Below are 144,179 nucleotides of genomic sequence, written 5' to 3' on the forward strand. Positions count from 1 at the left end.
TTTACCAGCAAATAAACCGTGGCATCGGTAACGCGATTCGAAATGTTTACATTAACAACATTTTTAGCGCATCATATTTTATTTTTACCGCAGGTAAGTACCTTTATCTAAATACCAGTTTTTTGGTCAAGCGCATTTTTTGTAGAAACTACACTGAAAGAATTCTCTTCGTAAAAATGAACATCTTCATTGTGAGTCTAACGTGTCACGTGTTGGAGGAACATATAACTAGAGGTGGGCACGTGACACGAAATTCTCGTGATACGCGTGAATCACGTGAATCGTAAACAAAATCCAAAGCAGCTCTCGTGAATATGCGTGAATGGGACTAAAATAAATATGCCATACGTGAGAAATAAAATCGGTTCGTGAATATGCGTGAATAAAATTTCGTGCGTGAGTACTGGTTTCATTTCGTGAATGTGCGTGAGTGGGATTGGCTACCACACGTATCGTGCGTAAATAAATGCTTCGTGAATGTGCGTGAGTATGTGTGAAATTTCAGTCACGCGCACACCTCTAATATTTACGAAATTCTCGTGTACGTTAACGCAAACAGAACTTTTAAAGACGATTTACAACAATTTTTAGACTTACGAAAATTCTCGTGATTTCGACTAGTAGTCGGGATCACGACGAATCACGCATATTTCACAGCATGATCTTTTTACGGAAAGTTAAATTTACAAAATTCGCTGAAAACTTTAGTAAATATGTAAATGAATTCTCTCGTTGTATAAACTTACACACATCCTGAATTGGACCATTTAAAAACTTGGGAAAAAGCTTTGGAATATACATATAATTACACTCTTTCTATTTTGTTTTTACAATTAGGACGTGTACACGTCACACTGGTCTATAAATGGATATAAGCGGACTGTCAAAAATATGTGGGCTATAGGAAAATGTGTTTACTTCGAAAACGGGGAGTTCGTGCTTCAATTCTTCCCACAAACAAAAGGTAAAATCATATAAATCTTTGAAATCTTTTTGAAACTTTGAAATGAATAGAGGTTTGTATTACAGAAGAGCAAGATGCCGAAACAAACCGCATAGAAATGAGGAAGATTTGGAAAGCAATTCCAGCAGGTGGTACAGATAATTTAAAAACAGCTTTTTCTTTCTGAGTGAGCCTGTTAAATATGTCGTTTATAACGAATATTCTGTATTTTTTTCCAAACATGTACTTCGTTGTATTTACAATTATATATATTTTTACATTTTTTTTATAATAAAACGCATAAATCCGTTTTTCAGAGTGTATTTGTATACTTTTCTTAAACCAATAATTATTATATAGTACAAAGATTATACTGATTACCATCATAATAAACACAATTACGGTAGTAATTGTACAGGTTGTAAAATTCTATAAATATTGTACTCAGTTCAATTATGGCTGTAATTGGAAAAGCTTATATACTTCAAATACTAATGTATTTGGATTGAGTACTATGTCATTTGGATATTATGACAAATTCCAATTACCTTTATACTCAACACAAATATTCCTTCATTTGAAAATAATTTTACGACAACCTTACAATTTGGGTAATTGGGTTTATGATTTTCGTTATTAGCTGAAAATCAAATACAAAAATAATTGAAATCACAATTTTTGTATTTGATTCAAGTATTCACTTTTTTCTGTGTTTCGTAAAGCTAGTATAACAAGATCTTAAATGTTACAATTGAAAGTACCAGCTTATCATATTGCAAATGTTATATGTAGCAAACAAAATAAAAATGTATAAATTATATTAGAACATATTAATATAATATAATAAAAAAGTGTGTAAAATATGTAAAAATAAACATTTTTAATTAAAAACAATATATATTATTTTTTTAAGTAAATGTTTTAAATATTTCTTTTTTGATGGTAAGGAGTTCCAAAGACGAAAACTAAATATAAAGAATTGTCTCTCTGATATCAATGACTTGATTCGTGGGTGTATTACTTTTAGTCCTCTGTTTGATCGAGCAGTTGTAAAGGTGCTGAGGTTTTTTAGTGCAAATTATTTTATGTAGTTGTGTCAGGCATTTCACTTTCAAAAGGTTATCGAACGTAATATTAAATAGTTTAAAAGCAAACTCAGATAATCGGCCTCGGCGGCCTTTGTTGAAAACATATCGTGCAATATTGTTGTATGCTACTTTTAATTTATGGGAATCTGAGTAGTCGCAGCTCGCAAATAATTCACAACCATACAATAGACTTGGTATCAAGTACGATTTAGCCAATAGAATGCCAATGGATATTGGCGTATTTGTCCGAACAGCCCATAAATTACGCAGCATTTCATGAAATTTACCAACGGCACATGTTATATGATCTGTCCATGATAGTTTCGAATTAAATAGTATACCAAGATTCCTATGGGTCTCAACATATTCAATTGCAGTTGTGTCAATGTAGAGTCTGATACGGATCACACTGTTTTCAATAGTTTTATTTCTGGATATGACAAGATATTTTGTTTTTGACGAATTTAGTTGCAATCCATTATGTTGGGCCCAATTTTGGATTCTGTTCAAATCGGAATTTATATTTTGTATGCATGTATCGATATCAGACAACCTCATACTGGAGTATACTTGTACATCGTCTGCATACATGTGTATGTTACAAGTAAGTGGGACATCAGCCAAATCATTGATGTACATGCTGAAAATGGTTGGTCCAAGGATGGATCCTAGAGGAACACCTCTTGATATTGTAGCAGATTATTAAATTTTCACTTACAATAAAAAAAAAATAGTTTTTTTAAATTAGTAAATTAATAAATTTTAAAAAATAACAGAAATCGAGTTTTTGCCTAGTTAATTACAAAATTTTCAAAAATAACAGAAATCGAGTTTTTAATTAGTGAATTATTAAATTTCCAGAATAACACAAATCGAATTTCTGATTATCAATTCTCTATAAATGTAATCGATAGCCATCCAATATCCATGCTTGAATGTTAAAAGAGAGAAAAATCATAGACAGACAAGAAAAGAAAAAAAAAGCGCGCAGTAAGCTACGAGGCGAATCAAGAAACTCTAAGTCGTTCTTTTGTAAATTGACTTCTGCCGGTGAAATATATTTAACCTGTGTTTTAACAAGCCTATATATTATATGAGGACCAGGTAGTGATATAAAAAAATAAATTCGCAGTGCCAATTTCTTTTAAAGTATAAATTCCAATTTTTTTAATTCATATAGTGCAAAAAGAAAAGCTTTTGATTGCACCACGTTCCCAATTTTAATCATTAAAACGTGGGGATTGGGGTTAATGGCAAAACCATTAAAACTCCAATCCCAATTACTTAAAGTGCGCATTTGCCTCACCGAAGAAGTTGTCTCTCAGTAATGTGGATGTAGCCAGAGAAGAATTTTTTTTTAATCATCACCTAAAACAAAATCCTGATTTAAAATAATTATATCAACGAGCCTGACTATAAGCATGCCGAAATCAGATGATGGTGGTGTTATTGTAGAATTGGAAAAAAATTGAGCAGAAGATTTTTCACGTGGATGTATTTGGCTATCCTAATAAAAAAAATTAAAACGAAAATGGACTTAACCTTCTTCTAAAATTATTGGCTCCCTCACAATGTGGTTTGTGACGTCATAAACATAACTAGTCAAGAAAAGGTACACGATGAATTTTTAAGAGTTAGACATACGTGCATATGATGAGTATGCTGCTCTCTTTGAAGTTCCCCTCATTATAGTGAACATACAAACATACCTGTGTCATATCGTAACCATAAATATCGTAAGATCTCTCACTGTACTGACAAACTTACATTTGATGAAAATAAGACATAAATAACAAAATAAAATAACATCAAACAAACATATGTATATACACACTAATCATAATATTTCTTTGTTAAAACACTTGCAAACAAAATGAATTAACATTACAGTATTTATTAATATTGAATTTGTTTCTATAAAATGTTTTTTTTTTAAGTTATTGTAATTATTAGATTAAAACAAAATTTAGCATGTTTGAATTTATTTGATGGTAAATTCTCTACATTGCGCGGACATACATATGTCGTGAACAAATCATTTGGATGTTCTGGTTAACATTCCAATGTAAAGAATTTACATGCTTACCATTTATATGAATGAAATGTCAGATATTTGTTAAATCTCATATTAATGTAAAGAAATTCTATACATTTTATAGATCTCAGCTGCACCGCATGAATTGAGCTCAGTCCATCGGATATTTGCAGGGATGTAAAATAATGATCAGTTTTTGGCAATTTTTAGATCATCGATATCCATTACGGATTTCTTTATGTAAGTAATCATTCAAATAAAATTATACATGCGTTCGATTTGTAGATATACATGAATTATTCAAACAAAAAAAATATATTCAAAAATATTCGCTTCCATAATATGTATTTCATTTTGAAGTACTACTGTAACGATTTTCTTTAACTGAAGAATCATAAGTATAGAGTTATGAAATTAGACTTTTCATTTTATATTAATAAAGTTTTAAATTGGAATTGCTGCCAGCGAAAACAAAAGTGGGTACATGGCTAAATATTGATATTTAATGTATCACAGGGATTTGGCCATAGAAATTAAATTGGACACGGGTCATTTCAGGTAATGAAGGGTGGGGTACATAATGTGTCCAGGCAATAACAACATCTATTGCAGAACACCAACGGCTCTAAATAAATCCTAGAAACATGTCTGTATTTAGTCTTGGAAAGGTAGAAGTTTCTTTCTCAAGTAATAGTTTATGATATTTTTGTGCCAAGCAAGGACTCTCCCCTATCCGGCGAGCTTAGCCTATTTCAACACCTTCCAAGCATCGCTTGACGAAATATCGATTATATGAATTTTCAAAATTTAAAAAAAAAAAAAAACTGACTGTTACAATATGTCCTTAGGATTCGAATTCATATTGTTTATAACTACGATTTGTGAGCGGGATTTTAGATATGAAGATTTGAAATTACAAGCAGTTTTGGAAAAGTACAAGGAAAAATTACAAGCAGTTTTCGGTAAGAGCTGTGATGCAATTTCTTCTCTTCCCAAATCCAGATTGATATTCGCTTAATAAATTATGATCTTCCAAATATTGAGATATCAGCTGGATCTTCCAAATATTGTATTAGTGGCATACTAACTCTTTAGGTGCAAAATAAACTATAGCTCCTAATATCAGACGTTTCTGCTCAGATTGTACATGTACCCCCCTTTATGTTCTTAAATATGGAAATCTCCAAAACCTATACCAATGATACCCCAAAATCTATTCCAATGATACCCCACAAATGCTTATTTTTATTAATTCAGTCGGGGTGGTTTAGGGTATGATATAGTCGGCCCCGCCCGATTTTCTACTTTACTCACTTGTTTTATTGATACTATCATTTCTGTGATTGAAGACATTTCAATTAAAAAATTAATTGGATCAATTAATTTCGTAATTGAATCAGAAAAAAAAATTTTTGTGTGTACGCATATAGCACGATTGCAAACACTTCCATCAGTACAACGTTTCAAAATGTCATCCTGAATATATTCAACGACAACCGATACTTTTTCCAAATATAAGTCATTTTAAATATTAAATATTCAGCAACTAGTAATGAGGATTATTTGCTTGATTTTTCTCCATAGTTTTCTGCCAATAATTTCTTCATATACTTAGTTATATTCGTCGAACTCTTCTATTGTTTTTTGGTTTTATCATATTGACATCACTGTTAAATGTAAACAAATCCATACGACAACAGGTGTTTTGATTATACATACTCTCAATTGGCTTTTACCGGCTTTATTATTGCTCTTGCTCTCCGAAAATACCGAAGTTACACGAAGTGGCTATGTTAGGCACCAATACAAGGTGCTCTCACTGTTAAGGTCGTTGATAATGTTACTATCATAGTTACTTAGCCGGTAATAATGAATGATCTGTCAGTTGTTGTGTTGTGGTACTACCTCTTTGAATTGGTCTAAACAGCACTTACAACAACAAAAGATAAATCATCTTGCATGTTTAGTGTTTTGGTTCATTCAAACATTCGTTTGTTCATATAGCTAAAGGTGTACTTTTGATGATCATTTAGTCGCGTTCAGAACGTTAATCGGTGAAGTTCACGGGTAACGGCTTAACGATCATTTTTGTTTTTTGTATTGTAAACAAACTTTAAGGATTTCCTAGTGCGGAAGAAATCAATTAAAAGCAAATTATAGTTTTATAAAAAAAAAATAAAAATATATACAATAGTAATAATATAATAAAAACCAAATAGATAATTGAAGTGATAATTATTATATCAGTTTTTTTATGAATTTGTGTATGATTATACAAAGAAGGGAAAAAGACGAACAAGATAAATGAAATAAAACGTCACTTTAAAAACAAAAGATAAGGAACTTCAAACAAACGAATTTATAACGGATATCCAAGATAAAATATATCATATATAACCAAAATACACATCTTGGTTATAACGTTTATAGCATACCAGTCAATCTAGTGAATACGCCAAAACGTAATACCAAAACAAGGTAATCTATCTTTTATTCACGCGCTATTCCTGCCTATCTGGTTTCGTATGGTGTAAAGTGGAAATCCCCAAAAAGGTAATGCTCTAGTATTTAAGCGTCCGTAATGTAAACGTCCTTCAACTTATGTTAGTTCTTATGTTGGATATTGTGATCACTGATTGTAACGGCTTATGCTAGGTATTTGGGTAAGAATGTTCTGGTTTTCTAGTGTGGCTATTTCCATGATGTCAACAAAACCAAATAAGAAATATGTTAATAATCCTTAGTTCGTTCTCATTCCTACTCCGGGATTTAAATCATTTAGCTTTTATAAAAGTTTACTAATTTGGAAGTTGGATTACAAAACCTATAAATTCGTTCTAAGAGGCTATAAAAGAGCATAGATTAACTAAATAAACAGAAAAAAGCTATTTTTATTCTACTAAAAAACTATTTGTATGTAGTTAAATTTTATTATTTTTTTCGAAATTTTCCACAGCCCAACATTATCTTAAACAAAAAGAAGAAAGAAGAAAAAGAAGAAAAATTCCACAGCCCAACATTATCTCAAACATTTAACATATGAACTACAAAAAGAAGAAAATGCTCGTACGATTTCCAAAAATAGTAAGAATACACTGAAAAAAATCCGCAGTTAAACTAATGCTATATTTAACTTATTTTAAGTTAAAAACATTATTTGTTTATAGTTACATTTTATTATTTTCGAAATTTTCCATAGTTTAATCAAATTTTACTTTTTTTTAAGTATGTCTCAGTATGAACGAAGCTTGGATATAAAGTTCAATGACCGTGCAAATAAGTTCAATATAAACTAAAGCAGAACAATTTTCGTACGATTCTTGTGTTGTTAAAATGGCCCTGATTTGGCACCAATGATTTTTGTCTTTACTTTTAATTCATTTGTTCTTCTATGAGAGGGTGTAATTTCATGAAGCGCAGTTAAAAAATACACAAGGTCATTAAATTTTCCACTTTGTGGAAATCTCAAATAGTGGACTTAATTTTAATTCAATGTTTTCATTAAACAGTTTACTCTGTATCCCAGCAAAAAAAGCGTCGCCAAAAAAGTAGTGAAAATGTTCTTTTTTGATCCGGAAGTGGTGCAAAATTGGCGCAGAAGCGATGATTTTAACATGGGCTTGTCATAGGACGGATGTCCACCATTTTAACAGCCGTTGCACTGAATTTGTATCACTTCTTAAGGTGTGATGCGAATCCAGTGATTTGGATGTGAATAAAAAAATTTTTTGATATTTTGACGAATAAATAATTTTTAAAATTGTTTATGATTTTTAATGCATTATAACGCTTGTGTGGAACGTTTGACATCAAATATTTAAAAAAAATCGCAATTTTTCTAGAAAGAATTTAGTTTTTTTTCGGCAAAATTTAAATAATTTGCACTATTTTATTAATTTTTAATCTGTTTTTAACCCATTTGAAACAATAAAATTTTAAATTTCCCATTAAAAATATGAAAAAAGCGAGTTATAAAAAATTGACTCGAATGAACTTCCTCTGCAGTTAAAATAAAGAACATCTTTGGGAGGACATTTTTGGAAGTGCTTTTAAAGTTGTGCCTTAAGAAGAACTGCCAAATTTTTTTGCTGGGATATAATTACGAAAGGATTTGAGCTAAATTTTGTATGATAGTTAAAGGGCACACACTAACATCACGTACCAAATTTTAATCAAATCGAATGAAATTTGCTAGGCAAGTAGGTTATACCTAAGACTGGTCCGATATGGCCCATTTTCAATACCAACTGACCTACATCAACAATAGGAAGTGTAATTTCAACAGACAAACGGACGAACAATGCTAGATCACCTCAAAATTTCACCTCGATGCAGAATTCGTATACTCTACGGGGTCTGAGATACGGTTGCCACAATTGGTAGAATTCTACCAAATATGGTTGATTTTTAATTTTGAGAAAATTTTCTATAGAAATAATATTTTGAGGTAATTTTCTTTAGAAATACAATTTTAAATAAATTTTCTATTGAAATGAAATTTTGTTAAATTTTTCCATAGAAATACAATTTTGAGAAATTTTTCTATAGAAATAAAATTTTTACAAAAATTTCCATAGAAATAAAATTTTGACAAAATTTTCTATAGAAATAAAATTTTGACAATATTTTCTATAGAAATAAAATTTTGACAAAAAAAATCTAAAGAGATAAAATTATGAGAAATTTTTCTATAGAAATAACATTTTGAGAAAATTTTGTATAGGAATAAAATTTTCTATAGAAACAAAATTTTGGAAACATTTTCTATAAAAATAAAATTTTGAGGAAAATTCCTGTAGAAATAAATATTGGAAAATTTTCTTTAGATATTAAGTTTTAAGAATTTTTTTTTTAGAAATAAAATTTTCTTTAGAAATAAGATTAAAAAAAAGATACTATAGAAATAAAATTTTGTGAAAATTTTCTTAAGAAACAAAATTTTGAGAAAATTTTTTTATAGAAACAATATTTGAGAAATTTTTTATAGAAATAATATTTTGATAAAATGTTCTTTAGAAATACATTTTTGAGCATATTTTCTAGAGAAATAAAATTTTCTTTGGAAATATAATTTAAAAATTTAAAAAAAAAATTTAAAAAAATTTCTATGGAATAAAATTTTGAGAAAAATTTCTATAGAAATAAAATTTTGAGAAAATTTTCTTTAGAAATAAAATTTTAAAAAATTAAAAAAAAAATCTATATAAATAAAATTATGATAAATTTTTCTATAAAAATAAAAATTTTGAGAAAATTTTGTATAGAATAAAATTTTCTATAGAAACAAAATTTTAAGAATTTTTTTTTATAAAAATACAATTTTGAGAAAATTTTCTATAAAAATAGTTTAAAAAAAAATCTGTGGAAATAAGATTTTAAAAAAAATTTCTATAGAAATAAAATTTGGAAATTTTTTTATGTAAATACAATTTTGAGGACATTTTCTATAGAAATAAAATTTTCAGAAAAATTTTCCATAAATTCAAAAGTATCAAAGTCCATTATGAGTAAGTTCTCCCATTTTGTAGAAGTAGTAACTTTCCCTTGTTGGCGCAAGGTAAAATCATTAAAACATTTCATAAAATTTTTTTGAGAACATTTTTTATTGTTGGGTTTAATGAACTGCCTGAATTTATTCTGATAATTGGTTGATAGTTTTGCTGCAAGTAGAGGATGCTGATGAGGAATGTGGTAATTCCGAAACGTGCGTCCATCAAACCATCTTGCAGTCTATAGGGCTTTGCCCAAATAAATTGTCAAATATTCTTTTCCTCTGTTGGTTAAGCTACACTTGTAGTTTAGTCAATGTATGGTCTTAAGCTGAAATCAAAAAACAAAACAAAACAACAACAATGATGAAATAATGTTTTGATAAAATTTTCTTTAGAAATAAATTTTTGATTTTTCTATAAAAATAATTTAAAAAAATCTGTGGAAATAAAATTTTAAAACAATTTTCTATAGAAATAAAATTTTGAAAAATTTTTTTATGGAAATACAATTTTGAGAAAATTTTCTATAAAAATAAAATTTTCAGAAAAATTCTCCATAAATTCAAAAGTATCAAAGTCCGTTATGAGTAAGTTCTCCCATTTTGTAGAAGTAGTAACTTTCCCTTGTTGGCGCAAGGTAAAATCATTAAAAACTTTAAAAATATTTTGGGAAAATTTTTTATAGAAATAATATTTTGATAAAATTTTCTTTAGAAATACATTTTTGAGCATATTTTCTATAGAAATAAAATTATAAAAAAAAATTGAATAACATTTTTAGAAAATTTTCTATAGAATAAAATTTTTAATTTTTTTTAAATTTCTTTTGAAATAAAATTTTAAAAATTTTAAAAACATCTACAGAAATAAAATTATGAGAAATTTTTCTATAAAAATAAAATTTTGAGAAAATTTTGTATAGAATAAAATTTTCTATAGAAATAAAATTTTGAGAAAATTTTTTATAGAAATACAATTTTGAGAAAATGTTCTATAAAAATAATTTTAAAAAATCTATAGAAATAAAATTTAAAAAACAATTTTCTATAGAAATAAAATTTTGGAAATTTTTTTTTATAGAAATACAATTTTGAGAAAATTTTCTATAAAAATAAAATTTTCAGAAAATTTTCTATAGAAATAAAATTTTCGGAAAAATTTTCCATAAATTCAAAAGTTTCAAAGTCCGTTATGAGTAAGTTCTCCCATTTTGTAGAAGTAGTAACTTTCCCTTGTTGTCGCAAGGTAAAATCATTAAAACCTTTAAAATTCGACCCAATGTTTAGTTTTGTTAGTTAACCTTGGGAATTTTACCACCCAATTACAATTCAAGAGATATATCAAAAAAATATATCGCTAATAGGAGAGATCAGAATATGTAATATTGCAAATACTGGAAAAAAACAAATAAAAAACATTTTTCAATCGTTTATATGGGATCCAATTTTGCAGGACAATTACAAAGCATATACTGACATCACGTGCAAAATTTCAACCGGATCTGGAACTTAAATGTGGGGACAGGTTTATATGGTGCTTCATATAATTATTGACCGTTTTGGACCAATTTCTCAAGGTTGTTAGACATAATATCACGTACCAAATTTTAGCCGAATCGAATGAAATGTGCCCATACGACTCCGGAAGTAAAATCTGGGGGTCGGTTTATATGACTATGCCTACAAGGGTCCGATATGGCCCATTTGCAATTTGCATCCGACTTTCATCAATAACACCTATTTGTGAAAACATTTAAGTTGATAACTTGTTTCGTTAGGAAATTAGTGTGAACCGACTAAGAATTTCACCACAACCCAGAATATACATTTTTTTTTTTTGGGTTTGAGACGAATATTTTAATTAGTTACAAACGGTATGACAAAGTTATAATGCCTATTATAATATTTATAATAGGCTTTGTTCTTTGTGATTTTTTTTTTTAACGTGTAAAAAAAATATTTATGTCATTTGTTGCCATTGTGCAATATTTCACAAGACGAATTCCTATTTGATTTGATTTCAAAATATTTATTTGACGAATGCAGTTCTAACCTTTTATTTAAACAATTCCGAAAATCGCAACATACTGCTAAAAGTTACTCAAGAACTGCCATGCAAGTGGCAAATATGCTTTTGCGGTTAAGTCAATACCAGACTGATGCCATTATGTTTAAGAGAGGTACAAGTAAATAATTAATGGCTTAAATAACTCGTTATAGATTAAATTGCTGCGAAGGCAACAAACGAATATATTCCAGCGAACTCCAGCGATTTCAACTCAGATTTCCATCTGATGGAATGTAAAGCGGAGCAAACATGGAAGTAAAATACGGGCATTTCGTCATGTTCTATGCCACCCATGGGACAGTGAGTTTGTTTTAAACAAAGCTAAAAATATGGGTATCATCAAACACCTTTACGATTTTATTTTTTTTATGTTGGCTCAATGTCAAAGTGGGACAGTTTTTAAAATGAAAAAGAGTATGGGGGTAGGTTTTAGTTTTCATGTTAAAATCGTATAAAAAATATAACGATCGAGAATTATCCCTTGAATGAAGTTTGAACATTTTTGAACCATTTTTGGACCTTCTTGTCTGTCATAGCAAACCCAATTGTAGCTACTAGCTAGCCACCACATTTTTATTGCAATGTCCGTCCGAATGTTGAATGAAGGCTTGATTTTTTTGTTTGAAGCACTCTAACCTATATGCATACTGGTGCAATGGTTAGCATGGCCGCCTTGCATACACAAGGTCGCGGGTTCGATTCCTGCTTCGACCGAACACCAACAAGTTTTTCAGTAATGCTGGTGACATTTCTGAGGGTTTCAAAGCTTCTCTAAGTGGTTTCACTGGAATGTGGAACGCCGTTCGGACTCTGCTATAAAAAGGAGGTCCCTTGTCATTGAGCTTAACATGGAATCGGGCAGCACTCAGTGATAAGATAGAAGTTCACCAATGTGGTATCACAATGGACTGAATAGTCTAAATGAGCCTGATACATCGGGCTGCCACCTAACCTAACCTAACCTATATGCATACTGACAATAATAACCCAGTAAAAATGGTGGTTTGTGATTCGGATGTACTGAAATTTCGATTGGTCCCAATGTATTTAACATCTGCTTATCATAGGATGGAATTACTTCGATTCCTTTGCATTGCCTTACCAGTTATGCTTCGACTGAAAACTAAGGAAATACACCAAAGCCATTCGTTGATGCGTACTGAGTGCGATGTTTCAAGTCCTGTTTCAAAACCCATGGCCTGTAACCGAATATTTTCCTAGGTCTTCAATAGTGTTTTAAGAATATTTCCCGAACATATGTTTTCTGTATTTTTACCGATTCAAATTTTACCGATCAAAATTTTATCTCTATAGAATTTTTTTTTTTTTAACTTTATTTCTATAAAAAATTTTGTCGAAATTTTATTTTTATAGAAATTTTTGTCAAAAGTTGTTTTCTAGAGAAAATATTGTCAAAATTTTATTTCTATAGCAAATTTTGTCAAAATTGTATTTCTATAGAAAATGTTTTCAAAATTTTATTTCTATAGAAAATTTTGTCGAAATTTTATTTCTATAGAAAAATTTGTCAAAAATTGTTTCTGTAGAAATTTTGTTAAAATTGTATTTCTATATATTTTTTTTAGTTTTATGTCGTTAGAAATTTTCTAAAAGCTTTATATCTGGAAAATTTTGATATAGAAAATTTTGTCAAAATTTTATTTCTATAGAAAATTCTGTCAACAATTTATTTCTATAAAAAATTTTGCCAAAATTTTATTTGTTTAGATTTTTTTGTCAATATTTCTATTTCTAGAAATTTTTGGTATTGAAAATTTTGTCAATATTTTATTTTTATACAAAAGTTTGTCAAAGTTTTATTTCTATAGAAAATTTTGTTAACATTTTATTTCTATCGAAAATTTTGTCAAAATTTTATTTTTATTGAAAATTTTGTTAAAATTTTATTTCAATAGGATTTTTTTCAATATTTAATTTCTAGATAATGTTGTCAAAATTTTATTTCTAGAAAATTTTGTCAAACTTTTAATTTTATAAAAAATTTTGTTTCCATAGACATTTTTGTCAATAATAACCCAGTAAAAATTTTATTTCTGTAGAAAATTTTTCAAAATTTTATTTTTATTTTTTTTTTTTTTTAATTTTATGTCGTTGGAAATTGTTTAAAAACTTTATATCTGGAAAATTTTGGTATACAATTTTTTATAGCAAATTTTGTCAAAATTTTATTTTATAGAAAAGTTTGCCGCAGTTTTATTTCTATAGCAAATTTTGTCAAAAGTTTATTTCTATAGAAAATTTTGTCAACATTTTATTATAGCCTGCGCCACACTGTGGAACAGGGTATTATAAGTTAGTGTATATGTTTGTAACACCCAGAAGGAGACGAGATAGACACATGGTGTCTTTGGCAATAATGCTCAGGGTGGGTCCCTGAGTCGATATAACCATGTCCGTCTGTCCGTTTGTCCGTCCGTCCGTCCGTCTGTCAGTGAACACATTTTTGTGATCAAAGTCTAGGTCGCAATTTAAGCCCCATCGCCTTCCAATTTGGCACATGTTCCTAATTTGGGTTAGAATAGAACCCTATTGATTTTGGAAGAAATCGGTTCAGATTTAGATATAGCTCCCATATATATCTTTCGCCCGATATGCACTAATATGGACCCAGCAGCCAGAGTTTTATACCGATTTGCTTGAAATTTTGTATAAACATAACACTTAGTCGTATAGTCAAGTGTGCAAAATTTGATTGAAATCGGTTCAGATTTAGATATAGCTTCCATATATATCTTTCGGCCGATATGGACTTATATGGCCCCAGAAACCAGATTTTTGGCCGAATTTGGTTGAAATTTTGCACAAGGAGTACAATTGGTAGTATAGTCATGTGTGCCAAATTTGATTGAAATCGGTTCAGATTTAGATATAGCTTCCATATATATTTTTCGCCCGATATAGACTTATATGGCCCCAGAAGCCAGAGTTTTGACCCAATTTGGTTGAAATTTTGCACTAGGAGTAAAATTAGTAATATAGTCATGTGTGCCAAATTTGATTGAAATCGGTTCAGATTTAGATATAGCTCCCATATATATCTTTCGCCCGATATGGACTACTATGGTCCTAAAAGCCAGAGTTTTGGCCCAATTTGGTTAAAATTTTGCACAGGGGGAAGATCTAGCATTGTAGCTATGCGTGCCAAATTTGGTTGAAATCGATTCAGATTTAGATATAGGTCCCATATATATCTTTCGCCCGATATGCACTTATATGGACCCAGAAGCCGGAGTTTTATCCCGATCAGCTTGAAATTTTGCACAAGGAGTACAATTGGTAGTATCATGTGTGCCAAAGTTGATTGAAATCGGTTCAGATTTAGATATAGCTTCCATATATATTTTTCGCCCGATATGGACTTATATGGCCCCAGAAGCCAGAGTTTTGGCCCAATTTGGTTGAAATTTTGCACTAGGAGTACAATTAGTAGTGTAGTCACGTGCGCTAAATTTGATTGAAATCGGTTCAGATTTAGATATAGCTCCCATATATATGTTTTTCTGATTTCGACAAAAATGGTCAAAATACCAACATTTTCCTTGTTAAATCGCCACTGCTTAGTCGAAAAGTTGTAAAAATGACTCTAATTTTCATAAACTTCTAATACATATATATCGAGCGATAAATCATAAATAAACTTTTGCGAAGTTTCCTTAAAATTGCTTCAGATTTAAAAGTTTCCCATATTTTTTTTACTAAAATTGTGTTCCACCCTAGTGCATTAGCCAACTTAAATTTTGAGTCTATAGATTTTGTAAAAGTCTATCAAATTCTGTCCAGATCGAGTGATATTTAAATGTATGTATTTGGGACAAACCTTTATATATAGCACCCAACACATTTGACAGATGTGATATGGTATCGAAAATTTAGATCTACAAAGTGGTGCAGGGTATAATATAGTCGGCCCCGCCCGACTTTAGACTTTCCTTACTTGTTTTTATAGAAAATTTTGTCACAATATTATTTCAATAGGATAGTTTTTCAAAATTTTATTTCTTTAGATTTTTTTTTCAAAATTTTATTTCAAGAACATTATGTCAAAATTTTATTTTTATAGAAAATTTTGTTTCCATATACATTTTTGTCAAAATTTTATTTCTATAGAAAATTTTGTCAAATTTTTATTTCTATAGAAAATTTTGTCAAAACTTTAATTCTATAGAAAATTTTGCCAAAGTTTTATTTCTTTGCATTTTTTGTCAATATTTCTATTTCTAAAAATTTTTGGTATAGCAAATTTTGTCATAATTTTATTTTTATAGAAAAGTTTGCCAAAGTTTTATTTCTATGGCAAATTTTGTCAAAACTTTATTTCTATAGAAAATTTTGTCAACATTTTATTTTTATTGAAAATTTTGTCACAACATTATTTCAATTAGATTTTTTTTCAAAATTTATTTCTTTAGATTTTTTTTTTTGGAAAATTTTATTTCAAGAAAATTTTGTCAAAATTTTATTTCTAGAAAATTTTGTCAAAATTTTGTTTCCATAGACATTTTTGTCAAAATTTTATTTCTGTAGAAAATGTTGTCAAAATTTTATTTGTATAGAAAATGTTGTCAAATATTTAATTCCGTAGAAAATTTTGCCAAAATTTTATTTCTTTAGATTTTTTGTCAATATTTCTATTTCCAGAAACTTTATTTCTATAGAAAATTTTGTCAACATTTTATTTTAATAACAAATTTTGTCAAAATTTAATTTCAATAGGATGTTTTTTTTTTAATTTTATTTCTTTAGATTTTTATTTTCAAAATTTTATTTTTATATAAAATTTTGTTTCCATAGACATTTTCGTCAAAAAATTTTTTTTTGTGTAGAAAATTTTGTCAAAATTTTATTTTTATTGAAAATTTTGTTAAAATTTTATTTCAATAAAATTTTTTTTTTCAAAATATAATTTTTAGAAAATTTTGTCAAAATTTTAGTTCTAGAAAATTTTGTCAAACTTATTTTATTTTTATATAAAATTTTGTTTCCATAGACATTTTTATCAATAATAACCCAGTAAAAAATTTTATTTCTGTAGAAAAATTTCTTAAATTTTATTTCTGTAGAAAATTTTTCAAAATTTTATTGTCATTTTTTTTACTTTTATATCGTTGGGAATTGTTTAAAAACTTTATATCTGGAAAATTTTGTCAAAATTGTATTTCTATAGAAAATTTTGTCAAAATTTTATTTCTATAGAAAATTTTGTCACAATTTTATATCTATAGATACATTTGTCACAATTTTAATTCTATAGAAAATTTTGCCAAAATTTTATTTCTTTAGATTTTTTTTGTCAATATTTCTATTTCTAGAAATTTTTGGTATACCAAATTTTGTCAAAATTTTATTTTTATAGAAAAGTTTGCCACAGTTTTATTTCTATAGCAAATTTTGTCAAAACTTTATTTCTATAGAAAATTTTGTCAACATTTCATATCATTTCATATTTTTTCAAAATTTTATTTCTTTAGATTTTTTTTCAAAATTTTATTTCAAGAAAATTTTGTCAAAATTTTATTTCTAGATGAGAGAATGTTGCCAAAATTCTATTTCTTTGAAATTTTTGTAAATATTTCTATTTCTAGAAATTTTTGGTATAGAAAATTTTGTCAAAATTTAATTTTTGTAGAAAATTTTGTCAGAATTTTATTTCTATAGAAAATTTTGTCGAAATTTTATTTTTATAAAAAAATTTGTCAAAATTTTATTTCAATAGGATGTTTTTTTTTCAACATTTTATTTCTTTAGATTTTTATTTTCAAAATTTTATTTTTATATAAAATTTTGTTTCCATACACTTTTTTGTCAAAATTTTATTTCTGTAGAAAATTTTTTCAAAATTTTATTTCTGTAGAAAATTTTGTCAAAATTTTTGTTTCTATAGAAAATGTTTTCAAAATTTTATTTCTATAGAAAATTTTGTCAAAATTTTATTTCTATAGAAAATTTTGTCAAAATTTTATTTCTATAGAAAATGTTTTCAAAGTTTTATTTTTATAGATTTTTTTTTTCATTTTATTTCTATAAAGAATTTTGTCGAAATTTTATTTGTATAGAAAATTTTGTAAAAAGTTTGTTTCTATAGAGAGAGAAATAGTTTGCAAAACGTACCAAAACCTCAAGAATTTTACCAATTTACCAAACTGCAAAAAATCTTCCATTTTTGGTAGAATTCTACCAACTGTGGCAACCGTGGGTGCCTCCGTTCTCGCTATATGTTCATCTCACGTTTTAGGCGGTGTAGATTTCGATCAAATTTGGCCTTCACTTTGCTGATAATTTCTAGTGTTTTGATCGTTTTTTTAGTCTAAGGAAGAAATATAGCCACTTGTGGTTTTCCAGCCAAATATGAAGAACTCCCACTATCAAGTAAACATTTAAACACAAATTATTAATTTTCTTTTGATTAAAATATATTTATTTTTAAGAAAGTTATCCATAATATTGTGTAAATTGTATATTCTAAAATTAAGTTTGCCTAATCTTTAATATTAGGTGAGCATTTTTCCATTTTTCCATTTTTCAACATGCACAAGATTGTCATCCATTATTTGAAAGCTTCATATTAGTGCATACTATATCATCTTAGTTTCTCTACCGCCTTTACGGTATTACCGATAGCACATCCAATGGAACGCATATTAACATCTGTATGCTATATCTTAAATTGTATAAATTAATTATAGATCTAACATTTAAGTAAAATATTTTAACGTCAATAATATATGCATCTTCTACACTGAAAAAACAGTGAACCCACTACACGGTCGAAAAAGATTGTTTTTCATATGTTTGGGTGTACAAAATTATATATTTGGAACTCAAATTTTTTAACACAATATTTTTAAGTGCAAGCATATAATGTTCATAAACTAGCATCACATGTTTGGGACATATATGTTAATATGTTAGAACATATTATGTTTGGAACATAAAATGTTTGTAAATATCATATGCTTGGATGCAAACATATATTAATTTAGAAATAGCCTATAAACATGTATGTGTTTAGAAATAGAGACTTAGAGAGTAAGCTGCAAGTAAAAGAATGGAAGTAACCAATTGGCGCCTTAAAAATATATATACACAAGGAAAATTTCATTAAAAATTTTTCCTACCAGTGTATGCCTAAGGTGAAACATAATATATTTGAACAATGCAAACAATATTTTTTTTAGACGAATCGTGAAAATATATGTGCTTGAATGTGTTTGGGGTATATGTTACAGAAGCGATTTTTTACACTGAAAAAACATTGAACCCAACAGGAAGAAAACTTTTGATTAATATTAGAAAATTTTGAATAGTTTTAGAAATTTTTAACTAAACAGTATTACAAGCGCTGGCATCACGTCGATATTACAAAAAGAAGTAAATATTTTTCGACAAATTCAAGAAAATTTATTAGACATAAATAATTTTTTTCACTTTTTAAAGAAAATTTTGTAGTTTGAAGGAAACAATTGGAGTTGAAAATTGCAAGGATGTCTTTAGTGACATACGAAGTTCATGATGGACGCTGTTGTAGTAAAATTTACAAATTTTAAGAAATAATGAACTATTTTGTGAGAAGTACGAATTTAGTAAAACTTTTGACTTCATTTGTGTATAATTTTTTCCCGTCTTTTAGTTCATTTAACTAACGTACGCAAAAAATTATTAGAGTAAATGAAACTTTCTCCAAACATAATAATTTCATGAACTAAAATATAGTTAAATTGGCTTTAGTGAAATAGTGAGTTCACTTCTTTTTGAGGGTATTTTTTTTTTTTTTGAGGGTGTAGGAAGAACATTTTTGGTTACTTTTAGAAACTTTTGAATATTTTTTTGAAAACTTTAACTACACAGTATTTCAAACGTTGGCATCACGCCGATATCACAAAAAAAGTAAATATTTTTCGACAAATTCAAGAAAATTTATTAGACTTATATATTTTTTTTTTCAATTGATGAAGAAAAGTTTGTAGTTTGAAGGAAAAAATTCGAGTTCAAAATTGCAAGAATATCTTTAGTGGCATACGAAGTTCATGATGGACGCATTTGCAGTTTACAAATTTAAAGAAATAATGAACTATTTTGTGAGAAATAAGATGTTAGTAAATCTTTATGCTTAATATATGAATAATTTTTTCCCGTTTTTTAGTTAATTTAACTATCGTACTCAAAAAATTATTAGAGTAAATGAAACTTTTTCCAAACGTAATAATTCCATGAACTAAAATAAAATTAAATTGGCTTTAGTGAAATATAGAGTTCACTTTTTTTTTAGTGTATACCATTCTTTTAATCTTGAGACTTTGGTGACATTTGCACATCCACATGTTCATTTCGAATTTACACTAAATCAAATATTTAATTGACAAACCATTTTTACTAAATGATTTATTAACCAGATTCTCCAATGGTAATTATACAAAATCAAGTAAATGTCAATGAAATCAGATTACACGTTTTTCGATTTATTATCGACGACATTAACAGATATCCCATAATTCTTTTTAACACTTTGGGCCAATAATAAAAGTTGACATTAATACTAATACTGAATGTTTATGGCAATTTAATTTGGATCTTTTTTGTATTGTTAAGAAATGCCGAACTTGTTTCTTTATACTTAAAATTTACAAAAAAAACAATAAAAATTAAGCGTAGCATTTTAATATCTTAATAACAAGCCCATTTATACAGAGTCACATGATTGAAGTTTGGAATATAATTAGCATGGAGTAATAAGAATCATATACGATTGTTTAGCTTAAAAATCCATATCTGAATAATATTGTTGATGTAAATAAACGACACAATGGTTTAATTTTTAACGTTTGTTTTATTTTGTGCGTATCTAAAATCGTCGTTTACTTCATAACTGTCAATCTTTGGAACATGTGACGTACCAAGCTTACAAACGGAAATTTTGTTTTTATTCTTGGTTCTATAGTTTATAAACTACAAATAATATCATAGTTTTTGTTTTTGGTCTCAAAGTGTCCAAGGCCAGTCTTTATGGCATCTCCTATAAAAGTATACGGCATAATTATCACTATAAACGGTGCTATGTTCAGTCTATTTGAAGTTCATATACATATGAATCAGCAATTTTAATATTGATCTTAATTTGAAGATGCGTCTTGTTCGTTCTGAAATTCGGCCCTTCAACATGAGTGGTATAAAACGAGCCAATAAAGTCGGGTGGGGCCGACTATATGACACCCTAAACTACTCCTAACGAATTATTTTGGGGATATTATTAAAATAAGTTTGGGAAATAACCCTAACGTTTTAATTGTCAGATAACAGAAAGTAAATTGCAAATATCTTCTCTCGGGTTAATATTAAGTGAAAAAACTTCAACAATTAAGCTCCTATGTGGATAATATAGACGAGAAGATAGATATGTTCATAGTACGGTTTAACGTTAGCTAATGTAGCCCTAACGGAGCTTCATGAAAATGGGGGTAAATCTCGTACAATGTAGGTGATGCACCGCACTTTTATTCTAGATCCGTATTTAACCGTTAAATGCACACGATCACCAATTCCTCCGAAAAAAATATGTAATATACAAAATGGTAAAAAAAGAAAATTTTCATATCACATTTTTTTCAAAAAAATTCAGTACGCATTAACTAAGTTTTTAATTAAAAATAAATAATTTGATTTAAGTATAGATTAAAAATAATTTTACAATACACAGTTTGGTATAGATTCTGAGCCAAAAAAGCGGGGAATTGTAGCACACTTTTAAAACACAATTATCTTTTCAATTTGAGTTTTGCGTACTTGATTACAGAAAACAAATATTAATTTATTGTTTTTTTTTTCAGCTTTTTCTTCGTGTGCAATTAAAGTAATTTAAAAACGTGTGAATGACAACTTACATATCCAAATTCACCTCCTATTTTTGAACACGTTTCTTCTTCATAGTCAAGGTACAAAAAGTCAACAAATTTAAAGACGATTCCATTATTTTTGAAGAATTTTTCAGAATTATTGAAGACAAGTTGTCCTTAGTTAAACAAAAAATTCTTACATATGAAGACAACCAGTTGTAAGCATGGTTGCCACTCAAGCCAAAAATAATCTACCAAATTTTGGAAAAAAAAAATTTCAAAATTTTATTTCTATAGAAAACTTTCTAAAAATTTTATTTCTATAGAAAACTTTCTCAAAAATTTATTTCTATGGAAAATTTTGTCAAAATTCAAGCCGAACAAAATTAATAATCAGAATAAACATAAAATAGGTCAACAACACTCAAAAATATTTTTAAAAAATTTTATTTATATAAAAAAATTGTCAAAATGTTATTTCTATGGAAATTTTTGTTAAAATTTTATTTCTACAGAAAATTTTGTCAAAATTTTATTTCTATAAAAAAAGTTGTCAAAATGTTATTCCTATGATTTTTTCTTTAATTTTATTTCTATAGAAAATTTTGTCAAAATTTTATTTCCATTGAAAATTTTGTCAAAATTTTATTTCTATACAAAATTTTGTCAAAATTTTATTTCTATAGAAAATGTTGTCGAAATTTTATTTCTAAAGAAAATGTTGTCAAAATTTTATTTCTGTAGAAAATTTTGTCAACATTTTATATCTATAGAAAATTTTCTCAAACATTTATTTCTATTGAAAATGTTGTCAAAATTTTATTTCTATTGAAAATTTTGTCAAAATTTTATGTCTATACAAAATTTTATCAAAATTTTATATCTATAGAAAATTTTGTCAAAATTTTATTTCTATAGAAAATTTTCTCAAAATTTTATTTCTGCAGAAAATTTTCTCAATATTTTATTTCTATAGAAAATTTTAGCAAAATTTTATTTCCATAGAAAATTTTCTCAAAATTTTATTTCTATAGAATATTTTGTCAAAATTTTATTTCTGTAGAAAATTTTCTCAAAATTTTATTTCTATAGAAATATTTCTCAAAATTTTATTTCTATAGAAAATTTTGTCAAAATTTTATTTCTATAGAAAATTTTGTCAAAATTTTATTTCTATACAAAATTTTATCAAAATTTTATATCTATAGAAAATTTTGTCAAAATTTGATTTCTATAGAAAATTTTCTCAAAATTTTATTTCTATAGAAAATTTTGTCAAAATTTTATTTCTGCAGAAAATTTTCTCAATATTATATTTCCATAGAAAATTTTAGCAAAATTTTATTTCCATTGAAAATTTTCTCAAAATTTTATTTCTATAGAATATTTTGTCAAAATTTTATTTCTATAGAAAATTTTCTCAAAATTTTATTTCTATAGAAATATTTCTCAAAATTTTATTTCTATAGAAAATTTTGTCAAAATTTTATATCTATAGAAAATTTTGTCAAAATTTGATTTCTATAGAAAATTTTCTCAAAATTTTATTTCTATAGAAAATTTTGTCAAAATTTTATTTCTGCAGAAAATTTTCTCAATATTATATTTCCATAGAAAATTTTAGCAAAATTTTATTTCCATAGAAAATTTTCTCAAAATTTTATTTCTATAGAATATTTTGTCAAAATTTTATTTCTGTAGAAAATTTTCTCAAAATTTTATTTCTATAGAAAATTTTGTCAAAATTTTATTTCTATAGAAAATTTTGTCAAAATTTCATTTCTATAGAAAATTTTGTCAAAATTTTATTTCTATAGAAAATTTTCTCAAAACTTTATTTGTATAGAAAATTTTGTCAAAATTTTATTTGTATAGAAAATTTTGTCAAAATTGTATTTCTATGAAAATTTTCTCAAAATTTTATTTCTATAGAAAATTTGCTCAAAATTTTATTTCTATAGCAAATTTTGTCAAAATTTGTAAAACTGTAAAGTACCTCTTAGTTGGAGAGTAATATTGCAAATTATTAGCTACCAAAACATCAAGAATTCTACCAATCTATCAAACAGTAAAAAATCTACCATTTTTGGTAGAATTCTACCAACTGTGGCAACCGTGGTTGTAAGTCGAATCACTTAATCACTTACGGCCATTTTCATATAGCTCCGTTAGTCTTTAACTGGCAGTTAACAGAAAGAAAAATGGATATCTTTTCTCCGGTTAACTTTAACTGAAAAATTTTCAGCAGTTAAGTTTCTAACTGGCATATGGAATATATACGCAAGATGACAGATATGTAGATATCACGGTTTAAAAGTTCGTTAGCTAACGTAGCACTAACGGAGCTTCATGAAAATGGGGGTTAAACTAAAAATAAATTTAACTTATTTTTATTGCAAAAAAATATTTTTTTTTTTCGAAAATTTTCACAGCCCAAATAAATGTTGCTGGTTTAAGCAACGCTTTGCGGAAATCTCAAAATTTGGAATATAATTTAGTTCAATTTTCGTCCGAAATAGTTCATTTTTCTTACAAAAGAGTTTACTTTTTTCTATGTATGTGTTTTTGATCCGGGAGAAATTCTAAGACGATATTACTATGTCCGTCCAACTATTTGTCTGCTACAGCCTTCACTAATGGAGTTATCGTCCTGAAAACTGAGCCCCCGATTTGGGCCCTTGGACTTCTAGAAACCGTAGTTTTGTTTCAAATATGCCTGAATAGATATAGAAAACTAGTGGTATTTCAGGGTCACAAACAGGTTTGTAAAATATGCTACACTGAAAAAAAAGCATACTCGGTTCCAAAGATTTTGTCTTTACTTTAAAAAATTTGGTATTGGTTCCGAGCCAAAGAAGCGGAGAATACAAGTAAGGATACTTTTAAGACACAATTCTCTTTTAAATTTAGGTTTTGTGTACTTGCTTCTAGGAAGCAAATTTTAATTTTTTGCTTTCTCAGCTTTTTTTCTTCATATGCTATCAAAGTCCGTTTTTAAAGGAGTTAACGGCAACTTTATTTTCCAAATTAGGACTCGACTTCCAGTAGAAATTATGCTATGTTTGAAGTAAAAAGTTTATCGACTTTTGTACAAGGAAAATAACTTTATTTTAGTGAAATGCGTCTTCTATGCTAAGCAAAATTTGTATTCGTATTTTAAAGACATGAAATCTTTGACCTCACGACAATATTTTTTTTTCAGTGTATGTATCGTCCCATAATTTAAAATATAGACCAACCCGATTTGACTTTTTGGGCTTCTAGAAATTATATACCTAAAAATATTTTAAATCCATAAACAGATGTAGGAAATTTGGTACATATCGGTCCATGTTTTGATATAAGTTCTTCCAAAGGCACAACTTTAAAAGCACTCCCAGTGATGTTCTTTATTTTAACTACCCAGGAAGTTCTTTTAATTCAATTTTATATATCTTGATGTAATGGGTAATTTTATTTTATTTTATTTATTTTTTTTTTTTGTTTTTTTTTTTTCAAATAGGTTAAAAACAGAGTAAGAGTTAATAAAATGGTACAAATCATTTAAATTTTGTTGAAAATAATGCTAAATCCAATCTGGAAAAATTGTGCATTTTTGAAAATATTTGAGTTTAAACGTTTCCGACAAGCGTTAGAATTCATTAAAAATTATAAAAAAATTAAAAAAAGTATTTATTTGACCAAATATCACAGAATTATTTAATTTACATCCAAAACATTGAATTCGGATCACACCTAAAGAAGCGATGCAGATTCAGTACAACGGCTGCTGAAATGGAGGACTTCCATCCTATGACAAGCCCATGTTAAATTCATCGCTTCTGCGTCAATTTTGCACCACTTCCGGATCCAAAATGAACATTTTCATTACTTTTTTGGCGACGCTTTTTTTGCTGGGCTTGTTTGCAGGCATAGTTAGTACTACAGAAGATTACGTTGTACCTACTTTGAATAGGATCGATATATAAATAAGAGGATTTTGGCCAAATTTGTCCGATTTTTTTTTTGTTTTTTTTTTTATCCATTTCCACATTCATAATTGTGCTAAAGAAAACATTATTAAAACCTAATTTTAATAAAAATCAGTTCACAATTGCGACGGGAATCTTGGGAACAATAAATACATGGACAGACGGACGGACATCGGGGCTAGATCGACTCATGAGATAATCTGAGCCGATCGGTATACATGTTATGGCGTATAAAATCAATACTTCCAGTAGGCATATTTTTATGCAGACAAAAATTTTATACCCTGACGACTATATGGTTTAGGGTTTAAAAAATCGGAATTCAGATTGTACTTATTGAATTTTTCCTTTTTTTACTGGACACCTTAAAGGAAAAAATCTAGTATGTAACATTCCAAAAATAAATATTAGCCTATATTTGAAGTTTTTATTTTTAATCTAACGATTTCATATCTCTGTTCACAACTTCATTCTTCATATTAAAGAAAATTAGGAGGGATAAAGACATATCTCAAAGATGACCATCCAATTTTATCCTTAGAGCATTATTGCATACAATAAAGAAATGCTTTTAATAAGCATTAAATCTCTGCTCTAACCGTTTCCAAGCATTTTCCTTATTTGCCTGTAGCCTTTCTATTAGTTAATTGTCTATTGTGTATATAAAGAAGAATGGTGAATAGGTTAAATAAATTGTTTATGTTATGCTCTTGTCTCAAATGCACTTTACTGACACTGCAGCTACTGCAACAATACATTCAGGAAGTCAATATGTCACCTGGTGCTTTGTTGTATACACAATGCTACAATAATCCTTAATTGTATGCGTATACAGTTCACTAATAGCTTAGATAACGGATATAAATCTATTTCCTTTTAGCAGAAATACATATATCTCCTCCATAGTCATTTTAGAGGCAATTAAATGGTTGCTGAATTGATGCATGCATTAAAGTCAAACTTACATAAATAATTGAATACCATGAAATATTTCAGGTATATACATGTGTATATTGAAGTGGGTTAGCAATCGGCTATAAAACCGAAAAAAACCGAATAATTGGAAACTGAATTTTATATTTATGTAGTAAATATATGTTTTCGATCCATATATCTAATCCAAAAAAATCTACTGTTTGAGAATTTGTCATTATCGTTTATCGTACACTGAAAAAAATATTATCCTGGGGCCAAAAATTTATTTTCCTTAAAATACGAATTTGTTTTCTATGACATTAAATTGCGCATTTCTCTGACATTAAATTTTTGTCCTTGTCCACAAGACTATCAACTTTTCAATAATGTCGTTTTGTCCTTATAATTAAGTGATTCAACTTAAAAATGGGTATCTTAAAATGAAAGAAAATTTTGTTTGACTACGGTCAACTTGTGAATAATTGTGAAAAATTCTCCAAAATTGATAAAATCGTCTTTAAATTTGTTGACTTTTTGCATTTTGCCAACAAAGCAAAACGCGTTTAAAAATCTTTATTTTAAAGGCGATTTTTATTTGAAACTACTTGAAGCCGAGATTTTACTTGGAAATTTAAGTTTTCATTAGCTCGCTTTCAAAGGACTTTGATAGCACATAAAGAAAAAAAAACTAATATATTATTTTTTTTTCCTAGAATCAAGTACGCAAACTTCAAATTTAAAAGAGAATTCTGTCTCATACAACCACGAAATTTATTGATCCAATTAATATTTTAATTGAAATGTCTTCAATCACGAAAATTATAGTATTAATCACAGGTTTAATTGGACATTAAAACAAGTAAGTAAAGTCGGGCGGGACCGACTATATTATACCCTTCACCACTATGTAGACCAAAATTTGTGTTACCATCTCAACTCCTTCAAATTTGTTGGGAGTTATTCCCATATATATAAAAATATTTATATCTTAGCCGTTTTGGAGACAATTTTTTTGTACTTCTACAAAAACTCCCAGGGATGAAACACAATGTTAGTAAAACTTATGGGAAATATAAAGCTACAGCATTTTAATGCAATTGTACTAAAGAGCATATGTATTCGAGATATAGGATAACTTTAGTAATATTTATAATTTTTGGTACTTAGCAGTGGCGATTTTACAAGGATATTGGTTAGATCTCGCCAAGATATGTGGACAATTCTGGGTTGTGATATATTATTTGGCCAAGTCGGAGCCTTATTTGAAACTCAATCGTTCTGTGGTCTGGCATTACAGTGTGTACGATATGGGGAAATCATCACAGAATTTTGTGTAAAATGTGGTATTTTGGCCATATTTGTATAAACCGGAAGAAAAATATATACAGGCTTTATGTAAAGCTGAACCAAATTAGATCAAACTTGACCCACTTAAATAGCATATTAAATATATACTCTGTGGGCCCTATCGAGTCAATTGGAGGAAAATCCCATTGAAAATGAAACATTCTACCATATATCCCCAATTCTGGCGTACATATATATGGGAGCTAGATCTAAATCTGAACCGATTTCAACCAAATTTAGCAATCCTAATGATACTGTTAAACGTACTCCTTTTGAAGCAAATCAGACAAAACTCTGGCTTTTGAGAGCCATATATATATATATATATATATATTATATATATATTATATATATATATATATATATATATATATATATATATATATATATATATATATATATATATATATATATATATATATATATATATATATATATATATATATAATATATATATATATATATATAATATATATATATATATATATATATATATATATATATATAATATATATGGGAGCTATATCTAAATCTGAACCGATTTCAACCAACTTTGGCACAATTTACTATACTATTAAACGTAGTCCTTGTGCAAAATTTGAAGCAAATCAGAACAAAACTCTGTCTTTGAGGCCATATAAGTATAAATCGGCCGAAAGATATATATGGGAGCTATATCTTAATCTGTACCGATTTCATCCAAATTAGTTACAATTAACGATACTATTAAGCGTACTCCTTGTGTAAAATTTGAAGCAAGTCAGGGCAAAAAATCTGGATGTTGAGGCCATAATAAGTGCAAATCGGACGAAAGATATATATGGGAGCTATATCTAAATTTGAAGCGATTTGGCGGATATTTTGCATATTTTAGGAGAGGCCCAAAACATTTGGCTGTCCGAAATTTTAAGAAAATACGTTGATAAATACGTTATTTATGACCAGATCGGTAATAAATATATATGGCAACTATATCTAAATCTGGACCGATTTTTTCAAAATCAATAGCGATTTGTCTTTGAACCAAAGTAAAACTCTGAGGACGATCGGACTTAATATGCGAGCTATACATTGCACACAAAATTACATATACAGACAGACGGACGGACATCGCTAAATCGCTAAATCGACTATGAAATTAATTCTAAGACGATTGGTATACTAAACGATGGGTCTTAAACTTTTCCTTCTTGGCGTTACATACAAATGCACAAACTTTACATTAGCAAATTTCAATTCATTTTTAATTGATTCAATGAAAATTTTAATTGATGTTGATTGTAAAACTCAATTAATTTTTTTCATTTATTTCAATAACATCCTTTACTGACTTACCTCCATTTTCATGAAACTCGTTAGTGCTACGTTACCTAACGAACTTTTAAACCGCTCTATGAACATATCTGTCAACTTCCCTATATATTCCATATGGCAGTTAGGAACTTAACAGTTGAAAATTGTTCAGTTAAAGTTAACGGGAAAGAAGATATTTGCAATTTAATTTCTCTTACTTGCAGTTAAAGCCTAACGGAGCTACATGAAAATGGCCGTAATTTGATTAAAATATTGATAGAAATAAATTTTTAAGTAAAAATTAACAAATATTCCATCACTTTTTTAATTGACTTACCCCCATTTTCATGTAGCTCCGTTAGGCTTTAACTGGCAGTTAACAGAAAGAAAAATGGAAATATCTTTTCTCCGGTTAACTTTTAACTGAAAAATTTTCAGCAGTTAAGTTTATAACTGGCATATGAATATATACGCAAGATGACAAATATGTAGATAGCACGGTTTAAAGTTCGTTAGCTAACGTAGCACTAACGGAGCTTCATGAAAATGGGGGTTAGTCTACCAACTTTTATTAAAAAGTTAATTGTAACAATTAGGCCTTTGTAAGGCTTAGTTACATATGAAAATAAAATAAATTAAATTAAATAAATTAAAATTAATCTATTAATTGAAAAAATTTTTCAACTTCAATCAATGTTTTAATTGTAACTATTTCTGTGTGTTATTAGTTACAACATCATTAGTGTAAAGACAAAATCTTTGAAACCGATCGTGCTTTTTTTCAGTGCACTTTCATGCCATTAGACGGTTTAAATTTTAAGTCCAGAGATTTGCAGGAGTGTAAAAATGTTGTCCAAATGGTTTCAGGTTTAAATATATGTATATTATATATCACACCCAACAAATTGGACGTATTGAGTTTGTAACGAAAATGTAGATCTACAAAGTGGACTAGGTTATAATATAGTCGTCCCCGCCCGACTTTAGACTTTCCTTACTTGTTTCTTATATAGTATTTTTATTATATTTCTTATGTTCTTGTTCTCTACACGGATGAAAAAGACTGTTTTTCATATGTTTGGCTATAAACATTATATGTTTGGAACACAAATTTTTAAACACAATATTTTTGAGTGCAAGCATATAATGTTCATAAACTAGCATAACATGTTTGGGACATATATGTTAATATGTTAGAATATATTATGTTTGGGACATAAAATGTTTGTAAATATAATATGCTTGGATGCAAACATATATTAATTTAGAAATAGCCTATAAACATATATGTGTTTAGTAGCTTGGAGCGCTATTTAACAGGGAGCGATATTGAATTAAGTTGGTGGTTGTTGCTTGTTATTACAAAATTAACATTTTATTTTTCCTTGGGCAATTGATCAGCTACTTCTTTGATCCTTACAAACTGTGTGGTCCGCTGTTCGAATCCCCGTCCGGCAAAAGGTAAAATTAAAATAAAAAAATCATACAATTGAATAATTTCTTCTACAATGTTTGTATTACAGAAAAAGGTGCTAAGAACTAAAAAATCTCGTGGAAGTGAGAAAGATGTGGGGGAATATGCAATTGAGCAGAAACAAAATTTTGAGCATTTAGGTCGAAAACCTATGTTGTTAGCACCTATATTACCTGTTTATTTTCATAATTCATTATGATTGTAAATATATAAATAAATAAATAAAATTTTGAGCACAATATTGTTTGGGAGAATTTTTTTAAGCATATAATATTTTGGGTGCAAAATGCTTCCAAACATATTATATGTTCACATAATAACATATTGTTTTTTGGAAGACAACATTATTGAATTTGGATGCAAAAATACAAAATGTTTGGAACTTAGACTACCCAAACATATATTGTTTAGACCAATATGCTTTCAAACATATTATATATTGGAAGAGATCAAACATATAAATGTTTGGGTAATACCCAAAAATATATATGCTTGAAGCAAAATATGTTCGGGAGTTTATGTTACAGAAGCGATTTTTTGTGAGCGTGTAGACATCAATAATTTTATTTTTCCGATTGCACCGAAAGTGTTAATAATTTTGAAAAATTTTTAGACTCATATTTAAGTTAAAATTTATCATAAAATTTACAATATTGTTGTTAATCTTTGTCGTAATTAAAAAAAAAAAAAAAGCTAGAAAGTCAACTTGACGTCTGGAGAATAATTTAATCAAAAACTTGTAGTCTTCTGATTATGAGCTCTTTTCTTATTAGATAGTATTTACCTACTGTAAATACCATCTAATAATTAACATTTCTTACAGTGACCCACATTAATGTACATATACATGAATGATTGTTTATCTGCATACGCCAATTGGCAATTGACAACACAACAACTGACAATAATAATAAAAATAATAACATTTAAAATTATCGTAAAATACATACATAAATGATTCATTTGTATTTTAATTTGTTTAACATCAACATAAAATTGCATAATTCTCCTCCAATTCCATTCAATTCATTGCGGTTTGTTTGGAATTTGTCAGTTTCTGTATTTATTTGTTTGTGTGACCGTTTGCTTATTTCTTTATTTGTTTGTTTGTAATTTATGTGTTCGTGTGTTTGTGTACATTCAACAACGATGACAACAACAAACTTCAGTTTTTGGTTAATATCGGCGTGTTTACAGAGTTGGTCGCTTAGTTGAGTCGCATGGTTGGCGTTAAAGCTCTTGTTTACATTTATTTGTGTGAAAACTGTTATTATTATCTGTTGTTATTGTTGTTATTGCTGTTATTATGATGGTTGTGTGTTTTCATTAAAATGTTATCACGGCCAATTATTATTACACACTTAACAGTCGCATTTCAATTTTAACGCTCTCATCACTCAGCCATTCAATTGATGGCTTGTTGGCCCCATCAAATCGACCCAGGCCACTCATTAATGGGGAAAGGTACATTTGGGTCATTCATAATTAAAAATAAAAACGAATACCTATTTTTTTAAATTTAATTTATTTTTTGTGAATACACCAATGAAAGGTAGATTTAAATAGGGGATTTTTATACCCACCACCATAGAATGGTGACGGGGGTATAATAAGTTTGTCATTCCGTTTGTAACACATTGAAATATCGATTTCCGACTTTATAAGGTATATATATTCTTGATCAGGGAGAAATTCTAAGACGATATAACGATGTCCGTCTGTCCGTCTGGCTGTCTGTCTGTCTGTTGTAATCACGCTACAGTCTTCAATAATGAAGCAATTCTGCTGAAATTTTGCGTAAACTAGTCTTTTGTCTGCAGACAGGTCAAGTTCACGCAGGGAAGAAACATGATTGCCACAATCATATTCGAAGAGCAAAATAATATGATAGCAGCTATTTTTGCGGCGACCATTTAACCTGCAACCATGTTGGTTCAGTGAACATGGTTCTAAGAAAAATACAATTGTCCTCATCTAAAATGTTATTATATTGATAAAAAGAATTTTGTTTCCATTAAAAGACAATGGTCACGATCTAAAATGTTACGTTATTCGTCAAAAATCTTTTTCTTCTAGTTAAAAGAACATGGTCACAACCTAAAATGTTTTGATTTTTACGAAAAAACTTTTTTCGTCGTCGAAAAAAGGACGCCACTTGAGAAAAGAAAACACAAAATCAACTTTATTTATTTGTTTATAAACTAATTCATTGTTTATTTGTATTTATAATGTTGTGCAAGCAAACTTCACATATTTTTACACACTCTAGTTTGGTTCAATTTCAACAATAAGTAATCATTCCATATTTACTTCGTGCCCATCAAATGTACAAACGCAGACATCATGTAACTGCAAATAAAAATAAATTATACCATATATCAAAATGCAGAACAAAAACCAGGTATATTTTTTCAATTACACTTTCCTTTTTTGTATTCACATAAAACCACGTGCCATTTCTGAATAAATAAATTAACACAATATCGGTCCAGTTTCTGACATAGTCCAAATATAAGCCGACCTCTCGATTTGGGGTCTTGGGCTTATAGAAATCGTAGTTTTTATCCAATTTGCTTGAAATTTGTAATCTAGAGGTATTTTATGACCATAAAGAGGTGCGCCAAAAATGGTGAGTATAGGTCCATGTTTTGGTATAGCCCCCATATAGACCGATCTCCCGATTTTACTTCTTGGGCTTATAGAAACCGCAGTTTTTATTCAATTTAACTGAAATTGGAAATCTAGAGATATTCTAGGCCCACAAATACGTGTGCCAAAAATTGTGAGTATCGGTCCATATTTTGGTATAACCCCCATATAGACCGATCTCCCGATTTTACTTCTTGGGCTTATAGAAACCGCAGTTTTTATCCAATTTACCTAAAATTGGAAATCGAAAGGTACTTTAGAACCGTAAAGAGGTGTGCCAAAAATGGTGAGCATCGGTCCATATTTTGGTATGGTCCCCATATAAACCGACCTCCCGATTTTGGGTCTTGGACTTATAGAAACCGTAGTTTTTATCCACTTTGCCTGAAATTGGAAATCTAGAGGTATTTTCGGGCCATAAAGAGGTGTGCCGAAAACGGTGAGTATCGGTCCATATTTTAGTATAGCCCCCATAAAAACGATCTCCCGATTTAACTCCATGGGTTTCTAGAAACCGTAGTTTTTATCTGATTTGCCTGAAATTGTAAATATTCTGGTATTTTTGGCTCACAAAAACGTGTATCGGATTAAGTTTTTATCGGTCCATTTGGTAATGCCTCCATATAGTCCGACTTCACTTCGCACTGATCATGAAAATTGCTTGAAACTCAATGCAAAATTTCGAGATTTTACTTCTCGGGTGAAAATCTACAGACTTAAGATTTTAAATCAAGACGTTATTTTACAATTTTCTTGCACACTTACAAGAGATGGTTATGATTCCTCTAAAACTCAAACAAAAATGGTTCTTATAAATCCAGAATCTGATATAGACCTCATAGGTGAAATCTTTAAATTTATCTTCGGGAAGTGTCCTCAAGCCCTCCTGAAATTTCAAAGGAAACCCTAATATTTGGTTCATGGTGGTGGGTATGTAAGATTCGGCCCGGCCGAACTTACTGCTGTATATACTTGTTTTATTTCATTTGGGAGTAATTACAGTAGGTAAAGACATTGGCGAAGATGCATATCTCATCATGGAGTTTCTTAAATGTCCAATATTCCCCATATTATATTCAAAGCTTAATCCTTGGAATGTTGGTTTTTTCCATTGTAGATTTACCGGGTGGTTGATATGTACTGCATACCAACTTCAAGTTCCTATCATTTCTAAACCGTTCACCTGACTGCTGACTGGTTTATTCCAGTAACAGTTCCTTTCATTTTTTACAAGTTTACAAAACTTTTTTGATCTATTGCTTTCAGGAATAAAAATATTCGTAATTCAAGCGTTATAGTGTTATAGCTTTATAAAGCAGATTTAAATGTTATATTTAATTATAAACCGATAAAGACCCATCAATGTATGAAAGGACAAAATAAAATTCATAATCTTTATTTCAAACAAATGTCCATTAAATGTAGGATACTAATGTTTGAAACGAGCGTCCCACCGCTAAAGACGTAAGTTTTTGAATTTTTTTTCTTAAAGGTTACACCGAAAACAGCTACATGAAAATGGCCGTAATTTGATTAAAATATTGATAGTTTGAAATAAATTTTTAGGTAAAAATTAATAAATATTCCATCACTTTTTTAATTGACTTAGTAGGATACTAATGTTTGAAACGAGCGTCCCACCGCTAAAGACGTAAGTTTTTGAATTTTTTTTCTTAAAGGTTACACCGAAAACAAAGCGAATTGTTTTATAGGAAGAATGAAATATCTACGAAAATTGAACTAAATTTTACTCCACATTTTGAGATTTCCACAAAGCGTTGATAAAACCAAGAAAATTTAATGCCCTGTTGTACTTTTTAACTGTAGTTCACGAAATTACATCCTCTCATAGAAGAAAAAATGAACTAAAAGTAAAGAAGAAAATCATTGGAGCCAAATCACCATTTTAACCATACAGAAGTTCATTCTTACTAGTTTTGGGAATCGTACGAAAATCTTTGTTTGCTTTACTTCATATTGAAGTTATGTGTACGGTCATTGAACTTTAAAACCTCGTTTAGCTCATAAAATTGTTGATACATACTTAAAAAAGTAATATTTCATTAAGTTGTAGAAAATTTCGAAAAAAAAGAATAAAATTTAACTACTAGCAAATATTTTTTTTTTCAATAAAAATAAGTTAAATTTAGGGTTAGTTTAACTACGGAAATTTTTTTTCTGTGTAGGTTAGGTGTAGTGGCAGCCCGATGTATCAAGCTCACTTAGACTATTCAGTCCATTGTGATACCACAGTGCTGAACTTAAAGTAAGAAAAGCCTAAAGTCGGGTAAGGCCGACTATATTACTATATCCTGCACCTCTTTGTAGATCTAAATTTTCGATACAATTTCAAATCCTTCAAATTAGTTGAGTTTGTATTCCTATACACATTTATTAAATTTGAACCGATTTGGACAAAATTTTTAAGACTTCTTAGAAAATCTCTAGACTTTAAATTTAAATCGGCTAATACCCTGGGTTGGAGCACAATGTTAGTAAAAAATATGGGAAATATTAAAATCCAAGGCCATTTTTATGTAATTTCGCAAAAGTGTCTTAACGATTTATCGGTCGATGGATTTGTACATATTAGAGGTATAGGAAAATGTTAGTCATTGTTACAAGCTATAGTCTTTGCAGTGGCGATGTTACAAGAAGAATGTGGGTATTTTGGTCATATTTTCCCAAATTGGTGGAACATATATATGAGGACTTTATCTAAATTTGAGCCGATTTTGTCCAAAATTGCTACACAGTGCTAAAGATTAATTGTACTCTCTGTGCAAAAATTCAAAGCGATCGATCGGAGTAAAATACGAGTCTAAATCGGGCGAAAGATATATAAATGAGCAATATCTAAATCTGAACCGATTTCTACCAAATTTACAATGCATAGTAAGGATGCTAATTCTACTTTCTGGACAACATTTCACTTAAATCGGAGTAAAATTCTGGCTTCTTTCAAGGTCAATCGACTTCGAAGATTGGACTAGGTTAGGTTAGGTGGCAGCCTGATGCATCAGGCTCACTTAGACTATTCAGTCCATTGTGATACCACATTGGTGAACTTCTCTCTTATCACTGAGTGCTGCCCGATTCCATGTTAAGCTCAATGACAAGGGACCTCCTTTTTATAGCCGAGTCCGAACGGCGTTCCACATTGCAGTGAAACTACTTAGAGAAGTTTTGAGACCCTCAGAAATGTCAAAATATTGGACTAAAACTGCGACATAGACTTTGATTACAAAAATGTGTTCACAGACAGACGGACAGTTCTAGATCGACTCAGGAGCCTGTTCAACAGTGTGGCGCAGTGTATAAAAATCATTGTTCATTTAAAGAAATAATATTTATTTTAACTGATATATTGGCTCTTTAGTTTAAATATAAGAAATCCTCCAATATACTCAGAAAAAATATTCTATAGTTTCAATCGCAAAATTAACTGATCCAATTAGTTTTAATCGAAATTGCCTCAATCACGCAATTGATTGAATTTTATTTTGATTAAAACATTAATTGCATTTACAATTTGTTTATTGAAAATATTTGCTAATTCAATTAAAATGTTAATTGATTAATATTGTTGATATACTCGTATATATACAGTAGAAGCTCTGTTTTACGAATACCCCATTTAGCGAAAATCCAATTTAACGAACGTCCAATTTCCTAACATTGAGTATTCTAAATAACGAACTTGTCCGGTTATGTTCGTTTTAACGAAAACGCTTTTATTCTTAAGAAAATTAACAACGAAAATCAGTAATATTTGACAATTGGGAGAATGGTTTAAGTCCTTTGGAAATGTCCGGAATTCCCAGGATATTTAGATTGGCAAGGTACAGTTAGTTAGATAGAATAGGTAAAGTTAGGTTAGATAGAATAGCAGCTCCGCTACGTGATATGGATCTACCCCAGAACCGGTAAAGGACTACTCCCTGGTGTGAATGTAGCAGTCCCAGTTCTGGTCGAAACGTATGGAAGTGATCGGTCACTTAAAACGGGTTGTCCTTGACGAGGTAAATTTACGCTGCAGGACACGGCTTGGACACATTCCAAGGACATAATCTGAACACGGGTATATGTAGGGCGCGTTAGGAAGATTTTACTATGAACACTACCTAAGCCTTGCCAAGCTTGAAACCGGGGACTAGAAACAAATTATGGAATTCGTCTAATCAGTTAGAGCACACATCAGGGCGAATATAGACATGGGTGGATATAGACCCTCACGAGACAGCGAAACTTGGATCCTCTTTTCAACCTAACCTAACCTAGATATATCAAATTCATCAGTTTTGAAGGATTATTTAAAGTAATATTTTTAAATGCTTCTGTAGAACTTCAATTTTCCCAAATGCTTTTTCTCATATGGTAATAAAAACTACGATTTTCAATAAAAGTTAAATTTTAATCTTCCCATTCGATTTAATTAATTTGCTAAATAACGAAAGGGCCTGACAATATAACGTTCGTTAAACCGAGCTTCGCTATTAAGATATATACGAGGACGGTTCGGAAACTTCTTAGCCTATCACAAAAAGCGCGGTATAAACAGAAAAAAGTTAAGTGTTTTGAAAACTTCCATCTCTGTTATGAACACATGTTAAATTTTGTTTCGATCGAGGGCGGTTCGGAAACTTCTTAGCCTATCACAAAAAGCGCGGTATAAACAGAAAAAAGTTAAGTGTTTTGAAAACTTCCATCTCTGTTATGAACACATGTTAAATTTTGTTTCGATCTGGCAACTCCTTCATATAGAAACAGGTGTTCAAAAAAGACGCATCCGCAATTTTTTTATAATGGAAAAATTGGAAATGCGTGCTGTCATTAAATATTTACATAAAAAAGGTTTTAACGGAAAACTACTTGTTCTTAGGCAACAGTTGATAGCCCAAATTTACTGCTAAATTATTGCTAAACAAAATCACTTCTTCCTTCACCAAGTCATAGTTGTAGCTTCGACCACATATGGTAGTGCTCTGGGTTATTAGCGATTGTTTTATCCAGCGCAAACTCTGTTAACAGCACTTGAAAAACGTGCATTCATCAATATTCAATATTTATGAGAAATCGTGAATCTTTTTACCTTGCGCTAAACGTTAGTTTAGCGTAATCCTAATTTGCAAATGAATAATTCGTGGAAATCCATATTTTATGGATTTCGATCAACATCGTGATACTATTACTAGTTTTTATTATTAGTAATTTTAAATTATATAGTAAAATCCCATATTCTAAGTAATGTAAAATGAAGTAAAGAACAGTTTGTACACATTAAAACTAAGTCTAATTGATCTGAATCCCAGCAAATAATAATTGTAAATTTGGAAGCAGTAAAATTATAGTGTCCAGACTGTAGGCACTACTTTTCCTCACAACATTTTCAGTGCAGAATACAGCGCTTCATTCTACACACATAAGACGAACAACGTACTTAAAATATGTAAATAATGTTGTGCTGAAATTAGCGCAGCTGAGTTGCACTAGGGTAAGCGGGTGATTCATCTCTCGCTTACAAGGGTGCACTCCTGTAAAGAAGAGTTGTTTGTGTATTTTATCACGACTTCCTACAAACTATGTGGCAACTATTATGTCCTCCTGAAAGCGTTGAATTTCATACATGGCAGAAGCGCATTTAAGTGGGACATTTCTTTATAAATTCATCGATGAATTCCTTGGAAGGGTAAGTGCTTCTTGACTTTTCTTCTTTTACAAAGCTGCTGAAAATTCAGCAAGTTTTTTGCTGGGATGGATCGATCATATCTATATATGAGGATTGTTATAGTCTAAACACCATCATTTATCTAACAACATACCTCATGTAGAATTAAGTTACGCCAACTTGAGTCTTAAGCTTAGGTTAAGTATAGTAGCTGCGCGTTATTTCAGGCTGGTGTAGACTATTTCAATTGTGATACCACAGCAGTGAACATCTTATCACTGAGTGCTGTCCGATTCAATGTTTAACTCAATGAATCCGAACAGTATTTCACAGTACGTTGAAATCTCTGAGAGAAACGCTTAGAAATGTGAACAGCATTAATAAAAGTACAAACCTATTGGTATGCCTCTTACAACCTGTAAACAGGTAATGCACTAAATGATTATACCTATTAAAACTATTAATGGCATAAAATCAATTATTCCTCGTATTTAATATTACGCCATCAAATATGAACGAATTCCTAATAAAAATCTATTTCTTATTAAATGTTACTCATATGTTATCATCATCATTATCTTTTGGATCATAGATTACTTGTAAATTTTACAAATTTCTGGAAAACAAAATATATTACAATAACGCATTTACTGATTTACTGACTAAACAATCTTTTCAATTTAGTTGATAACAATTGAAAAATATTAATGTAATAGTTATGACACTGTACGTTATCTTATATAGAAATTTAATGCCTTAATTTTGAACTTATATTGCACTTGCGTTAATGTACGCTTTTTCTATTCTCTGAAGACAAATAAAATAATTATTATTTCAAAATAAAGTACTCATAGAATTATAGAAGACAGAATGTCTTAAACCATAAGAATAATAACAATATTAGTTTCAACACCCATACAAAAATGCTCACAATTCTTTACTTCTAAAATATTTCAAAAGATGTATGAAGTGTATCACTTACAAGGAGGAATTTAAATTCGTACTGACCGAAGGTTATACACTCCTCGATAATGGATTTAAATTATTGGACTATAGGGCAGCAAATCTATGTTATAGACGACAGATTTGTACCGATTTGAGGATAATCAGCAACAGAAATATTCACCTATAAATATATATTATTGCTTCTTATATAAAGCAATAACTTCGAGGACTGCAAACTTAGGACTGAAGCTTGACCATAGTACATGCAGTCATAAATTCGTCCTTGCCGAATCTTAAATACCCACCATAGCGAATCAAATATAATAATTTCCTTTGAAATATTTTTGGTTGTGCTCCTGAAAATAAATAAAATTTCAGATCGATTTGCTGAAACATACTACATCAAGAAAATCGGTTCCAATGGACACTTCACGAAGTTAAAATTAAAACTCTCTTCTGTAACATATACACCCAAGCATATTCTGATCCAAACCTATATATTTTTATGTTTCACTTTAGGCATACACTGATAGAAAAAACTAATAATGACATTTTCTTAGTGTGTATATATCTTTAAGACGTCAATTGGTTACTTACATTTTTGTACTTCCTAAATTAATATGTGTTTGCTTCCATACATGCTCTAACATATTAACATATATGTCTCAAAAAATTTTATGCTTGTTTATAAACAATATATGCTTGTACTTAAAAATAATGTGTTAAAAATTTGAGTTCCAAACATCTAATTTTTACACCGAAACATATGAAACAGTATTTTTCGTCCGCGCACGAGAAGCAAAATCGGCAAATTGTACTTCTATTTTCGGCTAATTTGGATGATCTATGTGCCTTATATCACGCGCAAAAAGTTAAATTGAGAGACCGGTGCATATGAGGGCTATATTAACGATGTAAATCAAGTTTGACATATCTTTTTATGGACCTAAAATTCTTCTAAATTTCCGATTTGTATAAACTTTGCGGTGTCTAGACGACAACACTCAAAAAAAGTTTACTTCGATCCAAAGAATTTGACCTTCCCTTGGGGATTTTGGTATTGATTGCCGATTTGTATAAACTTTGTGGTGTCTAGATGACAACACTCAAAACAAAGTTTACTTAGATCCAAAGATTTTGACCTTCCCTTGGGGATTTTGATATTGATTCCTAGATGTGGCTTCTTTAAAATAAAAACCTTTTTAGTGACTTATCTGGCTTTTAATTTAGGATCAATAAAATTTAAATTGGGATAAAGATTTCATTTGCCGATTTTTCACTCTCTTTTGGCGGTATATTAATAAAGCTATTCACGTACAAATATATGTCAGTTTAAAAATTGAAATTATAACGGATACTTCAAAGTAAAATAATGTTTTCTTAATTCCAAAATAACTCTAAACCAAAGATATTAAAACCTAAACAAGTATATACGGCCGCAAGATCGGCCAGGCCGAATCTTATGTACCCACCACCATGGATTGCGTAGAAACTTCTACGAAAGACTGTCATCCACAATCGAATTACTTGGGTTGTGGTATCTTAAAACTTCTTATTCCTGCATGGTTGTTGGATAACATATACTAACTTCACGTACCAAATTTCAACCGAATGGGAAGTATTTTGCTCTTCCAAGGGGCTCTGGAGGTCAAATCTGGGGATCGGTTTATATGGGGCCTATATATAATTATGGACCGATATCGACCAATTTTTGCATGGGAGTTTAAAGCCATATATTAACACCACGTACCAAATTTCAACTGAATCAGTTGAATTTTGGTCTTCCAAGAGGTTCCGGAAGTCAAATCTGGTGATCGGTTTATATGGGGGCTATATATAATTATGAGCCGATGTGGACCAATTTTTGCATGATTGTTAGAGACCATATACTAACATCACGTACAAAATTTCAGCCATATCGGATGAAATTTGCTTTTCTTAGAGGCCTCGCAAGCCAAATCGGGGGATCGGTTTATATGGGGGCTATATATAATTATGGACCGATGTGGACCAATTTTTGCATGGTTGTTCGAGACCATATACTAACACCATGTACCAAATTTCAGCCGGATCGGATGAAATTTGCTTCTCTTAGGGGCCTCGCAAGCCAAATCGGGGGATCGGTTTATATGGGTGCTATATATAATTATGGACCGATGTGGACCAATTTTTGCATGGTTGTTAGAGACCTTATACTAACACCATGTACCAAATTTCAGCCGGATCGGATGAAATTTGCTTCTCTTAGGGGCCTCGCAAGCCAAATCGGGGGATCGGTTTATATGGGGGCTATATATAATTATGGACCGATGTGGACCAATTTTTGCATGGTTATTAGAGACCATATACTGACACCATGTACCAAATTTCAGCCGGATCGGATGAAATTTGCTTCTCTTAGGGGCCTCGCAAGCCAAATCGGGGGATCGGCTTATATGGGGGCTATATATAATTATGGACCGATGTGGACCAATTTTTGCATGGTTGTTAGAGACCTTATACTAACACCATGTACCAAATTTCAGCCGGATCGGATGAAATTTGCTTCTCTTAGGGGCCTCGCAAGCCAAATCGGGGGATCGGTTTATATGGGGGCTATATATAATTATGGGCCGATGTGGACCAATTTTTGCATGGTTGTTAGAGACCATATACTAACACCATGTACCAAATTTCAGCCGGATCGGATGAAATTTGCTTCTCTTAGAGGCCTCGCAAGCCAAATTTTGGGGTCCGTTTATATGGGGGCTATACGTAAAAGTGGACCGATATGGCCCATTTGCAATACCATCCGACCTACATCAATAACAACTACTTGTGCCAAGTTTCAAGTCGATAGCTTGTTTCGTTCGGAAGTTAGCGTGATTTCAACAGACGGACGGACGGACGGACGGACGGACGGACGGACGGACGGACGGACGGACGGACGGACGGACGGACGGACATGCTCAGATCGACTCAGAATTTCACCACGACCCAGAATATATATACTTTATGGGGTCTTAGAGCAATATTTCGATGTGTTACAAACGGAATGACAAAGTTAATATACCCCCCATCCTATGGTGGTGGGTATAAAAACCTAAATATAAGTTAACTTAAAGACGATTTTTTAAATCAAAAATTTGTTTCTTTACTTTGTCCTAAATTTAAAAAAACATATTTTTTTAAGCAAAGATTATAAACTTTATATTAATTTGGATTTCATTATTTTAAAGAAATTTGTCCTTTTTTATAGTCTTTTATATCACGTATACATTTTTCCAGTGCATGTTCTTTTTATAGGGAAACCCGTACCTTGAACACTATAATAGTGCACTGAAAGGAATATTATTGTGAGATCATTATTGTGAGATCAATGATTTCACGAATGCGTTTTTTGCTTAGCATAGAAGACGCATTTCTCAGATATAAACTTTTTTCCTTGTCCAAAAGTCGATAAACTTTCTTATGAAGTCGTTGTCCTTATAGTTAAGTGATCTGACTTACAAATGGATTTATTTACATTAAAGAACATTTTGTTTCACTAAGGTCAATTTGGCTTTAATAATTGTGAAAAAGTCTTCAATATTAATAAAATCAACTTAAAATTTGTTGACGTTTTGAGTCTTGACTGACGAATGAATTATAATTTGTTTTCTAGAATCACGCAAGCAAAATTCCGATTTAAGTAAATGCATCCTTACTTCAAATCTCCGCTTCTTTGGCTCGGAAATAATACCAAAATCATTGGTGTAAAGACAAAATCTTTGGATCAGGGCATACTTTTTTTCAGTATACGTAACCTAACCTATCATAAAATTTAAAAGTTTACATTAATATTCCCACAACGAAATTTATTTACTCACCCTTCTAATTAATTTCTAATCACACTAAGAATATAAATGGTATAATTATTGCACTTAAATTAATGCAACTTTTTAACATTCAATGAAGATGTATACAAAATCTATTTCCAATGTAATTTTGAAGACACTCATACAATTACGACGCCCTAAAAATAATGAGAAATAACATTTTCAGCAAACAACTAACAAAACGAAAAAATCACGTCAGAAAAGAGAATTCAATGAATAAATATGTGGAATACAATTAAATGAACTTTTCAAATTGAAATTTTCAAATTTCAAATCACTACTCTTCAGAAAGAATTATATATTTACTTACAAAATTAATGTTACTCTAATCTTGTAAATAAAGAAATAAATAACTCTCGAAATTAAGAAAATAATATCAGATATTAACTCAAGGTGTTCTCTTCATACATAAAATTTGTGTCCATATATTTTCTCAATTTTTTGTCATTTTGGTTTTGACATACTAATTAAGCCGGATAAAGTATTTTCGTTTTATTTTCCGTTTGTAAAAAACATAAACAAATATATAATCGATTCGTAGTATCTTTCCGTTCGAATGAATAATCTGAACACATAATCGATTTATTGCTTGTCAAAAACTTAAATTAATTCATTTGGAGCTTAATTATGAGGTGATTTAAAAAACGAACATACAAATGGAAGTGAAGGCAGCTGTGTGTGCTTCAAATAGCAGCGGATTAAAAACCATCATATTTTGCAGTTAATAGTTTTAGTAGAAGGTCTTGATAATCTGGTTGAGCCGAATATTGAGAAGATGGCCAAAGACACAAGTGAAAATCGCATATAGGGGCGCGATGGTAAAATCTTAACCAAAATTTACACTGAAAACAAAAGCTTGCCCAGTTCCAAAAATTTTGTCTTTACAATTATGATTTTGCTATTGATTCCGTGCCAAAGAAGCGGAGACTTCATTTAAGGATATCTTTGAGTTTTGTGTGCTTGATACTACACACAAAAAAATATATTTTGTTTTCAATCACGAAATTAATTGATCCAATTATTTTTTTATTTAAATGTTTTCAATCACAGAAATGATAGTATCAATTAAAAAATTAATTGATACTATTAATTTTTGTGATTAATTTTTGTTTCAATTAAAATATTTTTTGATTCAATCAAATTTTTAATTGGATATTTTTTAAATCTCAATTAAGACTTTTTCAATTGGAAAAAAGTTCGTGCAAATTTTTTCTGTGTAGGAAACAAATTTGAATTTATTAGTTTCTTAGAGTTTTCTTTGAAAACGTGTTAACGACAACTAAAATTTTCAAATTCAGTCTCGGCTTCAAGTGGAAATTATGCTCTGTTTCAAGTAAAAACGTCTTTAAAATAATGTGTTCTCCTGAACACTCCTGCAAAGTTTTTTAGGGAAAGGAAAGAAATTTATATCAGAGAAATGCAACGCTAAGCAAAATTCAAATTTTTAGGATAGGGATCGTTGGCTGCACGACAATACTTTTTTCAGTGTATTTTTAAGAGGTCTTATACATTCCCTACAGGAAATGGATCAACCACAGAACCGGTACAGGACTAGTCCCTGGTGTGTATGTACCAGTCCCAGTTCTGGTCAAAACGTATGCACTGAAAAAAATATTGTCGTGAGGTCAAAGATTTCATGTCTTTGAAATACGAATGCAAATTTTGCTTAGCATAGAAGACGCATTTCTCTAATATAAAGTTTTTTTCCTTGTCCAAAAGTCGAAAAACTTTTCAATGAAGTCGTATTGTCCTTATAATTAAGTGATTTTAATTAAAAATGGGTATCATAACATGAAAGAAAAAATGTTTGGGCTAAGGTCAACTTGGCTTTAATAATTCAGAAAAATTCTTTAAAATTAATGAAACTGTCTTTAAATTTGTTGTCTTTTTGCATCTTGACTACAAAGCAAAAAATCGTTCAAAAATAGGAGATGTTTTTCAAAACTTTATTTTAAAGAAGTTTTTTACTTGAAACATAGCATAATTTCTACTGGAAGTCGAGTCTTAATGTGGAAAATAAAGTTGTCGTTAACTCGTTTTTAAAGGACTTTGATAGCATATGAAGAAAAAAAGCTGAGGAACCGAAAAATAAAAATTTGCTTCCTAGAAGCAAGTACACAAAACCCAAATTTAAAAGAGAATTGTGTCTTAAAAGTATCTTTACTTGTATTCTCCGCTTCTTTGGCTCGGAATCAATACCAAATTTTTTAAAGTAAAGACAAAATCTTTGGAACCGGCATGCTTTTTTTCAGTGTGGAAGGGACCGGTCACTTTAACATGGTTTTGTCATTGACGGGGTAAATTTACATTTTAGGACGCGTCTTGGACTCATCCCAAAGGACACGTCCTGGGACAATTTCGCAGGAGCACCCAATACACAGGTCCTCAGGAACCAGTATCGGAAATTTGTTTCATTTGGGCAAAATTTTATTTCTATAGAACATTTTGTCAACATTTTATTTCTATTGAAAATTTTGTCAAAATTGTATTTCTATAGAAAATAAAATTTATAAAAATTTTATTTCTATAAAAAAATTTTGTTAAAAATTTTATGTCTATAAAAAAATGTTGTTAAAAATTTTATTTCTATAAAAAATTTTGTCAAAATTTTATTTCTGTAGAAAATTTTGTCCAAATTTTATTTCTATAGAAATTTTGTCCAAATTTTATTTCTGTAGAAAATTTTGTTAAATGTTTGTCTATAGAAAATTTTATCAACATTTATTTCTATAGAAAATTTTGTCAAAATTGTTTTTGTATAGAAAATTTTATTAAATGCAAAAAACGCATTCGTATTTTAAGGACAAGAATATACTTTTCAGTATATACCATAAAATGCTTCTAGATTTAAAAAAAGGGGTCGGTTCATATGGGGGCTACATCAAAAATTCAGAAGAAGTGAGTAATATTTTTTGTCATTGAGCTTAACATGGGATCGGGCAGCACTCAGTTATAAGAGAGAAGTTCACCAATGTGGTATCACAATGGACTAGTCTAAGTGAGCCTGATGATGTATCAGGGCTGCCACATAACCTAACCTAACCTAACCTAAAATATATACCGATCAACTCAGAACCATCACCTGAGATCTAGCGCTTGGTGTCCGTCCGTCCATGTATTTGTTGTTCGCAGAATTCCAGTCGCAATTATTAACCGATTTTGACGTATTTTGGTATGTGGCGTTTTTTTATACCCTTCACCACTACTGTGGTACAGGGTATAATAAGTTTGTGCATTTGTATGTAACGCCAAGAAGGAAAAGTCTGAGACTCATCGTTTAGTATACCGATCGTCTTAGAATTAAATTCTGAGTCGATTTAGCGATGTCGTCTGTCTGTCTGTCTGTTGATGTATTTTTGTGTGCAAAGTACAGCTCGCAGTTTTAGTCCGATTGTCCTAAAATTTGGTATGGGGTCCTGTTTCGGCTCAAAGACGATCTCTATTGATTTTGGAAAAAATCGGTTCAGATTTAGATATAGCTGCCATATATATTTTTCACCGATCTGGTCATAATTGGCGTGTATATCAACCGATCTTCCTCAAATTCCGTACATCCCAATATTTTATGAGTCTCGAAAAACTTGCAAAATATCAGCCAAATCGGTTCAGATTAAATATAGCTCCCATATATAGCTTTCGCCCGATTTACACTCCTTTGTCCACAGAGGCAAATTTTTTGCTCCGATTTAGTTGAAATTTTGCACAGGGAGTAGAATTAGCATTATAGCTATGTGTGTCAAATTTGGTGGAAATCGGTTCAGATTTAGATAAAGCTTCCATATATAGCTTTCGCCCGATTTACACTCATATGACCACAGAGGCCATTTTTTTGCTCCGATTTAGTTGAAATTTTGCACAGGGAGTAGAATTAGCATTGTTGCTATGCGTACCAAATTTGGTTGAAATCGGTTCAGATTTAGATATAGCTCCCATATATATGTTTTTCTGATTTCGACAAAAATGGTCAAAATACCAACATTTTCCTTGTAAAATCGCCACTGCTTAGTCGACTAGTTGAAAAAATGACTCTAATTTTCCTAAACTTCTAATATATACATATCGAGCGATAAACCATAAATAAACTTTTGCGAAGTTTCCTTAAGATTGCTTCAGATTTAAATGCTTCCCTTATTTTTTTACTAACATTGTGTTCCACCCTAGTCCATTGGCCGACTTAAATTTTGAGTCTATAGATTTTGTAAAAGTCTATCAAATTCTGTCCAAATCGAGTGATATTTAAATGTATGTATTTGGGAAAAACCTTTATATATAGCACCCAACACATTTGACAGATGTGATATGGTATCGGAAATTTAGATCTATAAAGTGGTGCAGGGTATAATATAGTCGGCCCCGCCCGACTTTAGACTTTCCTTACTTGTTTTTTTTTTTTTTTTTTGGTACAGGGACGGACGAACGCTATTGAATTTGGAAAAATCGGATTAAATTTAGAAATAGCTCCCATATATATTAGAGGTGTGCACGTAAGACGAAATTGTCGTGACTCACGAAAATCTACGTGACTCACGCGTGAGTCACGCTGATGGCAACGTTGTGAGTGTGCGTAAGCGTGATTAACAAACCAAATGTCTTCGTGAGTGTGCGTGAGTAACGAATTTCGGAAAAACACGCTCATGAAAATAATCCCTCCCACGGACCTAAAAGGCTTACGAGTTCAATTCATTTACATTTTTCGTGACACTTGGGATGTTAAGAGTTTAATAACGCTCTTGAGTTTAATCATGTAAATTACTAATAAAATTATACGGAAAATACCGTGAGTGTGCGTGAGTCCCACCAAACAATATCGTGCGTGAGTAAGATTTTTCCGTCGTGAGTGAGCGTGAATATTTTACTCACGTGCACACCTCACGATAAATGGGGTCATATTGCGATCATTTACTAACCGATCGGCTTCAAATTTTCCACAAAGTAATCTCATTGACCACCCTTTAAGTGTTCCAAATTTCATCAAAATCGGTTCAGTTAGATATATCTCCCATATATATGTATCGCCCGATTTTCCCAAATTTGGCCATAAGTCCCTTATTTATCAACCAATCTGACTCAAAGTTGGCCAAATCTAATTTTCTATAGCACTTACTATATGTGCAAATAATTATCGAAATCGGTAGAGATTTAGCTATAGTTCCCATATATATACCCAGCAAAAACTCTCATTACCCGGTAATCTTGTAGGTAAGCCTGTTTAAAAATGAATAACCACTTATTAATTGGCATCGCTCCGGATTACATTTATATACGCATGTCCTAGGAGGAAAGTACTTCTCCCCAGGCGTAATTTCGGCAATGAAATAAGTAGTGTTTTTAAAGCATATAATCACCTAATATGTAATCATTTATTCGTAGATACACCAAAGCTTGCAAAATAGCCATTTATTCAGGCAACCAAATCTCGAAAATATTAAGGATTTTAAGCCCCTTTTTATAAGGCAAATGGCATTTGAAATCTAGTTTAAGTGCATTTGGGAAGGGTAATGTGAATGAGGTATAAGAAAGCATTTATTTAAAACACAATTACGGCCATTTTCATGTAGCTCCGTTAGGCTTTAACTGCCAGTTAACAGAAAGTAAATTGCAAATGTCTTCTCTCCGGTTAACTTTAACTGAAAAATTTTCAGCAGTTAAGTTCCTAACTGATGTATGGAATATATAGGCAAAATGACAGATATGTTCATAGTGCGGTTTAAAAGTTCGTTAGCTAACGAACCACTAACGGAGCTTCATGAAAATGGGGGTTATTATGAATTATTTGTGATAAAAATTTCTTAACGGAAAAATCATTTTTTAAGTACATGCTCAATTATGTGAATAATTATATCTAATGGTACCGTCATTTATTCTATTTTATTAAGTCATTAACAGCCAACTGCCTAAAAATTTAAAAATAACAATTCAAAAATTACCGAGAAGTATTTATTTTTGTCATTACAAGTTAGTCATTATAACTCGCCGCAATGTAATGCAACGTGTAATAACAGCTTTACTCCTGGTAATGCCAATTGTAATGATATGTGGTTACCTAGTTTTTGCTGGGTATGTATCGTCCGATTTTTACAAATTATTACTCTAATCTTCTATAGTACTGACTATAAGTGCAAAATATCATTCAAATCGTTTCAGATTTAGATATAGTTCCCATATATACGTAACGCCCGATTTTCAAAAATTTGCACCTTATAACCTATTTGTGACTATAGTGGCCTCATTTATTAATCGATCTTACTCAAATTTAGCACAAGGTAATTTCCTGCAATAATGACGAAACTTGCAAAATATAATCCAAATAGGTTCAGACTTAGAAATAGCTCCCATGTATTGGCCGGTTATGAAAAATTTAATCCTTATAACTGTATTTCTTACAGTTATAAGATGCCAGTATTTGAAGCCTTTTTATCTCTTTTTAATCTGAAATTCATTATATCAATTAATTTAAAGATTATATCTTAAAATTAACAAGTATATACGGCCGCAAGATCGGCCAGGCCGAATCTTATGTACCCACCACCATGGATTGCGTAGAAACTTCTACGAAAGACTGTCATCCACAATCGAATTACTTGGGTTGTGGTATCTTAAAACTTCTTATTCCTGCATGGTTGTTGGATAACATATACTAACTTCACGTACCAAATTTCAACCGAATGGGAAGTATTTTGCTCTTCCAAGGGGCTCTGGAGGTCAAATCTGGGGATCGGTTTATATGGGGCCTATATATAATTATGGACCGATATCGACCAATTTTTGCATGGGAGTTTAAAGCCATATATTAACACCACGTACCAAATTTCAACTGAATCAGTTGAATTTTGGTCTTCCAAGAGGTTCCGGAAGTCAAATCTGGTGATCGGTTTATATGGGGGCTATATATAATTATGAGCCGATGTGGACCAATTTTTGCATGATTGTTAGAGACCATATACTAACATCACGTACAAAATTTCAGCCATATCGGATGAAATTTGCTTTTCTTAGAGGCCTCGCAAGCCAAATCGGGGGATCGGTTTATATGGGGGCTATATATAATTATGGACCGATGTGGACCAATTTTTGCATGGTTGTTCGAGACCATATACTAACACCATGTACCAAATTTCAGCCGGATCGGATGAAATTTGCTTCTCTTAGGGGCCTCGCAAGCCAAATCGGGGGATCGGTTTATATGGGTGCTATATAATTATGGACCGATGTGGACCAATTTTTGCATGGTTGTTAGAGACCTTATACTAACACCATGTACCAAATTTCAGCCGGATCGGATGAAATTTGCTTCTCTTAGGGGCCTCGCAAGCCAAATCGGGGGATCGGTTTATATGGGGGCTATATATAATTATGGACCGATGTGGACCAATTTTTGCATGGTTATTAGAGACCATATACTGACACCATGTACCAAATTTCAGCCGGATCGGATGAAATTTGCTTCTCTTAGGGGCCTCGCAAGCCAAATCGGGGGATCGGCTTATATGGGGGCTATATATAATTATGGACCGATGTGGACCAATTTTTGCATGGTTGTTAGAGACCTTATACTAACACCATGTACCAAATTTCAGCCGGATCGGATGAAATTTGCTTCTCTTAGGGGCCTCGCAAGCCAAATCGGGGGATCGGTTTATATGGGGGCTATATATAATTATGGGCCGATGTGGACCAATTTTTGCATGGTTGTTAGAGACCATATACTAACACCATGTACCAAATTTCAGCCGGATCGGATGAAATTTGCTTCTCTTAGAGGCCTCGCAAGCCAAATTTTGGGGTCCGTTTATATGGGGGCTATACGTAAAAGTGGACCGATATGGCCCATTTGCAATACCATCCGACCTACATCAATAACAACTACTTGTGCCAAGTTTCAAGTCGATAGCTTGTTTCGTTCGGAAGTTAGCGTGATTTCAACAGACGGACGGACGGACGGACGGACGGACGGACGGACGGACGGACATGCTCAGATCGACTCAGAATTTCACCACGACCCAGAATATATATACTTTATGGGGTCTTAGAGCAATATTTCGATGTGTTACAAACGGAATGACAAAGTTAATATACCCCCCATCCTATGGTGGTGGGTATAAAAATGTTTTTCTTTACTTCAAGAAATATTTGACTTACGTTAAAGTCGTACGACTTTGACAAATGGACGCAATTTCCAAAGATGTTTGTCCTAAATTTAAAGAAAAAAATATTTTTTAAATGTTGTTTACCTTATTTAAATTTTTAATACTTCTGCTATTTGATTACCCATCACTGCAAGCAAAGCGCCAGCAGCACTCACGGTAGTAGATAGCCCCACATTTAAACCGTTGACTTCGTGACAATTTCAAGCTAATACATTTTTAACAAATATTTACCTTAGTTTTCTGATGGGGTATTTTGCATAAAACAAACAAAACAATTATTAATATTGTCATTTTTGTTGAAAAAAAAATGGAATTGTGTGAATTGTGAACAAACTGAATGTGCATACCATTTGCAGTCTTTAAATATTAGCAAATGTTTTAACAAAACGAAGCAATTAATTAATTGGTCTCATATTTATGTTTGTTTTCATTTCAGAGTGATTTTGTTTTTTATTGTTTTCGAGGGACAAATCGTTATTTGTGGCTAACTGGTGTTTACTTCATTGCTACGATTGACGAATTAATTATGCCAACATGTCTGTGATAAACGGTAATCAACGAAAACCAATGGAGACTATTCACAACTGTTCACACCTGAGGTCAATTAAAGGCGCCAATATGCATTTCTCAATCATGACTTTTATGCTTATGATACTTCATATGTCTTATTCAGTCTATGGCAGAGAATTAAGGGCAACATCTGTGGCTCCGACCTTAATTGGAAATCCTTTATCTACTTCATCAATGTCTTCGGCAGCGATATCTACGACTTCTTCTTCCGTTGTGGGAGAAAACAAGAATGGCGGTAAGTATTCTTTTAGTAAAATATGTACGCTCTAAAGAATATATTACATGATCCTCCACACTGAAAAAAAAAATATTGACCAAATATTAAATATTATGCAACGTGAATGTTAAGACCCGGAATGTATACAATATTGAGGACAATTTTTTTTAAATAATAAAATTGTAATTAAAACTTAAATATCCACCACCATGAATCAAATATAATAGTTTACTTTGAGAACTCTTCGTCGTAGCGGGTTACTTGATAATATATTTTAGGGAGTTTGATGACAAATCTTCTCCCTAACAAATCAGTTCAACCAGTACGCTTCCCGAAGAAAAAATATTAAGATTCTGGATTTATGAGAACCAATTTTGTTTGAGTTTTAGAGAAATCATAAACATATCGTGTATATGATGAAATAACGCCTTGATTTGAAATCTTAAATCTGTAGATTTTTACCGCCATTATTTAAATGATTAAAACCTAGAAATTTTACTTTCAGTTTCAAGCAATTTTCATGATCAGTGCGCCTGTTATACCCTGAAAGAAGTGATTTCATTTCTGAGGAACGAAATTTTAGACAAGCAAAGTTTTCTTTTGACACAAATTTTAGAGACAATCGTTAAATCGCTTAACAAAAATTCGGACTAGTTTGCTCTAAACGAAAATACTTTATACGAAAGGGGAATTTCCTTTGTCTAAAATTTCATTCCGGAGGAAAATATTTTTTCTTTGGCTGTACCCTCAAGAAGTTAAATCGGTCTGTATCGATGCCTTGCCAAATGGACCGGTAAAAATAAATAAAAAATATTTAAATTTTTGTGCAAATCGGGTAAAAAGTACGGTTTCTAGAAGGCCAAGGAGTTAAATCTGGAGATCGGTCTATGTGGAGGCTATACTAAAACATGGGTCGACACACACCATATTCGGCTGACCTATTTGTGGTCAGCCGGATTCCCGAAGTCCTAGAAATAAATTCGGGAGTTAGGTCTATATGTAGGCTATACACCGAAAAAAAGTGAACTGTTTTATAGGAAGAATGAACTACCTCTCACGAAAATTGAACTAAATTTTACTGCACATTTTGAGATTTCCACAAAGCGTTGTTAAAATCAGGAAAATTTAATGCCATGTTGTACGTTTTAACTAAAGTTCACAAAATTACATTCTCTCATAGAAGAAAAATGAACTAAAAGTAAAGAAGAAAATCATTAGCGCCAAGTCATCACCATTTTAAGCATACAGTAGTTCATTCTTACTATTTTTGGGAATCGTACGAAAATCTTCGCTTGCTTTAGTTCATATTATTATTTATGTTTACGGTCATTGAACTTTATACCAACGTTTAGTTAATAAAATTTTTGAGACATACTAAAAAAAACTAAGAGTTCATTAAGCTGTAGAAAATTTCGAAAAAAAATAATATAATTTTTTTCCAATAAAAATAAGTTAAATTTAGCGTTAAATGAACTACGGAAATTTTTTTCTGTGTACCAAAACATGGACCAATACTCACCACCTCTTAATGTTCCTCAAATACCTTTAGAATTCCACTTTCAGACGAATTGGGTGAAAACTACGAATTCTAGAAGCCCAAGAAGTAAAATCGGGAGATCAGTCTATATAGGGGCTATACCAAAACATGGACCTATACGGACCATTTTCGACACACCTCTTTATGGTCCTAAGATACGTTTATATTTCTAATTTCCGGCAAATTGGATAAAAACTACGGATTCTAGAAGCCCAAGAAATAAAGTCGGTAGATCGGTCTATATAGGGGCTATACCAAAATATGGACTAATAGGCACCATTTGCGACACACCTATTTGTGATCGTAAAATACCTCTAGATTTTCAATTTCAAGCAAATCGGCTAGAAAATATAGTCTCTAGACGCCCAAGAAGTAAAATCGTGTAATCGGTCTATATGGGGGTTATACCAAAAAATGGACCGATACACCTCAATTTCGGCACACATATTTGGGGTCCTAAAACACCTCTAGATTTCCAATTTCAGGCAAACCGGATAGTAAATACAGTTTCTAGAAGCCCAAGAATAAAAATCGGGAAATCGGTCTATATGGCGACTATACCTAAACATGGACCGATACGGACCATTTTCGACACACCTCTTTATGGTCCTAAAATACCTCTAGATTTTCAATTTCAGGCAAATCGGAAAGAAAATACAGTTTCTAGACGACCAAGAAGCAAAATCGGGAGATCGGTCTTTATGGGGGCTATACCAAAACATGGACCGATGGACACCATTTTCGGCACACCTTTTTATGGTCCTCAAGTACCTCTAGATTTTTAATTTCGGGCAAATTGGATAAAAATACGGTTTTTATAAGCCCAAGACCCCAAATCGGGAAATCGGTTTATATGGGGACTATATCAAAACTTGAACGGATATAGCCCATCTTCGAACTTGATCTGCCTGCAAACAAAAAACGAATCTGTGCCAAATTTCAGGACGATAGCGTCATTATTGAAGGCTGTAGCGTGCACAAAAAAAATAAAATATGAATTTGTACATAAATTTGTACATTTTTATAAATTTATGGACTTTTTCATAAAAAATATGTACACTTACATAATGTATTGTTTTCATAAACACTTGTTATGAAATTATGAATCTTTTAATAACATATAGAGACGGTTTCATAAAATTAATGAAATTTTACTTAATATATCGAAAATACTGGTTTTCTCTTAGCGTGATAGAGCCACAACATAGAGTTACTCTCATATTTTTTGGAAGGTAACACGCGAGTTTGATGTATTTGAGTTTTTCAGTACAGTTTGAGTCGCCGTCGGGATTTGAAGATTTTTTATTGCTGTAAAAAAAAAAAAATACGAAAAAACAATATTAACTGGAGGCGTTTGTGCTCATGTTTATCAATAATATAAAATATTATAAAATTATGTTCTTTGCTGGCTGGACTTTAATGCGGGTTTTAATAAATGTGTTCATACATTGTGACCAATTATGCAGGCATTAAGAATTAGGGGAAAATTAAAAGAAAAGTTGCATAGAATGCATGACGTTTTTAGTACATATTATGTAAAGGTACATATTTTCCAATGACAAAAATATGTATACTTCATTTGTAATATTAAAATTTCCATTCATATTATGTACATATTCATAGTCAATGAAAACCTGTATTTTTGATTTTATGAATTGTTTTCATATAATTTATGAATCCTGTGTTTGGAAAATTTTTGTGAACACTATTCATAAAATAAATATATTATTTTTTGTGTGTGATTACAACAGACATACAAACAGACAGACGGACATCAATCCCTGATCAAGAATATATATACTTTATATAGTCGGAAATCGATATTTCGATGTGTTACACACGGAATGGCAAACTTATTATACTGCCATCACCATTCTATGGCGGTGGGTATAATGAAGTTTTCAATATTTTTTCCTACTGGAAATTGGAGCAAATTGCCACTGAGGGACCCATCACAGGACTGGTGCCGATACTCCAGTTTAAATATAGCATTGCGCCTTTGTGACGCAATTGGAATGATCAAGAGGTTGTTCCAGACTGATACAATGGGCCTACCTACACTGAAAAAAAAATATTGTCCTAATATGAACAATAATGCTACCAACATTTTAAAACTCGCAATTTACACAATAATAAGGACAAATTTCTTTGAATTAATGAAATTTTTATTGAAAGAAAGTTTATAATCTTTTTTTGTTAAATTTTGGACACAAATCGTGGAAACGTGTGTCCCTTCGTTAAAGTCTTTTGGGTTGTTTCAAAAATATTTTTCATTGAACTTTTGTCACGAATCTTTAAAAATTGCCTCCCTCCGTTAATGTGGTATATCTTTGAAGTAAAGCAAATTTTCTTTAAAGTAATATTGACGTAACTCCCTAGTTTAATGGTAACCATTAAACCACGTAACACCGTGGTTTAATGGTTAGCATGCCCTCTTTGCGTACACAGGGTCATGGGTTCAAATCCAGTTTCGACCAAACACCAAAAAGTTCTTCGGCTGTGAATTATCCCACCTCAGTAATGCTGGTGACATTTCTGAGTGTTTCAAAGCTTCTCTAAGTAGTTTCACTGCAAAGTGGAACGCCGTTCGGATTCGGCTATAAAACGGAGGCCCCTTGTCATTGAGCTTAGCATAGAATCGGGCAGCACTCAGTGATAAGATAGAAGTTCACCACTGTGTTATCACAATGGACTGAATAGTCTAAGCGAGCCAGAAATATCGGGCTGCCACTGTGCCTAACCTAACCTAGGTCAGATCGGTGCTGTCGATGTCGTTAACATTGATTATAACATTGATATCGGCATTTTGTCTTGTATAAAGATCAGATATTACTTTATGTACTACACAATTTCGACGCCAAATTTAATACATACCCCAGACCTACCTCAAAGTGGCACGATTATAGCAGATAGAAATCTAACATTTTGAAGGATAAATACTAAATGCATATTATTTAATGAAATAATGATTGTCAATTATGTTAGAGCCATAGAATATGAGAAATAAAGAGATTTGCTATCTGTGAGAAAATTAGCTTGGCCTATAAAGAGACGGGCATTATCTCGTCACTCCATAAATATCCCACAATTTGTATTCAAGCAGCGCGTGAGAATTTTTATCCACAACAATTGTTTTCAATTAAAATTCTTGATAATTACTTAGCAAGACAGAAAATTACCTCTCGGAACGTGCACAGCAGCAACAGGTGTCAATATCGTTGTCTACATTGGTGGGAGCGATACAAAATGACTTCAGCGACAGCACGTGGATTGAACATGATTATCTACAAGGTATAGATGCGCGAGTGGATATGCACTTAGTGATCGAAGTATGTGAATTTAGACGGCATCACGTTTGATCGTCCGAATTTTACTTTCGAAATAATTTAGATTTAAGCGAAAAAGAACAATAACGAACTTCAATATTCTATGTAATGCAATTGCCAAATTTTATGAAATTATTTGTAACGTTTTCACAAATATTTAAATGGAAAAAATAACCAGAGGGTAGGTCTGCAAACGGGTGTGCCGAATAGAGTCAATGTTTTAATATAGCACCCATATAGACCGAACTACCGATTTGACTCCTTGGGGTACTAGAAACCGCAATTTTTAATCCGATTTGCCTAAAATTGGATACCTAGAGGTTGAGATATGCCAAATTTAGAATATAAAGGTCATGTATTTGTTTAATGTCCATATTGATTGATCTCATGAGTATAGTCCTTTTGCTTTTAGAAATATTTATACAATTTGCTTGAAATATGAAATCTTGGGGTATTTTAGTACAGATGTGCCAAATATAGTATGGATCGATACATGGTTTTGTATAACCATCACATAGCCCGATCTCTCCATTTGATTTCTTTTGTTTTTATAAACCGCAATTCTTATTCGATTTGTCTGCAATTTGAATTAAGTTTTTATCGGCTTGGTTAAGTCTCCATATAAAACGATATCCTGATTTTACTTCTGGAGGGCATAGAAGCATGATTGCCGCAGTTTGTAGAATTCTAACAACAATGGTAGATTTTTTATACTGTTTGTTAGATTTGTAGAATTCTTGATAATTTGGTAGATTTGAGCAGTACATGAATTTTCTATAGAAATAAAATTTTGACAACATTTTCTAAGAAATACAATTTTGATAATATTTTCTATAGAAATAAAATTTTGAAAAAAATTTCTATATAAATAAAATATTGACAAAATTTTCTATAGAAATACATTTTTTACAAAATTGTCTATAGAAATCAAGTTTCGAAATAAAATGCTGACAAATTTTCTATAGAAATAAAAGTTGTGTTCCTTTACGTACTACTAGTTACTACTTTTACTAGAAACCGTTCCTCAACCCCAAAAAATAGTAAAAGTAGTAAACAATTTTAAGAGAACAATGTCAAAATGCATGTCTCTTTTAATTTTTTTTACTACAAGTTACTCGACAAATTCTTTCGAGTAAAAGTTGTAGATATGTCATGACAAAAATAATTATTTGTTTTCAAATTTTCCAAACTAAAGTAGTTCTAAATCGCTTTTTTTGGAAATAAATTTGTAACTTTTTAATGGATTAAGATATCATCATAATTTTTTCTTTGTGCCAAAGCTGAAATGTTTTTCTCTATATTTAGAGGTTTGTAGGTCCCTAGTGGATTCACGGGCTGGTCTATAGACGTTGGAAGTTGGACACCTCGGATGTATGCAATTTAGTGTTACTTGACAAACGCGCAATTATGCACCGATTTTCATGATTTTTGCTTTGCTGGATAGAACTTATAAACTACCATAAAAAGATTGTGTATGTGTGTGAATATATCTAATATTTGCGAGATAGGCCTCACAATTTATTTTTTTGCAAAATTTGAACAAAGTGGGGTCTGTATTTTGAGTCTAGAAGGACTACATTCCTTATAAAATTCTACGTATTCTGGAGGAAAATTTTGTGCACCTTTGTGCTTTAGATTTAACGTGTAGACTCCACAATTTGGAATTTCAAAACAATGCCGAACCAATACCACTTGTTTCGAAAAAAAAGTACCAAAACATTGACCGACTCACACCAAATTCGGCACACCCTTTAATGGACCAAAAGTACCTCTACGTTTTGAATTTCATGCAAATCGGATAATAGTTTTAATGTCTATGTCATGAAGACCCCAATTCGGGGGTCGGTTCATATGGAAGCAAAATCGAAACTTAGGCCGAAGTAGTCCCATCTTCAAAATTGACTTGCATGTAGAAGAAAAACGTGTCTGTTAAAATTTCAGCACTATAGGTTCATTATTGAAGGAAGTAGCCTGATTACAACAGATAGCCAGACAGAGAGACATCGTCTTATAATTTCTCCCTGATCAAGACTTTATATACTTTATAAGGTGAAAAACCCCTTATAAGGTGAAAAACTCCACCTTATAAGATACTGATAATATGCGCTATTACTCTACTTTATGGCCCAGAAGCCAGAGTTTTACTTTGATTAAAAATTTTGCAAAAGGAGTACTTTTTATAACAAAGTAAAAACCATAGCTTCTTTCTATCGTAATAAGGATTTCAAAGTTTCCTCCAAAAAATCTGCCATTTGTAAAAAAAAAATCGATATAAAAGTATTTAATTTACCTACATGTTTTGAAAATATTTATTCAAATCACAATGCTTCTTTTGTTTTTTATTTGACATTTTTAAAATTTTTACAATATTTTCGTTCCTGTACATTTAACAAATATAGAAATCAGAGAGGATTTTCAATATTTCTCTCTTTTACTACTTTTTACTACGAGTAAAGTAAAGGAACACACCTAAAGTTTTAGCAAAGTTTCCTATGAATAAAATTTTGACCAAGTTTTCTACAGAAATAAAATTTTGACAAAATTTTCTATAGAACTAAAATGTTGACAAAAATTTCTATAGAAACAATAATTTTGACAAAATTTTCTATAAAAACAAAAATTTTGAAAAATAAAATTTTGGCAAAATTTTCTATTGAAATAAAATGTTGGCAAAAATTTCTTTAGAAATAAAATTTTGATAAACCTTTCCATAGAAACAAAATTTTGACAATATTTTCTATAAGAATAAAATTTTGACAATATTTTCTATAGAAATAAAATTTTGACAAAATTTTCTATAGAAATAAAATTTTGACAAAATTATCTATAGAAATAAAATTTTGTTAAAAATTGCTATAGAAATAAAATTTTGACAAAATTTTCTATAGAAATACATTTTTTAAAAAATTGTCTACAGAAATCAAGTTTTGAAATAAAATGTTGACAAAATTTTTCTATAGAAATAAAGTTTTAACAAAGTTGTCTATGAATAAAATTTTGACCAAGTTTTCTACAGAAATAATATTTTGACAAAATTTTCTATAGAAATAAAATGTCGAAGAAATTTTCTAAAGAAACAAAAATTTTGACAAAATTTTCTATAGAAACAAAAATTTTGACAAAATTTTATGTAGAAACAAAATTTTGGCAAAATTTTCTATTGAAATAAAATTTTGGCAAAATTTTCTTTAGAAATAAAATTTTGATAAACCTTTCCATAGAAACAAAATTTTGACAATATTTTCTATAGGAATAAAATTTTGACAATATTTTCTATAGAAATAAAATTTTGACAAAATTTTCTATAGAAATAAAATTTTGAAAAAGTTTTCCATGGAAATAAAATTTTGACAAAGTTTTTTATAAATAAAATGTTGACAATATTTTCTATAGAAATACATTTTTTACAAAATTTTCCATAGAAATCAAGTTTTGAAATAAAATGTTGACAAAATTTTCTATAGAAATAAAATTTTAATAAAGTTTTCTATAAATAAAATTTTGACAAAGCTTGTTATAGATATAAAAATTTTACAACATTTTCTATAGAAATAAAATATTGACAAACTTTCCCATACAAATAAAATTTTGACAAAATTTTCTATGGAAACAAAATTTTGACAAAATTTTTGTATGGGAATAAAAAGTTGACAAAATTTTCTATAAATAGAATTTTGACAATATTTTCTATACAAATTTTCTATAGAAATCAAGTTTTGAAATAAAATGTTGACAAAGTTTTCTATAGATATAAAACTTTGACAACATTTTCTACAGAAATAAAATTTTGAAAAAATTTTCTACAGAAATAAAATTTTGACAAAATTTTCTATAGAAACAAAAATTTTGACAAAATATTCTATAGAAACAAAAATTTTGACAAAATTTTCTATAGAAACAAAAATTTTGACAAAATTTTCTATATAAACAAAAATTTTGTCAAAATTTTCTATAGAAATAATATTTTGACAAAATGTTCCATAGAAATAAAATGTTGACAAGGTTTTCTATAAATACAATTATGACAAATTTTTTTATAGAAATACATTTTTATCAAAATTTTCAAGAAATCAAGTTTTGAAATAAGATGTTGACAAAGTTTTCTATAAAAATAAATTTTTATTATAAATAACATTTTGACAAAATTTTCTGAAGACACAAAGTTTTGACAAAATTTTCAATAGAAATAAAATGGTGACAAAATTTTCTATAGAAATAGGATTTTGACAAAATTTTCAATAGAAATAAAACGTTTTAGCAAAGTTTTCTATAGAAATAAAATTTTGTCAAAATTTTCTACAAATAAAATTTTGATAAAATTTTCTAGAAACAAAATTTTGATAAAATTTTCTATAGAAATAAAATTTAGAAACAAAAAACTGACAAAATTTTCCATTAAAAACAAATATCTTTAAAAATTAGATAAAATAAAGAAATAAAACATTTCTTTCGAAAAAAATTGATCAAACATTTCCAAATATTTTTTTTAATTTGGTAGATATTTGGCAAAATTTTCTTCACATTTTGGTGGATTATTTTTGGCACGTGCACTCGTCATTAAAATTGTCCGAAATCTAAAGTATGATTTCCAGATTTACTTCTCACGTCAAGGTGTTACTTCATCATTTTTTGCATGTTTACAAATATAATCGTGAGGCCAAAGATTTCTTATACTTAAATTTTGAATGCAAATTTTGTTTAGCATAGCATCATTTCCACATGGGAGTTATATCAAAATAGAGACCGATTATTAAAAATTTGGCATGTCCGTTTATGGACATAAAATACCTCTAGATTTCCAATTTAAAGTAAATCGGAATAAAATTACGGCTAGCATGTCCACACAAAAATCACATCTGGAGACCGTTTTTTATGGGGGGGCTATATCGAAACATGGACCGATATATTCTATCTTCGAACTTGATCTGCTTGCAGACAAAAGACGAGTTTGTACAAAATTTCAACACTATTGCTTCAAAATTGAAGGTTGATTACAAAAGACAGACGGACATCGTTAGATCATCTTAGAATTTCACCCTAAGACCACATTTTCTTTTATAGTTGGAAATACATATTTCGATGTATTACAAACGGAATGACGAACTTATTATACTACCGTCACCATTCTATGGTGGTGGGTATAAAAAAGCTGATAAAGCGAAAAATTAAAATTTGCTTCCTAGAAGCAAGTACACAAAATCCTAATTTAAAAGAGAATTGTATCTTAAAAGTGTCCTTACTTGTATTCTCTGCTTCTTTGGCTCGGGATCAATACCAAAAATTTTAAAGTAGAGACAAAATCTTTGTAACCGGGCATGTTTTTTTTTTTTTAGTGCATCCATCATCATCCTATAGTCGTGGGTTCTAACTAAATAATTACAATACAATGGAAAATAATATTATTGAAAGTTTTTATTGCCTTAATGAAATTTTCTTTTTATGCAGTATTTCTTGGACAACCATCCTGTATTTGTCGCTTATATTTAAAGTATATCGGAATAATTGAAATAAAAAATAGCCATTTTTACTTTCCGTTCCCTGTAAATTAAAAGTAAATCTTGAACATTTAGTATTTTAAATCTAACCTGAACAAAGAGAAGGAACCTTCCCATATCATTCAAGCCAAACTTTTCAAAAATTAAAAAAAAAATTAAAAATATTTATTCTCAATATTTTTCTACTTGATATGATCAGCACAAAAATGTTTCTTCTTTGTTTGTTAACTGTCAGAAATGATACGACTTAAATCCATATATAGAAATAAGAAATTTTGTAACGAACACCATAAAACACGGATATAAATAGTGAATTAAATATACATTTAATTATTTTTACACAAAATCTAAACTGCTTTACTTCTAAAGCGATCATTTAACAGGGAAATACCCAACCATATGTGAAATTACAATGTGCTCATATGACGCCAATCATCTATCACCTCAAACATTACAACAGCAAAAACAAAAACAAAAAAGCAACCATCTGGATTTACCTAAAATCCGTAAGCTTCAATCAGAAATCCATAAATTATCGATGTGAGTGCAAATGTCCATATCATGAATCATAAAAAAAATAAAATTAAATATATCTGGGCTTTTTGTGTTTTGTGCAGAGCCAAGCACTTGTGCCTATTGTGTTGTCTCCACCAGCAGCAAGTGGTCAAGTTCATGATTTGGGTTTTTGTTACTGAGGTTTCCATGCTGTTGGCTGTTTAACGCCACCATACAATATTGCTTTATGAAATTTGTTGCAATCGATTAATTATATTTTGTAATAAAAAAAACAATGTGACCGTTTATCCGGTTACCGATACTAACATCAGGGCGACATGCAATTTCTGTAGGCTATTTGAGGTAGACATCCAGTCATCCGGCCAGCTAGCCATTGAATAAGCCATGTGATATTTATTGATATTATATTTTATGGCCCAGTGAAATATATAGGACCACTACAGGCATTGAGTGTTCTGTATGGAATATTCGTATTCTTGATGGAATTTAATTAAGCATGGTCATATATATTTCTGTTAATTAATTGAAGGCGGATTCTCAATTTTTTATTATCGTACTTTAAAATACAAGGGATCAACGATTTTTATAAGAAAATGTTTATTAAGGGAAATCGAAAATAAAAACTAATAATTTAAACAATTTAATATACACTCAAAGATTTGGATCCAAATATTTGGATCCAATGATAGTGTTGGTATATGGTCTGTAACAACCATGCCAAAATTGGTTCTCATCGGTCCATAAACATATATAGCCCCATGTAAACCGATCCCCAGATTTCGCTTGCGGATCCTCAAAGAGAAGCAAATTGGATCCTATCCGGCTGAAATTTTATACATAGTGTTGGTATATGATCTCTAGCAACCATGCAAAAATTGGTCCACATCGGTCCATAATTATATATAGCCCCCATATAAACCGATCCCCAGATTTGGCTTGCGGAGCCTCAAAGAGAAGCAAATTTCATCCGATCCGGTTGAAATTTGGTACGTAGAGTAAATATATAGTATAGCAACTTGAAGGAGCAAAATACATCCGATCCGGTTGAAATTTAGCACGTGTTGTTAGTAAAGGGTGATTCTTTTGAGGTTAGGATTTTCACGCATTAGTATTTGACAGATCACGTGGGATTTCAGACATGGTGTCAAAGAGAAAGATGCTCAGTATGCTTTGACATTTCATCATGACTAGACTTACGATCTGCCACAACGTCGAATTTTCAGTGAATGGGCCCTAGAAAATTTGGCAGAAAATCCGCTTTTTTATCGACAAATTTTGTTCAGCGATGAGGCTCATCTATAATTATAATGTCGATCTATAATTATACAGAGACCCCATATATTCCGATCGCCAGATTTGATTCCCGAAGCTTCTTGGAAGAGCAAATTTCATCCGATCCGGTTGAAATTTGGTACGTGGAGTAAATATATAGTATAGCAACTATGAACAAATTAGTCCATATCTTACCATAATAATATATAGCCCCCATATCAACCGATCCTCAGATTTGACTTCCTGAGCCTCTTGAAGGAGCAAAACTCATCCAGTCCGGTTGAAATTTAGTACATTCTACTAGTACACCCAAAGAAAAAAACGTTTGGAAAACGTGTACCGAAAACGTTTTTCTTTTGTTAGAGTTTTTTGAATTGCTTCGAAAAGTATACACTTCTATCACCAAGAAAATTCGTTTGTTTCAAAATTTTTATTTTTTCAATAAAAAAAGTCCATTTCGTTTATCTCAAACAGTGTTCTTTTCTGACTTTAAATAAGACTCATTTTAAAGTTCATAGTAAAAATTTTACATAGTAGAATGTAATGTTGAACATTTTTTCGGAATCTTCCAACCATATCTGGAATATATGTAAAAAAAAAACCTTTGGTCGAAGCAGGGATCGAACCCACGACCCTTGGCATGCGAGTCGGACGTAACAGCCACTGCTCCACGGTGCCCAACTATATGTATTTTTCTGTTAAATAAACTTTGTTTAATCGGCTCGTGGGCGCCGCACGCTATGCTATATAAATACAACTTATATGGGTAATTGTCTATTGATGTCAATAACGGCTACATAGCTCAGTGGATAGTGTGTTGGCTTACAAATTGCATGGTCCGCGGTTCGATTCTCCGTCCAGGCGAAAGGTAAAAAAAATTTAAAAATTTATAAAATCGTATAATTTCTTCTACATTGTTTGTATTACAGAAAAAGGTGCTAAGAACTAAAAAACTTCGTGGAAGTGAGAAAGATGTGAGGGAAAATACAATTAGCCAGAAATTTTTTTTGAGTTAGTCTTTATGAAATTGTTTTTACATCCTGGAAAAGAATAAACGTTTAACACAAAAAGTATATACTTTTCTTCCAAATACACTTCGTTTCAACGAAGAGTAAATGAGAAACGAACTTTGTTTGTCTAAAATTTCGTTGGGAAGGAAAGAATTATTTTTTGCGTGTATATGGCCGCTAACAACCATGCCAAAATTGGTCCAAATCGGTCTTTAGTTATATGTAGCACCCAGATAAACCGATCCCCAATCACACAAAAATTGGTCCATATCGGATCATTAGTGTATATAGCTCCATATAAAGCGACCCCCATATTTCAATTCTGACTCTCTAATTACCTCGCAAAAGTGCGAGGTCACGTATGTACTAACTTACAGTTTAGAAGGCGAGGTTAAAATGTTTTAAGATACCTTTCTATCGGCAAGTATTACCACAACCCAAGTAATCCGATTGTGTATAAGTTTCTACGCAATGCACGGTGGAGGGTAATAAGATTCGTCCTGGTCGAACCTACGGCCGTATATACTTCTTTAAAATAAAGACATTTTTAGGGGCCTATCTAGCTTTCAATCTAGAATCAATCAAATTAAAATTAGGATACAAATCTCATTTATAGAATTTTCATTCTATTTTTGCAATATATTAATAAAGCCGCTCATGTACAAACAAACAAATACTTCAAAGTACATAATGTTTCCTTAAATTGTAAAAAAAAAACTTTAAACCAAAGATGCAAAATCCTCAAAATAAATCTTAGCCTACATTTGAAGTAATTTTATCTCAAATCTAATGATTCTATATATCAGTTAATTTAAAGATGATGTCTTTAAATCAAAAATGTTTTTCTTTACTTTAAGGAATTTTTTCTTAGTGTAAAGTCGTATGTCTTATACGACTTTAACGGAGAGACAAAAAATTTGCAAGATTCATGTCTAAAGTTTGCCATTCCATTTGTAACACATCAATATATCGATTATGTAAAATATATATAAAATCTGAAGGTTTAAAAATCAAAATTTCCAAGCAATAAAAGAGCTTTCAAAAAATAGTTTGAATTCCCAACTTGTGATCCGGAAGTAGAACACATTTGGATCATCTCCAATGCCACTATACCTAACCTAAAATAATATTAAACTTTTTTTTAATATTATGTAAATTTTGTTCCTTAAGCCTCTATGCACTGAAAAAACAGTGAACCCACCAGGAAGAAAAATTTCGGTTAATTTTAGAAAATTTTGAATATTTTTAGAAAATTTTAACTAAACAGTATAACAAACGCTGGCATCACGCCGATGTCATAAAAATAAGTAAATATTTTTCGACAAATTCAAGAAAATTTATTAGACATAATTAAGTTTTTTCACTTGTTAAAGAAAATTGTGTAGTTTGAAGGAAAAAATTGGAGTTCAAAATTGCAAAAATGTCTTTAGTGACATACGAAGTTCATGATGAACGTATTTGTAGTAAAATTTACAAATTTAAAGAAATATTGAACTATTTGGTGGAATACACGAATTTAGTTAATCTTTATCCTTCATTTGTGTATATTTTTTTCCTCGGTTTTAGTTAATTTAACTAACGTACACAAACAAATATTAGAGTAGAGGAAACTTTCTCCAAACATAATAATCCCATGAACTAAACGAAAGTTAAATTGGCTTTAGTGAAATAGAGAGTTCACTTTTTTTTGAGTGTGAGCAATACTTTTAATATCTTCTGCCAAACATTGGAAGTTTATAGTTTCTCAGGGTAAAAACCACAATACCAAAATTTACTGACATCGGATATTGACTTCTTGAGAGCCTACAAGCACGTTTACCATAGTTGTTAGAATTTTACCAAAACTGGTAGATTTTTTACTGTTTGGTAGATTGATAGAATTCTTGAAGTTTTGGTAGTTTTTGCAAAATCTTCCTCTCCAACTAAGACGTACTTCAATTTTCTATAGAAAAAAATTAAGAAAATTTCTATAGAAAAAAAATTTTTAAAGAAACAAAATTTAGTGAAAATTTTTTATAGAAATAAAATTTTCAGAAAGTTTTCTATATAAATAAAATGTTGAGAAAAATATTGTCGTGAGGTGAAAGATGTCTTTAAAATACGAATGCTTAGCATAGAAGACGCATTATTTTTTCAATAAAAAAAATTATTTTGGAACCAAAAACACAGTCCATTTCGTTTATATCAAGCACTGTTCCTTTCTGACTTTAAGTTTTTAATAAGACACATTTTACAGTTTCATAGGAATCTACAGAATCTTCCGAACAAATCTGGAATATATAAAAACAAGTAAGGAAAGTCTAAAGTCGGGCGGAGCCGACTATATTATATCCTGCACCACTTTGTGATCTAAATTTTCGATACCTATCACATCCGTCAAATGGGCTATATATAAAGGTTTGTCCCAAATACATACATTTAAATATCACTCGATCTGGACAGAATTTGATAGACTTCTACAAAATCTATAGACTCAAAATTTAAGTAGGTTAATACACTAGGGTGGAACACAATGTTAGTAAAAAATATGGGAAACATTTAAATCTGAAGCAATTGTAAGGAAACTTTGCAAAAGTTTATTTATGATTTATCGCTCGATTTATATGTATTAGAAGTTTAGGAAAATTAGAGTCATTTTTACAACTTTTCGAGTAAGCAGTGGCGATTTTACAAGAAAAATGTTGGTATTTTGACCATTTTTGTCGAAATCAGAAAAACATATATATGGGAGCTATATCTAAATCTGAACCGATTTCAACCAAATTTGGTACGCATAGCTACAATGCTAATTCTACTCCCTGTGCAAAATTTCAACTAAATCGGAGTTAAAAATTGGCCTCTGTGGTCATATGAGTGTAAATCGGGCGAAAGCTATATATTGGAGATATATCTAAATCTGAACCGATTTCAACCAAAATTGGTACGCATAGCTACAATGCTAATTCTACTCTCTGTGCAAAATTTCAACTAAATCGGAGTTAAAAATTGGCCTCTGTGGTCATATGAGTGTAAATCGGGCGAAAGCTATATATTGGAGATATATCTAAATCTAAACCGATTTCAATCAAATTTGGTACGCATAGCTACAATGCTAATTCTACTCTCTGTGCAGAATTCGGAAAAATTGGCCACTGTGGTCATATGAGTGTAAGTGTGGTCATATGAGTGTATTTTATAGATTCCTTTTGTATTCAAGATGTTGATAATGTGAAGGATTTGGGAGTAATATTTGATTCTAAATTTACATTTGTGGGTCATATTGACTTCATTGTGCCAAAGGCATATGCAATGCTAGCCTTTGTTAAAAGGCATTGTAAGGACTTTTTAGATCCCTATACTGCTAGAAATATATACATGTCATTGGTTAGATCTAGATTAGAATATGCCAGTGTGATTTGGAATCCCTTTTATATGTGCCATGTTTCTCGTATTGAACGCATTCAGAAGAGGTTTATTAAATTTGCCCTGAGTTCAATATCTTTCACAGATCCTGAACCGTCATATTCGGACCGATGTCGACTTATCGGTATGAAGACACTAGAAAATAGAAGATTATTTTTATCTCAGATTTTTCTGTACAAGATAGTTAATGGTATCATAGATGCTCCAGATTTGCTTGAATTAATACAATTTAATATTCCCTACCATAATTTGCGTCGTCAAAACCTACTCTTCATTCCAATTCATCGTAGCAACTATTCATATAATGAACCAATTGTGCGTGCTTTAAAGGAATTTAATCGGATCTCAAATTTTAGGTTGGATTTTTCTTCTACATTATTGGATTTTTGTAAATCATTAGATATTATATATTTTTAGTAATAAGCTTAGTCTGTAAGGATTGTAATGCAAATCCAAAGACTGAAATAAATAAATAAAATCGGGCGAACGATATATATGGGAGATATATCTAAATATGAACAGATTTCAATAAAATTTGGCACACTTGACTACACTACTAATTGTACTCCTAGTGCAAAATGTCAACCAAATTTGGGTAAAACTCTGGCTTCTGGGACCGTATTAGTCCATATCGGGCGAAAGATATATATGGGAGCTATATCTAAATCTAAACCGATTTCAATAAAATCTTGCACACTTGACTATAGTACCAATTGTTCTTCTTGCGCAAATTTTAAGCAAATTAGGGTAAAACTCTGGCTTCTGGGGCCATATAAGTCCATATCGGGCGAAATATATATATATGGGAACTATGTCTAAATCTGAACCGATTTCTCCCAAAATCAATAGGGTACTATTCTGAGCTAAAACACATACTTGTGCCAAATTTGAAGTCGATTAGACTAAAACTGCGACCTAGATTTTGATTACAAAAATGTGTTCACGGACAGACGGACATGAATATATCGACTCAGGAGCCCACCCTGAGCATTTTGGCCTAAGACACCATGTGTCTATCTCGTCTCCTTCTGGGTGTTGCAAACATATGCACTAACTTATAATACCCTGTTCCACAGTGTGGCGCAGAGTATAAAAACATGTTGGTGTTCGATGCCCAACTAAATGTATGTTTCTGTTAAATAAAATTTGTTTAATCGGCTCGTGGGAGCCGCAATCTATATTATTAAATACAACTTATAATGATAATTGTCTATTGATGACAATAACAGCCACGTAGCCCAATGGATAGTGTGTTGGCTTACAAATTGCAAAATTCGCGGTTCGATTCTCCGTACAGGCGAAAGGTAACATAAAATTTAAAAAAAAAAATTATAAAATCGACAGAACAGAAAAAGGTACTAAGAACTAAAAACCTCGTGGAAGTGAGAAAGATATGAGGGAAAATAGACAATTAGCCAGAAAAGATTTTTTTTTGAGTTAGTCTTTATGAAATTGTTTTTACATCCTGGAAAAGAATAAACGTCTATCACAAAAAGTATATATCTTTTTTTCCAAATAAACTTCCTTACAGCGAAACGCAAATGAGAAATGATCTTTGTTTGTCTAAAATTTCGTTTGGGAGGAAAGAATTATTTTTTGCGTGTATTTCAATTTAAAATAGCTAATCTCCAAGAAAAATTATTTAGAGCATATATCTCAATAGCCTTGTATTGATTTCAATATTTTTAAATGAAGAGAAGGAATACCGATCACCTCCTAGAGCAAAATATTATTTTTGGCTGAGCAAAAATTATGTTTTCTCGCCAAACATAAAATGTAGAAATCATATACATAGTGTCCAAGAAAATAGCATAGTTGCAGCAAACATGGTAGATTTTCATCGTCCAAAAATAACATTTTGCTTATCTGGGTGTACGTTTAACTTAAAATAATGTATCTAACTGTAGAAAATCGACTTATAGCCACAACTTTTTCTCCATTTCGAAACATCCTAATATCGACATAAAAACGGAACAAGCAAACCCAGCACTATAGATGGGACATGTAAGAAATCTATTAAAAATATTAAGCTGTCAATTGTAAGTGATTTAGAATGTTGTCCATCAACGTTTAATACAAGATTTTGCAATTGTCATCAAACACCACATCATCTTCGTTCGAAAATATGTGTTTTTGTTGATATAAGTGTACGATTGTCCTATGCAGGCAGAAATCATCAACATAGAGATTTACTTTCGATTTAGAGGGCTTTATTATTTTTCTCACTTAAAATTCTGTGGAAAAAAACTCGTAATGGACTGATAATTGTTGTTCATATGATTGGAAGTGATTTACGAACAGACCCCATGGGTCACATATCACTCCGTAATGTTTATTTCTAATACATCCATAAACATTAATTATTTCAATATTTCATTTATCATAAAAGTGGTGAGCACACGTGTATCGCCAATGATGATGACGATTATGAAAATAAGACTTGATTGTATTGGTTAATGTTCACTAAAATATAATGCAATCAATTTGTAAAACAAAATTATTAATTATTCATAGGAAATGTCAATGGTAATTGCTCCTGCTACAACTGTACTAAATTAAATAACGTCGTCTATATATCATTGAATAATTGATATGTGAACTATGCGTATTAAATTCAACGCGGTTTTTATGTAGAAAAGTAAGTACCGAACATATTTATGTTCTCTTCCAGAAATGTATTCCACTTTATAGAATAAGGTGAGTTAAATAGTTTCTAACACGGCTTGCAATGGTTAGCATGCCCGCCTTGTATACACAAGGTCGTGGATTCGGACTGTTCGAACACGGCTTAGAATGAAATTGAATATTTAATTACAAGCACAAATCTACATTTAATTTTATTTTATATTCAAATGATATCTATTCTAAATAGAATAATCTCAAGCTGAACTGATGGTAAAATTTAAGTGAAAATGTTTAATATCTTAAGTGTTAATTTCTTTTTAGAAGATATGAAATGCCAATCAAAATTCATTTGGATTTCCCTATCTTCAACCTTGATCATAACTGTTATAAGAATTTTGATTCTTTTTTATTAAAGAATAAAATCCCCTTGTATGAGTGATTTGTGTAAACTTTTAACCAGTCATTCCAGAGTAAAATGACTATCATCTATATCAGAACAATTCACGGGGAAGTTTTATTTAATTCTCAATTTAACCGCAAGATTGCGGTTAGTTTCTAGAATCATCTCAAAGTAAGAACAAATTCATGAACTAGAAAAATCTTACGCATTGTTTACATATGGAAACGGGGATATTTCAACAAATGTTTAATTGAGGGAATATATTAATCCAGAGTAAATATTTTTATTTTCTTGTCTACTTGTAGCCTTTATTCCGCCATTCCGTTTACAAAACACACCTAAATAAAAATTCTAAAACGATATAACTTTGTATAATAAAATTTGGCAATGATTTGAGTTTTGTCTGCAAGCAGGTCAAGTTTGAAGATGGACTATATCAGTCCTAGCTTCTATTACGCTCCCATATATACAGATCCACCGATTAAGAAATTTTAGTTCGATTTTGCTTGTAGTCGAATTTGGCTTATATCGTTTAATGTTTTGGCAAAGCACCATAAGGACTGATCTCCCGATCTAACTTGTTGGGCGAGTTTTTATACCCTTCACCACTACTGTGGTACAGGGTATAATAAGTTTGTGCATTTGTATGTAACGCCAAGAAGGAAAAGTCTGAGACCCATCGTTTAGTATACCGATCGTCTTAGAATTAAATTCTGAGTCGATTTGGCGATGTCCGTCTGTCTGTCTGTCCGTCCGTCTGTATATGTAATTTTGTGTGCAAAGTACAGCTCGCAGTTTAGGTCCCATCCTCCTTCAATTTGACACAGAGTTTTACATTGGCTCAAAGACAATCGCTATAGATTTTGGAAAAATCGGTTCAGATTTAGATATAGCTGCCATCATAAGCGTAGGAAGGCCTCTGGGGAGGGGGCTTAGACCACCCAGAATTTCAAAACCTATTTACGATTTTACATTTTTATAAAAATTAAACAAGTATATACTCGTACAACGCACAAAGTTTCACTAAAGACTTTCATGCACAATCGAATTACTTGGGTTGTGGTAGAAGTCTGATATTTATGAAATAAAGCTGTGGTTGAACTTATGATTTAGTTGAATAAAAAATAGTAATTGATATTAAAACTATTCTTTCATAAATTAATATCTTAATAATGCTGCAAAAAAGCGTCGCCAAAAAAGAAGTTAAAATGTTATTTTTGGGTCTGGAAGTGGTACAGAATTGGCGGAGAAGCGATGAATGTAATATGAACTTGTCATAGAACGAATGTCCACCGTTTCAACAACCGTTGCAATGAATTTGCATCACTTCTTAAGGTGTAATCTGAATTCAGTGTTTTGAATGTGAATTAAAAATTTTGTGATATTTTCCCAAATAAATAATTTGTATACTTTTTTATGATTTTTAATGCATTCTAACGCTTGTTTGAAACGTTTTTTTAAAATATTATCGATTTTTCTATAATGGATTTAGCATTTTTGTGACAAAATTTGAATAATTTGTACCATTTTATTTATTCTTACTCTTTTTTTAAACTATTTGAAAGAAGAAAACAAAAAAAACGCATTAAAATATAAAAGAAGAGGTAAAAAAACTTCCTGTGTAGTTAAAATAGTTAACTTCTTTGTGAGGACATTTTTGGAAGTGCTTTTAAAGTTGTGCCTTTAGAACAACTCCCAATTTTTTGCTGGGAAAAGTGTGGATCTACCCTACGGGAAATGGATCAACCACAGAACTGGTACAGGACTAGTCCCTGGTGTGTATGGACCAGTCCCAGTTCTGATCAAAACGTATGGAAGGGACCGTCCACATTAACATGGGTTTTTCATTGACGGAGTAAACTTACATTTTAGGACGCGTCTTGGACTCATCCCAAAGGACACGTCCTGGGACAATTTAGCAGGAGCAACCCATAAACAGGTCCTCAGGAACCAGTCTCGGACAAACTCTTTGAAATCTCTTTCACTTTGGGCTCCTAATCGAACCCGAAATGAAAAATATTTTTTTTTTTAAATATGTCGAACAAAAGGTTATTCTGATAATTTTATTTCACTAACCCCCATTTTCATGTATCTCCGTTAGACTTTAACTCAACGTTAACAGAAAGTAAAATCGAAATATCTTCTCTCCGGTTAACTCTAACTGAAATTTTTTTAGCAGTTAAGTTCCTAACTGGCATATGGAATATATAGACAAGATGACAGAAATGTCCATAGTACGGTTTAAAAATTCGTTAGCTAACGTAGCAATAACGGAGCTTCCTGAAAATGGGGTAAATGTGAAAATTGCAACTAACTGGAGCACAGGTACCAGTTCTGTGATAGGTCCGTCAGTTGCAACTTGCACCAATTTCCCGTAGGGTACTTTTAGTTGCTTTATTATAAATTGATTGTCGAGTTATTTTGATGTCTATTTTTTTTCAATTTTATGAAATAAAACATTAGTTGAACCTATAAGTTCAGTCTATAAAGTTTTAGCTAGGGGGGCCTCAAAAGCCAGAGTTTTGCCCTGATTTGCTTCAAATTTTGCACATGGAATACGTTTAATAGTATCGGTATGTGTGCCAAATTTGGTTGAAATCGGTTCAGATTTAGATATAGCACCCATATATATCTTTCATCTTTGCACTTATATGGCCTCAAAAGCCAGATTTTTGTCTGGCTGGCTTCAAATTTCGCACGAGAGGTACGTTTAACGGTATAGTTACGTGTGCCAAATTTGGTTGGAATCGGTTCATATTTAGATATAGCTCTCATATATATCTTTCGTCCGATTTCGACTAATATGGCCTCAAAAGCCAGAGTTTTGCCATGATTTGCTTCAAATTTTGCACATGGAGTACGTTTAATAGTATCGGTATGTGTGCCAAATTTGGTTGAAATCGGTTCAGATTTAGATATAGCTCTTATATATATCTTTCGCCCGATTTACACCCATATGAGACTAAAATTACACCATGCGTTGTCAAAACAACAACCAGCGTTCATGATCTAAAAACTTAATGGTTACGAATTTATCAACAAAATTAAAAAAAGACTTCCGCTACCGTGACTCGAACCTGTGTTGCCTGCACGATACGCGTTAACAGTCGCCTTAGTACATTGCACCAACGGCGGAGTTGCAATAACAACGGCTAACGGCTATTTTAAGACTTTTCATGGCCAAGGAAAAACGAATGCCGTTGATGAAATCGTGATCGACCGTGGACGAAATCGTGAACATTACGTTTTGATTTTTTGTGAACTCTTCATTTTGACAACGTCCGTTCACGATTGTGAAACACAATTTTTTCTATTAGTGTATCGCACAATAAATCAATTGCATCAAAATTGCTCTAGCTTTATATTTCCAAATTTTTTTTAGTAACATTGTGGTTCATCCCAGGGTGTTAGCCGATTTAATTTTTAATTCTAGCGATTTTGTAGAAGTACAGAAAATTGTCTCCAAATCGTTTCAGATATAAATATTTGTATATGGGAATATAAACCTTGATAATAACTCCCAACAAATTTGAAGGAGTTGAGATGGTAACACAAATTTTGGTCTACATAATGGTGAAGGGTATAATATAGTCGGCCCCGTCCGACTTTAGATTTTACTTACTTGTTTTCGGTACATGTTTGAGTATAAAAACAAGTATATACGGCCGTAAGTTCGGCCAGGCCGAAGCTTATGTGCCCTCCGCCATGGATTGCGTAGAAACTTCTACTGAAGACTGCCATCCACAATCGAATTACTTGGGTTGTGGTAACACTTGCCGATGGCAAGGTATCTTAAAACTTCCTAACACCGTAATATATACCATATAGTCCATACGTGGTATATATTAAACTAAAAAAGGCAGATTAAATACGTATATAATTAAGTTTAAAGTTTCTATAGAAATACAATTTTGACAACATTTTCTATAGAAGTAAAATTTGGAAAAAAAATTCTATAGAAATAAAATTTTGACAAATTTTTCTATAGAAGTAAAATTTTGACAAAATTTTCTATAGAAATAAAATTTTGACAAACTTTTCTATAGAAATAAAATTTTGGTAGATTATTTTTGCTCGAGTGGCAACCATTAGCGGCCTTATATTAACACCACGTTGCAAGGCTCCAAGAGGCTCCGGAGGACAAATCTGGGGATCGATTTATATGGGGGCTATATATAATTATGGACCGATATGGACGAATTCATGCATGGTTGTTAGAGACCATAAACTAAAACCACGTACCACATATCAATCGGATCGGATGAATTTTGCTCCTCTAAGAGGCTCCGGAGGTCAAATCTGGGGATCGGCTTATATGGGGGCTATATATAATTATGGACCGATATGGACAAATTTTGGCATGGTTGGTAGAGACAATATACTAACACCACGTACCAAATTTCAATCGGATCGGATAACTTTTGCTCATCTAAGAAGCTCCAAATCGGGGGATCGGTTTATATGGGGGCTATATGTAATTATGGACCGATATGGACCAATTTTTGCATGGATGTTAGAGACCATATACTAACTCCATGTACCAAATTTCAGCCGGATCGGATGAAATTTGCTTCTCTTAGAGCAATCCCAAGCGTTATTTCAACAGACGGACGGACGGACGGACATGCTCAGATCGACTCATAATTTCACCACGACCCAGAATATATATACTTTATGGGATCTTAGAGCAATATTTCGATGTGTTACAAACGGAATGACAAAGTTAATATACCCCCATCCTATGGTGGAGGGTATAACAAGAAAAATCATGAAATCATGTTCTATTACCGAAAGCTGGGCTAGGCCAAATCTTAGCATGTTCTATGTTCACCATTCAAAAATAACATTTTGCTCTTGAAACATGTTTGGGATGATGATATTCCTTCTCTGGGTAATTTCTCGATTTTATCTCTCATGCTGCACTACATAGTGGTTAAATCTTCTGCCATTCTGCTTTACAATAACTAATTGTTGTTTACTTCCAGAATTTGTAGAACAAACCTACTGCGAGGTAATTCTAAACGATGCCGAAGAGTTCAAAACTATTGGATCAATTTGGGTATCACCACAGGATCCATGCTCACTACATATATGCGAATTGGACAAACAAGGCAAGCCAGTTGAGGTGATAAAAAAGGATAACTGTGGAGATTTTTATTGTGATGTGGTAAGTATAAGAGTCAATCTATTTCAAATATTGTACTCCATTACATATCCGAAACCATGGAGAGAAAATGAAGCTCTTCAGTTTCTTCTCATATATCTCAAAGCAATCTTTGAGATGCCGCCTCAGACTCGTTGGGATAATTGCTCACAATAAGACCAAATATTCAAATTTTTATATTTATTTCCTTTCTCATTTTTAATCAAATTTTATTATTCTCCGTTTTCAGGACTCTGAGGTGAAACCGAAAAATGGTTCTTGCTGTGGTGAATGCGTACGAACCAAATGTCGTTTTGGCAATGAGATCTATGAAATTGGGAAAACATGGCACAATCATGAAGATTGCACCATTCTAGAATGTGGTCAATTGCCCAATGGTCTTCCCATAGTAAATGCATATCAAAAATCTTGCCCAGAATTACCCAAAGATTGTCCAACAGATCAAATATTTATGGAAAATTGTTGTCAGTATTGTAAGCAGTCGAGAACATTGATGGAATCAGCTATAGCCAGTAAATCAAAAGATATATGGACGGAAGAGTTCTATAGGAATCACACATGTGTTCGAGAGTGTCAAAGTGGAGAACCACCGCGGACCTGCCATTACACTTTTGTGGTGGAATGGTATGAAACCTTATCGAAGGCTTGTTATGATTGTCCAAAAAATTTATCAGATTGCAAAAGGCCTCATTGTATAGCAGGGGATGGTATTGCCAGATCGGTTACCGTAGTAAATCGTATGATGCCTGGCCCTAGTATAGAAGTCTGCCAAAATGATATAGTGGTGGTGGATGTGCAGAATCATTTGCTGGGAGAAAGTACCACCATGCATTGGCATGGTATGCATATGAAAGAGAGCCCCTATATGGATGGAGTACCTCATATAACCCAATGCCCCATTTCACCTCACTCCACATTCCGTTATACATTTAAGGCTGAAAATTCTGGAACACATTTCTGGCATTCGCATACGGGAATGCAGAGGGGTGATGGTGTTTTCGGGGCATTGATAGTAAAACGACCACGCTCGGAAGATCCCTATGGACATTTGTATGATTTCGATTTGAGTGACCATAAAATGATATTGCAGGATTGGGTTCATGTTCCGGGTATAAGTATGTTTGCTTCTCACCATCATTCCAAGGGAGATAACAAACCCTTGAATTTGCTGCTTAATGGTAAAGGACGTTATTATAAGGCAATATGGGAAACTTTTAAAGCAAAAGCAACTCCAAGAGCAAGAAGTGCTAGTGAGAAGCCCGTGACAACTGAAAGCCCAAAGGTAACAGAAAAACCTTCACCCATTACTTTTACCGAAATTCCCATGGAGACTGAAGATGATATTACAACCTATAAAATTCTGGATGATGATGTTGTCATGCTCCATCCCTCAAATGATCCAAAAGTTCATGGTTTAAGAATTCAACAAAATGAGATATCACGTTCGGCAAGATTAGCCCCACAAAGAAATGAGACGATCACAAATGGAACCCAAATGCCAGAGAATCCCTCTACAGAATCACCAGGTGCAGAGATGTCAGATAAACAACGCTCGAAGCGATCTCTGGATCCTGATGTGCCCTTGGAATTTATACCTCTCCACCAGTATAATGTTACCCAAGGTTATCGTTATCGCTTCCGTGTCATAAATGCCGAATTTCTAAATTGTCCCATAAAAATTTCCATTGACAATCATACGCTAAGAGCAATTAATTCTGATGGCTATGACTTTGAAGCTGTAGATGTGGGTTCCATTATCACCTATGCCGGAGAACGTTTCGATTTCATATTGAATGCCAATCAACCTGTGGGCAATTATTGGATACGTCTTAAGGGTCTTATGGATTGTGATGAACGTTTCACTTCAGCTTTCCAAGTGGGTATCTTACACTATGACAATGCCAATTCGGAAGAACCCCAGCAGGAACTCGGCTATCATCATGAACCCGAGGGTATTGAATTGAATAGCATGAACAAAGGTTCAGGCTATGTGGATTCACTTAATATGGCCGAATTGAATGCTTTGCCTGTTTATGATCGTGTCCCTGGTATAGATCGTGATGCCTTGAAGCCAGTTGCCGATTATAAATTCTTTGTCTATTATGATTTCTATCGTAAAGATAATCCGGATTTTCATCCCTCCGAATATTATGGCATGGATGCCAATATCACAAATGAAAATCTTGTTTTTACCCCACAACTAAATCATATCACTTTGAAATTTCCTCATGTGGCCCTATTGCCTGCCCGAGATAGTCTCGACGAGTCTACTTTTTGTAATGATACGAGTCTGGCCCAGCAGGGTATTGATTGTCGTGTGGAGTTTTGCAAATGTCATCATGTCCTGCAAGTACCATTGAATTCCATAGTGGAGTTCATCATAGTCGATGAGGGATTTACCTATGATGCCAATCATCCTTTCCATTTGCATGGTAATGCTTTTCGTGTCGTTGGCATGGAGCGTTTGGGAAAGAATGTCTCTATTGAAATGGTAAGGATTTAAACTTTAAAGATTTAATTCATTGCAACTACGCCAGCGTTAGAAAATGTTTGCTAACAACCACGGTTACCACTTGAACCAAAACTAATATACTAAAATTTAAAGAAAATTTTATCATATAAAACAAATCTTTTTTCTATCAAATTTTGTGGTTTTTCGAAAAAAAGTTTCTTCGAAGGAAATTATTTATTATTTTAGTTTAGAAGATTTTTATGATCACTAATAATAGCGAAAATTTTTTTCGGTGTAGAAATATCCCTAGAATTATAAATTTTGTTTTAGTTTAACATATTTTTAGCTTGCCCCAACAAATTAAAATGTCTACTTCTCACAATGGGCTGAATAGTCAAAGTGAGCCCGAAACTTAATCGGGCTGATAGTATGTTATAAAACGATAATTCAAAGTTTTAAATATGTTGACTTAATTTTTAACATTTGTCACAATTTCATTTTTATGGAAAAGTTTGTCAAAATTTTATTCCTATACCAAATTTTTTCAAAATGTCATTCCTATAGAAAATTATATCAACATTTTATTTATGTGGAAAACTTTGTCAAAATTTTATTCCTATGGAAAATTTTGTCAAAATTTTATTTCTATAGAAAATTTGTGAAAATTTAATTTGTATAGAAAATTTTGTCGAAATAAAATTTTATTAAAAAAAAAAATTATTTCTATAGAAAATTTTGTCAAAATTTTATTCCTATAGAAAATTTTATTAAAATGTTATTTCTTTAGAAGTCAGCATCGCATGGGCACAATAATTCCGCATAGTACAACTCCGTAATTTGTATACCCTCCATCATAGGATGCCATTCCGTTTGTAACACATCAAAATATTGCTCTAAGACCCCATAAAGGGTGATACGGTCAAAATTTGGTCAAGGGAAAACGCGTGTAAATCGGTGAAATCATTTATTTAAAAAATCAAATTAAATTTCTTTTTCAAGTTCAATTAATATAAAATTCAGGAAAAATATTCAGTTAGGCTTTCGCTTTTCCAAATCCGAATTGCCGGGCCACACGCTTGACACCTGCCATCAGATTTTGTACAGCCACCTTGTCCACCTTCTTCGCCGCAGAAAGCCAGTTTGCCTTGAACTGATGCTCGTCCTTAGCAGTTTTTTGGTCTTCTTTAGGTTCCGCTTGACAATAGCCCAGTATTTCTCAATTGGGCGGAGCTCTGGCGTGTTGGGAGGGTTCTTGTCCTTGGGAACCACCTGCACGTTGTTGGCGGCGTACCACTCCATGGCCTTTTTACCGTAATGGCAAGATGCCAAATCCGGCCAAAACAGTACGGAACAACCGTGTTTCTTCAGGAAAGGCAGTAGACGTTTATTCAAACACTCTTTCACGTAAATTTCTTGGTTGACAGTCCCGGAAGCTATGAAAATGCTGCTTTTCAAGCCACAGGTACAGATGGCTTGCCAAACCAGATATTTCTTTGCGAACTTTGACAGTTTTATGTGCTTGAAAATATCTGCTACCTTTCCCCTTCCTTTTGCCGCATAAAACTCCTGTCCCGGAAGCTGCTTGTAGTCGTATTTGACGTAGGTTTCGTCGTCCATTACCACGCAGTCAAACTTCGTCAGCATCGTCGTGTACAGCTTCCGGGATCGCGCTTTAGCCGTCGTATTTGGTTTATCATCGCGATTTGGAGTCACTACCTTCTTGTAAGTCGATAGTCCGGCTCGTTTTTTGGCTCGATGCACGGTCGTAGACGATACACCCAGCTTATTTGCGGCATCTCGGATAGAGAGGTTAGGGTTTCGCTTGAAACTACTCTCTTTGTCGTCTCAGCGGATTCCGGTTTTCGATTTCCCCCCGATCCAGACTTCCTGGCTGTCGACAAACGTTCCCCAAACACTTTAATTACATTTGTAACGGTTGATTTAGCAACTTTTAGCGATTTTTCCAGCTTTGCGTGCGAGTAGCTTGGATTTTCGCGATGCGCGAGCAAAATTTTGATACGCTGCTCTTCTTGCTTGGACGGCATTTTGACAACTGAAGAGTGAATTCCAAAATCAAAATAGGAGCAACATTCTACACACACACCTTCAAAATGAGGGGTGTTCAGGTTTTTTAAATGCAAAATTGAAAGTAATACGTCAAGTTTATAATGACCAAATTTTGACCGTATAACCCTTTATATTGTGGCTCATGGTGAAATTCTGAGTCGATCTAAGCATGTCCGTCCGGCCGTCTGTTAAAATCACGCTAACTTCCGAACGAAACAAGCTATCGATTTGCAACTTGCCACAAGTAGTTGTTATTGATGTAGTTCAGATGGTATTGCAAATGGGCCATATCGGACCACTTTTACGTATAGCCCCCATATAAATCAACGCTCAGATTTGGCTTGCGGAGCCTCTTGGAGGAGCAAGATTCATCCGATCCGGTTGAAATTTGGTACATAGTGTTAGTATATGGCCTCGGACAACTATGCAAAAATTGGTCCACATCGATCCATAATTATATATAGCCCCCATATAAACCGATCCCCAGATTTGGCTTGCGGAACCTCTAAGAGAAACAAATTTCATCCGATCCGGTTGAAATTTGGTACATAGTGTTAGTATATGGTCTCGAACAACTATGCAGAAATTTGTCCACACCGGTCCATAATTATATATAGCCCCCATATAAACCAATCCCCCGATTTTGCTTGCGAAGCCTCTAAGAGAAGTAAATTTCATCCGATCCGGCTGAAATTTGTCACATGGTGTTGGTATATGGTATCTAACAACCTTACAAAAATTGGTCGAGATCGGTTCATAATTATATATAGCCCCCATATAAACCGATCCCCAGATTTGATTTCCGGAGCCTCATGGATGTGCAAAATTCATCCGATTCGGTTGAAATTTGGTACGTGCACAGAAAAAAAATTCACGAAAAATTTTCCAATTAAAATTTTAATTGAGTTTTAAAAAATATTCAATTAAAAATTTAATTGAATCAACAAATTTTTTAATTGAAACAAAAATCAATCACAAAAATTAATAGTATCAATTAAGTTTTTAATTGGAACAATTAATTTTTTAATTGACCTTCAATTAATTTTTTAATTGATACTATCATTTCTGTGATTGAAGACATTTCAATTAAAAAATTAATTGGATCAATTAATTTCGTGATTGAATCAGAAAAAAATTTTTTTGTGTGTGGTGTTAGTGGTCTCTAACAACCATGCTGGAATTGGTCCATAATTATATGTAGCCCGCATATAAACCGATCCCCAGATTTGACCTCAGGAACCACTTGGAAGAGCAAAATTCAACTGATCTGGTTGAAATTTGGTACATTGCGCTAGTATATTTCCGGAGCCTCATGGATGTGCAAAATTCATCCGATTCGGTTGAAATTTGGTACGTGGTGTTAGTGGTCTCTAACAACCATGCTGGAATTGGTCCATAATTATATGTAGCCCGCATATAAACCGATCCCCACATTTGACCTCAGGAACCACTTGGAAGAGCAAAATTCAACTGATCTGGTTGAAATTTGGTACATTGCGCTAGTATATGGCCGCTAACAACCATGCCAATAACATATCACAGTCTTTCGTAGAAGTTTCTACGCAATCCATGGTGGAGGAATAATGATCATACAAAAAAATATACTCATATAAAATTGGTTTTGACCCACTATTACAGGATAAGGATTAAAGTTTGAGAAATAAAGGGTGATTTGTTAAGAGCTTGATAACTTTTTTTTAAAAAAAAACGCATAAAATTTGCAAAATCTCATCGGTTCTTTATTTGAAACGTTAGATTGGTCCATGACATTTACTTTTTGAAGATAATTTCATTTAAATGTTGACCGCGGCTGCGTCTTAGGTGGTCCATTCGGAAAGTCCAATTTTGGGCAACTTTTTCGAGCATTTCGGCCGGAATAGCCCGAATTTCTTCGGAAATGTTGTCTTCCAAAGCTGGAATAGTTGCTGGCTTATTTCTGTAGACTTTAGACTTGACGTAGCCCCACAGAAAATAGTCTAAAGGCGTCAAATCGCATGATCTTGGTGGCCAACTTACCGGTCCATTTCTTGAGATGAATTGTTCTCCGAAGTTTTCCCTCAAAATGGCCATAGAATCGCGAGCTGTGTGGCATGTAGCGCCATCTTGTTGAAACCACATGTCAACCAAGTTCAGTTCTTCCATTTTTGGCAACAAAAAGTTTGTTAGCATCGAACGATAGCGATCGCCATTCACCGTAACGTTGCGTCCAACAGCATCTTTGAAAAAATACGGTCCAATGATTCCACCAGGGTACAAACCACACCAAACAGTGCATTTTTCGGGATGCATGGGCAGTTCTTGAACGGCTTCTGGTTGCTCTTCACTCCAAATGCGGCAATTTTGCTTATTTACGTAGCCATTCAACCAGAAATGAGCCTCATCGCTGAACAAAATTTGTCGATAAAAAAGCGGATTTTCTGCCAACTTTTCTAGGGCCCATTCACTGAAAATTCGACGTTGTGGCAGATCGTTCGGCTTCAGTTCTTGCACGAGCTGTATTTTATACGGTTTTACACCAAGATCTTTGCGTAAAATCTTCCATGTGGTCGAATAACACAAACCCAATTGCTGCGACATTTCATTCATCGACATTTCACGGTCTTCAGCAACACTCTCAGAAACAGACGCAATATTCTCTTCTGTACGCACTGTACGCATTCGTGTGGTTGGTTAAATGTCCAATAAAGTAAACTGAGTGCGAAACTTGTTCACAATCGCATTAATTGTTTGCTCACTTGGTCGATTATGTAGACCATAAATCGGACGTAAAGCGCGAAACACATTTCGAACCGAACACTGATTTTGGTAATAAAATTCAATGATTTGCAAGCGTTGTCCGTTAGTAAGTCTATTCATGATGAAATGTCAAAGCATACTGAGCATCTTTCTCTTTGACACCATGTCTGAAATCCCACGTGATCTGTCAAATACTAATGCATGAAAATCCTAACCTCAAAAGAATCACCCTTTATTTGGCTAAAATGTGTGTCAAACTTATCTTATCGTGAAGTAATGTATTCTGGTTTGATTGTGCCGTCGAATTAGTTTTTGATTTCTGTCAAATATTTGCCAATGTGACCATATGTTACCGTTAGTCTGTGACGAACTCTTCGGATTTCCCCTAGACGGCATCGAAGAATGTTCTAAAATTTTATTATGCGACAGCAGTCTAATACCCAACATTATTTGCAGCATATGACATATCGCGCTATCTTTAATCGTCTATTTTCCAATACCTAAAAGCAAATTTGTATAACATTCTCTTCGGCTGTAGAATGGATTTAGCATTTTCTTTGACAAAATTTTAATAATTTGAACCATTTTATTAATCCTTACTCTGTTTTTAAGGTATTTGGTACAAAAATATTAAAAATTATTCCTTGCAAATATGTAAGAAACGAGATAAAATTGAATCAAAGAGCCTCCTGGGTACACGGATGAAAAAGACTGTTTTTCATATGTTTGGGTGTCAAAATTATATGTTTGGAACTCAACTTTTTTTAACACATTATTTTTAAGTGCAAGCATATAATGTTCATAAACTAGCATAACATGTTTGGGGCATATATGTTGATATGTTAGAACATATTATGTTTGGGATATAAACTGTTTGGAAATATAATATGCTTAGAGGCAAACATATATTAATTTAGAAATAGTCTATAAACATATATGTGTTTAGAAAACGAGACCTAGAGAGCATGCTGCAAGTACAATAATAATATCGCGTTAAAAATATATGCACCCAAAGAAAATATCATAAAATTTTTTTCTACCAATGTATGCCCTAAGGAGAAACATAATATGTTTGAACAATACAAACAATATTTTGTTTGGACCAATCCTGAAAATATATATGCTTCAAGCAAATTGTGTTTGGAGTACATGTTACAGAAGCGATTTTTTTTTGAGGGTGTAGTTATAATAAATAAATTTTTTGTGGAAGACATTTTTGGAAGTGCTTTTAAAGTTGTGCCTTTAGAACAACTTTCAAATATTTGAATTTGAAAAAAATTTCGGACCAGTTGGAGAACTCATTTTTTACCCCTAGATCCCCATATACCTTTCATACAAAAAATCGATATAGTCTTTCCAAAAGTGTTAAAGTCTACTCTTTTTTTTTTAATCCTAACTTAAGATTTTTTATTTGATTAATTTTAACTTAGTTTAATTAAAATTAATGTATATTTCATTTCATGTACTGCAATTTCATTTCTTACTTTAGTTGTTTTTTGGTTTTTATATAAATGATTTTAATAATATTGAATCAATTCCCACGTTTCTTTTCTTTTCAGATCAAACAATTGGATCGCTACAATCTGCTAAAACGCAATCTCGTTCGTCCTCCTGTTAAGGATACCGTAACCGTACCAGATGGTGGCTATACAATAATACGATTTGAGGCCCACAATCCTGGTTTTTGGCTATTCCATTGTCACATTGAATTTCATGCAGAGATTGGCATGGCCTTAGTACTGAAAGTTGGTAATAATGATGAAATGCCTCCCGTTCCCAAAAATTTCCCAAGTTGCCATGATTATATGCCACAAGATGATACAGACGACCCCGTAGAGGAGCCTGACGAACCAAACAATAATAATCCTAATCCACCAAATATTGGTGGAAATGGATCCTCATCCAAGATTATGCCAAAATTCATTGTCATTTGTTTTGTGTCTTATTTAATAATGACAGTAAAATGATTTTTTTATATTTTTTTAATTGTTTATCATTATTGTTATTTTATAGATCTGTGATTTGTAATATTTTTGCAATATAGTTATAAGAACTTTTGTTAATATGTTTACAAAAAAACTTTTATATATTTATTCTACTTATATTAGTATTTATAAAATCAGTGTACAATAGTTTTTTACAAAATATATAATTGTTAGCATATTTTGTATAAGGAAATAAATCGAAAATGATGCAAATTAAGTGCAAACTAAAAAATTGTTGTGATTCAGTATTTTTTATATCCCCTATCATAGAACGAAAGTATATTTAAAGATATTGGTCTGTGGTTTCTTACACTACAAAAAGTTTAATATTAACAGTGTTGTCAAGTCCCCAGGCGCAAAACTCCAACGGATTGCGGCAGAAATGTTTGTCTGCCCAGGGCTTCAATATGAGGGTTGCCTTTTATATATCGGGATGTTTGCGGGGATTTTTTTCTCGATTTCACTTCAGTATAATAAATCAGGTTTCAATATTGGTTTACATGAAATTTTTATTTTACATTATTAAACAAGTAAGGATAGTCTAAAGTCGGGCGGGGCCGACTATATTATACCCTTCACCACTTTGTAAATCCACATTTCCGATACCATATCAAATCCGTCCAATGTGTTGGAGTTCTGCAATACTTATAGATTTTACATTTAAGTCGGCTAATGCGCTGAGGTGGAACACAATGTTAGTAAAAACAAGTAAGGAAAGTCTAAAGTCGAGCGGGGCCGACTATATTATACCCTTCACCACTTTGTAAGTCCACATTTTCGATACCATATCAAATCCGTCCAATGTGTTGGATGCTATATGAATCCATACACATATATTCTGTATATCTGAGCAGATCTGTGCAGAGTTCTGCAATACTTATAGATTTTACATTTAAGTCGACTAATGCGCTGAGGTGGAACACAATGTTAGTAAAAAAATATAGGAAACATTTAAATATGAACCAATTTTGAGGCAACTTCGCAAAAGCGTATTTATGATTTATCGGTCGATAGATGTGTAATAGAGTAGTAGCAAAATTTGAGTCATTTTGATAAGTTTTCGACTTAGCAGTGGCGATTTGATAAGGAAAATGTAGGTATTTCGGCCACTTTTGCCAAAATAGGAAAAACATATATATGGAATCTATATCGAAATCTGAACCGATTGCAATCATGCTGAATCTACTCCCTGTGCAAAATTTCACGTAAATCGGATAACAACTTTGACCTCTGTGGTCATATGACGGAAAAACGGGCGAAAGATATATATGGGAGCTATATCAAAATCTGAAGCTATTTCAACCAAAATAAACACGCATATGCAGAACCTTAATTCTACTGCCTGTGCAAAGTTTCAAGTTCAATTCTACTTCCTCTGCAAAATTTCACGTAAATCAGAGTAGCACTTTTGCCTCTGTGGGCATATTAGTCCAAATCGGGCGAATGATATATATGGAAGCTATATCTAAATCGGAAACGATTTTAACCAAATTAAGCACACTTAACGATACTATTAAACGTACTTGTTGTGCAAAATTTGAAGCAAATCAGGACAAAACTCTGGCTTTTGGGGCCATATAAGTCCAAATCGGTCGAAAGATATATATGGGAGCTATATCTAAATCTGTACCGATTTCAACTAAATTTGGCACAATTAACGATACTATTAAACGTACTCCTTGTACAAAATTTTAATCAAATCAGGGCAAAACTCTGGCTTTTGAAGCCATATAAGTCCAAATCGGTCGAAAGATATATATGGGAGCTATATCTAAATCTGTACCGATTTCAACTAAATTTGGCAAAATTAACGATACTATCAAACGTACTCGTTGTGCAAAATTTGAAGCAAATCAGGGCAAAATTCTCGCTTTTAGGCCATATAAGTCCAAATCAGACGAAAGATATATATGGGAGCTGTATATAAATCTGAACCGATTTAGCTGATATTTGGCAGTTTTTACGGGATTGACAAAACATTCAGATGTACAAAATTTGAAGAAGATCGGTTCATAAATACGTGAATTATGATCAAATCGGTGATAACTATATATGGCAGTTATATCTAAATCTGAACCGATTTTTTCCAAAATCAATAGCGATTATCTTCTACCCGTAGAAAGACGTTATGTCAAATTTGAGGACGATCGAACTTAAACTGCGACCTGTACTTTGTGCACAAAATTACATATACAGACAGACGGACGGACAGACAGACAGACAGACGGACATCGCTAAATCGACTCAGAATTTGATTCTAAGCCGATCGGTATACTAAAAGATGGGTCTATGACAATTATTTCTTTGCGTTACATAGAAATGTACAAACTTATTATACCCTGTACCACAGTAGTGGTGAAGGGTATAAAAAGCGCAGCGAATCGTTTCAATTTTGAAAAGAAAACTTTGGTCCTCTTTTTTCTACGCCATACAAATGGAGCTTTTGGACTAGAAACAGACACAAGATTTTATTATGCGGCTCAAGTGCTAATTTATATTTTACTCAGCTTGGCTAAGATATTTTTCTACAATTGTGAAGTCATTTCGTGATCACTCGTGTCTAAATGATGCCTCCACACTAGTGTTCATCAGTGGTTTGGACAATATATCCCCCAAATGCATGTTAGAAATAAAGGGATGGTTCAAATACATATGACCACCCAAATTTTCGTTCATAAATACATGTTGATCGAACTCATATTTTGTGGGGATTTTTATGAGGTATTTTAGTTGAATTTGAGGATTTTTGGTGACAAAAGCGTCCAAATTGGGGGGCAATAGCCAGACAAATACTGGCAACAGTGTCTCTTTAGGACATTTTCCGCATCATACTCGGCATTTATTTTGACCCCACGGTCGAAGAATTTTTTTACGGATTCAATCACCAAATTAATTGGTCCAATTATTTGTTTAATTGAATTCAATCATGAAAATGGGAGTACCAATGACAGAATTAATCAGAAGTAAACAAATACGTGCTCAAACAGTTTATTGATATTTTCATCATTTTCAAAAAATATTTTAATTGATTCAAATAAAAGGACAATTATTTCTTATATTATTGTCTATTTATTTTATATTAATATTATTTTATATTATGCCGGAAGAAATCAATTAATTATTTAATTAAGAGTAGTTTTTATTTCTAATTAATTTTGTGATTGATACTACCATTTTTGTAATTGAAACAGTTTAAATGGATAAATTAATTTCGTGACCTACAAACCCCCCATTTAGGCAGGTACCAGTAAATGTATTTATGCCTGGCAGAAATATCGTTTCTATACAGCCTGCACTGGCGTCTGTCCGTCCTGCCATATATTGTTCACAAAAATAGAGGTCGTAATTTTTAAACGATCTTTTTAAATGTGGCACAATCATCTATTTTAAATCTTTTATCTGCAAAATATGAAAACTCTGCAAAATATGAAAACTCAGAAAACTCATTCGATTATGCCACTGAGACAATCCATTTTACAAAATTCTTACTTAAATTTTAAAAAAACCGATTTAATATTTTCACACATATACATTCGTACACACTCAAACATATTTTCATTTGCTCTCTGTCTGTATTGACCATAATTTCACTTCTTAATTTCTTTTGAAATCAACATGAAAAACAATTAATATTCTCCCAATTGATTGTCTTCATCATGGCTCATAATAAAAAAAAAACATCCATCACTCCTGCTGAGCTTCTTGAGTGTATCCTTCGTTTGGTAACACATATCATGTATGACGACAATATCCCATGGGAAAAAGAGTTTCCTATAAATAACGAATGACAAATTAATTTTAATTTTCTCTGTGTGCAATTCATTAGCGTGGCATTTGTGTTTTTTATAAAGCCACCATCACCACCCAGCAATCAAGTGGTTGAACTTAAGGATGGTCCTTGATACATGATTGGAAAAACTCCGAGGGAAATATTTTCTACATGAGATGATATGATGTAATTTTACAGTAAATGACCTACAGAGTGGTGTGATTGAGACACAATGTAAAAGTGGTCAGTGGTCAATATAGACGATTCCTCTATTTTGGCAGACAGGGAGATATCTATACTATAGTAAATTTAAAGATAATCGGGTAGTAAATAAGCACAGTATAATCTCATTTGTCGAAATCGAACGATACATATATATGGTGACTATATCTACACACAAAACATTTTTTTCTGATTCAATCACCAAATTAATTGATCCAATTATTTTTTTAATTGAAATGTCTTCAATCACGAAAATGATAGTATCAATCACATTTTTAATAGGGCATAGAAAAAATTCTTGATTAAAAAATTAATTGATTTTCTTCAGCAAATTTCAATTAATTTTTAATTAATTGAATTAAAAATTTAATTGATGCAATCAACATCTCAAACTCAAATTAATTTATTAATTAAAAAGGTAACTATTCCTAATTACTTTCTGAATTGGCTCGGAGTTTTTATTTGGATTAACAAATGATTGTTTGAAATACATTTTTAATTAGAAATAGCATTTTTTTAACTGAATTAGTCTACCGAATTTGATTAAAAAGTTAATTGTATCAATTAATTTTTTAATTAAAAATTTTAAAATTTTCAATCATTGACTTCATTATCTTAATGTTTCTATCATGATTAAAATGTTAATTGTATCAATTAATTTATTAATTGAAAAAATGTTCAACTTCAATTAACTTTTTAATTGGAAATATTTTGGTGATATTTTTTGCTGTGTAACTTTAATCCAATTTTTTCCAAATTCAACAGTGTTTGTCCCTTTACCAAGAAAACACGTTGTACAAAATTTTATCAAAATCGGTTAGTAATTGCGACCGGAACCCTGCGAACAAAAAACACAGACGGACGGAATTAGAATTATATACTGAAGGGAGCCACCGTGGTGTAATGGTTAGCATGCCCGCCTTGCATACACAAGGTCGTGGGTTCGATTCCTGCTTCGACCGAACACCAAAAAGATTTTCAGCGGTGGATTATCCCACCTTAGTAATGCTGGTGTCATTTCTAAGTGGTTTCATTGCAATGTGGAACGCCGTTCGGACTCGGCTATAAAAAGAAGGTCCCTTGTCATTGAGCTTAACATGAAATCGGGCAGCACTCAGTACTCATTGAGAAGTTCACCAATGTGGTATCACAATTGACTGAATAGTCTAATTGAGGCTGATAAAGGGTGATACGGTCAAAATTTGGTCAATAAACTTGACGTATTTCTTTCAATTTTGCATTTAAAAAACCTTAACACCCCTCATTTTGAAGGTGTGTGTGTGTAGAATGTTGCTCCTAGTTTCATTTTGGAATTCACTCTTCAGTTGTCAAAATGCCGTCCAAGCAAGAAGAGCTGCGTATCAAAATTTTCCGAACTACTCGCACGCAAAGCTGGCAAAATCGCTAAAAGTGGACAAATCAACCGTTACAAATGTAATTAAAGTGTTTGGGGAACGTTTGTCGACAGCCAGGAAGTCTGGATCGGGGGGGAAATCGAAAACCGGAAGCCGCTGAGACGACAAAGAGAGTTGCCGGTAGTTTCAAGCGAAACCCTAACCTCTCTCTCCGAGATGCCGCAAATAAGCTGGGTGTATCGTCTACTACCGTGCATCGAGCCAAAAAACGAGCCGGACGATCGACTTACAAGTAGGTAGTGACTCCAAATCGCGATGATAAACAAAATACGACGGCCAAAGCGCGATCCCGGAGGCGATGCTGACGAAGTTTGACTGCGTGGTAATGGACTACGAAACCTACGTCAAAGCCGACTACAAGCAGCTTCCGGGACAGGAGTTTTATACGGCAAAAGGAAGGGGAAAGGTAGCAGATATTTTCAAGCACATAAAACTGTCAAAGTTCGCAAAGAAATATCTGGTTTTGCAAGCCATCTGTACCTGTGGCTTGAAAAGCAGCATTTTCATAGCTTCCGGGACTGTCAACCAAGAAATTTACGTGAAAGAGTGTTTGAATAAACGTCTGCTACCTTTCCTGAAGAAACACGGTTGTTCCGTACTGTTTTGGCCGGATTTGGCATCTTGCCATTACGGTAAAAAGGCCAACAACGTGCAGGTGGTTCCCAAGGACAAGAACCCTCCCAACACGCCAGAGCTCCGCCCAATTGAGAAATACTGGGCTATTGTCAAGCGGAACCTAAAGAAGAACAAAAAAACTGCTAAGGACGAGCAGCAGTTCAAAGCAAACTGGCTTTCTGCGGCGAAGAAGGTGGACAAGGTGGCTGTACAAAATCTGATGGCAGGTGTCAAGCGTGAGGCCCGGCAATTCGGATTTGGAAAAGCGAAAGCCTAACTGAATATTTTTCCTGAATTTTATACTAATTGAACTTGAAAAAGAATTTTAATTTGATTTTTTAAATAAACGATTTAACCGATTTACACGCGTTTTCCCTTGACCAAATTTTGACCGTATCACCCTTTACATCGGGCTGCCACCTAACCTAACCTATATACCGAAGAAAGTGATTTTGGTGGTTAATATTTGTTTAATCTTAATTAATAATTAATGATAACTGGTTTATACTATTTACACGAAATTCTGGGGATAAGGCATTTTCTTAATAAGGAAAATAAGCACGTATAAATTAAACTCCATTTATGAGTATATTCCAAGTGGAATTACAATTTCGACCCATCTATACTTATGCACATGGAATAAGGGGGATTGACTCCCTTTTTGTTAGTAACATTTGATTTTGGTAATAAATATCGTTATACCATGTTTGGAGGTACTAGATTGATTGTAAATAATTTTTGCCGAAAATTTTCAATTTCAATTTTCTGAAAACGTTTACTAAAAAGCCTAACAGAAAACGGGTTGTCACTATAATCTAATCTAAATATAACTGAACCAAAAAGATTTCTACCGAAGTTTTTATGATACAAATCCATGTTGCAGGGCATATGCCCAACGGCATGGGCGAACCTGGTATCATTGTTACTTCTTAAACAAAAATCACTATAATTTACATTGACATTCCTTACCATCAAGTTCAATGTAAACCCCATTTTTCTTTCCTCACCACAGGTAGTGTCGTCGTCGTATTGCGTGAAGATTTATCAAAAGGCTGCAAAAATTAATTCTCATTTTCAGGCGACTACATTGCTTAATTCATATATTCTTTATTACCATATTCGTATTCATCCGACATTAATGAAATTTTTATTTTCAAGACCGTTCACTCGAGAAAAAATATTAAACCAAAGGCTTGGATAATGTTTTATCCTCTATCAGCGATCGCAAAACAGTATGTATTTTAATACACGCATGGCGTAGTGAGTAACATATAAATACTGATATGCATGCTACTACATAGATTATCCGTTTCTACCGCGAGAAATGTCTCAACTAAAAATATTAATTTTCGAATATTTCGTTTTTCATTTTTTTCGTAAAGAGTCAATTCCAAACATTAATTTGCTTTTCTGTCGTTCGTAAAGAGTCAGTTCGCTCAAAATTGAATTTCGTATTTTCGCGATTTTGATCGCAATTTTTTTAACCATCTATGTAATATAAACATTAATTTGCTTTTCTGTCGTTCGTAAAGAGTCAGTTCGCTCAAAATTGAATTTCGTATTTTCGCGATTTTGATCGCAATTTTTTGAACCATCTATGTAATATAAAATTCAATTCAATGTATGTTATAAGCCAATATGAGTATATGTTTGGATATACTCTCTCGTGAGTACTCCTTTTATATCCTGCACCATAGGATGGCGGGTAAATTAACTTTGTCATTCCGTTTGTAACACATCTACTACATAGATTATCCGTTTCTACCGCGAGAAATGTCTCAACTAAAAATATTAATTTTCGAATATTTCGTTTTTCATTTTTTTCGTAAAGAGTCAATTCCAAACATTAATTTGCTTTTCTGTCGTTCGTAAAGAGTCAGTTCGCTCAAAATTGAATTTCGTATTTTCGCGATTTTGATCGCAATTTTTTGAACCATCTATGTAATATAAAATTCAATTCAATGTATGTTATAAGCCAATATGAGTATATGTTTGGATATACTCTCTCGTGAGTACTCCTTTTATATCCTGCACCATAGGATGGCGGGTAAATTAACTTTGTCATTCCGTTTGTAACACATCGAAATATTGCTCTAAGACCCCATAAAGTATATATATTCTGGGTCGTGGTGAAATTCTGAGTCGATCTAAGCATGCCCGTCCTTCCTCCGTCTGTTGAAATCGCGCTAACTTCTGAACGAAACAAGCTATCGACTTGAAACTTGGCATAAGTAGTTGGACTGAATAGTCTAAGTGATCCTGAATCTTAATCGGGCTGCCACTTTAACCTAAGTAGTTGTTATTGATGTAGGTCGGATGGTATTGCAAATGGGCCATATTGGACCACATTTACGTATAGCCCCCATAATAATTGACTTACAGACGTCAAATTTTGACACGAATCATTTGAAGGTTAGGTTAGGTGGCAGCCCGATGTAACAGGCTCACTTAGACTATTCAGTCCATTGTGATACCACATTGGTGAACTTCTCTCTTATCACTGAGAGCTGCCCGATTCCATGTTAAGCTCAATGATAGGGACCTCCTTTTTATAGCCGAGTCTGAACGGCGTTCCACATTGCAGTGAAACCACTTAGAGCTTTGAAACCCTCAGAAATGCCACCATCATTACTGAGGTGGGATAATCCACCGCTGAAAAACTTTTTGGTGTTCGGTCGAAACAGGAATCGAAACCACGACCTTGTGTATGCAAGGCGGGCATGCTAACCATTGCACCACGGCGGCTCCCATTTGAAGGTAGGTACTATATAAAAATAATATGCATTTAATACTAGCGACGCCATCTATGTGTCAGACCGGGGACTTATTAGCCAACCTGTTAAAAACCGACCCCCAGATTTGTCTTGCGGAGCCTCTTAGAGAAGAAAATTTCATCCGATCCGGTTGAAATTTGATACGTGGTATTAGTATCTGGTCTCTAATAACCATGCAAAAATTGGTCCATATCGGTCCATTATTATATATAGCCCCCATATAAACCGATCCCCAGATTTGACCTCCGGAGCCTATTGAAGGAGCCAACTTCATCCAATCCAGTTGAAATTTGGCACGCGGTGTTACTATAACAACCATGCAAAAATTGGTCCATATCGGTCCATAATTATATATAGCCACCATATAAACCAATCCCCGGATTTGACCTCCGGAACCTCAAGGAGGAGCAAAATTAATCCGATCCGATTGAAATTTGGTACGTGGTGTTAGTAAATGGTTTCTAACAACCATGCAAAAATTGGTCCATATCGGTCCATAATTATATATAGCCCCCATCTAAACCGATCTCCAAATTTGACCTCCGGAGCCTTTTGGAGGAGCACAATTCATCCGAAATTTGATACGTGGTGTTAATATATGGTGTTGAAATTTGATACGTGGTGTTAGTATATGGTCTCTAACAACCATGCAAAAATTGGTTCGGTTGAAATTCGGTACATTGTGCTAGTATATGGCCGCTAACAACCATGCCAAACTTGGTTCAAATCGGTCTATAATTATATATAGCCCCCAGATAAACCGATACCCAATCACACAAAAATTGGTCCATATCGGTTCATAAGTGTATATATCCCCAATATAAAGCGACCTCCATATTTCAATTCTGGCTCTCTAATTACTGCGCAAAAGTTCATATCGGTTTGTAATTATTTGTAGACTTCCCTATATATACCGGTCAAGAACTGAATTATATACGTATTGAATCTGTTTTTATACCCACCACCATAGAATGGTGACGGGGGTATAATAAGTTTGTCATTCCGTTTGTAACACATCGAAATATCGATTTCCGACTATATAAAGTATATATATTCTTGATCAGGGAGAAATTCTAAGACGATATAACGATGTCCGTCTGTCCGTCTGTCTGTCTGTCTGTCTGTCTGTCTGTCTGTCTGTCTGTCTGTCTGTCTGTCTGTCTGTCTGTCTGTCTGTCTGTCTGTCTGTCTGTCTGTTGTAATCACGCTACAGTCTTCAATAATGAAGCAATCGTGCTGAAATTTTGCACAAACTCGTCTTTTGTCTGCAGGCAGGTCAAGTTCGAAGATGGGCTACATCGGTCCAGGTTTTGATATAGTCCCCATATAAACCGACCTCCCGATTTGGGGTCTTGGGCTTATAGAAATCGTAGTTTTTATCAAATTTGCCTGAAATTTAAAATCTATGGGTATTTTATGACCATAAAGAGGTGTGCCAAAAATGGTGAGTATCGGTCCATGTTTTGGTATAGCCCCCATATAGACCGATCTCCCGATTTTACGTCTTGGGCTTACAGAAACCGCAGTTTTTATTCACTTTACCTGAAATTGGAAATCTAGAGGTATTGTAAGACCACAAATATGTGTGCCAAAAATGGTGAGTATCGGTCCATGTTTTGGTATAGCCCCCATATAGACCGATCTCCCGATTTTACTTCTTGGGCTTACAGAAACCGCAGTTTTTATTCAATTTACCTGAAATTGGAAATCTAGAGGTATTGTAAGACCACAAATATGTGTGCCAAAAATGGTGAGTATCGGTCCATGTTTTGGTATAGCCCCCATATAGACCGATCTCCCGATTTTACTTCTTGGGCTTACAGAAACCGCAGTTTTTATTCAATTTACCTGAAATTGGAAATCTAGCGGTATTGTAGGACCACAAACACGTGTGCCAAAAATTGTGAGTATCGGTCCATGTTTTGGTATGGTCCCCATATAAAACGACCTCCCGATTTGGGATCTTGGGCTTACAGAAACCGCAGTTTTTATTCACTTTACCTGAAATTGGAAATCTAGAGGTATTGTAAGACCACAAATATGTGTGCCAAAAATGGTGAGTATCGGTCCATGTTTTGGTATAGCCCCCATATAGACCGATCTCCCGATTTTACTTCTTGGGCTTATAGAAACCGTAGTTTTTATCCAATTTGTCTGAAATTGGAAATCTAGAGGTATTGTAGGACCACAAATACGTGTGCCAAAAATAGTGAGTATCGGTCCGTGTTTTGGTATAGCCCCCATATAGACCGATCTCCCGATTTTACTTCTTGGGCTTATAGAAACCGCAGTCTTTATTCAATTTACCTGAAATTGGAAATCTCGAGGTATTGTAGGACCACAAATACGTGTGCCAAAAATTGTGAGTATCGGCGCATGTTTTGGTATGGTCCCCATATAAAACGACCTCCCGATGTGGGGTCTTGGGCTTATAGAAATCGTAGTTTTTATCCAATTTGTCCAAAATTAGAAATCTAGAGGTATTTTAGGACCATAAAGAGGTGTGCCGAAAATGGTGAGTATCGGTCCATATTTTGGTATAGCCCCCATATAGACCGATTTCCCGATTTTACTTCTTGGGCTTCTAGAATACGTAGTTTATATATAATTTGCCTGAAATTGGAAATTTATAGGTATTTTAGGACTATAAAGAGGTGTGCCACAAATGGTGAGTATCGGTCCATGTTTTGGTATAACCCCCATATAGACGGATATCCCGATTTTACTTCTTGGGCTTCTAGAATCTGAAGTTTTTATCCAATTTGCCTGAAATTGGAAATCTAGAGGTATTTTCGGGCCATAAAGAAGTGTGCCGAAAACGGTGAGTATCGGTCCCTATTTTAGTATAGCCCCCATAAGAAAGATCTCCCGATTTAACTCCTTGGGTTTGTAGAAACCGTAGTTTTTATCCGATTTGCCTGAAATTGTAAATATTCTGGTATTTTAGATTCACAAAAACGTGTATCGGATTCAGTTTCTATCGGTCCATTTGGTAATGCCTCCATATAGACCGCACTGATCATGAAAATTGCTTGAAACTCAATGTAAAATTTCCAGATTTTACTTCTACAGATTTAATATTTCAAATCAAGACGTTATTTTATAATTTTCTTGCACACTTACAAGAGATGTTAATGATTCCTCTAAAACTCAAACAAAAATGGTTCTTATAAATCCAGAATCTGATATAGTCATCATAGGTGAAATCTTTAAATTTATCTTCGGGAAGTGTCCCCAAGTCCTCAAGCCCTCCTGAAATTTCAAAGGAAACCCTAATATTTGGTTCATGGTGGTGGGTATTTAAGGTTCGGCCCGGCCGAACTTACTGCTGTATATACTTGTTTTTTTATAATATATATATTATACAAACGTATGGACTAACTTACAATTTGGAAGATGATGTTAAGAAGTTTTAAGAGACCTGGACATCGGTAAGTATTACCACAACCCAAATAATTCGATTGCACGCAGAGAAGGAATATGATCACCTCAACCATGTTTCAAGAGCAAAATTTTATTTTTGGATGGTGACCATGTAACATGTTTATGGCAAAAATGTTCTTTTCTCGCCAAAAATAATATGCTTGCCGATATCAGACACATAATCTCCGAGAAAATAACATGGTTGCGACAAACATGTTACATGGTCACCATTCAAAAATAACATTTTGCTCTTGAAACATGGTTGAGGTGATCATATTCCTTCTCTGGGTGTGTGGATGACAGTCTTTCGTAGAAGTTTCTGCGCAATCCATGGTGGAGAGTACATAAAATTCGGCCTGGCCGAACTTACGGCCGTAGATACTTGTTCATTCTCTGTTCCATATATCATAAAATAATTACTCATAAGAAGTAGTAAAAGCAAGAGCCGTCGTCTTAGGTATCATTATTTGCTAATTCATGATTTCGAGCGTAAACTTTTTCTCTTGGTCGATAAATATTGTTTTTGTTTTGTAGCAAAAGCTTATCTTTCCTCACATCATCAGAAGCTCAAAGAATAATATTAACAAAACAAAAAAGGAGAAACAAATGAGAAATATTCATATTGTCAATGTTTAATTAGTATTCATTATTTGCCCGGTTTTTGTTTGTTTGTATTGTTGACAAAGGACAGTGTGCCATGTACGACAATAGTCTTTCCTTTTACCCATGCATAAAAACGAAGCCGAACATACGAATAATGTCGGCAGCGTGGCAAATAACATAAAAGGAGATGGATTTCGCGTAATATACCCTTTATCAATCTGAACGAATGTATGGCTGATGGGTGGGTGAGCGCGTAGGTAAATAGGTGGATTGGGAGACTATGTATGCCGATGAGAATGAATGTTGTTTATATTGTACAATCAAACAATTCAAGTTATCACCTCTCACATACACACTCACACATCTGGTGTATTTAACAGAGGATATAAGTAGCTCAACTTCCGACACCATACTGTCATGTTTATTATGATCATGATGATGATGTTGACGATAATGGTGTTGATGCAATGGTTGTGATTGTTATTAAGACGATTCGCTCATTGTCACATCCGTTTTTGTGACACGCGAACATATCTCTGATGTTGTTATCACTGTGAACATGTTGTCGAAGGGTGTATGTTTGAGCGGGGTCTAGCGGCAATGTATTTGTATTACACACGAATAGGAAGGTTGAAAAGTGTCGTATCAAAGGGTATTATGCCCAAGGCGCACAATAGACAAACCTATGTTGTATGTACACTCAAAATAAACGACTATCTAACTAAATTGACTTACGAATTTTTTAAAGTAGATTAATATATTTCGCAAACTAAAATACCTCTAAACAGGAACCGTAAATAACTTTTATCCAGAAAATTTAACTCAAAAACTCTCCATATTAGAGTCAACGGAGACCTATACTGTCACATACCAATAGATTCATCTAGGAAAGCTCTTTCAGAATGATTTAAAACAAGTAAGTAAAGTAGAAAGTCGGGCGGGGCCGACTATATCATACCCTAAACCACCATTACAGAATTAGTAATCATAAGCATTTGAGGGGTAACATATTGGTCTGGGAGATAAACCGCAGTTGCATATTTAAGAAAATTAAGGGGTACATGTCTATGGGTGCTTTGTGTCAATCTGACTATAGCTCATAGTCAATGTTGCCAGGGAAAATGTTCGGTTTACCCTACAGGGACAAAAAAAGTTCCCTACTTTCCCATACATTCCCAAACAATTCTCCCTACTATTTTTTTCGTTAAATTTAAAAATACTTTATTATCTTAAAACATGAATATGCAACGTATATAACTTAGAATATAAATTTGTATTACCACCACGGTTGCCACAGTTGGTAGAATTCTACCCAAAATAGTTATCTTTTTTGATAAATCTCTATAAAAATAAAATTTTGGAAAAAGTTTCTATAAACAAATTTTTGTGAGAAATTTTTCTATAGAAACAAAATTTTGACAATAAATTCTATAGAAATAAAATTTTGAGAAAAAATTCCAGAGAAATAAAATTTTGAGAAAATTTTTTTATAGAAATAGTATTTTGAAAAAAATTTCTATAGAAATACAATTTTGACAAAATGTTCTATAGAAATAAAATGTTGACAAAATTTTCTACAGGAATAAAGTTTACCACACATTGTTAAAGATCAAGCCTTGCCGGCTTCTAATTTCCTCCTCTAGAGCCACCAAAATGTAAAAATTATTACAAATTGTGTTGAGTGAAAATGTCCTACATTGTGGCCCTACGTCCTTACAAGACGCTAAATATTAGAAAACCCCTACATGTAGGGAATTTCCCCTACTTCTAGCAACACTGGCTGTGTTGATATTGCACCTTCGGAGTTAGTATGCCACTAATATTGAGCCCAAAGAGAAAATCGTTAAATTAGTGTGGGTAATAAATACAAATTTGTAAAAGTCGAGTAATATTCTTATGTCAGAGCTACAAGTACGTATAAGTACGATCGGCTAGCACATCAAAATTGGAAATTTGTGTAACATTGTTTAATAAATAAGAGTACTATGGCCAAATTTGGGAAAATCGAGCGATGCATATATATGGAAGCTATATCTAAATCTGAACCAATTTGCATAATATTTTGCGGGTTTGATTAATACCACAAAATGTTATCTTGTGCAAGATTTGAGTAAGATCAGTTAAGAAATGAAGCCTGTATGGTCAAACATAAGGTTATTAGGGGCGAATTTTTTAAAATCGGGTGATACATATATGGGAGCTAGCCCATTTTTAGTAAGATCGGTTAATAAATAAGGGTTCTATGGCCACATTTGGGAAAATCGGGCTATACATTTATATGGGAGCTATATCTAAATCTGAACCGATTTCGATGATTTTTTGCACATATAGTTAGTGCTATAGAAGATTATATTTAGCCAACTTTGAGTAAGATCGGTTGATAAATAAAGGTTTTGTGGCCAAATTTGGGAAAATCGGGCGATACATATATATGAGAGCTATATCTAAATCTGAACCGATTTGGATGAAATTTTGCAGACTTGAAGGGCGATGGAAAAGATTACCTTTTGCCAAATTTGGTGACGATCCGTTTGAACAAACGCGCAACGTGACCCCATTTGTCGAAATCGGGCGATACATATATATGGGAGCTATATCTAAATTTGATCCGATTTCTTCCAAATTCAATAGCGTTCGTCCAAAAAATGTGCCTACAAGAAATATTGATTTTAGACCCCATAAAATATATACCGATCGACTCAGAATCACCTCACCTGAGTCGATCTAGCGCTTGGTGTCCGTCCGTCTGTCTGTCCATGTATTTGTTGTTCACAGGATTCCGGTCGCAATTATTAACCGATTTTGATGCAATTTGGTACAGGGAGTTTGGTACACAAGGACGAAAGCTATTGAATTTGGAAGAAATCTGATCAAATTTAGATATAGCTCCAATATATATGTATCGCCCGATTTCGACAAATGGAGTCACGTCGTCAAATTTAGCACAAAATAATCTTCTGCGTCACCCTTTAAGTCTGCAAAATTTCATCGAAATCGGTTCAGATTTAGATATAGCTCCCATATATATTATCGCCCGATTTTGCCAAAATAGGTCATAAAACCCTTATTTATAAACCGATCTTACTCAAAGTTAGCTAAATGTAATCTTCTATAGCACTAACTATATTTGGAAAAAATCATCGACATCGGTTCAGATTGAGATATAGCTCCCTATATATGTATAGCCCGATTTTCCCAAATTTGGCCATAGAACCCTTATTTATTATCCGATCTTACTCAAAGTTGACTAGATTCAGTCCTCTATAGTACTAACGCTATGTGCAAAATTTCATCGAAATCGGTTCAGATTTGGATATAGCTCCCATATATGTATCGCCCGATATTGAAAAATTTGCTCCTAATAACCTTATGTTTGACCATAGAGGCCTCATTTCATAACTGATCTTACTCAAATTTTGCAAAAGGTATCCTTTTGTGGTACACGCAAAGAAAAAACAAGTATATACGGCCGTAAGTTCGGCCAGGCCGAAGCTTATGTACCCTCCATCATGGATTGCGTAGAAACTTCTTCTAAACACTGCCATCCACAATCGAATTACTTAAGTTGCGGTAACGCTTGCCGATGGCAAGGTATCTTAAAACCCCTAACACCATCTTCTAAATTGTATGTAAGTCCATACGTGGTATATATAAAATCAAAAAAGATCGATCCAATACGTATATAATTCAGTTTGACAAAGTAGACATAAAATTTTGACAAAATTTTCTACAGAAATAAAATTTTAACAAAATTTTCTATAGAAATAAAATTTTCACAAAATTTTCACAAAATTTTCTATAGAAATTTAATTTTGACAATGATGAAAATTTTATTATGAACCGAATATAATTTTAACAAAATTTTCTCTAGAAATAAAATGTTGACAAAATTTTCTATAGAAATACAATTTTGACAAAATTTTCTATAGAAATCAAATTTTGGTAGACTATTTTTGGCTCTAGTGGCAACCATGATTATGAACCGATATGGACCAATTTTTGTGTGATTGGATCAATTTTGGTATGGTTGTTAGCGGCCATATACTAACACCACGTTCCTAATTTGAACCGGATCGGATGAATTTTGCTCCTCCAAGAGGCTCCGGAGGTCAAATCTGGAGAACGTTTTATATGGGGGCTATATATAATTATGGACCGATATGGCCCAATTCTGGCACGCTTGTTAAAGATCATATACTAACACCATGTTCCAAATTACAACCGGATCGGATGCAATTTGCTTCTCTTTGAGGCTCCGGAACCCAAATCTGGGGATCGGTTTATATGGGCGCTATATATAATTATGAACCGATGTGGACCAATTTTTGCACGGTTGTTAGAGACCATATACCAACACCATGAACCAAATTTCAGCCGGATCGGATGAAATATGCTTCTGTTAGAGGCCCCACAAGCCAAATCTGAGGGTCCCTTTATATGGGGGCTATACGTAAAAGTGGACCGATATGGCCCATTTTCAATACCATCCGACCTACATCGATAACAACTACTTGTGCCAAGTTTCAAGTCGATAGCTTGTTTCGTTCGGAAGTTAGCGTGATTTCAACAGACGGACGGACGGACGGACATGCTTAGATCGACTCAGAATTTCACCACGACCCAGAATATATATACTTTATGGGGTCTTAGTGCAATATTTGGATGTGTTACAAACGGAATGACAAAGTTAATATACCCCCATCCTATGATGGAGGGTATAAAAAACGTTTGGAAAACGTGTACCGAAAACGTTTTTCTTTTGTTAGAGTTTTTTGAATTGCTTCGAAAATTTTAAACTTTTATCACCAAAAAAATTCGTTTGTTACAAAATTTTTATTTTTTCACTAAAAAAGTTATTTTTGAAACAAGAACACAGTCCATTTCGTTTATATCAAATACTGTTCTTTTCTGACTTTAGGTCTTTAATAAGACACATTTTACAGTTCAAAATTTTATATACTACAATGTAATGTTGAAAAATTTTTTCGGAATCTTCCGAACATATCTGGAATATATGTAAAAAAAAAAACAAAAACAAAACCAAAAAACTTCGGTCGAAGCAGGGATCGAACCCACGACCCTTGGCATGCAAATCGGACGTAGCAACCACTGCTAAACGGTGCCAAACTAAATGTTTGTTTCTGTTCAATAAAATTTGTTTATTCGGTTCGTGGGCGCCGCAAGCTATGCTATATAAATATAACTTATATGGATATTTATCTATTGATGACCATAACAGGTACATAGCTCAGTGGTTAGTGTGTTGGCTTACAAAGTGCATGGTCCGCGGTTCGATTCTCCGTCCTGGCGAAAGGTAAAAAAAAATAAAAATTTATAAAATCGTATAATTTCTTCAAACATACATTGTTGGTATTACAGAAAAAGGTGTTAAGAACTAAAAAACCTCGTGGATGTGAGAAAGATGTGAAGGAAAATGCAATTAGCAAGAAAACAATGTTTTTTTATACCCTCCATCATAGGATGGGGGTATATTAACTTTGTCATTCCGTTTGTAACACATCGAAATATTGCTCTAAGACCCCATAAAGTATATATATTCTGGGTCGTGGTGAAATTCTGAGTCGATCTAAGCATGTCCGTCCGTCCGTCCGTCTGTTGAAATCACGCTAACTTCCGAACGAAACAAGCTATCGACTTGAAACTTGGCACAAGTAGTTGTTATCGATGTAGGTAGGATGGTATTGAAAATGGGTCATATCGGTCCACTTTTACGTATAGCCCCCATATAAAGGGACCCTCTGATTTGGCTTGTGGAGCCTCTAACAGAAGCATATTTCATCCGATCCGGCTGAAATTTGGTATATGGTGTTGGTATATGGTCTCTAACAACCATGCAAAAATTGGTCCACATCGGTCCATAATTATATATAGCCCCCATATAAACCGATCCCCAGATTTGGCTTGTGGAGCCTCTAAGAGAAGCATATTTCATCCGATCCGGCTGAAATTTGGTACATGGTGTTGGTAGATGGTCTCTAACAATCATGCAAAAATTGGTCCACATCGGTCCATAATTATATATAGCCCCCATATAAACCGATCCCCAGATTTGGCTTGTGGAGCCTCTAAGAGAAGCATATTTCATCCGATCCGGCTGAAATTTGGTACATGGTGTTGGTAGATGGTCTCTAACAATCGTGCAAAAATTGGTCCACATCGGTCCATAATTATATATAGCCCCCATATAAACCGATCCCCAGATTTGGCTTGTGGAGCCTCTAAGAGAAGCATATTTCATCCGATCCGGCTGAAATTTGGTACATGGTGTTGGTAGATGGTCTCTAACAATCATGCAAAAATTGGTGCACATCGGTCCATAATTATATATAGCCCCCATATAAACCGATCCCCAGATTTGGCTTGCGGAGCCTCAAAGAGAAGCAAATTTCATCCGATCCGGCTGAAATTTGGTACATGATGTTGGTATATGGTCTCTAATAACCATGCAAAAATTGGTCCACATCGGTCCATAATTATATATGGACCCCATATAAACCGATCTCCAGATTTGGCTTGCGAAGCCCCAAAGAGAAGCAAATTGCATCCGATCCGGCTGAAATTTGGTACTTGGTATTGTTATATGGTCTCTAACAACCGTGCCAGAATTGGTCCACATCGGTTCATAATTATATATAGCCCCCATATAAGCCGATCCCCAGATTTGGCTTGCGAAGTCTCCAAGAGAAGCAAATTTCATCCAATTCGGTTGTAATTTTGAACATGGTGTTAGTATATGATCTTTAACAACCGTGCCAGAATTGGTCCATATAATTATATATAGCCCCCATATAAAACGTTCTCCAGATTTGACCTCCGGAGTCTCTTGGAGGAGCAAAATTCATCCGATCCGGTTCAAATTAGGAACGTGGTGTTAGTATATGGTCGCTAACAACCATACAACAATTGGTCCAATCACTCAAAAATTGGTCCATATCGGTTCATAACCATGGTTGCCACTAGAGCCAAAATTAATCTACCAAAATTTTATTTATATAGAAAATTTTGTCAAAATTTTATTTCTATAGAAAATTTTGTTCAAATTTTATTCGGTTCATAATCATGGTTGCCACTCGAGCCAAAAATAATCTACCAAGATTTTATTTCTATAGAATATTTTGTCAAAAGTCTATTTCTATAGAAAATTTTGTTAAAATTTTATTTCTGTAGAAATTTTTATCAAAATTTTCTTTCTATAGAAAATTTTGTCAAAATTTTTATTTCTATAGAAAATTTTATGGACTTACATACAATTTAGAAGATGGTGTTAGGAGCTTTTAAGATACCTTGCCATCGGCAAGCGTTACCGCAACTTAAGTAATTCGATTGTGGATGGCAGTGTTTAGAAAAAGTTTCTACGCAATCCATGATGGAGGGTACATAAGCTTCGGCCTGGCCGAACTTACGGCCGTATATACTTGTTTTTTGTTGATTTTGTCTTTATGAAATTGTTTTTACATCCTGGAAAAGAATAAACGTTTATCACAAAAAGTATATACTTTTCTTCCAAATACACTTCCTTACAGCGAAAAGCAAATGAGAAACGAACTTCGTTTGTCTAAAATTTCGTTTGGGAGGAGACAATTATTTTTTTGCGTGTAGTAATCAAACCCGCTAAATATTATGCAAATTAGTTTAGATTTACATATAGCTTCCATATATATGCCTCGCTCGACTTTCCCAAATTTGGCCATAATACTCTTATTTATTAACCAATGTTACTCAAATTTTTAATTTTGATGCACTAGCCGATCGTATTTATACGTAGTTGTAGCTCTTACATAAGAATACTGCTCGATTTTTACAAATTAGGATTTATTACCCACACTAATTGAGCGATTTTCTCTTTTTATACCCTCCACCATAGGATGGGGGTATATTAACTTTGTCATTCCGTTTGTACCACATCGAAATATTGCTCTAAGACCCCATAAAGTATATATATTCTGGGTCGTGGTGAAATTCTGAGTCGATCTGAGCATGTCCGTCCGTCCGTCCGTCTGTTGAAATCACGCTAACTTCCGAACGAAACAAGCTATCGACTTGAAACTTGGCACAAGTAGTTGTTATTGATGTATGTCGGATGATATTGCAAATGGGCCATATCGCTCCACTTTTACGTATAGCCCCCATATAAACGGACCCCCAAATTTGGCTTGCGAGGCCTCTAAGAGAAGCAAATTTCATCCGATCCGGCTGAAATTTGGTACATGGTGTTAGTATATGGTCTCTAACATCCATGCAAAAATTGGTCCACATCGGTCCATAATTATATATAGCACCCATATAAACCGATCCCCCGATTTGGCTTGCAAGGCCTCTAAGAGAAGCAAATTTCATCCGATCCGGCTGAAATTTGGTGCATGGTGTTAGTATATGGTCTCTAACAACCATGCAAAAATTGATCCACATCGGTCCATAATTATAACCCCCATATAAACCAATCACCAGATTTGACCTCCGGAGCCTCTTGGAAGACCAAAATTCATCTGATTCAGTTGAAATTTGGTACGTCGTGGCCTCAAACTCCCATGCAAAAATTGGTCGAAATCGGTCCATAATTATATATAGGCCCCATATAAACCCAGATTTCACCTCCAGAGCCCCTTGAAAGAGCAAAATTCTTTCCATTCGGTTGAAATTTGGTACGTAATGTTAGTATATGGTATCCAACAACCATGCAGGAATTGGTTCCTATCAGCCCATAATTATATATAGCTCCCATATAAACCGATCCCCAGATTTGACCTCCGGTGCCTTTTGGAGAAGCAAAATTCATCCGATCTGCTTGAAATTTGGTACGTGGTGATCGTATATGATATTTAACAACCATGCCAAAAGTGGTCCATATCAGTCCATAATCATATATAGCCCCATATAAACCGATCCCGCTATTTGGTTTTGGAGCCTCTTGGAGTAGCAAATTTCATCCGAGTGAGTTGAAATTTGATACATTGTGCTAGTATATGGTAGTTAACAACCATGCCTAACTACACGGTTGAAAAAGACTGTTTTTCATATGTTTGGCTATAAACATTATATGTTTGGAACACAAATTTTTAAACACAATATTTTTGAGTGCAAGCATATAATGTTCATAAACTAGCATAACATGTTTGGGACATATATGTTAATATGTTAGAACATATTATGTTTGGGACATAAAATGTTTGTAAATATAATATGCTTGAATGCAAACATATATTAATTTAGAAATAGCCTATAAACATATATGTGTTTAGTAGCTTGGAGCGCTATTTAACAGGGAGCGATATTGATTTAAGTTGGTGGTTGTTGCTTGTTATTACAAAATTAACATTTTATTTTTCCTTGGGCAATTGATCAGCTACTTCTTTGATCCTTACAAACTGTGTGGTCCGCTGTTCGAATCCCCGTCCGGCAAAAGGTAAAATTAAAATAAAAAAAATCATAAAATTGAATAATTTATTCTACAATGTTTGTATTACAGAAAAAGGTGCTAAGAACTAAAAAATCTCGTGGAAGTGAGAAAGATGTGGGGGAATATACAATTGGGCAGAAACAAAATTTTGAGCATTCAGGTCGAAAACCTATGTTGTTAGCACCTATATTACCTGTTTATTTTCATAATTCATTATGATTGTAAATATATAAATAAATAAATAAAATTTTGAGCACAATATTGTTTGAGAGAATTTTTTTAAGCATATAATATTTTTGGGTGCAAAATGCTTCCAAACATATTATATGGTCACATAATAACATATTGTTTTTTGGAAGGCAACATTATTGAATTTGGATGCAAAAATACAAAATGTTTGGAAATTGACTACCCAAACATATATTTTTTTAGACCAATATGCTTTCAAACATATTATATATTGGAAGAGATCAAACATATAAATGTTTGGGCAATACCCAAAAATGTATATGCTTGAAGCAAAATATGTTTGGGAGTATATGTTACAGAAGCGATTTTTTGTGAGCGTGTAGGTCCATATCGGTCTATAGTTATATATATATCATTCAGATAAATCGATTTCCAATAACACAAAAATTGGTCCATATCAAGTTCATAATTGTATATAGCCCCCATATAAGCGACCCCCATATTTCAATTCTGGCTCTCTACGTACCGTGCAAAAACTCCATATCGATTCGTAATTATATGTAGACTTAACTAAATATACATAACTTTTTTGTCTAATATATACCACGTATGGACTAACTCACAATTTAGAAAACGATGTTAAGATGTTTTAAGATACCACAACCCAAGTATTTCGATTGTGGATGACAGTCTTTCGTAGAAGTTTCTACGCAATCCATGGTGGAGGGTACATAAGATTCGGCCTGGCCGAACTTACGGCCGTATATACTTGTTTAATAATGGGCTCAATATTAGTAGTATACTAACTCCGTAGGTGCAATATCAGCCAGTGTTGCTAGAAGTACACTGTTAGAAAAATATGTTTTTCATATGTTCCGATATAAACAAAATGTGTTTCGGGCACGATTTTAAACCACAATATATTTAAGTGCGAACATGTAATGTTCCTAAACTAACACTAAATGTTTGGGACATCTATGTTAATATGTTAGAAAATATTATGTTTGGGGCATGAATGTTTCATAAAAATCATATGTGTGAATACAAACATATATAAATTTACAAATTTCGACTAAACATACATATGTTGTGATATTTTATTCAAAGCGACAGAGAGAGTATAGAGAGAAATAGAGATGGAAACCGGGAGAGTTGACGAAAGATATCAATATAACACAGCAAAAGAGTCAAAAGAGAACAATTTCTGTGAAACAGCTTGTATGTTGTTTCGGAAAACTGTTTTATGATAAGGCCAAAAATTTGATATGTTTAAGTCTAAATATTATTTAATTTGAATAAAGAGAATATACATTCTGAACCAAGAGAATAGACATTTGAAAAACAAACAGCTTATGTTTTCGCCTTGAGAGCAGCATTTTATGTATGTGTGGACATGTGTTTTGTTTATCATTTTGGCATTATGGGCACAATTTTTTCTTAGTTCGTTAAAAGAAATCAGGGGTCTTCATAAAAATAACGAAAGGGCACTATACTCTTTTTAGAGTTGGGACAGTAAAATGAAATAAGGAGGAAATAGTGAAAAATTACACAGTAAAATGTAAAAAAACAAACTTTAGTTCCTCTTTAATAAAAAGTAGTCCACGAGGAGTTGACGGACACCATCAAATATAAAAGCGGGCATTAAGTTCGAGTTTTACAGCTAAAACAATTTAAAAAGTTTATTTTCTTTAAAATGAATTATTAAAGAAAAATAAAAGGAATTTTAGAGCGATGGTGTTAAATGCTAGTACAAAACCGTTCACTCCTAAATAAATTTATGTTTATATTATAAAATTATGTATGTATGTTTATACTCGACTCCACGTTCTTCTTATGTTAGTTTTTGAATTCCTTCCAAATTTTAAAGTTTTGTACAAAAACAGTTTTTTATTACAAGATTGTTATTTTTGCAATAAAAAATAATATTTTATCCAAAAATCAGTCAATTTCGTTTATATCAAGCACTGTTACTGACTATAAATCTTTAATAACGCACATTTCGAAGTTTCATTTAAAAAAAAAATAATATAGTATAAATATAAATGTTAAATTAAAAAAAAAAAAAAAAAAAAAACAAAAAAAAATGTTCGGTCGGAGCAGGGATTGAACCCACGACCCTTTGCATGCAAGGCAGACATGCTAACCACTGCTCCACGTGGCAAACAAATGTATGTTTCTGTTAAATAATGTTATGTTTGCATAGGCTCGTGGGCGCTGCAAACTATGCTATATAAATGTAACTTAAAACGATAATTATCTACTGGTGACTATAACAGCTACGTAGCCCAGTGGATAGTGTGTTGGCTTACAAACTGTATGGTCCTCGGTTCGATTCTCCGTGCAGGCGAAAGGTAAAATTTAAAAAATTTATAAAAGTGAATAATTTCTTCAACATTATTTGTATTACAGAGAAAGGTGCCAATAACTAAAATATTTCGTGGAAGTGAAAATTACGAGTATGTTAGGGAATGAGCACAATCGTGTTTGGGAAAAAGTCTTCCAAGCATATAATATTTTTGGCTCCAAATGCTTCCAAACATATAATATGTTCACATAAAACAAACATATTAATGTTTCGGCAGTATGCAATAATATATGTGCTTCCTGCAAAATATGTTTGGAACATATGTTAAATAAGCGATTTTTTTTGAGGGTGTAGGGGAAATTCCCTATATGTAGGCGTTTTTCTAATATTTAGCGTAGGGACGTAGGGCCACAATGTAGGGAAATTTTCACTCAACAAAATTTGTAATAATTTTTACATTTTGGTGGCTCTAGAGGAGGAAATTAGAAGCCGGCAAGGCTTGCTCTTTAACAATGTGTCGTGCCAAAAAAAAATCTAACAACATTTGAAGATTACCACAAATCTACCAAACAAATATTTCTATAGAAATTTTTGGTCAAAACTTTATTCCTGTAGAAAATGTTGTCAACATTTTATTTCCATAGAAAATTTTGTCAAAATTGTATTTCTATAGAAATTTTTTTCAAAATATTATTTCTATAAAAAGTTTTTTTCATAATGTTATTTCTATGGAATTTTTTCTCAAAATTGTATTTCTATAGAATTTATTATAATATTTCTATAGAAAATTTTTTCAAAACAATTTTTATAGAAACTTTTTCCAAAATGTTATTTCTATAGAGATTTAACAAATAAAAATAATATTTTTGGTAGAATTCTACCAACTGTGGCAACCGTGGAGGTAATACAAATTTAGTTTTAAGATAATAAAGTACTTAGAACCATTTTTGTTTTGTAAAATTTGTTTAAATTTAACCTATATCAATGTTACCCCACAAATGCTTATGATTACTAATTCAGTAAGGGCGGTATAGTCGGCCCCGCCCGACTTTCTGCTTTACTTACTTGTTGATTATTGATTGAAATAGATGAAATAGATGAAATGAACACTAAAAAGGTTTTTTTTCATATATTCCAGATATGTTCGGAAGATTCCGAAAAGGTGTTCAATATTACATACTACTATATTACATTTTTACTATGAAACCGTAAAATGTGTCTTATTAAAGAGTTAAAGTCAGAAAAGAACTGTGAATTGGTATAAACGAAATTGACTGACAAAAAACTCTAACAAACGAAAAACGTTTTCGGTTTTTTTTTGCGTATATATAATAAACATTTTATTTACAAAAAAAATTCTCTTTTAAAGACTAGGCTTTTGGTAAAGGGATATTTCCGCCTTTCTTTGTCACTGGGAAAACTTAACTGTGTGGTTTTAATTGACTTTTAAGTTCCTAATTAAGTATTTTTATTTTATTTTTTTTTTTTTTTTTTGTTATTAACTTTCCGTTTGCTCCTAACATACATGTGTCGCATTTCACAGGCCCCCTTACACCTTATAACCGTCCTCTCATACAACATGTGAAGGTTATGTGGTCTCTTGTAAACAAACATTTTCTCAGGGGGCTGTTATAAATTTCATTTGATTCATTTCGACAATGCGACGCCCTCCTGCAATGCAAAGACTCATTCATACACACACACATACCATGATATCCTCCAACGACAACAGGACGACGACGAATAAGCTGCTGATTCATTTACGGAACTTTCAAAAACACATTTTTCCCATTCCCTGTTTCGAAGGCAGAAGGCGAACTAAGAATACTCGTATTATGGCCATTGTTTCATTTGTCACTCACAGCCGGATATCAGTCATAGTCAGCGTGTGGAGATTTCGAAAATTTGAATGTCCTTTTGTCTGTATGAGTAATTGGCTTGGTTTTTGGTCCATCTATCTGTTGTTGTATGTGTGTGAACATGAGTATTTGTATTTAAATATGCAAATTGTTGTTGTTGTGTGTGTGGGTGTTTTTCGGGGGTTTGTGTTATCTTTACTTTTTCGCAATTTTCTCCGACTCTCTCCCTCCGCTTTCGCCATGTGAGCCTATTTATTAAGGTTTCTTTCATTTCATCGCCTTTGTGTGGCAAAAGTAATTTTCTTATTATCAGCAATTGCGAGTCTTAATGATGCAGTTCTTCTTCATTGTTCTTTTGGACAGGGTTTAAATGAAGCCCAAAAGGGTGAGAGGATAAATGCGTTTCGTTTGTTGTTTTTTTTTTTTTTGTTTTACAGGTGATTATCAGGGAGATACAATTCAAAGGATTCTCGCATATGTTTCTACACTCAAATATCCAAGGATTGTGACCTTCCGCTGAGGATTTTTTTTTTGATATTGCATCTTTAAAATAACAACAAAAAACTATATTTTGCTGTGTAGTTAAGCAACGACCAACAGCTGGATACTAGGGTGATACTCAGAGACGGCCTGTCGTAAACTGTAAGGTATTTGACATACATTTACGACGTATTTTACTATATGTCAAAAATGTCGTAAACCTATTTTTGGAAACATTTATGTCTTTGTTACAATTTTTTTATTTACGAATGGCGTTTCCTTATAAAAAAATAGTAGGAAAATGATAATATCGGTCAGAACCGAGTATTGAACCATACAAATCCAACTGGCAATTTGCGTACTATTGCCAGTTGAATTTCACATAACCATATTAAAATCGGGGTTATTTACAAATTTAAATCGACGTGGTTGTTATTTTTCATGTCCACACGTTGTAGATTAGTCCGATTTTTGTCACAACAGTTTGAATGCAAAGCGTTTTCAACAATTTGAAAACGCTTTGCATCCAAACGTTTTCCATATGCCTGCAAATTATGCAAACTTTTTTTAAGTAAAAATTTGAAAATATTATTATTATCAAAAACAATCTAACAGGTTGGCTGATAAGTCCACGGTCTATTTAAGCTAGTCGCATTTGAGGACCAGAGGTCTATAGAATGTTTTAAAGCTGCTCTGATACTAATTGGTGAAGTTTGGGAAGGAGCTGCTCTAGAGTTAGTCGAGAAGAAAGACATACCGGCTAGACCTAGAGCACATGCCTGGATACCTGCAAACCCTTCTGACCCTGAATCTATTTTAAATAGACTGAAACGATGCAATCCAGATCTTCCAACAGCTGATTGGAAGGTTGGCCGTTTGGATGAAGTGGATGGGCCAAGACGGCATGCAGTGTTTATATTGAACACTCAGTCTTTGCCACATCTAGCAAAGTCCCAGGGCCGTGTATGTTATGGCTTTCATTATATCCAAATGAAGGTGTATAAAAACGATCAGCTAAAGGATTCAGAAATGGACAAGCCTCTGTCTGAATCAGAAGTAAGCGGATCCTCTTGCGAAGTCGAGGGGGATACCAAGACATTTGAAGACATGGATAGATACCGTATGCGTGAGGAGGCTTCTACTGCCTCAGAACTCACCAAAGTTGAACCTATGGTTATTGCGAGAGTCACCGATATCTCTGAAGAGGACATTCTTGATGACTCGATTGAAGCGGCTGATGTGACGGTTGTTGAAAATCTCGATGGTCCTACGGATCCTCCAGATAAATCTTCATCATTGTAAGGCTGCATGAGCTGCCTTAAAAGTTCTCCTGATGAAAGGGGACATAGATATAGTTCTTATTCAAGAACCATATGTTTATAAAAACAAAATATGTGAATTAAGTACTCCGGGGTTCAAACTATTGCAGTATACTGGTAATGGTGTAAATCGAGCCTGTATAATTGCTAAAAACGAGCTCAACTTGTTTCTGCTTCCTTCAATGTGCAATACAGACACTGTCGTTGCAAGTTTAGAAATAGCCAAATGCAAATATTGGGTATCTTCGGTCTACATGGGACATGACAGGGAGATGCCTCCGTATGCCGTTAAGACCTTAGTGGAGGAGTCACTGAAAACAAAGACGAAACTCATTATGGGATGCGATGCGAATGCACATCATAGTATATGGGGAAGTAGTGATACCAATGCAAGGGGAGAGTCGCTAATAGAGTTTATTTTGCGTACTAATCTGGTAGTTTGCAACAAGGGAGATGTCCCAACCTTTGTCACTAAAAACAGGCAAGAGGTTTTGGACATCACCTTGGCCTCGCAAGAACTGAATGAAATGATATCTGATTGGCAGGTTTTAAGTGAACACAGCTTCTCAGATCATCGCTACATCAGTTTCAAATTTGATGTTCATATCACCAAGATCATATTTCCGCCAAATGTCAGGAAAGCTGACTGGAATAGGTATAGGGAATCGTTCAATATGATGATACCGGAAATAACAGAGACAAATATGAGAAATGTACAAGATATCGAACACGCAGTGGAGCGGATTACTAAGGCCTTCAACATCTCACTGAAAGCTGCATGCCCTAGAGGAAAGCCAAGGGGGAAACATCGACCACCATGGTGGTCTACGGAATTAAGTAATATGAGGAAATCCTGCAGGAAGCTCTTTAACAAGGCAAAGTCCACCAGAGCCCCTGAGGACTGGGACGCTTACAAGAAGAATCTGAGAGGATACAAGCGAGAACTGAGAAAGGCTCAGCATAACTCTTGGAATGCTTACTGCAGCAGTATTGAGAATACGTCCGAGGCTTCCAGACTACGGAAGGTTCTAGCATCCACCAACTCCGCTCCAGGTTTCATTAAAACATCGGAGGGCAATTGGACAACGTCCAGTGAGGAGACGCAGGAGGTACTATTGGACACACATTTTCCTGGAAATCAGACGGTTGAACCATGTACTGGCGGTGCCACAGTTGCTCAGCGGTCGTTTCCTGTCGAGGAAATTGTATCGGAAACTAGAATAAGATGGGCGCTAAATAGCTTTGGACCATTCAAATCCCCTGGACCTGATGGAATTACTCCGGCGGAGTTACAAGCTGTAACTGACAAAATTATCCCCTGGTTGTCGGTGATATATAAAGGATGTATCAACTTATCATATATCCCAGGAAAGTGAAGGGAAACAAACGTCGTTTTCATACCTAAAGCGGGAAAAGCCTCTCACTCGAGGGCGAAGGATTTCCGACCAATCAGCTTATCCTCATTCCTACTTAAGACCCTGGAGAGGATGATAGATATTTATCTTAAAACTAGCATCGATTCAAGTTTGTTCTCGAAACGACAGCATGCATACTCGAAGGGCAGGTCTACTGAGACCGCACTACATGAACTAGTCAGCTTTATTGAAAGCTCACTATCTGTCAAAGAATACACAATCGTGGCGTTTCTAGACATCGAAGGGGCGTTCAATAATGTCCATCCGAGCTCGATATTAAATGGACTGACAACTCTGAATGTTGATCCATGTATACTCAGGCTGTTAGACGAACTGCTAATGAAGAGACGTATTTCAGCCACACTAGGACAAGCAAACATACAAAAGTATGTGAACAGAGGCACTCCCCAAGGAGGAGTTCTATCACCTCTTCTCTGGAATGTTGCTATAAATAGCCTTCTGGTTACTCTAGAAAAAGAAAGGATAAAAGTGGTGGCATACGCAGATGATGTAGCTCTGGCAGTCAGGGGAAAATTCCCATCCACAATCAGAGATATTATTCAGAGGGCCCTCCGGATGACTGAACAATGGGCGAAAGACAATGGTCTTGGGGAAAATCCTGCAAAGACAGAATTAGTCATGTACTGCAAAGATCGCAAAACTCCCACGGTTAGGCCTATTTCCTTAGGGGGTATTGAAATTCCCTTTGGTGATTGTGCAAAATACCTTGGCGTTATTTTGGACAGGAAGCTGAACTTTAAGCTTAATATTGAAGAAAGGGCGAGGAAGGCAACTATAGCTTTGTACTCGTGCAAAAAGGCAATAGGAAAAAAGTGGGGACTAAAACCAAAAATTGTGCATTGGCTATACACGGCAGTGGTTAGACCTATAATGCTATATGGTGTTGAAGTCTGGTGGCCGGCACTTCAGAAACCGACTGGTTTAGATAAAGTTCAGCGTATGGCGTGTTTGTGTATTTCAGGCGCATTCAGCAAGACAGGAACAAATTCCCTTAATGTCATGCTGCATCTATTGCCTTTAGACATTTTGGCCAAACAGTCAGCTGCAACAACGGCTGTGCGGTTGCGCGAACTATCGCTGTGGTCGGAAAATGGTTACGGTCACAGTTCTGTCCTCAAAATAATGTCAGATGTGCCTAAAGTAGTGGATTACACTTTGGCGAGTCCACTTTTCGACAAAAAGTTTGAGACTCTAATCCCCAACAGTGAGGCGTGGTGCACACAGACCCCGGGGAATAAAGAATATATAGATTTCTACACTGATGGCTCCAAATTGGATGGACAAGTGGGTTTCGGAGTATATTCTAATGATCTGGAACTTCAAATAGCGAAAAGATTACCTAATCACTGTAGTGTTTTTCAGGCTGAAATATTAGCAATAAGAGAGGTGGCGAATTGGCTGAGAAGTAATGTTCCAAAAAATGTGGGCATTAATATATACTCAGACAGTCAACCTGCAATAAAATCCTTGGACTCTGTGTTCCTCAACTCGAAAACGGCCATCGATTGCCGCAAATCTCTCAATGAGATGGCTGAGCAGTACAATATTCACCTAATATGGGTGCCTGGCCATAGGAACATACCGGGGAACTGCGAAGCGGATGAGTTGGCAAGGCTAGGGACTACCTTACATATTCCAGGGGAACTAGAATTTGTTGGTATGCCCCTAGCTACCTGCAAGATCATGCTGCGTGAGAAGGCTGTTATGATGGCAAATGTTCGATGGGAGAATTGCAAGGGTTGTAACGACACCAAGCAAATATGGCCCCATTTCAACTTAAACCGCACACTAGATATGCTAATGTTCTCGAGACGTCAGATATCACTCCTGATATCTGCTATAACGGGTCGCTGCCTGATAGGCGAATTTGCAAAAACTATTGGCGCGAAGTATAATGACTATTGTATGAGCTGTCATGATGCGGAGGAAAAAGAATCAATTAAACACCTCTTGTGTGAGTGTCCTGCATTTTGTGTAAAGCGCAAGCAACTTTTAGGAGCATATAGCTTCAGATTACTGGCGGATCTGGAAAACGTTAACTTAAGCAGTCTGCTAATATTTTTGGAACAATCTGGTTGGTTCAACAAAGAAAAATAATCAAGAAGGTTCAGCGGTTAAAACTAGAAGTGCCCATATGTAATAGGTACTTTTAGTTAATGTGGTATCACAATGGACTGAATAGTCTAAGTGAGCCTGAATCTTAATCGGGCTGCCACTTTAACCTAACCTAACCTAACCTAAGTCCACGGTCTAACAAAGAAAAACACATTTTTTTTGTCAAAATTCGTTTTTATTAATCAACATAGTTCCCTTCAAGAGCGATACAACGATTATAACGACCTTCCAATTTTTTGATACCATTTTGGTAGCACTCCTTCGGTTTTGCCTCAAAATAGGCCAAAATCACCTCTTCATTGCATCCAAATTTTTTCCCTGCGAGCATCCTTTTGAGGTTTGAGAACAAGAAAAAGTCGCTGGAGAATACGGTGGGTGGCGAAGCAATTCGAAGCCCAATTCATGAATTCTTGCCATCGTTCTCAATGACTTGTGGCACGGTGCGTTATCTTGGTGGAACAACACTTTTTTCTTCTTCATATGGGGCCGTTTTGCCGCGATTTCGACCTTAAAACGCTTCAATAACGCCATATAATAGTCACTGTTGATGGTTTTTCCCTTCTCAAGATAATCGATAAAAATTATTCCATGCGCATCCCAAAAAACAGAGGCCATTACTTTGCCAGCGGACTTTTGAGTCTTTCCACGCTTCGGACACGGTTCACCGGTCGCTGTCCACTCTGCCGACTGTCGATTGGACTCAGGAGTGTAGAGATGGAGCCATGTTTCATCCATTGTCACATATCGACGGAAAAACTCGGATGTATTACGAGTTAAAAGCTGCAAACACTGCTCAGAATCATAACACGTTGTTGTTTTTGGTCAAATGTGAGCTCCCGCGGCACTCATTTTGCACAGAGCTTCCACATATCCAAATATTTATGAATGATATGACCAACACGTTCCTTTGATATCTTTAAAGCCTCTGCTATGTCGATCAACTTCATTTTACGGTCATTCAAAATCATTTTGTGGATTTTTTTTATGTTTTCGTCGGTAACCACCTCTTTCGGGCGTTCACCGTCCTCCGTGCTCATTTCACCACGCTTGAATTTTGCATACCAATCAATTATTGTTGATTTCTTTGGGGCAGACTCCGAAAACTCATTATCAAGCAAAGTTTTTGCTTCCACCGTATTTTTCCCCTTGAGAAAACAGTATTTTATCAAAACACGAAATTCTTTTTTTTCTATTTTTTTTTCCACAATAACAAAAGTTGCTTCACAAAAGACGCTCTATCTCCCAAACTAATTGACTTACAGACGTCAAATTTTGACACGAATCATTTGAAGGTTGGTACTATATAAAAATAATATGTATTTAATACTAGCGACACCATCTATGTGTCAGACCGGGGACTTATCAGCCAACCTGTTATGTACCGCCCGGTTTTTCTAAATTTGGCTATAAAACCCTTATTTATCAACCGATAGTACTCAAAGTTGGCCAAATGTAATCTTCTTTAGCACTAACTACAAGTGCAAATTTCATCGAAATCAGTTCAGATGTAGATATAGCTCCCATATATGTATTGCCCGATTTTGAAAAATTTGCCCCTAATAACCTTATGTTTGACCATAGAGACCTCATTTCTTATCTGATCTTACTCAAATTTTGCACAAGGTAACCTTTTGTGGTAATAATAAAACCCTCGAAATATTATGCAAATTGGTTCAGATTTCCATATAGCTTCCATATATATGCATCGCTCGATTTTCCCAAATTTGCCCATAATACTCTTATTTATTAACCAATGTTACTCAACTTTCAAATTTTGATGTACTCGCCGATCGTATATATACGTACTTGTAGCTCTTACATAAGAATATTGCTCGATTTTCACAAATTTGGATTTATTACAAACACTATTTGAGCGATTTTATCTTTTTCAATAATGGGCTCAATATTAGTGGCATACTAACTCCGTATGGGCAATATCAACTACAGCCAGTGTTGCTAGAAGTAGGGAAAATTCCCTATATGTAGGGGTTTTCTAATATTTAGTGTCTTGTAGGACGTAGAGCCACAATGTAGGGACATTTCCACTCAACACAATTTGTAATAATTTTTACATTTTGGTGGCTCTAGAGGAGGAAATTAGAAGCCGGCAAGGCTTGACCTTTAACAATGTGTGGTAACAACAGTTACCACTCGTGCCAAAAAAAATCTAACAAAATTTGAAGATTGCCACAAATTACCATAAATCTACCAAACAAATATTTCTATAGAAATTTTTGTTTAAACTTTATTCCTGTAGAAAATTTTGTCAACATTTTATTTCTATAGAAAATGTTATCAAAATTGTATTTCTATAGAATATTTTTTTTTTCAAAATATTATTTCTATAAAAAATTTTCTCAAATTTTATTTCTATGGAATTTTTTCTCAAAATTTTTTTCTATAGAATTTATTATCTATAGAAAAAATTCTCAAAAAATTTGTTGGTAGAAACTTTTTTCCAAAATTTTATTTCTATAGAAATTTAGCACAAAAAAATGCTATAGATATAGAATTCTACCAACTGTGGTAACCGTGGTGGTAATACAAATTTATTTTCTAGGTTATGTACGTTGCATTTTCATGTTTTATGATAATAAAGTACTTAGAACCATTTTTGCTTTGTAAAATTTATTTAAATTTAACGAAAAATATTGTAGGGAAATTGTTTGGGAATGTATGGGAATGTAGGGAAATTGTTTTAACCTTGTAGGGTAAACCCAACATTTTCTCTGGCAATACTGACTATGAGCTATAGTCAGATTGAGACAAATCACCCATAAACATGTACCCCTTAATTTTCTTAAATATGCAACTGCGGTTTATCTCCCAGACCTATATCAATGTTACCCCACAAATGCTTATGATTACTAATTCAGGGTGGTTTAGGGTATGATATAGTCTGCCCCGCCCAACTTTCTCCTTTACTTACTTGTTTCTTTCATATTTTGTCCGTCTGCCATGACTATCCCTTTGTTACATGTTATAATAGACTTTGAAACACAAATAGTTGCATCTATAATTTGGTGTAAATTAAAATAATTATAATTTTATTTTTTTTTTAATAATGTATCAGTATCAAGTTTCTAAAATTGTACATTAGAAGAGACCAATTTAATGCCACCACAAGTATTTAATAGCAATAGGACATGAAATAATGCCACCACAATGTTAACCAACAGATATATATATACATCACCATTAGTTGGTGATGTACGTCTGTCTGTTTGTCTGCAAACAGGTACATTTCTAAGATGGGCTATATTGGTCCAGGTTTTGATGTAGCTTCCATAATAACCAAACCCACGACTTGGTTTCCTGAGCATTTAGGCACGACAATTTGTACGCCATGCTCCTCAAATTGAATATCCTGGATATTTCTCCGAAATTAGAAATATAGAGGTACTTGAGGTCCACAAATAGGTGTGTCGAGTGAGGAATATATCGGTCCATATTTTTGCATTGTCACCACATAGTCCGATTAACACATAAACTATAGGAACGCGGCCTATCCTCCCATTCATCATTTATTTTCCCCCATCCTTCAGCTATGTTTGTGAACACTTTAGCCACGTGTTCCTTCGACCATCTACTAGAGCAGTGCGGCACTCTATTCCCATCATCCGTCACCCGTAAACTAGAAGAGAGCGATCGCTCTAGTATTGAGTTTTCTCCAATTCATCAGCTAGGGTGTGCGATCACTTCAGCTACGTGTTCCTTCACCCGTCCACCAGAGGTGTGCGACACTCTTTTCACATCGTCCGTCGCCCGTAAACTAGAAGAGAGCGATCGCTCTAGTATTGAGTTTTCTCCAATTCATCAGCTAGGGTGTGCGATCATTCTAGCCACATGGTCCTTCGACCTTCCACTAATGGTGTGCCATCTGTGCAGTCACGTTTTCCTTCGTCCATCACCCGTAAACCCGTCACCTGTTTCTTCCATCTACAAGTTAGGGGTGTGCGATTACTTTATCCACGTGTTCCTTCGACCTCCATTAGGAGCATAAGCGTAGGAAGGCCTCTGGGGAGGGGGCTTAGACCCCCCAGAAAAATTTTAGCCCCCCCCAGAATTTGAAAACCTATTTACGATTTTACATTTTTATAAAAATTAAACAAGTATATACTCGTACAACGCACAAAGTTTCACTAAAGACTTTCATGCACAATCGAATTACTTGGGTTGTGGTAGAAGTCTGATATTTATGAAATAAAGCTGTGGTTGAACTTATGATTTAGTTGAATAAAAAATAGTAATTGATATTAAAACTATTCTTTCATAAATTAATATCTTAATAATGCTGCAAAAAAGCGTCGCCAAAAAAGAAGTTAAAATGTTCTTTTTGGGTCTGGAAGTGGTACAAAATTGGCGGAGAAGCGATGAATGTAATATGAACTTGTCATAGAACGAATGTCCACCGTTTCAACAACCGTTGCAATGAATTTGCATCACTTCTTAAGGTGTAATCTGAATTCAGTGTTTTGAATGTGAACTAAAAATTTTGTGATATTTTCCCAAATAATTTTTGTACTTTTTTATGATCTTTAATGCATTCTAACGCTTGTTTGAAACGTTTTTTAAAATATTATCGATTTTTCTATAATGGATTTAGCATTTTTGTGGCAAAATAGTTAACTTCTTTGTGAAGACATTTTTGGAAGTGCTTTTAAAATTGTGCCTTTAGAACAACTCCCAATTTTTTGCTGGGAAAAGTGTGGAACTACCCTACGGGAAATGGATCAACCACAGAACTGGTACAGGACTAGTCCCGGTGTGTATGGACCAGTCCCAGTTCTGATCAAAACGTATGGAAGGCACCGTCCACTTTAACATGGGTTTGTCATTGACGGAGTAAACTTGCATTTTAGGACGCGTATTGGACTCATCCCAAAGGACACGTCCTGGGACAATTTAGCAGCAGCAACCCATAAACAGGTTCAGGAACCAGTCTCGGACAAACTCGTAGAAATCTCTTTCAATTTGGGCTCCTAATCAAACCCGAAATGAAAAAAAAACTTTTAAAATATGTCGAACAAAAGGTTATTCTGATAATTTGATTTCACTAAATGTGAAAATTGCAACTAACTGGAGCACATGTACCCGTTCTGTGATAGGTCCGTCAGTGGCGATTTGCACCAATTTCCGGTAGGGTACTTTTAGTTGCATTATTATAAATTGATTGTCGAGTTATTTTGATGTCTATTTTTTATTCAATTTTATGAAATAAAACATTAGTTGAACCTATAAGTTCAGTCTATAAAGTTTTAGCTAGGAGGGCTATAGCCCCCCCTAGGAAAATTGTCTAGCTACGCTAATGATTAGGAGTATGTTATCACTCTAGTCATATTTTCCTTTGTTCCATCAGCTAAGATTGTACGATTACTCTAGTCATGTGTCCCTTCTGCCGTCATGCGTCCACTAGACGTGTGCGATCATTCAATTCATGTCATTGTTCGTTCATCACCCGTAAACTAGAGGAGAGCGACTTCTTTATTACAGGTTTTTCTCCCATTCCTCAACTAGGGCTGTGCGATCGTTCTGGCCACGTGTTCCTTTGACCGTCCAATAAAGGTGTGCCATCGCTTTAGTCACGCTTTCCTTCGTCCGCCACTCGTAAACACACGTCACATGTTTCTTCCATCACTCTAGCCACCTGTTCCTTCGTCGGTCCACTAGAGATGTGTGTCCAACACCCGTAAACTAGAGGAGAGCGGCTTCTTTATTACAGGTTTTTCTCCCATTCCTCAACTAGGGCTGTGTGATCGTTCTAGTCACGTGTTCCTTTGACCGTCCAATAAAGGTGTGCCATCGGTATAGTCACATCTTCCTTCGTTAATCGTCATCGCTGTAGTCATGCTTTCCTTCGTCCGCCACTCGTAAACACACGCCACATGTTTCTTCCATCACTCTGGCCACGTGTTCCTTCGTCGGTCCACTAGAGATGTGCGTCCAACACCCGTAAACTAGAGGAGAGCGGCTTCTTTATTACAGGTTTTTCTCCCATTCCTCAACTAGGGCTGTGCGATCGTTCTAGCCACGTGTTCCTTTGACCGTCCAATAAAGGTGTGCCATCGGTATAGTCACATCTTCCTTCGTTAATCACCCGTAAACCCGTCAGCTGTTTCTTCCATCTACAAGTTAGGGGTGTGCGATCACTTTAGCCACGTGTTCTTTGGAACTCCATTAAGAGTATGTGATCACTCTAGTCATATTTTCCTTCGTTCCATCAGCTAGAGCTGTACGACTACTCTAGTCACGTGTTCTTTCGGCGGTCATGCGTTCACTAGAGATGTGCGATCACTCAATTCCTGCAATCCATGTTCAAGGTAGGAGTGTACGATATTTCTACAGCGTGTTCCTCGTCTGTCGGCTAGAGGTGTGTGATCACTCTAGTCACCACTTTGTTGATGAATTTGATGGATGACACGAAAACTAGAGGAGAGTAACCTTTCTAATACCGCGTTTCTCCGTGTACTAGAGGTATGTTGTCACTCTATTAACATCTTCCATCGTCCATCACCCGTAAAATAGAGAGAAACCTTTTTAGTACCGCGTTACCTCCATCAACAAACTAGGGGTATGCAATCATTCTAGCCACGTGTTCCGCCGTCCGTCCACTAGAGATATCCGTCCGTCACCCGTAAACTAGAGGAGAGCGACTTCATAATAACCACTTTCGCCTTTAGTACCGCGCTTCTTCCATCCACAAGTTAGGGGGTGTGCAATCAATCTTACAATCCCTCACAGCCCGACAAATCAGAGGACTAGCAGGTCTCCATAGTGGACTTCTCCCCATCGCTATTGTCAGAACCGTGAACCTTCCCGTGAACTTCAGTTTAACTTATCCAATCAATAAATAAAACATTACATTGAACGAATATACTTACCTTCTTACATTCCTCCGTCCAAAACCAATGTTTGTTCTATGACGCCCCTTTATCAGCGAGATCTATTGAAGCCAAAAATCCGTAAAACTCCGTCGCTACAATGAAGAGGTATTTTAAGTCCACTAATATGTGTGGCGACTATGGTGTCTATAGCCTTCTATAGTGCTTTGTTATAGCCTTCTAGATATCGCATGTTTCCCCCGCTTATCCCGAAATTGGAAATATTGAAGTATTTTAGGTCCACAAAGATCTTTGTAAAATTAGGTATGTATCGATTTTGTATAGCCCCCAATATCTTTCGATCTCCCGATTTGACTTCTAGAATTCCTAAACACAATAATTTGTGTCTGATTTGCCTGAAATTAGGTCAATATTAGTTTTAGTGCACACCGATTCACAACAGATATCCCGGACATCTACGTCCAGAATCTAATTTAGTCCCCTTATTAAGAAACTTTAAATTTAACTTCGGGAGCTATATGTCACGCCCCATCTTAAATTTTTGATATTTTGTCACATCGACGACGAATTGATGGAATTCCCTAATTTGTTTCCAGTCCCCATTTTCAAGCTGGGAATATTTCTTTGCCAATATGGTGGGCTCTATAGCTTTCGAAAAGAGTGTAGTGGCATAGGTAGTGTCCATACAATATTCATCTTCTAAATACGCATTACATACACCATCATCCACTGCTCCTATTCAACGTTGGAAGAAGGTATGTTGTCATTGAGCTAAACAAAGATTAGGGCAGCACTCACTTGTGGTATCGCTTAGACTATCCAGTCCAAAATATCTGGCTGCTACTAAAGGGCGATATGGTCAAAATTTGGTCAACATAAACTTGACGTATTTCTTTCAATTTTGCATTTAAAAAAATCTGAACACCCCTCATTTTGAAGGTGTGTGTGTGTAGAATGTTGCTCCTATTTTGATTTTGGAATTCACTCTTCAGTTGTCAAAATGCCGTCCAAGCAAGAAGAGCAGCGTATCAAAATTTTGCTCGCGCATCGCGAAAATCCGTGCTACTCGCACGCAAAGCTGGCAAAATCGCTAAAAGTTGTCAAATCAACCCTTACAAATGTTATTAAAGTGTTTGGGGAACGTTTGTCGACAGCCAGGAAGTCTGGATCGGGGGGAAATCGAAAACCGGAAGCCGCTGAGACGACAAAGAGAGTTGCCGGTAGTTTCAAGCGAAACCCTAACCTCTCTATCCGAGATGCCGCAAATAAGCTGGGTGTATCGTCTACAACCGTACATCGAGCCAAAAAACGAGCCGGACTATCGACTTACAAGAAGGTAGCGACTCCAAATCGCGATGATAAACAAAATACGACGGCCAAAAGCGCGATCCCGGAGGCTGTACACGACGATGCTGACGAAGTTTGACTGCGTGGTAATGGACGACGAAACCTACGTCAAAGCCGACTACAAGCAGCTTCCGGGACAGGAGTTTTATTCGCCAAAAGGAAGGGGAAAGGTAGCAGATATTTTCAAGCACATAAAACTGTCAAAGTTCGCAAAGAAATATTTGGTTTGGCAAGCCATCTGTACCTGTGGCTTGAAAAGCAGCATTTTCATACCTTCCGTGACTGTCAATCAAGAAATGTACGTGAAAGAGTGTTTGAATAAACGTCTGCTGCCTTTCCTGAAGAAACACGGTTGTTCCGTACTGTTTCGGCCGGATTCGGCATCTTGCCATTACGATAAAAAGGCCATGGAGTGGTACGTCGCCAACAACGTGCAGGTGGTTCAAAAGGACAAGAACCCTTCCAACACGCCAGAGCTCCGCGCAATTGAGAAATACTGGGCTATTGTCAAGCGGAACCTAAAGAAGAACAAAAAAACTGCTAAGGACGAGCAGCAGTTCAAGGCAAACTGGCTTTCTGCGGCGAAAAAGGTGGACAAGGTGGCTGTACAAAATCTGATGGCAGGTGTCAAGCGTGAGGCCCGGCAATTCGGATTTGGAAAAGCGAAAGCCTAACTGAATATTTTTCCTGAATTTTATACTAATTGAACTTGAAAAAGAAATTTAATTTGATTTTTTAAATAAACGATTTCACCGATTTACACGCGTTTTCCCTTGACCAAATTTTGACCGTATCACCCTTTATATCCAACCTAATTTCTCCTAAATGCCTGGCCATTGAATATGTTTTCCCACACTTGTGATGGTGTATGTCGAACTAACACTTTGTTTCCGTATTGTGTTTGAAATGCGCATATTTAAATCTTAGGAATACCGTACTTCATAGAAATTTCCGAAGGGCTAAGCTATGGTGACAATCGTCAAATATTGATTTTTGAAGAAATTTTATTTCTACTCATAGGTTAGGTTAGGTGGCAACCCGATGTATCAGGCTCACTTAGACTATTCAGTCCATTGTGATACCACATTGGTGAACTTCTCTGAGTGCTGCCCGATTCCATGTTAAGCTCTATGACAAGGGACCTCCTTTTTATAGCCGAGTCCGATCGGCGTTCCACATTGCAGTGAAACCACTTAGAGAAGCTTTGAAAACCTCAGAAATGTCACCAGCATTACTGAGGTGGGATAATTCACCGCTGTACAACTTTTTGTCGTTCGGTCGAAGCAGGAATCGAACCCACGACCTTGTGTATGCAAGGCGGGTATGCTAATTATTGCACCACGGTGGCTACTACTTTCTACTCATGGTTTTTAATCTACAAACCACCGCTTAATTACAATTAAACTCAGAAAAGTCGTATTTGTTGTTCATTTTCGTAAACGTAAAATTTGAAAATTTGGTAACTGATGTCAGTATATGCCTTCTACTAAACAACCAAAAATGTATCCATATCGGTTAATATATAACCTCCTATTCAAACCGATCCTCAAATTTGACTTGTGGAGTTCTTGATCGCTTTATATGGAGAAGCCTATACATAATTATGAACCTATGTTAACCAATTTTCGCCCTGTACTTTGAGGATCAAATTTCAACTGGATCGGATGAAATTCGTTCCTCAAAGTACAGGGCGAAAATTGGTTAACATAGGTTCATAATTATTTATAGGCTTCTCCATATAAAGCGATCAAGAACTGAATTGGCTTATACAGGTAATTAATCTGTCCCCATATGGACTGAGACAATATTAAAAAGTTTTAAGATAAGATTCGGTCTGGCCTAGCTTACGGCCGTATATATTTGTTTTTTATACCCTCCACCATAGGATGGGGGTATATTAACTTTGTCATTCCGTTTGTAACACATCGAAATATTGCTCTAAGACCCCATAAAGTATATATATTCTGGGTCGTGGTGAAATTCTGAGTCGATCTGAGCATGTCCGTCCGTCCGTCTGTTGAAATCACGGTAACTTCCGAACGAAACAAGCTATCGACTTGAAACTTGGCACAAGTAGTTGTTATTGATGTAGGTCGGATGGTATTGCAAATGGGCCGTATCGGTCCACATTTACGAATAGCCCCCATATCAACGGACCCCCAAATTTGGCTTGCGATTGCTTTAAGAGCAAAATATGGTCTCTAACAACCATACAACAATTGGTTCACATCGGTCCATAATTACATATAGCCCCCATATAAACCGATACCCCGATTTGGCTTGCAGAGTCTCTAAGAGAAGCAAATTTCATCCGATCAGGCTGTAGTTTGGTACATGGTGTTAGTATATCATCTCTAACAACCATACAAAAATTGGTCGACATCGGTCCATAATTATATATAGCCCCCATATAAACCGATCCCCCGATTTGGCTTGCGGAGCCTCTAAGAGAAGCAAATTTCATCCGATCCGGCTGAAATTTGGTATATAGCGTTAGTATATGGTCTCTAATGACCATGCAAAAATTGGTCCACATCGGTCTATAATTATATATAGACCCCATATAAACCGATTACCAGATTTGTCCTCCGGAGCCTCTTGGAAGAGCAAAATTCATCCGATTTGGTTGAAATTTGGTACGTGATGTTAGTAAAGGGTGATTCTTTTGAGGTTAGGATTTTCATGCATTAGTATTTGACAGATCACGTGGGATTTCAGACATGGTGTCAAAGAGAAAGATGCTCAGTATGCTTTGACATTTCATCATGAATAGACTTACTAACGAGCAACGCTTGCAAATCATTGAATTTTATTACCAAAATCAGTGGCAGAAAATCCGCTTTTTTATCGACAAATTTTGTTCAGCGATGAGGCTCATTTCTGGTTGAATGGCTACGTAAATAAGCAAAATTGCCGCATTTGGAGTGAAGAGCAACCAGAAGCCGTTCAAGAACTGCCCATGCATCCCGAAAAATGCACTGTTTGGTGTGGTTTGTACGCTGGTGGAATCATTGGACCGTATTTTTTCAAAGATGCTGTTGGACGCAACGTTACGGTGAATGGCGATCGCTATCGTTCGATGCTAACAAACTTTTTGTTGCCAAAAATGGAAGAACTGAACTTGGTTGACATGTGGTTTCAACAAGATGGCGCTACATGCCACACAGCTCGCGATTCTATGGCCATTTTGAGGGAAAACTTCGGAGAACAATTCATCTCAAGAAATGGACCGGTAAGTTGGCCACAAAGATCATGCGATTTGACGCCTTTAGACTATTTTTTGTGGGGCTACGTCAAGTCTAAAGTCTACAGAAATAAGCCAGCAACTATTCCAGCTTTGGAAGACAACATTTCCGAAGAAATTCGGGCTATTCCGGCCGAAATGCTCGAAAAAGTTGCCCAAAATTGGACTTTCCGAATGGACCACCTAAGACGCAGCCGCGGTCAACATTTAAATGAAATTATCGTTTCAAATAAAGAACCGATGAGATTTTGCAAATTTTATGCGTTTTTTTTTTAAAAAAAGTTATCAAGCTCTTAACAAATCACCCTTTATATGGTCTCTAACAACCATGCAAAAATTGGTCCACATCGGTCCATAATTATATATAGCCCCCATATAAACCGATCCCGAGATTTGGTTTTGGAGCCTCTCGGAGGAGCAAATTTCATCCGAGTCAGTTGAAATTTGGTACATTGTGCTAGTATATGGCAGTTAACAACCATGCCTAACTAGGTCCATATCGGTCTATAGTTATATATAGCCCTCAGATAAATCGATCCCCAATCACACAAAAATTGGACCATATCAACACTCTTAGAAAAATATGTTTTTCATATGTTCCGATATAAACAAAGTGTGTTTCGGGCACAATTTTAAAACACAATATATTTAAGTGCAAACATGTAATGTTCCTAAACTAACACTAAATGTTTGGGACATCTAAGTTAATATGTTAGAATATATTATGTTTGGGGCATAAATGTTTCATAAAAATCATATGTGTGAATGCAAACATATATAAATTTACAAATTTCGACTAAACATACATATGTTGTGATATTTTATCCAAAGCGACAGAGAGAGTATAGAGAAAGAAATGGAAACAGGGAGAGTTGACGAAAGGTATCAACATAACACAGCGAAAGAATCAAAAGAGAACAATTTCTGTGAAACCGCTGGTATGTTGTTTCGGAAAACTGTTTTATGATAAGGCCAAAATTTGATATGCTTAAGTCTAAATATTATTTAATTTGAATAAAGAGAATGGACATTCGGAACCAAGAGAATAGACATTTGAAAAAAGCCTGTGTTTTCGCCTTGAGAGCAGCATTTTATGTATGTGTGGACATGTGTTTTGTTTATCATTTTGGCATTATGGGCACAATTTTTTTCTTGGTTCATTAAAAGAAATCAGGGGTCTTCATAAAAATAACGAAAGGGCACTATACTCTTTTTAGAGTTGGGACAGTAAAATGAAATAAGGAGGAAATAGTGAAAAATTACACAGTAAAATGTATAAAAACAAAGTTTAGTTCCTCTTTATTAATAAGTAGTCCAAGAGGAGTTGACGGACACCTTCAAATATAAAAGCGGGCATTAAGTTCGAGTTTTGCAGCTAAAACAATTTAAAAAGTTTATTTTCTTTAAAATGAATTATTAAAGAAAAATAAAAGGCATTTTAGAGCGATGGTGTTAAATGCTAGTAAAAAACTGTTCACGCCTAAATAAATTTATGTTTATATTATAAAATTATTTATGTATGTTTATACTCGACTCCACGTTCTTCTTTTGTTAGTTTTTGAATTCCTTCCAAATTTTAAAGTTTTGTACCAAAAACAGTTTTTTGTTACAAAATTGTTATTTTTGCAATAAAAAAATAATATTTTATCCAAAAATCAGTCAATTTCGTTTATATCAAGCACTGTTAATGACTATAAATCTTTAATAACCCACATTTCGAAGTTTCATTATAAAAATTTTATATAGTATAAATATAAATGTGTAAATTAAAAAAAAAAAAAAAAAAAAATTTCGGTCGGAGCAGGGATTGAACCCACGACCCTTTGCATGCAAGGCAGACATGCTAACCACTGCTCCACGTGGCAAACAAATGTATGTTTCTGTTAAATAATGTTATGTTTGCATGGGCTCGTGGGCGCTGCAAACTATGCTATATAAATGTAACTTATAACGATAATTATCTGCTGGTGACCATGACAGCTACGTAGCCCAGTGGATAGTGTGTTGGCTTACAAACTGTATGGTACTCGGTTCGATTCTCCGTGCAGGCGAAAGGTAAATTTTAAAAAAATTATAAAAGTGAATAATTTCTTCAACATTATTTGTATTACAGGAAAAGGTGCCAAGAATTAAAATATTTCGTGGAAGTGAAAATAACGAGTATGTTAGGGAATGAGCACAATCGTCTTTGGGAAAAATTCTTCCAAGCATATAATATTTTTGGGCTCAAAATGCTTCCAAACATATAATATGTTCACATAAAACAAACATATTAATGTTTCGGCAGTATCCAATAATATATGTGCTTCCTGCAAAATATGTTTGGAACATATGTTAAAGAAGCGATTTTTTTTGAGGGTGAAGTTCATAATTCTATATAGCCCCCATATAAGCGATCCCCAAATTTCAATTCTGGGTCTCTACGTACCGTGCAAAAGTCCATGTCGATTCGTAATTATTTGTAGACTTACCTATACATAACTTTTTTGTCTAATATATACCACGTATGGACTAACAATTTAGAAAACGATGTTAAGAAGTTTTAGGATACTACAACCCAAGTAGTTCGATTGTGGATGACAGTCTTTCGTAGAAGTTTCTATGCAATCCATGGTGGAGGGTACATAAGATTCGACCTGGCCGAACTTATGGCCGTATATACTTTTTTTTTTCTTTTAGTTTTCCTATAGCTCTTAAAGAGTCAATGTTTAAAATCCACAATTGAGTGACTTAAGGGAGGGGGATTTTTATTTTCGATATCAAGTGCAATTCCCAATTATTTATATATTTAAAAAATCAATCAAACGTCGTGCCCAAGCACATCTCTTACTTAACAATTCCAATAAAAATATAAAAATGCAAAGTGACATAAGAACCGCATAGATATAAAAAATACCTAAAAGTAATTTAATCGTAAGCTTTACAGGTGCACCTTTACCACTGTGCGGACGCAGAGAGGTATACAAATACATAGACTCAAATCGCTCCATAATACCAGCCTGTAATATTTGCGAAATTAATTCACCAACTTGTAAACTTAAATATGAATGGCGGGGCATATAAAAGACAAGAGGAGCTGTGATCACAGTTTGTCTGAGAACTTCTACACGACGTTTAGGATTTTGTTGATTATACCAACGTATAGAATATTCCAAAAGACACATGGCCAATTTTTCATCATTCAAAGGATCACTCATTCGGCCATAGATATTTGGTATGGAATTGATTCCTTCTATGAAACCTGTTTTTGGTTTAGGATCCAAACTCTCCAGAACCTTAACAATACCTGGATAGGCATACATGGTATAATTCCTATCGACTGCATCTTTCAAAGTGGTCATGGTATTACGAGTACTAGAATCTTGTAAAATTTTAAATAATTGTCCCGAATAAGCTGTCCTCAAGACCAGGGTATACATTATCCAGAGGGCTAATAGGTAACGGGCGAAATTTCTATAGGGCCCGATTCCATAAACAGCTCCACCAAATAAAGTGGATAGAAGATTGGTAAAAGGTATACGATTTCCTTGACCATAGATAAAATCCATAAGCTTTGAATTACCCATAAAACGGAGACAGTTGATAATCACTATGGCTAGTATAAAACTGCAACTAAAACAGGACCAGATGATATAACGAAAGGGTTTGGTCAAACGTTGAAATGGTGTCATAGGTTCACCATAAGGAATTGCCAACACATAAGGTAAATATCTATAGCTTAGACTGGCTGCCATAGCATCTGCACGAGCTTTGTTATACATATAAGCAACTATGGTGATATTGCCCTGTTGCTCAATTATCTGAAACATCAAAAGAAAATTAAAGATCCGGGGATAAGTACCATATGGGATTCTTAAAATGCCTTACCATCTTCGTTGCTCCATACGATGTTCCATTTGGATATACATCACCCCTATCTTTTGGATTAGGCTCTACTGAAATTCATTCTTTCCGCCAGTAAACTAATCAAAGATCCTTCTATACCACCTAGTCGATATTCACCCGTTTCGGGATCTTTTAAAACCAAAATATATGGCATATATGTCCATGTTATAATGGTCAACTGGCATCCATGCATATTGGTAGATTTAACCGGGAAAAGTTTTTTACCCAAAGTGAAATTCACATTACTTTCCACTCCCTGGAAGGAGGCAAATAATTCCGGTGTCGAAGATAGACATTTAGTGGGAGAAAAAGGAGAGTAGCTATAAAGCAAAGGAGATGTTCCAATCATTAGTAAGACATTGACATTGATAACATAGATGGTGAAAAGGCGCTGAAATATCTCCCCTATATTAACCAAACTTTCGGTTTCTCTACCCGTATAGACCAACAAAAAGTATCCATGACGATGATAATGATATTTGGGATCCTGCAGATCTCTTTCTAATTTTCTGAAAAAATTTTAACGAGTTTTTTGTTTTTCTTTTTTTCCTCTCTCTATATAAATTCAATACTTACTTGAAAGCTTCCAAACTATCCAAAAACCATATTGATTTTTCACGATTGCTATATCTGCGATATAAATGTTCCATCAATGCATCCTCATCCATATTGGCCTCTGTCATATCTTTGGGATAATATTCTCCCTCAATTTGATATGGTATGGTAACATTATCATTTTGAATTCTCTTTAGAATTTCATCCATCAAATCTTCCTGATAGTGCCTACTTGCAGTATTTGTGGCATATTGGCCTATAGTTATTGGCGACATAGTATAAACAGCAAAATCATTTTTTATAATCCATACTGTGGCCATAATTAAGGGTAAACTAAATGTTGGTTGAGCATATTCCAAGGTGAGTTCCATTAAAGGATTCATGTTAATGATTTAATTTTTCTCGTTTTTTCCTTTCATATTTTGACCGGCTACCGTGACTATCACATTATTACTGATGTTTCATGGATGAAGAGTAAATGTTATAACATGTTATAAAAGAATTTGAAACAAAAATATTTGCATGCATTATTGGTTGTAAATTAAAATAAATGTTTTCTTAATAATGTGTCAGTATCAAGTTTCTAAAATTTTACATTAGAAGCGACCAATTTAATACCATCAAAAGTATTTAATAGCAATAGGACATGAAATAATGCTACAACGTTGTATTTTTATAATTTTTATACCCAACACCATAGGTTGGTGATGTACGTCTGTCAAGCATTTATACAGCGAAATTTGTACGCCATCCGCTTCAAAATGCAATATCTAAATACCACACCACAACATTTTTCGGAAATTAGAAATATAGAGGTACTTGAGATCCACAAATAGGTGTGCCGAGTATGGTGTGTATTTGTCCATCTTTTGGAATAGTCCCCACATAGGCCGATCACCCGATTCGAATTCATGGGCATCTAGGTTAGGTTAGGTTAGGTTATGTGGCAGCCCAATGTATCAGGGTCACTTAGACTATTCAGTCCATTGTGATACAACAGTGGTGAACTTCTCTCTTATCACTGAGTGCTGCCCGATTCCATGTTAAGCTCAATGACAAGGGACCTCCTTTTTATAGCGGAGTCCGAACGGCGTTCCACATTCCAGTGAAACTACTTAGAGAAGCTTCGAGACCCTCAGAAATGTCACCAGCATTACTGAGGTGGGATAATCCACCGCTGAAAAACTTTTTGGTGTTCGGTCGTAGCAGGAATCGAACCCACGACCTTGTGTATGCAAGGCGGGCATGCTAACCATTGCACCACGGTGGCTCCGGTGGGCATTTAGGAATCGCAATTTGCCTGAGTTTGAAATTGAGGTACACCGAATATGGTGTCTATGTTTTGGTATAGCCCCCAAATAGTGTTTTTTTTCATGCCGTCCACTAGAGGTGTGCGGTCACTCTATTCACATCTTCCATCGTCCGTCACCTGTTAACTGTTAACTGTACAGCAGTACCGCGTTTCTCCCGTTCATCAATTTGGGGGGTACGATCATTCTAGCCACCTATACCTTCGACCGTCCACTGAAGGTATGCGATCACTGTAGTCACGCTTTCCTTCGTCCATCGTCCGTCACCCACAAAGTAGAGAGCAACCATTCATCCATTCACAAGATAGATGCGGTCACTCTTGCCACGTATTCCTCAGTCCATCCTCTAGAGGTGTGCGTCCGTCCGGCTTCTTTAGTACCGCTCTAGCCATCTTTAGCTCTAGCGTGATCTTTAGACCATCATTTTTCCACTACAGGTGTACGACGACTCTAATTACGCCTTTGAGCTGGGAGTGTGGTATCACTCTTAAGCGAGTTCCTCTTTCCGCCGTCCGTCCACAAGAGGTGTGTGATTACTCTAATCACTACTTCGTTCGTCCATCACCTGTAAACTGGAGCAGAGTAACCTCTCTAATCCCGCATTTCTTCCTCTCTATTACAGCGTTTTCTCCCACTCTCTCTAACTGTCATCGAACCGTCATCATTTCTGTAGTCGCTCCTTCGTCCGTCATCCGTGAACTAAAGGAGAGCCAGATCTCTAGTACCGCGTCCATCACCCGTATACTAGAAGAGAGCATTCTCTCTACACACAAAAAATTATCACCAAATTTTTTTCAATTAAACACTTAATTGAATTTGGAAACGGATTCAATTAATATGTTAATTGATTCAATTAATTATTTAATCAAATCCGATTAAAACCCAATTAAAAAAATGATTGATATTTGTTACGTTTCCAATTAAAATATTAATTGATTCAATCAATTTGTTAATCAATTCGGAAATAATTTTCAATTACAAACGTGATTGAAATTTTTTCCGTTTCCAATTACACATGTGATTGATCCAATCACCTTTGTGATTGAAACTGAATAATTTTGAGCAATGGAAAGAGCGAAAAGAGAACAAGAGAATGGGTATTTATTCAACAATGTATGATGGAGAGATCAGTCCGTGGAAGTAACTCGTAACGAACGGTTGGGTTTTTGTTTTTCGCGTAAATTGAAAAACATGATTGGCGACATTCTGTCTGCTGCATTCAAAATGTGTGCATAAATATTTTGAACGCAATAACAAATCATAGCAAAGGGTTGAAATAAATAAAGTGTGCAACAACAAACGGCCACGTGGTAAAGGTTTGAAAGGAAATATATAAGAGAACGCATTTGAAATAACATGTGTTTGTGGTATTGTAAAAATGGAAAACAATCTACGTTTATTGAAGGTAAGAAATTGTGAAATGTGAATACCGTTTTCCATTGAAGCCTGTTTACATTAAACGGACTAAAATAATATATTTTTTATTCATTTCTTTTAGTGACCAATTTTATTTCGTGAAATTGACCAGTCAATCCCATCAACTCCATCATTTTATCAAATATATAATAATATGTTTGCAATAAAAAAGTGGGTACCGTATTGATCTTTTAAAATTATAAGTTTTTTTCACTCCTAGTTTTCTGAAAACCAAGAGCGGTATGGGTTTGTTGGAAGATTCACCTTGAAGTTGCGAAGTGGCGTTCGCATTAAATTTCATTTTTGTTTTACCTGCCTTTTTCAGTTTGAACCCAAGTAGAGGGACATTGCCATTGTCCCTTTTCATGAACCTAAATTTAACTTATCCACTCAATAAATAAAATATTACATCGAACGAATAAACTTACCTTCTTTTTTCCTCTGTCCAAGATCAATGTTTGTTCTTGAACTGCGAGAACTACTGCAGCCAATAGTTGGGAAAACCCCGTTGGTATGTGTGACAAGTACGAGGGCGGTTCGGAAACTTCTTAACCTATTAGTGAAAGAGAATAGTTAGTTTTCAAAAATATTTTTATTTTTCAATATAATCTCCTGAAACTTCAATACACTTAGTCCAACGCTTGTCTAGCAATTCTATCCCTTGATTAAAATAGTTTTCCTCAAGGTCTTCAAAATAGTGGTTTGCAACTGTAATTGCATCTTCATTTGAAGTAAGGAATTTTTTTAGACTTCGGAGCAAGTAAAAGTCACTGGGAGCTAAATCAGGAGAATAAGGTGGGTGGTCAAGCAACTCGTACTTTAATTCCTTGATTTTAGACATTGTTAAAACACTCTTGTGCGCTGGTGCGTTGTCTTGAAGAAAAATTATTTTTTTGTGTTGTAAGCTAGGACGTTTTTCTCGAATTTGTACATTTAATTGATGCAAAAGATAGCAATAGTACTCTGAATTTATTGTTTTACCCTTTTGCAGATAGTCAATCAATAAAATACCTTTGAAGTCCCAAAAAACCGTTGTCATGACCTTACCAGCCGATTGATTTGTTTTTGCCTTCTTTGGGGCACTTCCTCCAGCTTCAGTCCATTGTTTGGATTGTTCTTTAGTCTCTGGAGTATAGTGGTGGATCCATGTCTAATCAACAGTTATGAAACGACGCTTAAAATCCATTTTATATCCCTTAAAACGATCCAAACAAGCTTGAGAAATGTTCATTCTTATGCGTTTTTGATCGACTGTTACAAAATGCGGAACCCATCTTGCAGAAAGCTTTTTCATCTGTAGTTCTTCCTGCAAAATTAAATGGACTCGATCATTTGAGATGCCCATGATATTAGCAATTTCACGCACTTTTATTCGTCGATCATTTAATACCATATCATGCACTTTGGTTACAATTTCTGTTGTTGTTGCTGATTTTGGACGTCCACTACGTGGTTCATCTTCAATGCTTGTACGACCACGATGTATGCCCGCCTTGCATACACAGGGTCGTGGGTTCGATTCCTGCTTCGACCGAACACAAAAAAGTGTTTCAGCGGTGTATTATCCCACCTCAGTAATGCTGGTGACATTTCTGAGGGTTTCAAAGCTTCTCTAAGTGGTTTCACTGCAATGTGGAACGCCGTTCGGACTCGGCTATAAAAAGGAAGTCCCTCGTCATTGAGCTTAACATGGAATCGGGCAGCACTCAGTGATAAGAGAGAAGTTCACCAATGTGGTATCACAATGGACTGAATAGTCTAAGTGAGCCTGAAATATCGGACTGCCACCTAACCTAACCTAACCCAATTTTTTACTGTTGAATATGAAGGAGCACTTTCACCTAACACATTCACCATATCATTATGAATTTCGTTTTCCGATTAACCTTTTTTTTATAAAAATATTTAATGACATCACGCATTTCTAATTTTTCCATTGTAAAAAAAATTCGGATGCGTCTTTTTTGAACACATGTTTCTATATGAAGGAGTTGCCAGATCGAAACAAAATTTAACATGTATTCATAACAGAGATGGAAGTTTCAAAAACACTTAACTTTTTTCTGTTTATACCGCGCTTTTTGTGCTAGGCTAAGAAGTTTCCGAACTGCCCTCGTATGGTGTGTATGCTTTGTTTAAGCCCCCATAATGACCGATTTCCCGATTTGATTTCTGGGGCTTCTACTCGTAGATGCCGCATGTTTGCAACGCTTAGCTCAAAATTGGAATCATATTCTGCAAAGGCCTGTGTAGATTTAGATGGGTTGCCACATGGGCTTGATTTGGCTTGATTGTAATGTTTTCTAATGCGTGTCCAGAGAAAATGTGATTTGTCAAGTTTTTTGTAAGTTAATTGTATTCTCTCAAATTTATTCTAGCTACATATGTAATAATAATTAAAACAAGTATAAACGGCCGTAAGTTCGGCCAGGCCGAACCTTATGTACCCTCCACCATGGATTGCGTAGAAACTTCTACAAAAGATTGTCATCCACAATCGAATCGAACATGGCAAGGTATCTTAAAACTTCCTAACACCGTCTTCTAAATTACAAGGTAGTCCATACGTAGTATATATTAAACTAAAAAAGGCCGATTAAATACGTATATAATTAAGTTTAAAGTTTTATAGAAATAAAATTTTAACAACATTTTCTATAGAAGTAAAATTTGGAAAAAATTTTCTATAGAAATAAAATTTGGAAAAAAATGTTCTATAGGAATAAAATTGGAAAAAAAATTTCTATAGGAATAAAATTTTGACAAAATTTACTATAGAAATAACATTTTGACAAAATTTTCTATAGAAATAAAATTTTTACAAAATTTTCTATGGAAATAACATTTTCTATAGAAATAACATTTTGACAATGTTTTCCATAAAAATAAAATTTTGATAGATTATTTTTGGCTCGAGTTTTGGCCATGAATATGAACCGATATGGACCAATTTTTGTGTGATTGGGGATCGGCTATATATAACTATAGACCGATATGGACCAATTTTGGCATGGATATTAGCGGCCTTATACTAACACCACGTTCCAAATTTCAACCGGACCGGATGAATTTTGCACCTCCAAGAGGCTCCGGAGATCAAATCTGGGGAACGGTTTATATAGGGGCTATATATAATTATGGACCGATATGGATCAATTCTTGCGTGTTTGTTAGATACCACATTCTAACAACATGTTCCAAATTTCAACCGGATCGGTTAAATTTCGCTCCTCCAAGAGGCTCCGGAGGACAAATCTGGGAATCGATTTATATGGGGGCTATATATAATTATGGACCGATATGGACCAATTTTTGCATGGTCATTAGAGAACATATACCAACACCATGTACCAAATTTCAGCCGTATCGGATGAAATTTGCTTCTCTTAGAGCGATCGCAAGCCAAATTTGGGGTCCGTTTATATGGGGGCTATACGTAAAAGTGGACCGATATGGACCAGTTTTTGCATGGTTGTTAGAGACCATATACTAACACCATGTACCAAATTTCAGCCGGATCGGATGAAATTTGCTTCTCTTAGAGCAATCGCAAGCCAAATTTGGGGTCCGTTTATATGGGGGCTATACGTAAAAGTGGACCGATATGGCCCATTTGCAATACCATCCGACCTACATCAATAACAACTACTTGTACCAAGTTTCATGTCGATAGCTTGTTTCGTTCGGAAGTTAGCGTGATTTCAACAGACGGACGGACGGACGGACAAGCTCAGATCGACTCAGAATTTCACCACCACCCAGAATATATATACTTTATGGGGTCTTAGAGCAATATTTCGATGTGTTACAAACGGAATGACAAAGTTAATATACCGCCATCCTATGGTGGAGGGTATAAAAAGGAAGTTTATATTTCTAAAAAGCACATCACACGAGTATATTTTTACTATCAATAAAATATACTTGGATTTATAAGGACTAATATGATACATATTTTTTCTGTGCAATTAAAATTTAAAAATATAGTTATGTTTAGGTATGTAGCTCATTGACCTTTGATTTCAGAATCACCTTTGATCTAATAAAACCCAAACTATTAGTAAGAATAAATTTTAAATAGTATTGCAAAAACTTTCAATATTTTTTAACAACACCCGATGGTAGAAAATTAATCCTGTATCTACCCAGCAAAAAAAATTGGAAGTTCTTCCAAAAGCACAACTTTAAAAGCAGAAGATGCACTCCCAATGATGTTCTTTATTTTAACTACACACACGCAAAAAAATAATTCTTTCCTCCCAAACGAAATTTTAGACAAACAAAGTTCGTTTCTCATTTGCTTTTCGCTGTAAGGAAGTGTATTTGGGAGAAAAGTATATACTTTTTGTGATAAACGCTTATACTTTTCCAGGATGTAAAAACAATTTCATAAGGACAAACTAAAAAAAACATTGTTTTCTTGCTAATTGCATTTTCCCTCACATCTTTCTCACATCCACGATGTTTTTTAGTTCTTAAACCTTTTCCTGTAATACCAACAATGTAGAAGAAATTATACGATTTTATAAATTTTTAAAATTTTTTACCTTTCGCCTGGACGGAGAATCGAACCGCAGACCATGCACTTTGTAAGTCAACACACTAACCACTGAGCTATATACCTTTTATGGTCATCAATAGATAAATATCCATATAAGTCATATTTATATAGCATAGCTTGCGGCGCCCACGAACCGAATAAACAAAGTTTATTTAACAGAAACAAACATTTAGTTTGGCACCGTGGTGCAGTGGTTGCTACGTCCGACTTGCATGCCAAGGGTCGTGGGTTCGATCCCTGCTTCGACCAAAGTTTTTTTTTTGTTTTTTTTTTACATATATTCCAGATATGTTCGGAAGATTCCGAAAAAAATGTTCAACATTACATTGTAGTATATAAAATTTTGAACTGTAAAATGTGTCTTATTAAAGACCTAAAGTCAGAAAAGAACAGTGTTTGATATAAACGAAATGGACTGTGTTGAAGTTTCAAAAATAACTTTTTTTATTGAAAAAATAAAAATTTTGTAACAAACGAATTTTTTTGGTGATAAAAGTTTAAAATTTTCGAAGCAATTCAAAAAACTCTAACAAAAGAAAAACGTTTTCGGTACACGTTTTTCAAACATTTTTTTTTTTCTTTGCGTGCAGGAAGTTCTTTTAATTCAATTTTTTATATCTTGGTTTTTTTCATACTTTTAATGGGTAATTTTAACTTTTTTGTTTCAAATAGGTTAAAAACAGGGTAAGAATTCATAAAATGGTACAAATCATTTAAATTTTGTCGAAGAAAAATGCTAAATCCAATCTAAAAAAAATTGAATTTTTAAAAATATTTGAGGTCAAACGTTTCCCACAAGCGTTAGAATCCATTAAAAATTTAAACAAAAATATAAAAATAGTTTTTTGGCAAAATATCACAGAATTTTTTAATTTACATCCAAAACATTGAATTCGGATCACACCTAAAGAAGTGATGCAAATTCAGTGCAACGGCTGTTGAAATGGATGGCTTCCATTCTATGACAAGCGCATGTTAAATTCATCGCTCCTGCGTCAATTTTGCACCACTTCCGGATACAAAAAGAACATTTTCATTACTTTTTTGGCGACGCTTTTTTTGCTGGGTAAGAATGCGAATTATACATGGCAAAATAAGTTTTCTTTTTTTTATTAATTGTTTAAATTTTTTTTTTAATAATAATAAAAAATTAAATTAAACCCAATATTTAGTATGAGTTTTTTTAGTTGTCAAGTTTTTTTTCAAAATAAAGTTTTTTTTTTGGTGAATATCAATCTTGTTGACAAATTGGATCTGGCAAACCTCTATGTATCGGTTAAAGGCAAACGAAGACATTGTTAAAGGAGCTGTGTGTAGATTTATAGAATTCGTATTAGGTAAATATTTTTGTCAGTGCACACTGATTTCCAGATTTTATTTAGTATCTACATGAGGAAACTATAAATTTAACTTTGGTAGCCGTGGGTCACGCCCCAGCTCAATTTTTTTGTTATTTTATCACTCTCTTCCAACGACGGATCCGAGGAGGAGAAGGCCAAGTTTACTTGGTTTTATGCAATTTTTATTTCGATGTTAGAAGTATTTACTATTTGTTCAATAGTGTATGGTTCAGTTGCAATTTCTTGTATTGTTTTTTGGATATTTTTTTTTCAAGTTTTTATTTTATTTAGCACCTCTGTTTAGATGTTTTCATATGTTATGTCGAATTCTGTTTTTGTTTTCTTCAAATAAATATTCATTAAAAATTTAATTCATTTGTATATTCTTTGAAATGTTACTCCAAATTGTTCAAATAAAAAATAATTTATTTGTTTATGCTATTTTGTACAATTTCTAATTTCAAATTGAATTATTTACGTATTCTTTGTTATTTTATATTCTTTAAAAATCCACTGCAAATTGTTCAAATAAATATGTATGAATATTCATTCTACCGAAAGAGTCCTAAAGTATTTATTTTGTTAAAGAAGAAACACGAACTAATATTTGTTAAGTTTGCTTTGGGAACGTTATTTAATCAGGTGAATTGTCATAGGATATTTTTCAAATAAAACGCAATGCAGAGGATTTCATTTGAAAAAAGATGAAAATTATTCTTGAAGAGAAATATATTACATTACAGTTTTTTTATTAAATAATTTTCTAAATACATTGTTACTGGTGTCACTTTATCCTACTTAAACCAAGCGTATAGAAGTATTTATGACGCTCTAATCATCGTCAGTTTTCCGGCCCGGATAAAAATTAAGTACAACAAATGAAAAAAAGAAAACAAATCAGTAGGTGTTCGCAATTCTGTTTTGTTATGGGATTTCATTATGTTGACCACTTGGGAGTATGCTTTATTGGCTTAATAAAAAGCAGGAATCGAACCCACAACCTTGTTTATGCAAGGCGGGCATGCTAACCATTGCACCACGATGGCTCCCTCAAAGGTAATAAGCTGTAATATCAACCAAACCTGCAAAATATCATTCAAATCGGTTCAGATGTAGATATAGCTCCCATATATATGTAGCACCCAATTTTGAAAATTTTGTCCGTAATAACGTTATTTTTACTCAAATTTAACACACAGTAACACTCAGTGGTATCAACCAAAC

At 33.4% G+C, this 144,179-nt stretch overlaps 1 protein-coding gene across 1 annotated transcript; it reads left to right on the forward strand.

The window, feature by feature from the left end:
• The first annotated feature begins 6,053 nt into the window (after positions 1-6,053).
• On the forward strand, positions 6,054-86,733 carry Mco1 (Multicopper oxidase 1). Its single transcript, XM_075300351.1, has 5 exons — positions 6,054-6,619; positions 52,176-52,544; positions 77,095-77,276; positions 77,503-79,764; positions 86,088-86,733. The coding sequence occupies exons 2-5, from the start codon at positions 52,274-52,276 to the stop codon at positions 86,493-86,495; spliced, it is 3,123 nt and encodes a 1,040-aa protein (XP_075156466.1). The 5' UTR covers positions 6,054-6,619; positions 52,176-52,273; the 3' UTR covers positions 86,496-86,733.
• Positions 86,734-144,179: the final 57,446 nt, after the last annotated feature.

Source organism: Haematobia irritans, chromosome 3 (assembly GCF_050003625.1).
Source record: "Haematobia irritans isolate KBUSLIRL chromosome 3, ASM5000362v1, whole genome shotgun sequence".
Classification (NCBI taxonomy): domain Eukaryota; kingdom Metazoa; phylum Arthropoda; class Insecta; order Diptera; family Muscidae; genus Haematobia; species Haematobia irritans.

What these genes read in the sequence shown, in the direction of transcription:
- Mco1 (XM_075300351.1), top strand. Translation starts at nt 52,274, where the DNA reads ATGTCTGTGATAAACGGTAATCAACGAAAACCAATGGAGACTATTCAC. An exon ending in GGGAGAAAACAAGAATGGCG is followed by an intron (nt 52,545 to 77,094) that starts GTAAGTATTCTT and finishes GTTTACTTCCAG; the next exon opens with AATTTGTAGAACAAACCTAC. An exon ending in AGAATGTCTCTATTGAAATG is followed by an intron (nt 79,765 to 86,087) that starts GTAAGGATTTAA and finishes TTTTCTTTTCAG; the next exon opens with ATCAAACAATTGGATCGCTA.